Source organism: Cyclopterus lumpus, chromosome 11 (genome assembly GCF_009769545.1).
Source record: "Cyclopterus lumpus isolate fCycLum1 chromosome 11, fCycLum1.pri, whole genome shotgun sequence".
NCBI classification, from domain to species: domain Eukaryota; kingdom Metazoa; phylum Chordata; class Actinopteri; order Perciformes; family Cyclopteridae; genus Cyclopterus; species Cyclopterus lumpus.
This window is the reverse complement of record NC_046976.1, coordinates 16,493,376-16,633,907: the sequence shown is the minus strand read 5'-3', so window position 1 is coordinate 16,633,907 and position 140,532 is coordinate 16,493,376. Positions and strand designations below refer to the sequence as shown.

Below are 140,532 nucleotides of genomic sequence, written 5' to 3'. Positions count from 1 at the left end.
TGAGGCTTCGCCAGTTTCTCCAGAAAAAGAGTTGTCTCTGTAAATAGGTCAAAGGTATACTGGCTCCACGTAGGCCTTTGTTTACAAAACCAACACCAGGAGGTCAAATAGAAAAATAGAGTGAGTATCAAACCCCCGGACCATCACATGGGGAGTGTTTACACTCACTTGCAGAGCTTCTCTGATTGTAGCACTTTTGTAGCTTTTGTACTCATTAAAGCACTGACTGCGGTTACATATCAGATTGAACATTTAAATCAGTGTTTGATGATTTCTTTTTAGGTTAGATTAAGGTTGTTTGGTGCTTTCTGTCCCCCAGAGTCAACACTAAACATGGAGAAGCAGCTTTCAGTTTTTATGCACCATTTATCTGGAGCAGATTTCCCGGAAGAATGCAGGTCCTGCAACTCTCGCTTCTTTTTAAATCGAGGCAGAATTTATTAAATCAACATGTTCATTTATTGCACTGCACTGTACGTTTTATTCTTGATCAATTTGAGCTAAATGTTCTATTCTTTTCGCTCTTTAATGATTGTTTTTAATTGTATTTAACTGTCCTATTTATAAGTGTTTTATGTGTTTCAACACAGTTTCACACCAGTACATGTACTCACAACCAATAGATTGCATTTCGTGACCTGCCGTGATACTGGGCTGGTGTTCTTTTTGCACTTTGTCTCGATGCCTTAAATGTTTTATGTGAATGACATTTATGAATTACTTTGTGCTACATAAATAAACTTGCCCTGCCTCAGCCTGGTGTTTACAGCAAGCTGGAGCAGAGACGTGCACTCATAGGAGCAAATGGAAGAAAGCACTGTCAGCAACCTAAACCCGGTCCAGGGAAGTCTGAAAGGAACCGGTGAAGAGAAGTCCCCGAAGGTTACATTGATTCCCTTTTTTCCCTGTGAAAGGTTATTTTTGGGGAGTTTTTCCTGATTCAATGTGAGGTCCTGGGACAGGGATGTGTATGTGTACAGATTGTAAAGCCCTCTGAGGCAAATTTGTAATGTGTGATATTGGGCTATACAAAATAAACTGAATTGAATTGAATTGTTGAATGATTGGAAGTAGCTGGGGACCATATGACTGGGACAATATACATATGTATTTATGTAGAATATACATACATTAGTGTTTGGGTTCTAATCTTATGTATTGGTTCCAGTTATCCAGCACCTCAGCACACCTCCCAAAAAGCTACCATGGATGTGTGTGGGCAGCAGGTTTTATCTCTCTCTCTCTATTTGCAGCATCACCAGTTTCAATGAATGTCACCAAATAAAAAAGAGACAGAATGCAACAGACAACATTTCCCATCATAACAATAAAAAATGTTAACAAGCTATGCTGGTTTGGAAGCAATTGACATTATCTGGCTCCAACTGGCAGCTTTGTTAACTGTTACCAAAGGACAAATCATTGAAAACAAGGCTCAGTTAGAGAAGATTTTAGGAGTATCTGAGGTCTGTTGGATCGCTCGTGGATTCCAACACCAGACCCTGCTGGTAGCAACCAGAGCGCCAGCTTTCAGGAGAACCTCCACCACTTCAAAGCACAGTGCCTTCTCGGAAAGCCAACAAGCTTTAAAGGCTGAGGCCTGACTTGGTCTGATGACCGGCGAGTCCCACTGCTCTGCTTGTTTGCCTTCATAGGTTTAGTGTAATAGAGTTACGCAATGGACAACAGAAACAGCTTGATGCTTCCCAGTGAAGTGGGTCAGACTCACAAACACATGGACACGCACGTCGTTCTGAAAACACTGGAGAAGCGTGGCTGTTCCATTAAAATTCCACTAAACCCTTTTTTTCTTGGGAAACAGTTATGCATCGCAGATGTGGTGGACTCTGGGTCTCTCGAGGTCTCGGGAAGTCAACTCAGACACACACAAACACACACAGCACACACACACACACACACACACACACACACACACATCACCAATCTCGCCACCACCACGGGCTAAATTGTCTCCAGTTGTGAATACACTGTCCAGGATGCTGACACGGGACGCATAACAGGCTGGCCGGGTCCCAAACCCTGTGTGCTGTGACCGTTATTTTTAAAACTTCATATCTCCGGGTCACCGTGACCGTGTTGGTTGTGTGAGTGTGTGAGTGTGCGAGTGTGCTCACATTATGCTTTGTATGTGAATGATCTGTGTTCGTGGGTGCGTCTTTGTGGACAGAGTGTCCGTGGTCGGGGTTGTCTAAGAGCTGTTGTTGACAACCAGCATTGCTGGGTTTATTTTTATTGACACTCGCAATTCATGGTCCCCGGTAGGATGAATGTAGTAACATTGGCACCAACATGAGGTTGTCCCTTTTGGTTTTGAATGAAATGCCTCCACAACTACTGCAGCCCTCACAGAGCCACGGGTACGGCTGAAGACTCCAAGGTGTGTCGAGATGGAAAGCCGAGACAAGCTGGACCGCTATATTAGCGTGCCATAGCAAACTCAGCATTAACGTCAGTTCTTTCTGTTATTTCCCCCTCTTGTGTCTCTCCTTTTTTTCCACTAATTTACTCTAATTTACTTTTATTTTGTGTTGATTTCACGGACAAAAGACGCTGTGTTTCTAATAACTATGCAGAAATAGCCAATCTTCTCTCGCTGATGGTCTTGTGTTCTTATGTAGGTCATACAGAGGCATTGGTATTAAGTTGAGACTGTTTCATAACCAGGTAAAACATGTTCAACTCCTGCGGATGCCTCTTCACCTCCGTTTGCATGTATTTGTGTCTTTCCATTGACCTGACATGCAAGTTGCGTCGCATCTGCAAATTGCCTCATGTCTGAAACGCACCTTTGGACTTGTTAATGCATTCCTTATGTGTCATCGTAAAGGTAATTCATATGTATTTGATTATATTGTGGCCATATTTCTGCTTAACCTTCCACTACCACTGTGAGGGTTATCATGTAAGTCAAAGCATGTTCAAAATCTGTCCACATTTGATTCGTTCTATGTGCCAGTGACATTCACAGTTTCCTTTTCTAAGTTTATGTTGTCTCTGAAAAGATATATTTCCCCTAAATTATCCAACAACTATAAGATTATGATTTACAGTTCGGTGCTTTTCAAAACTAATATGGACTTAGGTTCAAAACTATGGTCACAGTGGTTGTAGTTAGATTTTAAAGCGTCATTAATCTATGGCTAATCATTAAATCTAAATTAGCAGCAACATCATTTGTTCTGTCTTTGGCCTTCACATGGGATTGGGATATAATTAAGCATCTACATTACAAACTTAAATCTTATTAAGAGCTTGGAAAAATGTGTTGGAATTCAGTGATAAGCCCTGAACCACACACACACACACACACACACACACACGCGCGTGCGCGCACACGCACACACACATGCAGACAAGTACATTTTAATTGCTTTATTGACAGTAAATCTACATTAAAATTTGCACACTGCGAATAAAAATCCTATATAAATATTTGTACTTCTTCTGGAAAGACTTAATTATGCTTTTAACCTCGACTATCTGACTCATGATGGACCTTATTTGAAGCATACACTCAGCGTGTGTGTGTGTGTGTGTGTGTGTGTGTGTGTGTGTGTGTGTGTGTGGCCCCAACGCTGGCCCTCCAAAGTCGCTTAGAGTGACCGAGGAGATCAAAGTCGGAGCTGTAGATTAATCCACATAACAGGAGCTTTTCCACTAATAACAGAACATTCTTTTCATTGTGGCCGCCTGGTACGTCAGAGCCACCGAGTCACACCAGTCACACCAGTACACACGGACCACGGTGGAGACTCTGTTAGACTTTACAGAGTGGCAATTAAGTGTTATATTAAACTCTAAAGGCGTGTGCAACCTGTGCCAAGTGTACTATGATTATGATGATGTTCTCAAAGATAGTCAAAGGGTTATCACCGAGCTCAATGCTGCGATCATAACAGATTTCATTCCCAGTCTAATGGTACATCTTTCTCTGCAAATAAAAGAGAATTATATTAAGATTCCCATTCAAATATTGAACCTCCTGAGGTTTGGACAAAAAATAAATGAAAACAGGCTAATTGGATGAAGCCGAGGAGCCACGCGGCAATCATCTGACCATGAATCAAGGAATCTCTGTCGTTCTGTTTGTCCTTTGCCCATTTCAAGAGCCATTCATCCTATCTACTTCACACTTGATGTGTGTGTGTTGCTCCGGACCAAAGGACAAACGTTCAATATCAATAACCTCTAAATAAACAAGCGATTGCGCTCTGTTCAGAAGCACTGGGGAAGGGGGGTGCTTCAGGGCCCTGCAGACTGAGTTGAACATTTTTACTTTCTGGATTCACTAAGTGACAAAGATGGTGGCTGGTGGTGGCAGAGGGTGCTCGATTTAACTGTTTTGCAAGTCACAAATAAGTCTCACGTCTTGGGTGTGACGTCCTGATTTAAGGTTCAAAACCAACAAGTCTCGAGTCCGAGTCCCACGTTTTGTATTTTCGACTCCTACACAAGTCAGCTAGTGCTTTTTAAATGAACTTCAAAACATTTAAACTTAAGTTGGTCACTTAAACATTGAAATATGTGTCACCTTTAAAGTTGAGAAACAGTGGCTTATCTACGCATCCAGCAGCTACGAAGCAACATTAGCATTCCCTTGAAATCACGTTTCTGGCCACACTCTCTACGATTAGCTCGGTTTTGCTTTTCCCAACAATGCCTGAGACAAACGTCTCGCTCTTCAGTTGCTAAATGCTCCACTGTATTCACCACTTACTTTGTCTGTCTGCGGTTAGGTGCTGAGCAGGTGTTGTACAGTGAAGTGTATAGAGCCTGTTTTGCTGGAAACAGCTGCCTGCTGGAGAATAGGTTGATAAAAAGCAGAATCTGCTGGTCGTAAAAAAAAAAAAAACATGAGCTTAAAGAGGCTAAAAAGCTCCCTCCAGCTGAGGGGAGTTGCAGCGATGGGCGATAACTTTCTGTGGGTTTATGACTACGAGCGACGTATGTTACGACAAAACATTAAAGAGGATATCGGCGCATGTGAAATCAGTCGAAGCCAAGCAGCGAGTCCGTCTTTGTTTGGTCCCCGTCCAAAGTAAACAGAATCGTTACTCGAGTCTGACTCAAGTCACATGACTTGAGAAGGTTTCAAGACGTCCTGTGGATGAGGCAAGCGGACCCCTTCCTTCTTCAACCCACATATTCCCAACCTGACATCTCCCTGCCGGAGAACATTCCTCCCGGGAAGCAGCTCTTCCCGATCAAACAGAGAAATCATTTGTAATGGTGTTGCACAGAGCGGGCCCTGTGTTTTGTCTCAGCGAGAAAGGCCTCGGCCTCGTTGCCAGGCAGATGTTTGGGTTGGAACGGCGTGCGGTGGAACGGCGCCCTTCCATCTGGCTCGGCGCTCGGTGGACTACAGGAATAGAGTATACTGAGAAAAGCGAGGAACACACCCCCCCTTTTCAGTAACGATATAGCACGGTCGAAGGAATGTTCTGCCTGCACCTGCAAGTCTTTTCTTTTAATGAGAGCGCCACCAGAGAGAAAAGAAAATAAAGACTCGCGAAATAATCATTTGAGGAATTTAATTTTTCCTCTGGCCGGGGATTTTTCATTATAAGTGTGAGGCCGGCATGGACAATCTTGTTTGAGTGAAATACAACAACAACAAACAGTCTGCGGGGATCGTAAACTATAAATACGTATTACTCCCTCATCTTGAGTTCACCTTCTTAGACGACGTACATCCATCTGGATCACAACCGATGATTGCAGTCGTATCGACGATGGATGAAAATCAACACTTTGCCAGAGTTTACATAAAACTCTGCTGAATCATTTAACGCTTTAAAATGCCTCTCCGGAAGCAACAAGAAAGAACTGCGCTCTTGTCAGCGCTTATCAACTCCGACTGTGGCTGGAAGCATGTCGTACCACTGGAAATGCTGCTGTGTCATTGCAGATTCCTGATATATATATATATATTAAGGTGCTGACTGTGAACAGATTTCCCCCTGTGCACCAGGCAGGCAGTTCCCTCCCACCCTCCCCTGTCTCCCTCTTTAAGTATCAGCTGTCTGCTGCCAAAAGACTGACTGGATATTAATAGCAACACTCCCAGAACCTAAACCACATTTGTTTAGGTCAAGGCCGAGCTCAACAATACAGAGAAACTCAAACGACTCTGGCAGCGCGCAGAAAAAAAGGGAACGAGAGATAAACTAAACAGTTATCCGATGTTCTAACTGCGTCTGATGGAAGAGTCGATTTGGAGAGGTTAATCATTTAAACTCGGTGGCGGTGAGTGCACTGCAGCCGACATGCGTCAGCCAGCAACTACCCAGAGTTCTCGCTGCTGAGCGCCGGCCAGGCGTCGCCTCGCAGCACCAAGATTAACTGTAAAACCAAGAAGGCAAAAGCCAGTTAATCCCCAACGACCACTTCAGATGAGACACTTGTACAACACAGTATAACCATTGTTAATACATGGAAAATCAATAGTTCATGCTAATAAATAATGTTTACTAAGGGGTTAGTAATGCTTTAATTCATGTTTTTTTGTTATGCCCAGGGGTATGAGGTCAAAATGTTTTACTAATAGATGGCTTCATGGATCTCCCTCAGTTGATTACTTAAAATAAGACAGTTGTTTTATACGTTTTTCCGAAACTTTAAGTTTAAAAATGCAAATGAGGCCATATGTTATCAAATATGTACTATTTTGCTATAATTTCATTGTTTGTTAACAGTAAAAATGGTGTTTGATTCACTCTACCTATTCACTCTTCATGCAGTGTGTGAGAAGACTGTGTTTATGAGTGAGTTTCAGAACTTTAAAACCAGTTAGTTGTTGGGGCAAAGCTCGCCAAGGGCATTTCTGTGTGAAATAGTGACATCTAGTGCACAGGCCTCAGCAGACATGAAACATGGACGTTTGTGCACGTCTTATTATTTCAGCTGCATTGATTTGCATGCAAGTTCATTCTCTAGAAAGCTGACATTTTGAAAAGCACAGGTGTGACTAATAACACTAATCCACTTTTAAATGTCCCACTGAGCCTCGAAAGTGAGCCACGCACAACACAAAGGTGTGAATGGATTTCACCAAATCATTAATGCTATTAATTGCTCTGGCACATTAAAGCGACAGAGGTTTATTTCCTCCCGGAGATCAATTAAGCGTTAAGTTTTATACAATATAAATCGTGTTTCTTCAGCCTTTTTTCGAGCAGCTTTGATATTTTAATATAACAATGTACCAAATGACAATGTGAAAACAATGTGACCGTGTTAAAGGGGTCACTCGTAGCAATGAACCTAAATATAAATGATCATTTACAGAGCTTCATAATGAGTTTCAGCTTTTTGTTCCGCTCTTGGTCTGCAACTTGACCGTGTTGGATAATTCTTGCCGTTCTCATGGCGCCTTTTCGGCTGCAGCACACAACTGTGATCAACAAAAAAGCTAAAAAAAACACTGTGCACTACCTGCTCAGCAATTAAGTTAGCGACAATAGCCGGTGAACCTCGTGGAACATTAAACAGCTAGAGAGTCATATATTTCCCTTCAGAGTTGATAAAAGAAATGATAATGTTGCTCCGTATATATTGCTCGATGTCTAAATTAGCAACTGTATGCTCTCTCAAGGTGTGCCACACTTTGCTTATGTTGAAAGTTTAAAGCTGCTAAATACAGGATTGGGAGAAGTTCTAATTGCCTCTCAAATGCGCTCAACATGGCGGCAGCGCTAACGGCGCTAACGGTGCAAACTTAGGCGAAAGTGCTGACAGAGCTAACAGTGTTTACCTGAGGGGCACCGCAGGAGGGGGTGCTACATTTCCACGACGACGGCATTATCAGCTGTAACCGCAGTATGAGAGCAGTGCAGAGCTGCCACCATCAGCTAACAAATATCTATCTGAGCAACTTCTTTCTCTGCTCAGATAGATATTGCTCCTCTATATGCGTACATAGACAATAGTTGTTTGCTGCTATATTAATGCTCTCAATATCGTATATATTGCTCCTTTAAATCTCCATTTCGATAAAGCCCGTCCACGCTCTTCGGGTATGTTCCCATCATAGATCTAATGCAATTAAAGAAAGATCTATACTGTGAGAATAAGGTGTAGACGTAGCCTACGGCAGTGTGGGTTACTTCAGGGCAGCACAAGAGGAGAGAGGAAACGTCTTATTGCCTCTCCTGTAAACGCATCAGCTGGCCTCAAACACCAGTGAAAAGTCATTATTCTGCTGTTCAGGCCCGAGCTGTCTTTTATTGGAGGTAAGGTCGTCGTAGCGAGCTCTGGCGGTGGTTTAATGAGTGGTCTGCTTCGGCCTGAGAATGCAGGGGGAAAAGGCCACGATATCCCTTTACGAAAAGGTCAAATTTAAAACTGTGAGTACAAGTGTGTCTGAACACACCACCCTCGAAATCATAGTCGCCCCCCCCCCCTCTTCCCCTCCATTTGACATGAGCTGTTGTGGGGCCAACTCTCCATAAACATCCCAGCGTGTGGATGGTTTTAAAAGGGAACAATAGAAATAAATTCCTTGCTGTACAATAAAATTTCTTTTGACAGCGCACATCTCTGTGCAGGGGAGAAGGAGCTGCACGATTTCCAAAAGTTTTTTTTTTTTTTACTGCCACAGTGAAATCGTGCGCTTTCGTGGCGCTGCATAGCTCTGAGCTCCGGGCAGTGCACACTGCCACTTACACACACATACGCATACAGCAAGCAAAGTGTGAGCCCCTAAATATAGCCATAGCACAGTGTTATTATCACAGCAGGGGCAGTGCACTGTTATCTCTCACCCTTCACTTCCATTGTTTTACTACTCCAGCAGATGACAGCTTCACAAGTGCTGGGGCCCACTTGCTCTGTATATGGCCTGTTATATAAGACCTGCAATGACGCCGGTTAGTTCACTGTATTTTTCCAGCAGCAACACTTTATAAATTATTTTACGTCAGGTTCTTACGGGGCAGAGAGGGATGTATCCTCCCACTTTGCGCTACAATCACACTCATGTCTCACATTGTTCTTTGTTCTTTGTGTGTGTTTTTAAATCAAGAACGGAGTTAGCCCTAAGGTGTGTGTGTGTGTGTGTGTGTGTGAGTGTGAGAATGGCATCCACGTGGTGGTACACAGCAAAATACATGAGTGCAGGAAAGCGAAAGACACTGTCGTCTTCATTAGAGACCATTAGAGACACACACACACGCGTGCACGCACGCATGCACGCACACATGCACACACGCACACACACGGAGCATTGTGTTACTTTCCTTTCTTTGTTACAAAGCAGCAACATGAAAAATGTCCATCAAGGGCCTTGCTGAGTCACCCATATCGACGTGGCCGTACTGATCGGCATGATGGGAAGTGGTTAGTCCGGAGGCAGCGGCCTCATCAAAGCCCCGTGCCTGGCCCCGGGACCGCCTGGCAGTCTGGATTAGTGGTCACAGACAGACGCAGCAAACGTGACACACAAACAAATAATAATTCACAAAAGCTTTTATTTAACACGCTGGATGTGTGTACTAATCACTGGCCTGTTTCAGCATGTCCCAACAACAAATAACACATAGTTGGCTTCTATTTTTGTCACACACACACACACACACACACATGCACACACACACACACACACACACGCACACACACTCAGGCAAAGCACAGTCCTCATGTTCTCCACAGGGTTTACACCCAAACAAACATGCTGTTTATTCGGTGGTCCGTCAGTACAGGAAGCGCTTAGCATTAAAGCTACAAAAGGTACTGTGCACACGTAGCGTGTTAGCTTAGCACGACTGGAAACGTCTGGAACATTTCCGACAGAGGCGGTAACAAACTCCGACAGGACCTTAATCCTGTCGTTACAACCGTCTATACTTGTAAAATATAAGTATAAAATTACTCTGTAGCTCGCAGGATGAGGGTGCACACACTTTCAAAGCACTTTGACCAAACACACCGATTCGAGGGATGACCTATATACGTATAATTTGTCAACACGACTGAAGGTTGCAGCTACAGAGTTTTAGGCGTTAGTTGAAAACATAAGGAGGCCGTTCACCTTCTACAGAAAAATTTACCAAAGTTTAATTCCGTGTATGTATGAGGACAAACTTTCTCATACAAACTGCAACAATGTGTGCAGAATCTTGAATCAAAGACCAATGGTAACGCAGCATGATATATATATATATATATGAATAAATATATATATAAATATATGAATAAATATATATATATGTATATATATTTAAATATATATTTATATGTATATTTATATATGTATTTATATATATATATATGTATATATATGTATTTATATATATTTATATATATATATATATATATATATATATATATATATATCATGCTGCGTTACCATTGGTCTAGAAACCTAACTTAACCCTGATTTATATATTTATTTATTTTTTAAATGGCCTCAATATAGTAAAATCATATTATCATTCGACAGCAAAAGTTGCTAATATAGCCGCAAATGAAGTTACCTTAGCTCTCTTTGTCATCTTTGTTAGCATGTGTATTGCTTCAAGTGAACCTTTCCATAGATCCATAGATCATGTGTGTGTGTGTGTGTGTTTGTGTGTTGTGATGGTGCATGTGTATAGTGAAAATGCATTCAGCTAGAGACCAACATTAGCATGTTAAAGTGTCAACCGCAGTAAATGATTGTACAAACCTAAGTAAAAAATAGTTAGAGAACGAGTGGGTATAGCTGCTGCACAGTTAATCATACTGCAAGTGCACTCGCAGATGACGGTGCGTGTTAATCATTGGAGCATCTGTTTCACTTACAAACGTGCTTTAATGCATTAAAGGGTGATTAAACAAAGCCTACATTAGATCAGAGATGATCTGTCAAACAAGCATGACTCAGATTTTCCAGACGTGCATCACCAAGTGGGCAGCTTCAATGAAAATATTACAGTCTAACTGCAACCATCTGTGTGTGCGTGTGTTTACGTGTGTGTGTGCACGCAAGTGTGATGCAGCATCCGTCTTCTGTGTGCACGCAGAGTGCTCTGGTGGTGAAGAGTGTCTGAGAGCGCTACCAAGGCATCCGCTCCCAGGCCAGGGCCTTACGCCCCTTTGCAAGGCATCAAGTTTCCCCTGTTCAAACAAAGATAAGAGCTGTGATTTACATATGAGCACTCGTCCCCGTGGGCCAGTGTTTTCCATCAGGTCAGACAGGATTTCCCCCACCGGGAGCAGTTGGGCTGCACAAATATAGAACTGGAAACAAACATGTTATGGGAGAGAGGGACACGGGAAAAGCCAGACACGGTGTTGTTATAAATGGCATAAATCAACACACAAGTATACAGACGGGCCTACGTGGTGATCAATTAGTTTCACGACATTGAAAAGAACAAGTGGCGGTGTGTTGACGTTGTTCCTGATTGAGTTTCCTCCTGGACCACAGTTAGTCAAAACACTCGGTATGAACCTGCAACGGCATTTTACTTTGTTTGCGTGTTTTTCGAGTAAATGATGATTGTGAATTATTTGCTCTTCCTGCTGAACTCAGATTCCTCTCTTTTCCTATGAAAGAAGGGAACTCATTCTGCAGACCACGTGCGTCCTGTCTTTGTTGGGAGGGGGGTTTCAGCCTCTGGGCCGCCAGAGGTGAAGGTGGGAGAAGAAGTGACCTCTGATGTGAAGCCTGGAGGATCACAACAGAACGGCCAGGACAGTGTCGTGATATCAGAGAGTGTGTGTGTGAAGTATCTGCTCAAAGTCTCTCGATTCAATGTGTCTAAGCGTTTCTATATCTACATTACATAGATAATGAAATGATGACTTTAAACGTAGAGCTTGTTTTTAACTGGAAATGGTTGTGCTGCCATCTAGTGGGAGATGTCTGCCACTGAGACAAACCAAGCAAAAGAATCATTGTACTGTGAAGAAGACGTGTTAACAGTTGGATATGATTATAGTGCATGAAAAGCTTTACGTTCTTTTATCTCTGGAGGTTTTTCTTTCATCACATGATGCTCATGAAGATACTTTGCTCTGCAGCTCACGCTGTACTTCCAACATATAGACATTCTTATAGCGGCAGCAGTATAAAAAAAGAGTTGTTTCAAACCTTGTGTTTACTCTGCTTTTAATAACTGTGTCAAATAAGCCGGATGAATAAACCCAATTCCTATACATCTTAAAAACAATAGAAACAATTGTAGTGGCCGTCTCAGAACGTGTCTGGTCCCACACTTACATAACAGGTGTATGCTTTAGATATATGTGTATGCTTATTTTTTAACTTGGCTATGTGCACTTTATCTGAATCATACTCACATCTTTCAAGGGGAAGCCCAGTGAGCTTTTGTTTGAATGCAAATATGTAAGGTGTGCCAGTAATAGAACAAGAGAGGGCACACATGCCAGATGCTCTTCACAGTGCCCTACACTCCAATAATACTCCAACTGAAACATCATAAGATTATGTATGTTTGTTTTAATATTTACAAATAGTGTTAATAGTGTCCCGGTTGAGTAAAATACATACTGATGCTTACACCTCCGCAGAACCCTCACAAGGTTTACCTTTATTGTGATGAGGATTGTTCAGACCTGAAGTTGCAGCGAAACACTCGATTCATTTTCAAGCAGAGGCCTGAGCCAGAGGCCGAGGGTTTAGGAGATACCCTGGTCCTTGATGGTGTCCTGAAGCGGGTCGTTAAGATGTTCTTCTTCTGGTGATTTTAATGATCCTCTAGACTCTAAACTAAGTTAGAGTCTATAGAGGGTATATTTATATATGCCATGTTGTTGTCAAAGAATCACTTCTTTAGATGAGGTCGCAGTCAATAAAACCAAAACAAATGAACAATCTTTGGGATTTTAATGCCATTGACAGGATCAATACATGAACTTTTATATCTTCTGCCTGCTTTGCATTCAGACAGTTGACAGCCATGAATGCATGCATGTCTTTATTTCTTATAAGCAGCCGGATAATTAACAATAAGCGTTGATAAAAACGATACAATGTAAAAACACTGTTTCCCTGTAGTACTGGTGTGTATATAAAAGATAAAATATTCCTCAACTTTTCAGCGCTCGGCAGCCAATCAAATGAAGCGAGGGGCGGGCTTTACTACTTTACTTTACTTCCTGTTTTTATGCTGGCAGATGTGGTTGGAACATAAATTGATATTATTGATAGTTAATTACGAGGAAGATTAAGAAGTGATCGATGTCTGCATTGACACATCCCCCAGCCCCCCCGATATTTACGTTTGATCGCCTGGTTGCGCGCGCACCCCCTCTCCACAGGCTGATCAGCTGTTGTCAGGGAGCGTTTTTGAAGCGTCTGTTCTGATCGGCCCCACGTGGGAATTTCAGTGCCTATATGATCACAAGGATATGATTGGCGTTTTACTGATAAAGAATCACATTAAAAATAATTGTTGTTCACGTCATAATAAAAGATCACAGGAGTTGTGGGCCTACTTCACTATTTAATAGGCTATTCAATCATGTCTCCTTTTAAGATCAGAGACATTGAGGGGTGTAGAAAGTATTGCTCCACGTAAATTCCCGATGATTAAGCCAGTTAGTGAGCTCTTTCTTCACATGCCTTTCAAGCAGAAGCATTACCCCATCCGAGTACATCCTAGATGCTGGTCGCGCTCTCACTTTGACGTCATCCACATATTTAAACAAGTTGCTCAAACTTTCAACTTCGGCACAATTGCCATATACCCACTCCTTCTTTTCACATGGTGTCAAACCAAACAAATTGCCACATGATCCACAAGGAGGCTTTTCTTCCTTCTTCCGGAGGTTAAACGCCTGGCACCTGACACGCTTTGGAAGTTGGATAGTTCCATCAAAGTCTTTCTTCTTTGAGGGAAAGTAGGTCATCACTGCACCGGCTACATACCTGTCCCAGGTGCCAATACAGGACGCAGCAATCATGATTTTCCTAGGAAGACGGCCAGGAGCGGACATGGAGACTCCATAGTACTTGACTGGACCATTAATATCGGTTCTGTGAGAGACACAGATGGTGGAGGAGACCAGATCCTCACTGAGGTCCAGCTCACTGATGAGCGCGCGCAGGCCATCTATGATTTCGAATTCGTTCTCTCGTCCAGTCAGGTGGATAACCTGCAAGCAATCACAAATGTTATCAATGCATGTATTTTACTAAGAGCCATGCTTAGTTTGTGAAATGCATGATGTGCAGTCATTGTAAACTGTAATATATTAACATGTCCAGGTGACGTAGAAATGATATGCAGCTTTACAAAGACGAATTGAATCATCTTTTGACAAACTATTATCCTACCATGTCTAGCACACATGAAAACGGACTCCGCATTGGTAGCTGAGAGGAACAGAGGTCAAAAGGCCGAGGGAAGAGGTCCTCCAATTCATTCAACATCTGGTCGTCATTCAGAATACTTTCTGGAGAAAATGGTGGATTGTGGATTTTTCCCAAAAAGAAGATGCTGTGAAGAATCTGTGGAGTCAAAACACATTCAAAGAGATATAATGTTCTATTTTGAGAGGCATTGGGTCCAGAAAGCCGTACATTTCATTCATCAGACATACCTCATCCACTAAAGCTGTGACATCACCTGGAGCTTGGCTCATCAGCTCCACCATTTTATTGATAAGCAAGAAGGCGTTCCTTCTGAAAGGGTATTTCTCTATCAGAAATTCTTCTCTGAAATAATAAATATAAAATGTTTTTAGAGGGTTTTAAAGCAGAATGCAATAATACGGTTGTACTTAAAAAACTAATAATTAAATAAATAAGTTGGCTACTCATCTGTTATTGATAAAGTACAACTACTACTAAACTACACATTACTCAATTAACAGATTTCTTGCTTTATGATTACTATTATATAAAACCAACTTATAAGCAAAGTAATCACTTTCAATTTGGTTAAAAACTTTTCCAACAATGCATTAACTGCCACCATTATTATCAAAAACTAATTTAATAGTTTTATAATCCCTTTTTTAACTGCAACTAACTGAATACTGTTTGGTAATGACTGTGACTGACCTGCGTCTTTGCTCTTCGTCAGCCTGAAATAACACACGACACAACAATGACTCACTTGAAGGGAAATTAGCGATGTGCCATGTGAAGCTTGTAATGTGAATTTTGATCTAGGTCAACTAATGCAGTGAAGTTTGTTAATGAGTGAAACTATTAAGGACTGTATTGTGAGACTTGTGGTTTATGCAGCAGCTGTCTAAATAACATGCAAGTCCATTTTATGAAAAAAGGACTTGTGCTTATGGGTCACACCTATTGGCGTGTGCGTGTGTGTGTGTGTGTGTGTGTGTGTGTGCTGACCACGCTGACTAAGCCCTCCTTGCAGGGTACATGTATCTATATGTCTTGTGATCACACCAATAAGTACTCCTTTGTTTGTACATGTCAAAGCAGAACATTCCACCCCTGTAAACTGTATTTATGACGCTGTGCTACATTCAATCTTCAGCGCTCACTTACAGAGCCTCTTCTTGCAAGAACAAACACAGATATTCGTCATTTTAGCTTAAAAAGACTTAACACCTGGTCAGGTAAAATGTTGCTGCCACAAGTTCTTTTGAGTAATCAATAATTCAGTCTAAAATCAACGTCCTCATATGTTGTGGTTTGTCAGAGTTCAATTAGAATAAGAAGAAGAATAAAAGGTTTTCTGCAGTTCAAGGGTTTACAAAAATACTTTTATTGGGCAAAGAAGACATAATTAAAGTGCTCATATAAGAAAAAACTGTATTATTGTCACAGAATTTGTGATAAGAAACAAATATTAGTCCTATATTCAACTATTGGAAATAAATGTTTGAAATGGTAATGCCATTATCACCTTAATTCACATTATTAACAAAATATACAATAGATCACGAAATGATCTGAGAAATAAAAAATAAAGGAATTAAGAGGTAGTCCTTCAATTGTTGTTCAACCTCTATATCAATAATTAAATGAAATCCAAAATAAATGTACACTTATTGATCCTCGTGCATTGGACCCATTCTTAATTATTAAGGAGCAGTGAAGCGCCCGGAGAGCAACTGGGGGTTCAGTGCCTTGCTCAAGGACACTTCAACATGCAACTATGGGGGAGAGCGGGGATCGAACCAGCTACCTTGTGGTTACGGGACGACCACTGAGTTACAGCCTCTCCATTTTATTTTATCTAATTTATTTTTTTTAGTCAAAAATATATATAATCAGAAAAATGATGACTACTTATAACAGCAGCAGTAGATACAGTCTACTAATAATGATAATAAAAGCATGAATGTAATGCCATTAGTAATAGATACATCATATTAAATCAGATACATGTGATCACCTTATCAATAAGTGACCAATCAATATTAAACACCAGCCAAAACAAAAATCGTCAGTGCGTTCCTTCCGAGTGGGCGGGACCTGAGAGAGGAGAGAAAAGAAACCAATTAAAAGACTCAATACCGAACAGTGTGAAACAGAAATGAACACAGTCACCAATGATGGAACAAGTGACCAGACATCCGGGCAGTGACGCGCTACAAAGGTCACCATCGAAAAGGGGCAAAGCCGGATGAAGGTCAAGGGGTTACAGACTCTGACTTGGAAGAGTTGATTTCATGGCCTGGCTATAAACTTAAGGTTTTTGACTTCAACAACTCCAGTGAGAGACACCTCAGGGTTACTTAATAGCAGATCATCATGAGCATGAAGGTTTTTTTTAAGCTTGATGTAGGATATCAACACATCCAGAGCAGAGAAAAGTATGAGCTTAATCTTTACCCTGCAGCAAAGACAAAAATACCAACCTGTGTTGCGTCTGATGGATCTGAGATTCTCCAAGAATCTGGACTTTTGTCCTATCACCAGTTTGTGATGCTTTTGGTTCAAATGTTGCCCCACGGGACCCTTCTTCACTGTATCCCAGTCCTTGTTGCTCTGCACACAAAAGACAACTCAAATTAGACATCGTCAGCACCTACAGGTGATCAATCACAAAGCCCTGCTTGTTCATAGCAAATTAACTGTAACTTCGTACCATTTTTTGGAAGGGCTTCCCTTTGTCATAGGACTCGGCTGCTGGATACTTTAGCCCCTTGTCACTCAGCTGATTTATGCTTGAAGCCACCAGGTGCAGCTCCTCTCCATCGTAGCCGTACACCATTGTGTCCTCGCAGGTCATCAGAACCAGCTGGTCACACGGACACGAAGTCCCCTTCACCACACCCAGAACCTGCATGTTGACTATTTCTGGAAGGTAGAATTTGTTCCACCCATCCACCACGTTGTCCTCGTCACTGTAAATGGTGTCATGAAGGTCTCCAATCGTCCACGTGGCACGAGCTGGATTCTTTAAGGCCATAGTTTTTTGTTTATATGTGGACACGAGCTTTGACATCGTTGTCAGGTGATCTAAACCTGCAACAACACGCAATTCTGATTAAATATAGAACATAAATAGCATAGCAAGCTTGTACAATGTGTGAGGCAAAGGTGTGTGTAGTCTACCTTCAAGTTCTTTGCTGTGCAGGAAATTAAGCATAGCTGCAGACCTGAAAGGCAGAAAGTGATCGCATTTTTAAAAAATAGAACTCAAATAAGAGCTTTGTCATTTATTCTTTTGGCAACTTTAGCGCTCCGGTCATGTTACTATTCACCCCTTAAAGTCCTCTGTCAGGGAAAAATGAAGGGAAAATGATTAGCATTATTTATTTATTTGAGGTAGTTAAAACAACAAAAAGAGTCAACAGACACCACAGTTCTAGAAATACAGGTCTCTACCAAACGGTACCAAAATACATACAAATACCAAAACAGTAGAATCAATCAAATACTATGCCAACTTATTGGACTAATAAACAGCATACATGTTAGATACACTGCACACTACCGATTACCAGTGATACATGTTGTTTTTCATTTAAACAAGGGAGCGCTGCAAAACACTGAAGAACATTGCATTCCAAACATGTCAGTCTCAACACACCTCATCCGAGTCCACAGTTGTTCAGAATGCACATCTGGTTGTGGCTCTGAGGGTCTTCGGGGGCAGCGTTTCTTCTGAGTTGCAGGAGAGCAGGACGATGGTCGGCCGACTTTGGGTGCTGCTCGTTAACTCTGAAACCGTGGGCAACCGTTTGTTCAATAACTCCAGAGACACCAACAACAATGGCGCACACGTCTTCTGTTCTTCTAGAACCAAACTTCTGAATATCTGAATAAATCTATGTACAGGTTATTTTCAGAAACAGTGACAAGGAAAATATTATGGCCTTCCATGTTCATGCCAAAAAAGTAGCAGGACACTGCAGGGAATCAAACCCCATCCCAGTAAACCAGGAGTACCATTACCAGTGCCTTTTGCTTTTTGAGGCTACATGGGAGGTAAAGCAAAACCTGCATTAGCAACAGCATATGAGTGGGAGCTTTCTCAATGGAGGGCATAAGTAATATATTTCCTTTAAAAGTTTGATGAATATTAGTGCAGTGTTTATTAAGTGCTATATACACGTCAATTTATTTTGACAGTACACGTTTTACTTTAATGCTGTTGTTAATGCAGGAAAACGAAACCCTAAATGTGTTTGTTATGTCTATTAGTTTTATTTTTACATTAAATAACATCTTAAAAATATGTACATAAAACATGCAAAAAATACATTAAACATTCTTAACATACATGAAGAAAAACACCACACCCACCTCCCAACTATCCCTTGATTTTGATTTCAACCACACTTGTCTAATCTTCGGACGTGCATCGTGCTCAGTTGTGGCGCTTACGCCTCGTTAATATGGTGATGTGAACCTCTGTTTCTGAATAAAGGTGAAACGCATAGAACCTACAACTGTTACACGTCTGAAGTTATTCTGCCAAGTCATCATCAGCTGTACTTTTAAAAAAACATACAATGGGGTCGGCGCCCCGGCCGACCCCATCTCCCCGTGTCCCGTCGGCGCCCCGGCCGACCCCAACTCCTCGTGTCCCGTCGGCGCCCCGGCCGACCCCAACTCCCCGTGTCCCGTCGGCCGAAATGGAACAAGTCTTTGAGATGAAGGTCAAAGAGAAGCTGCAGAAGCTCAGAGACTCTGAGGCTGAAGTAAATTAATCATTTTCTTTTTTTTCTATCCTTTTGAGTGTTTTTCCTTTTTTATTGATGCTTGGTTAACCTCTTGACCACGTGTCCGTGTCCCTGCAGCTCCAGAGGCGTCAGGAGCAAATGAAAAAGAACTTGGAGGCCCAGCACAGAGAGCTGGAGGACAGACGTCGCCAGCACGAGGAAGAGAAGGAACGCTGGGAGGCCCAGCAGAGGATTCTGGACCAGCAGAAACTAGACAACTCCAGGTAAACGCACCTTATTGATCACCGTGTGTGATCAATAAGGGTTGAAAAGGAGGGTCATCTTGGCTTCACAAGACTTTAGACGGGAGATGGCCCTGAAGTTTGAGTATGAACAAGGCTGAAGACTTTAAGAGAGAACCTTGCCTTGCCTTAATCATGTTGGGTTTTCCCCTGTGTGCAGGTCTCCCAAAAAAATGGAGGAGGATGATTGCATCATAACCACGTTTAAGCCTGCGATGGCATGTGCAGTGATGCTTCTGTTGTGTGTAAAAATATTGAATGTTATTTATGTCTATTTATTGGCAAAGACGCCTAATTTGACAAAAGTCTGTGACCAAATTTGTGGTCTTGGGACTGCATTATTTTTCCACTGTGGAATCTCGATGGTTCAGGTGAAAAAAAAATGATGTGAAAAGAGAAACAGTCCATAATCATGAAACATCTTAAATGAATGGCCCGGCTGATGCGCCCCACCCCCCCTCCTCTCTACCTCCTTTTGTTTCATGGATTGGAGTTCCATTCTATTCCATTGGGGTCGGCCGACGGGACACGAGGAGCTGGGGTCGGCCGGGGCACCGACGGGACACGGGGAGATGGGGTCGGCCGGGGCGCCGACGGGACACAGGAAGATGGGGTCGGACGTATTTTTTGCATGTTTTATGTACATATTTTTAAGATGTATATGTTATTTAATGTAAAAATAAAACTAATAGACATAACAAACACATTTAGGGTTTCGTTTTCCTGCATTATATTTCTTGGAGACGGATTTATTCAGAATTTTTTTAATCTGGATGCAATACGTATGTCTAAGAAGGACGATTACCTCTTATTACCTTCGCAAAATACTTTTGCGGAGGTTATGTTTTGATCGCTGTGTATTTATTTGTAAATATGTCTGTTATTCGCATAACTCAAAAAGTATTAAACCGAATCGCATGAAATTTGGTGGGATGATTGGCTGTTATCCGGGGACCATTTGATTAGATTTTGCGAGCGATCGGGTCAAAGGTCAAGGTCATGAAAAGGTCAAAATTGTATTTTTATCATAACGCGGTAAATTTTTATCCAATTGGCATGCAACTAATGCCAAAATGTTCAGAATTCAATGCCCGATCTTGTGATATACGACATGATACAATGACGTCATAACCCTTCTTAGCGGTTGAGGGTCGAAGGTCAGGGGGGGTCACAACCTTGCAAAATGCATAAATCAAGGCCATAATTCTTTTGTGATGTTTACCACAATATCTGGTATCAAGTTACATCAATTTACTGTTCCCCACACTCTCATGCCAAGTACCAAAAAGTGGCTGCGGCGAAGGTATACGCTCTACCGAGTGCCCGTTCTAGTTCAGTTTATTATATAGCCCAATATCACGAATTACAAATTTGCCTCAGAGGGCTTTACAATCTGTACACATACACATCCCTGACCTTTGACCTCACATCGGATCAGGAAAAACTCCCCAAAAATAACCTTTCACAGGGAAAAAAGGGAAGAAACCTTCAGGATAGCAACAGAGGAGGATCCCTCTCCCCGGATGGACAGATTCAATAGATGTCATGTGACCAGATGAACAGCGTGAAAAGAGAAACAGTCCAAAATCATGAAACATCTTGAATGAATTTCTTTTGTAGCATGTTTGTCTAAACCAGGGGTGGGCAAACCTTTTGGATCAGGGGCCACAATGAGGGTCCATTGGACCTGGCGGGGTCTGCTGCTTGGTGAGCCGGCCTCCCGCGTTGGCCCTGCTGATGCGCCCCCCCTTCCCCCCTCCTCTCCACCTCCTTCTGTTTCATGGACGTGAGTTCCATTCATACATTCAATTCAATTCAGTTTATGTTGTATAGCCCAATATAACAAATTACAAATTTGCCTCAGAGGGCTTTACAATCTGTACACATACACATCCCTGACCTTTGACCTCACATCGGATCAGAAAAACTCCCCAAAAATAACCTTTCACAGGGAAAAAAGGGAAGAAACCTTCAGGAGAGCAACAGAGGAGGATCCCTCTCCCCGGATGGACAGATGCAATAGATGTCATGTGTACAGAATGAACAGCGTGAAAAGAGAAACAGTCCAAAATCATGAAACATCTTAAATTAATTTCTTTTGTAGCATGTTTTTTTTGGACCTGGCGGTGTCTGCTGCTTGGTGAGCCGGCCTCCCGCGTTGGCCCTGCTGATGCGCCCCCGCCTCCCCCCCCCCCCCCCCCCCCCTCCTCTCCACCTCCTTTTGTTTCATGGATTTGAGTTCCATTCATACATTCAATTCAATTCAGTTTATTTTGTATAGCCCAATATACCAAATAAACGCATTACATGAATATGACAATTTATGAATGGAACTCCAATCCATGAAACAGAAGGAGGTGGAGAGGAGGGTTGGGCGGGGCGCATCACCCGGGCCAACGCGGGAGGCCGGTTCACCAGGCATCAGACACCGCCAGGTCCAATGGACCCTCATTGTGGCCCCTGAGCCAAAAGGTTTGCCCACCCCTGGTTTAGACAAACATGCTACAAAAGAAATTCATTTAAGATGTTTCATGATTATGGACTGTTTCTCTTTTCACATCACTTTATTTTCTTTTTTTTTCACCTGAACCATCGAGATTCCACAGTGGAAAAATAATGCAGTCCCAAGACCACAAATTTGGTCACAGACCTGTGGAGTTCCTCCACCTTGACACATGTAGAGACACATGATACATGTATATGTTCACATTGTCACAGCGCCACCTACTGTCTAAACTAGACTTCCTTAAATTCAATTCAGTTTATTTTATATAGCCCAATACAACACATTTCAAATTTGTCTCAGAGGGCTTTACAATCTGTACACATACACATCCCTGACCTTTGACCTCACATCGGATCAGGAAAAACTCCCCAAAAATAACCTTTCACAGGGAAAAAAGGGAAGAAACCTTCAGGAGAGCAACAGAGGAGGATCCCTTTCCCCTGATGGACAGATGCAATAGATGTCATGTGTACAGAATGAACAGCGTGAAAAGAGAAACAGTCCAAAATCATGAAACATCTTAATCTTCCTCTTGTGTTAGGGTCGGCACCGACCCGTTTTAGGTTTTAAATGCATAAAAGAACCACATAAATTGGTTTATTTGCATCAAGGCTTTATGACTTTGTCAGGAACCTCTATTTCAACAAAATAAAACAAAAACATTTTGTTTCACTAAATTATAAAATGCTCTGGTTGAAATTATGACCTTTGTGTTGTTAGGGTCGGTTTTCGACCCGGTTATAAAAATAAGATTATAAAGCAATAATTAGAGCCAAAACTGAAATCATAAGTGCACTGTCAGCCAACACAGTGACAGCCAGCTCCTCTCCCAATCATGTGAGCTTTAGGGGATTCTCATTTTGCATTGTTATCCAGAAAGTCTCTGGGACGCATCAACAGGCAGAAATATTTTCCGGGCAACAATGTCACTTCAGACCTTTCAGATGATATCAAGAGTCCTCAGATTTGACAACAGAGACACCAGAGCAAGATCCGACAAGCTTGCCCCCATCAGGGATGTCTGGGACAGATGGGTGCAGCTCCTTCCACTGATGTTCAATCCAGGGCCAGAGGTGACAGTGGATGAACGTCTTGTCCCTTTCCGAGGAAAATGCCCCTTCCGGCAATACATACCCAGTAAACCAGGGAAGTACGGCATAAAAATCTGGGCAGCCTGTGATGCAAAAACCAGCTACGCCTGGAATCTACAGATTTACACAGGCAAAGCTGCGAGTGGCATCCCTGAGAAAAACCAAGGAAAACGTGTGGTTCTCGATATGACTACTGGACTGCAGGGTCACAATATCACTTGTGACAATTTCTTTACCAGCTATGACCTTGGACAAGAACTTCTCAGGAGGAAACTTACCATGGTGGGCACAGTGAAGAAAAATAAACCTGAGCTGCCTGTTGAAATCTTGCAGGTGAAGGACAGGGCTCCACTTTCTGCAAAGTTTGCTTTTACAGACATCACCACTGTTGTCTCATATTGTCCAAAAAAACCCGGAATGTGATACTTATGTCTACTCTTCACAAAGATGCAGCTGTGTCATCAAGAAGTGACAAAAAGCCCACAATCATCCTCGACTATAACAAAAACAAAGGAGTGGACACCCTGGACAAGCTGACTGCCACCTACACTTGCCAGCGAATGACCAGGAGATGGCCAATGGTTGTGTTTTACAACATCCTCGATGTGTCTGCATGTAATGCATTTGTGTTGTGGACCCACATCCACCAAGGGTGGAACTCAACCAAAAATAGCAAGCGGAGAATGTTTCTTGAGGAGCTTGGAAATTCCCTTGTCAATCCACACATTGAGCGAAGGGAACGGGTGCCCCGAGGCCCAGATGCTGCAGCCTTGGTCAGACAGCTGCAGAGCTCACCTAGCACTCCGTCCACACCATCAGCAACACAAAGAGCATCCTCCTCAGCCAGCCCTCCCTCAACACCAACCAGAACAGCCACAGCCACAACCCCACTCAGGCCACCTGATTCTAAGAGAAAGAGGTGCCAGGTCTGCCCAAGCAGTAAGGACAGAAAGACAAACGTATTGTGCTTCAACTGCAGGAAATATCTCTGCAAAGAACACACTAAAAGTGTCACTTTTTGCCACACATGCATCTAAACACACACACATACACATCCAAGTTCTTTGGAACTAATAATTGATTTATATTGGTTTGATTTGCTTGATTGGTTGTTGTTTGTTTGACCTTGCAAATCTATATTTTGTGTTATGACTTGTTCTGCTCTTTATTTTGTGTTTGTATTAAAGTTCTATTGCTGAAAAAAATACTTTTTAGCCTTTTTCTTGAAGTAAATATATATGGGTCGAAATTGACCCTAACACCATAGATGTTACCATAAGGACCCACGGTGACACAGGTGTCACGCATCCTTTAAATGTTCTGGAAAGTTCCTTATACAGCTTTATCCTTGATTTGAACTCATTAAGTCCCTAAGTGACACATACGGAACATCTTTGTGGGTCATGTGACAAGGTCATGTGATTTTGAGTTCCCACAAAAACATTTCCAAGATGGCAGCCCCAGGTTGTGACACATCTGACAGAAGAAGCTAATGTAAAAAAAAATTGTTTTCATTGCTAAAGGTAAGATTCACCCAATTTCAGAATTCTAATGCTTACATAACATGTCCTTTATTATATTGAACCTTTTGTGAACACATTTCTTGAACAAACTGGTATAAAACAAATCAGATAAATATCGTTGTGACACATACGTCACATCGGGAATTTAACCTAAAAAAAAATAAAAAAACCTGATGTGACATATATGTCACAATAAGAAAAATAATTATGATCTGCTCAGTAAATTTAGCTGATTCAATGATATTTAGCTAATATATTTTATATTGTTCAATTGAATATAATTGAACATCATGTATTAATTAAATGATTAATACAATGTATGAGGAATCTATTTTTACCTATCAGTAAATAAAATAAAGAGTCATATTTCAATGCCATTTTTTTTGGAGAATGATGAGTCAAGTGAGTCTGCTGATTCAGACTGTTGTGAACCAAGTGATTTAGAAGAAGTACCTCGACCAAAGGTGAACCCTAGGCAGCAAAATACAACTGCTCGAGGAAAAAAACTGTTTTCTTGGAGAAATACACCTTTTGAAGCCCCTGAGTGCACATTCAAAGGACAGAGTGTCACACCTCCAGACAATCTTCACACTCCCCTGGAGTATTTCAGGAAGTTTGTAACGGAAGAAATTATTGAGTTACTGAAGGAGCAAACTAATTTGTACAGTGTACAACAATCTGCATGTCACAGGAATGTTAACACCACTGTTAAAGAGCTGGAAATATTGATCGGCATCTACCTGCGCATGGGTCTTTGCCAACTGCCGGGAAATCATGCTTACTGGGAAAATGACACAGGGTGTGCCATGGTGGCTGACAACATGTCACGCAACCGTTTTCAGACCCTGCTGGCATCTCTACACTTCACTGATAACACCGATTTGTCAAACAGGCACGAAGAGGATAAGTGCTGGAAGATCCGTCCATGGCTTGATATGTTTCGCAAACAATGCCTTGAGATCACCCCAGAAGAGCACAACTCTATTGATGAGCAAATGGTGTCTTTCAGAGGAAGACACAGCCCAATAAGGCAGTATGTCAAGAGCAAGCCCCATCCTTGGGGATTGAAAATTTGGGCCCGTTGCACTTCCTCTGGAATCCTCTGTGATTTTGAGGTCTATGAAGGTGGCACTGGGAAAAAAACCTCACTTGGCATGGGAGGTGACGTTATATGATTCTCTTGAGGTTCATTTTACCATTTTTTAAATTGAAATCGAGGGGTATACTGACAAAGAAAAGGCCCAGAGGCCCACACCAAAAATATTAAAACCAATATTTTCATGGATAAGGAAGCCTAACAAGGTAACCAAGAGATGAGAAACAAATTGTATGATAGATAATTGTTTTTAGTGTATTTTACAGCTGATTTAAGACACGGGTCAAAACCGAACCGTTAACATAAGAGATGGTAACAGAAAGCTAACACAGGAGGAAGGTTAAATGAATTTCTTTTGTAGCATGTTTTTTTTGGACCTGGCGGTGTCTGCTGCTTGGTGAGCCGGCCTCCCGCGTTGGCCCTGCTGATGCGCCCCCCCCCCCCTCTGTTTCATTGATTTGAGTTCCATTCATACATTCAATTCAATTCAGTTTATTTTGTATAGCCCAATATAGCAAATAAACGCATTACATGAATATGACAATGTATGAATGGAACTCCAATCCATGAAACAGAAGGAGGTAGAGAGGAGGGGGGGCGGGGCGCATCAGCCGGGCCATTAATTTAAGATGTTTCATGATTTTGGACTGTTTCTCTTTTCACATCATTTTTTTTTCACCTGAACCATCGAGATTCCACAGTGGAAAAATAATGCAGTCCCAAGACCACAGATTTGATTGATACAAAGTCAGTGTGGTCATATCTATATTAATAGAACAGTAACTTATCTCATTGTACAATAAAACACATGCTGACTTGCAGTTTTAATATGATCATTAAAAAAATAATAGCCTGATTTAGAGGGTCTCTGCTCACAGGAATCAGAGGAAGTCGTGTGTGTACAGATTGTGAAGCCCTCTGAGGCAAATTGTGATTTTGGGCCAATACGAAATAAATTAAATTGAATTAAATTGTGCATTTGTTGTAATCAACGGTTGTTTGATTGGTTTCTCACCTGCCAGTATTTTTGGAAAAAGCCTGCCCTTTTAAAACCAGTTTTCCAATGCCTAATTTAGCTGTATTCTGCTGTGGCATGCAGGTTTCCATGTCCGCCAGGAGGGGGCACTATATGACTATAGACATTTGGTAACTTGTTCTTATTTACAGCAGAAACAGACACTTAACCGCAACTGTATATGCACTTGGATCTGGCATAACCTGAGCCCTTGATGGTAATATAAGTCTAATAATGAAATTGAGAAAGACATTGTCCAAAAGTTCCTAAATAAAATAATGTAGACTATGTTGTGTGACCAGAACAAAATACACTGCTTTGATTGGCTCTTGGTTACAGGACCACCCACTTTTCCCTCCTCTACTTTCTCAATGACCAGCTGGTTTGGTCTGTTATTACTGCACATACATTATTGTAAACACAAACAAAAAATTACAGCAGACGACAGTAAACCACAATCAGATTTATTCATATGCTATCACACGTTCAACAGTTATGTTTTGTAGGCTGAGGACATGTGGACAAAAATGGCGGCAGTTCAAGCACACACACGTTTGAATATTGTGAATTTCTGCATAGCCAACTCGCTAAATATTGCTATGTAGCAATAAGTAATTATTTCGACACAGTTCAAAGCTTCACTAAACGCTTCCCGAACAACATTAGTACATTATTAGCATCAGTGGATGTTGAATTGCTTGATAGAAGCTAGCTAGTTTTGTTAGCGCTCAGCTTGAGTTACATGGAAACCAAAAAAGAAGTCAGTAGCTACTTGGCAAACACTAAATACTTTATCTTGCTGCTGCTCGGGCCAGACGCCCTTCGACTACGATACTCCCTGTACAGACTTGGTCAAGACTTTATCATCTGTTTATAAGAACAAACCGTCAACCGTCTCCGAATTTACTTTTCTCTCCTGATTGAGTGTACAGCTGTTTGGCAAATCATTATTTTTGCATCAGAAGGAGGCGGGATGTCTGTGAATTTGACTGGATAGAAATGAAAAAAAAACGTATGTATATGTTTTGTGAACCTTCAGATTGTTGTGGACCCCTGGATCAGACCATATAAGTGGCATTTCACTTTTGTTTCTGCCTGTTAAGTCAATGAAAATAAAGTTTGGCAATCAACGCTATATTATAATCGGCGGCTGCGTGCATATTAGGCTGTATTTTTAAAAGATAACATTGAAGATAACATGTATATATTGCTCCTCGTACAGTGTGCAAAGGTCAACGCTCTCCCGATAAGCTTCTTCCCATCCATCTGGAAACTCTCAGTCATTTGACAAGAGAGTTTTACACAGTGGCAAAAAAAAACATTATTTCTGCCGCTCAGTCCCCAAGAGATGTTTGTGAAACTCAGTGTTTACATCTTGGTCAGTAGTACGCATTATTATCTCACAAAGACATACATTATAATGGTACCATTATCTGTAGTTAGTACATTCACGTAACACCTACTTTCAGTTTTCCCTCAAAGGACACAATCAAGATTTACATTAATACAGTGATTGCTGACATCCAAATATACGCAATACAAAACCGTCTACACATGAATAGTCATGTCTAAAATAAGACGTTTCTATTTTTAAGACTTTATAATAAATTAGATCTCTCATAAAAAAAATATCCAGCTTTATTAAAAAACAGTCTAAAGTCTGTGAATCAATATATCTAAAAGTACTATGACAGTACTGACAGTTTCAATCTGCCAATGAAAGCATCTCATCAAAGATTTCTAACCTGCACGTATGAACCCTTTACAGAACCAACTTTCGGCTATATGTTACATAAATGTGGAAACAATTGTCTCCTAAGGCACAACTGTGATGACAGGCCCCCTATAGAGTAAGAATGATACTAGTGTATGAAGTTCAATTGTGAAGTTCACTTATTTTTTTAATTCCTTTCAGTTCCTTCCTTAATTATGAAAAACAAATTTAAGTCCAATAGTTTGGAGAGAAATGTGCCAACAGCATGAATAACAAAACAGTTATTCAATGTCAGTGACTATTAAAATATATATTTCCACATTTCTGATGGTATTACACATATAATTCCAGTATTGTAGGATAAAATAAAAAATTGAAAACCTAAAAAAACGGATAATTGAACGGATCCGAATTGCATGTCACCCGTGGTCATATAGATGACCACATACTGGCATGTAATATGTAAGATGTAATAACACTTTTTGAGAAAAAGCACCACCCTTTGCTGATCCATGACACTGTGATTGATTCCACAAATTCTAAAACAAATTGGTACCAAAATACAAACTCCTACCATCGTGTATCCCCTCATGTAAATCAAGCCAGCAGCATAAACAGTACAATTAGCTCATTTCATATGAAAGCAGTTAGTCTGGAACGAAAGGCACATTAATGCTTTTGCAAATAGCTCCAACACAACATCTAATATTCTACTTGGACTTGGCGTCGACGTCGAGCACCCGCTTGGCTTTCCTCAGCATGACGGCGTCGATCAGCACGCACACGACCAAAGTAGCCGCGTACAGACCCACGAACACGGCGGCCTCGCCGCTCCCGTGCAGACGCGAGTACAGCTCCCTGCGGCCCACGTAGTCGAGGTGGGACGCGTGGATCTGGCACAGTGTGCAGCAAGACAGAAACACGTGGAACATCTGGTGGCTCTGTCCCACGAAATTGCACCGTCCGGGGAAGCAGCGCTCCAGCAGGGGGAAGGTGAAGAAGAAGGAGCAGCTGAGGAAGAAGCCGACCTGGAAAAAGTGGTAGACGATGGCCGGGTCGTCGCCGCCGCCTGACGACCAGGACACGAGTCTTTTCACCACGGGACTGCTGTCCCACGTGTAGGCGATCACCGAGGGCACCACCTGGCACACCTTACGCACCCACGTCGGGAGGCTGTGGTTGCAGTACTTACCGTAGCAGCAGCCCAGGCACGACAGGCAGCTGAGGACGGCGGCGGCGGGCATGAAGATCCCATGCACGTGTCTGTGCAGGCTCTCGTCCACAGCGTAGTAAAAGTGAACGATGGCGCTGCCGTACTGGTACTGCGCGACCCCGACGTAGTCCAGGAAGAAGAAGAAGTAGTGCCACAGCTCAGACTTGCCGCCCAGCAGGTGAGCCACCGCGCTGAACGCCGAGTAGGTCAAGGAGGACAGGAGGAGGATCAACAGGGGCCACGAATGAGGATCACCGGCAAAGTCCACAGTCTCGCCGAGTTGCCGGAATTTGACCAGGAGAATTAAAAACGCCAACAGGTGAGTCCAGACGTTGATGGTCTCATTGTGGCGCTGGAATAAAGACAGGAAGTAGTAGCGCCACTTTTGGTTGAGCGGTCGGTAGCCGGTGGAGACGTAGCGCTCCCTGAAGTAGTAAGGGACCTCGTTGTCTCTCACGGTGCCGGGCATGGAAGGCGCGGCCTCGGTCAGCATTCGGGGGACCCCCCGGATCTGCTGCAGGCTGATGAACACTCGCCCGATGCTCTCCATCACAATGGTCGCCATGACGATAAAGTGGCACACTGGGTCTCTGCAGAGGTTAGAAGGGGTTGACATCCATAAAAATGACCTTTTGCTGTTGTTGTAAAGATATAAATATCAAAACACACACTTTAGCATGGATCACCGGTAATCAGATGCGCCTCCTCCCCTGCATGGATAGCTCAAGTTTGCCATTTTAGGCTCACACTATGTTTTCACGCAGTGATGATCAGAAATGGGTAATTTGAGTACTAATACTTTGTCAATGTTTAACCCTGTTGTCAGAATTAAGTCTCAGAGTATCGCCATTGGTGATGAGCGGCTTCATTGAGCAACATTTTGAGTGTATTAAAAAAATCTGTCCGGGTAAACTCACGAGCTCCATCGCTTTGGACACTCTCTCTCTCTCTTTATTGACATCCAATTATTCATATTTATTGATGCCCGAGTGAGTTCAGAGCTGAGAATTCCTACAGAAATAGCGATGAACATCCTGGTGGCTGATATTATGTAATGATCTGCACTCACAAACTGTGTTGATGAAATAAAAGCTGTTTTTGTCTATAGCTGACATAAAGTTTTGCAGGACCAGTAGGCTGGGGGCTATGGGCTAAACTGGTATGACCGGTGAAACAGGAGTGAGGGAAACTTCGACACCCACACGTCCCATCCTTATTAACATGCCGCAGTGTGTCGATTGTCCCCCCGTCAAAAAAAAAAGGGGGGGGGGGGGGGGGGGGGGGGGGGGGGTTCTTCATCCGGGTTCCCTGAACCGAGTCGTGTCTAATGAACCGTGAGTCGTGTGAAAGCTACTGTAAAAAGCTCCAGGACTGAACCCGAGGCGGTCCACGCAAAGTTCTGCCCCCGCCCCGAAACACAGAGGGTAACTTATTAAATCTAGAGCGCATCACTTGAACAGGTGACCTAATGTATGGACCGTTTACCCACCTTGTAATGATTCCTTGTTTCCTTCAGTGGCCCCGCGGTGGAAATGACCTCTTCCTCCTCCTCCTCCTCCTCCTCCTCCGCCCGGTCGAGACAAATATTCAACAGACTTGTTCTGAAAGTGAGAAAGTTGCATCAAGCTGACGGCCTTCAAACGCAGCCGGAAGTCGACCGATTTGGCCATAAAAAATTAAATAGAAACGGGATTATGTGGCGAGTGTGATAACAATACAGACGTGCTAAAGCTCTGGGTTGATCTGCAATGAAACAATGAGATCAGATCACATTGTTATGTCGGACGTATGAAAAGAAAATGTCTAATTAAAAATGGAAACGAGGCTATAGTGTAAAACACGTGTTAATTATGAGTCATAACAATATGCTGGTGTAGTGTATAGTTTTTAGTGTGCTAGTAAGAGCAGTTTTAGATGAACAAAACAATAAGGTGGATACATACGTGAGATTGATGAAATATACTAAATTATTTTTTTTAAGTTTGGAGAATAGAAATATAATAAAAATCATAACAAATCTAAATCAAAGTGTTTCTGAGTGTGTGTATAAATTATCCAAAAAATGTAGTCTGTATATCAAATCTGTAATCTAGGTTATTGCTCAGATCTGAAATGCATTGTTTATCTTGGTGTCAATGATGATGATACTCCACTGTAGTGGAGATTGCTTCGTCATTACATGGCACAAGGTGTTTTATTTTGAAAACGGATACCGGAAACCCCGACGTGCTTGCACCTTGCCAGTCACCGGGTGAATCATGAGGAAGAAGGTGCTTTCAAAAGAAAAATAAAAAAATAAAAAAAGACTACAAAGACGACGGAATACCAGAAAGAAGCCCCTCCGACATAAAGGTGTAGCCCTGTCCAACGTGTCGAGCTGTCAGAGAACCGACATGTTCAAGCTCGAGCAGCAAAGGAAGTGGTGTGTTTATGAGCAAATAGTTATTATCTATATTTGAGAGGACATTACACACACACAAAAACGTCCATCGGTCTCAGGAGCAATCCACCACTCACTCAATCGCTCGGTGGATGCAAAGTAAAAGAAGAGGCCTTCAATGGCATTTAAATCAGAACATGTCTAACAGAGAGAGAGAGAGAGAGAGAGAGAGAGAGAGACTGACTGTGGGTGTGAACTCCTGGAACATTCCTTGTCAATGAATCTGCTCAGCAGTTCACACAGACCTGATATAACAGTATTGATACTGTGTGTCACACAGGTACTCGGCAGCTGACCACACCGACTGTGATTCAAACTACTCCAGTAGTTTAAAAAAACATTTAAAATACTTACCAATTATATGGCGGTAATAATAATAATTCTCACTTTAAAACCCTGTTTGCATATTTTTTTAATATAAAGGTAAAAAAGGATAGAAGAACAAACTCAACACAAGTAAATGTGTTCTTTAATAGACACAAGTAAAGTCCAAGGATACATGTTGACCGAAAATGATTCATTTTAGTATTAAAATAGCAGTTTTGGAAAAATATGCTCTTGTGTCAGTCCTGTAAATAGTCTGTAAAAGTCTACAGCAGACTCGAAACAGCTAACATACCGAAATAGTTTGGCACATTGGCTCAGTTTCACTTGTTGAGCATGAACGCATGTAACAGTACAGGTTGAGACATTTACCGTGTCTGCGATTGCTTCATTTTAAATTGATTTATAGTACTTTAGAGGCCTCTTGGATACACAGTGTTTCCACTGACTATGTGTCGGAGTCCATCAACCTGCTCCCTGTGTAGATGAAGATAATAAAGACACAGCATTCCTTAGTTTTAGGTGATTATAAAACTCAATGCATTGCATGAAAACATACTTATTAATATGTATCTATGTATGTATATGTAGGCCCGATATTCCATTTCTGCTAAGAGAGCCCCTACACACTGTACCTTTAAGAGAAACAGAATGTGGTCAATTGTTTGCATATTTGAGAGGGTGTGTATACTTAAGGATGACACAAGAGGAGGGGGAAGCTCCCCAGATGTGAAAGATCTTCTCCCTCTGACGGACTGATTTCACTGAGATGCAGACTGAGAACTGGAGATGAAACCTTTCTAGAAAGTGTTTTCCATACTCAACAGTTCTCTCCTGTGCTGCAGGTAATTAGTTCACAGTGTACCAGACACCATTCACTGTGATTCGCTGTCAAGGACTTCGGATGGTCAAGGTTTCATCTGAGAGACTTTACGGGATTAAATTGATTTACCGATCACACGTATTTACCATACGTGAAAAACTGGCCTCATTGAAGTGTGCGAAGGGTTCATGGCAGCAGCAGCATAATATTAAATGATAACCCCATCACTGACATGTACAACATATCCACCACTCTGCACTCGTCTGGAAAATAACAACATCAGACTGTTGTTGGTATCGGGCTCAGCCTCCCCCCCCCCCCCCCCCCCCCCCCCCCCCCCCCAGGGCTGTGTGCTAAGCCCCCTCCAACATTTACAAACAACAATGATTCATATCGAGAGGAAATCAACAACCTTGCAGAGCGGCTCTCTGAGAGCAAACTTACTGCTCAACGTCTGTAAAATCGAGGAGCTGATTGTTGATTTTTTAGAAAGAAATGAGGAGAAAACGCAAAACCCCATGTTTACATCGATGGAGCTGAGGGGGAGCCAGTTAGCAGCTTTAAGTGGGTACCAGCATCACAAACCACCTGCCATGGTCCTCACACATCTCCATCCTTCAAAGTGGCTTGGGAGACGTGCAGTGCAAAGGGCCGGAGGGCTCTACAACGGGGGATTAAAAACCACCCAAAACATAATCTAAAGATCTAAAGCGATATTAAAAGACAACACCCAGCCAGACACAACCTGTTCACCTTGCTGCCCTCTGGAAAGAGATACACAAGTAGCTGCCCAACCACCAGACAACAAAACAGCTTCCTTCCTCTGGCTGTGAGACTCCTTAACTCATCCTACGCCCTCCATTATATAATATAGTTGTCTTTGTTTTCTTTCCTATATGTAGCAAATTGGGACTACAATCTAAATGTAAGTTGTACAATGACAAATAAAAACCTTTGTAACCTTAAATAAGTGAGTCGTTTGCACACAAATTAAACATTTGCATTATCTGCTGAGCTGACGGGGTTTCACTCCGTCGCTCCATTTCTTGGGCCCTTTATCGCTCTTACACGTATTTACACACTTCCTCCTGCTTACCACACCCACTTCCTCAATAATTTCATTTCCTGTCTCATGCCAATGTCATTTTTGATTATTGCCCTAATATTCTCCATCGGTTTTCTACCATCTTGCATTTGCTGTTGATTATATTTTCACAATTGTTTTAGGTCAACATATGTAACATTATATTCAACATTTTTCTTTATCCCTGCATCTTGAGTTGTACTTCTTGGGGCATGGTGTGTGTGTGTGTGTGTGTGTGTGTGTGTGTGTGTGTGTGTGTGTGTGTGTGTGTGTGTGTGTGTGTGTGGTTGATTAGTTTATTGAAATCAGTAATTTCACAAAAGGAAATACATGCATTATAAACTATTACCAAGTTGACAAAACATAAACACTTCTTCAGGGGGTCTTAAAAACCCCACTTGTGTGTGTTGAAAGTTGTTTTGGGTCATTTGATTAAATCAAAAATTATTAGGCAATTTGCAATGAACTAAAATACAATATCTGCTGAGTCATTATGAACCAATCTTGCGGCTCTTTCTTGTAGAAGAATAGATTTCCTGTGTTGAATTGTATAGTTTTCACGCCTGTGTTATTTTAGTTAGTATTCACATTAATATAAAGCATAAACCAATCAGACTTTTTCAGTCCAGATACCGATAGAGACCGTGGCTTTGTGTATCAGCTGATAGCACCGATCTGATATCAGTGTTTATTTAATACGCTGTGTGACTCACTGGGTAAAGACACTGGGAGCAATGTGTCATGTGAAAGGTGAGCCCAGGGCCCGACACAGCTTGCTTTCTTAACTTTGTGAAACAAAGTGTAACAAATAAAAACGGAAACATAAATATATTGAATTGTTTTTATTAATAAAATAATAATAATTGTACACAAGCACATTTATTTCTACAATCAACACTTGAAATGATGAAGGCACTTGCATATGACAAGGTATAGTACAACATATAAAGCATACTTTGGTGCCTCTTCACTTAACATGTCATTAAACATGTTTTTTTCTTCTTTTTTTCTAAAAAGTGCAGAAAAAATCATCGGGCATAAAATTCAAGTGAAAAGCTTTTTAATGCGGCCACAAATTAGTCAAAAACTTCAACAGGAATTACAACTCCAGTATCTATAAACATATAGAATTGAATAGATCGGCCCCATTGTCACCGATACCCAATACAACTATTTAAACCAGTATTGGAGCTATATTCGATATTGGTTATCGGTGAATAATACAAGATGGGATCATCTTTATTGATCCTACTCAGTGTCTCTGCAATTACTTACAGTCACACCGCCTGGCACAACTCTCTCGCCTCTGTAATCCAGCCTTGTGTCTGTGCATCAGACCAGTTCAGGTGTTTTGTTTTCACTTCTCCAAAGATGACTTGTTCAACCTGTTCTCCAGTGAGGCGTCAATACAACGACTCAGCATATCTCCCCGTACACCATGTGCAGTGGCTCTGCATTGTCTCCACAGAGAGGCAGTGTTCCCCTTTGTAACCACGTTGTTCGAAACAGAAAACGCCAACAAAAAGTGAGCTATTTATATTATATGTATTTCATTGTTTTATTCGTGATAAGTAGTATTGTTTTACTGATCATTTTAGATGTTTGCTTTATTTCATTTTTTACTTTTTCTTTTGCTATTTATGATTTGTTTAGTTTATTTATGGTCTTATTTAGTGTGTTTTGTTTGTAGTTTGGACAACGCTATGGGCACCTGTGGTTATGTACGTATTTCCCAGTGTGCACCTGGGTGTCTGTTCATGTTATTACCAGAAAAAAAGAGAGGTGGCGATAAATTCTTTGTTCTTGTGTTTGCATGCTTGATTCTGGAGAAATAAATCATAAAAAACATTGACACTTTGCATGGTCAATGGACTATTTGCCTTTCGTGTACCACATACCCATGTGATACTTTAATGTGGGTTGAATGTTTATGACCATATACTTTGTGGATACTCTGAAAAAAAAAAAAACTGTTGAGAAAAACATTTACAGTGATGCTGTTTTTTGTTATCTCAAACATCTTGCAAATCAGCTTTTAGAAAGCATTAAAGTACACCAAAGCTGAGACACAGGCTGCACCAGACCAAACATGTGATGTAGGCCCCCACTGCACCCACAAGGCACCCCTGTCATTGTGGATGTGCCCGCCTTCATTATATTTCCCTCAGAACCCCCGAAGCCACCCACAGTTTCTGTTCTGTAATGATTGTATCTCACTGGTATGCATAAATGAGTTATTTGATTGAACAGTTATTGCTAAGTGTAATAAAAGGTAAACAAGCGAGTTGTCTGTCTTCACACATTTCAGTGTTCCCGGGGCCTTATGGGTCCTCTTAAGGTCTACAGGGCTACAGGAGAGCTTCCCCGTGTCCAGCTGGGAATCTAGTCTTGCGCAACATAAACTAGGTTATGACTGCCCTCCTGTCCTCGGAGATGCAGCATTTGAACAATAGTTTACTGTAGAACTCAAAGATCAATATCATAATTTCAACAAATTACATTGAATCAATGGATTGATTCCCTATGTGCGAGTTGTATTTGTGCGTGCGTGCTTTTCAGTTACACAACCTTTCAGGAGGTTTCACGAGCCTTTAATGAAAAGCACTTCACCTCTAGGGAGCTTTTATAAGTGACAAGACGAAAAGTGCTGTGTAGCTTTAAAATTACTGCTTGGAGAGGTGTTTTTTCCCTGTCTTTAATCGGGGCCTTTTCTCCTGCAAAAATCACAAATTATCTTCTTTTTTTTTTTACTCGTTTACACGACCTTTTCTCATAACTTCTCATTCTCAAATCTGTTTTTAAAAGTGTAGAATTAGACACTCATTTTATTTATATATTTTTCAGGGAGCTGAATTGGAAACTATAGCGAAGACTAGACACTTTACTTTTCAAACCTTTGACTGAAAAGGATAGCGTGTCGCCGACTTTCGGTCCCTAAAGCAGCACATCTTCCGGCCTAATTGGGTTGGATGGCTCAGCCAGATATTGAGTTGGCATTTCGCCGAAGAATTCCCTCCGCTCCCCGATGATGAACCCAGTGTGCCTTCGTTTATCAACGTCTGCCTGCTTTGCTGAGTAGTTTGTTTTTGCCCTTTGTACAATATATCAACTGTCACTTCTAATGGGACCCAGTATGGAGTACACAGGGAACCGGCAGATCCCCTGGGTTCGTCTTTGTTTCCCATTTCCACCATTGCCGTAGATAACTCCTTCGATAGCTGCAGCCTCCCACCTCCTCCGTACTGGAGAGCTCGCTTTGTGCTGCTGTGAAATCAAATAGAAGCGTTTTGCAATAAACCAGACAGAAGTCCCATTAAAGTGCTTGTGGTGGGATTGAATTTGGATGATAACAATAGACCTGTGCAATACAGTCTGAACCCAAAACTGGGACTTATTGTTGACAAAGTATTTGGTTCAGTGTTCCCCAAAGTTGCTTAATGGACATACAGTATCGTATACAATAAAACCATATCAATACATTCAAATATGCCCAAACAATAAACAATTTCTGTCTCAAGATGGTGCGAAATGGTTGCATGTAGTTATTCGTGGTTAAAGTATTTACATGTATCTCTGTTTAAATGCAGTGGGGATTGTTTTAATTAAGATTGTTATATTTAGCTCAGCTGGTATGTTAGATGCTATTTTAGAATTATAATGCCGATCATATTATCATTCTCTAATGTGAAGCATAGTGTGTATTAGGGTTAAGCTACCTGTCAAGCAATGGAACCCTATCATGTAACCTGTTTAGTGAGATTTAAAGTAAGAGTTTAGAAAATAGTAAGATTACGCTAGTAAAGAGTTCACTACTGGTATTTTAAAATTGTTCCCTATGCTGGTGGTTTTCAATCATTTTGGCTCATATCTGTGAGGGTTCGGTTGTGCTGGACCCAAGCGCAGACACCGGGAGGCAAGGTTGGGTGAAGGTAAATAGTTTATTGTAGAGAACCGGGAGAGCGTAGATGGGGTGGTGAGGTGGCGGCTGAGCGGAAGTGCAGGTACGGGATTCCTGGGCACAGGGAACAGGGGTTAGCAGGAAATCACAAGTAACAAGCAAAGTACGTCTCTTAGTGAAGCCGAGAGTCGAGGTACCACTGTAAATGGTGCAATAATCTGGCAACTGGAGAGAGGGAAGCCAGGGTGTTTTAACAGGGAGGACTTGATGATGTCATTGGAGACAGGTGCCGGAGATGACGTGCAGGTGTGGAGATGATTGCCAAGCCGTGACAATATCGCCTTCATATTAACCAATATATATTTACCACATCCTTAGTGTGGACAAAATTAGTTGTGGTCACTGAGCAGTTCAGTCGAACTCATTATAACAGACAGAAGATGCAACAACAACAAAAAGTATGAGAACATAAACATACTTTTGTGTAATAGATTAGTTATATTTCTTAAATCCTCTCGTTACCCCTCAGATTAATATTGCCAACCCTTGTTTGACCTCTGTTCTGGGTGTTGACCCTTGACACAAAGTCAGCAAGGTTATTTAGCAAGGGTTGCAACCAATGCTATTTTAATTGCTGATTAATATGCAGAGTTGGGTTTTTTTTTGGGGGGGGGGGGGCGATTGGTCAAAGGGTCTACATATAGTCAAATTGTGGAGATAAATGTCGATGGCAACCCTTGTTGATTGTCTTGTTTGTTCCTATCAACAGTAAGATGTATGTGTTTTTGACTGGAACAATCTTAGATCATAGAACAGCCATCACTTTAAACATATTAATGTGTTTTTAATTCCATAGCCTATTATCCAATTAAATCACTTATTTACTTTCAAAGGTAGTTAAAATGGGTGTGGATGTAACTGCTTGAAATGTAAGATAAGTATTTCCTCCAAGGGCTGTGTGTTAAACAACACAACTGTTGTTCAATACTGTCACTGATCTATTCCTCTTGATTCTGCATAGATCCCGGAAGTTGCTCCTGCTGCCAAAGCAGACTACACTTCCGATCGATGCAAACAGGAACAAGAGAAACAGCTCTCGACTATACCTTTCAAAGTAAAATAACACTGACTTAAATATATTGTATTGTTAATCATATAACACCCCGATCTCCATTTGTATACTATATATTACGTGTATACTATTATAATATACCGACTATTTAATTTATGTATTTATGATGGTGCATATTGCTCTACATAGTACAATTTAGTTTTTATTTTGAAGCTTTAAAAAAAACCCGGCATTTCCGGTGTTGTTTCCGGGTACTCGGGCGACTTAACCCAGCGGTAAACGGGACAGATTAAGTGCATTTTTTCCGCAGCTGGTGATGGCGGATGTTGTTGAAAAAGACACCATGAAGAACTACCACATCGCGTCTGAGAGGATCAACCCAGAGATCGGTCGCTTTCCGTACTGTGTTGTGTGGACGCCGATCCCGATACTCTCGTGAGTTATCTTCTTCTTCTTCTTCTTCTGAATAAAACCTCGTGAGAGGAAGTGTCAACGTCAGCGAGCTAGCAGACGAATAATAACACCGTCCTGTTCCTGTACGAGTCACGAATATATAAGTTATATGCAGAATGTGTAAGCGTTAGAAGTATAATTAAACAGGTGTGTTGAGGATACATTAAAAAAAAAGCCAATTATTACCATGTAAGTTGTCAAACAAACGACACAAAACGCTTCTTAAAATATGAAGACTTGAACCTGAAGGCGTCACAAGTTCCATTTATGTTTTAGTAAAGCCCAAAATACAGTTGATCAGTGACACATTTTAGTCTAGTTTTTAAACTGTTTATAACTTTAGATTTTTAGTGATTTTTTTTTTTTTTTTACTAGAACAATTGTGGGAATCGGTGTTTTTTTTTAAGTTGATGGTCGTGGAGGCAGAGCTTGTTTTATCACACCAATATCTGTTATGTATTGTCTTCCATTGACAAAGTGCTGACAAAGTATGTATGAGGGTCCAAAACAAGAATAGCTGGGGAAGATAAGTGGGCATGAAACTGGAAGATTGTTGACTTTCTCTTTTCCCCAGCTGTTATGTTACATGTAATGTGTAGTACTCTGACTGCAATACGCTTAATGAGAGATGTACATGCATCTCACACTGGCCTTGCCTGTCCTGTCGGGGTCCTGGACAACAACAAAAAAAAGAGGTCTACTGCACCACTTTTTATGTTGTAAAATGAACTTTGCATGTTGTTTTGTTCAGATGGCTGGTTCCATTCATTGGCCACATTGGAATCTGCACTTCCACTGGTGTCATCCGGGACTTTGCTGGACCGTACTTTGTCTCTGTGAGTAATCGTCAAAAGACATTTATCAAACCACTCCTGCTAAATAATCCACTTTTTTTTTTGCTCTCCATCTGTACTTTCAGTACTTAAAAACAACAGGTTTCATTTAGTTTTTCTGTCTCTTGCAACAACGTGACTTGCATTTCATAAGTAATGGACAGACACTATACAACATGTGTTTGAGCTAAAACATTTTTCAAATGGCTGATTTTTTTAGGTTTACATGTTTACTGCCAAATAATGAACACAGGCTTCAACATAAACATGGTTGTCTTGCTGTGTTTGCATTGTACTACGAAAATACAATTAAAGAGACATTGACAAAGGATCACTTAATCTATTTTTGAAAGAATCAAACTGATTACAATTTTTTTTTTTTTTTGCAGGAAGGAAACATGGCATTTGGAAAACCAACAAAGTGAGTAAATGAAAGTATTTGGGTGTTTGTGATCTTTTAGTGAACATATCGCTCCGGAGGGAAAAGTCAGAACCGAACCGGTTTCCTGACATCCGTCCTCCGCACCACTATTCGTTTCTCTCTTTGACTTTAGGTACTGGATTCTTGACGTGAGCAAAGTCTACGCTAGTGGTTCCAATGCCTGGGACACGGCGGTGCACGACGCTTCAGAGGAGTACAAGAACAGGATGGTAAGAAAGGGCACTCGTGGACATGCCCTTTTTAATATTTACTGTATGAAAGGGGAAACCTCCAGGAATGATTCCTACTCTTGTTTTCTCCAAAGCACCATCTCTGCTGTGACAACTGTCACTCGCATGTCGCCATGGCTCTGAATCTGATGCGATATGAAAACAGCACCTCGTGGAACATGGTCAACCTCTGCCTCCTCGCTCTGATCCACGGAAAGCACATCAGGTAAGACGGGGGTAACGTGTCCCGTCTTTTGGAAATGGTGTACAAAGCTTTGTTTATAGTCGCCTCCGCAGATGTTTATGCTCAATGCTTTGTTGGTTACATTATTCTCTCTAATACGCCAGAGCGCTGACAAACAAAATTAACTGTGACGAACAAGAAGAGAAACAAAATGTAACCGGCAAAAAAGCCATAAATCCAATTTCCACAGCGCCGAGAAGGAATTGTAATTACATTACATGTCATTTAATTAACTGTAAACTCGTATCTCATATTCATGGACTACTTTATCACCCCAATACAAGCCGTGTAAATAAACAAGTCAAGCATTACATCGATAATAAAGAAACAAAAGTTGAATAACCTCCTAAATAAATTTGATTTAGCTGCAAAATATTTACTCAATTGTTCTCCCACTGTCTTCACTAACTGTGTATACATGAAATTAATGAGAATACCCACTTAATTTTACTGTGTATTTGACTACGTTCTTACATGCAGCATGTGAGATGTTATACTACTGGTTTCCAGTAAGACATTAACCAGTTGGCTAAACATCTTTTGTCAGTTTGATCTAGTTGCAACACAATGTGGCTCCTGCAGAGATTATCTGCTGTGGTTCCGGTGGCGTTGACAAGTAGATTAATAAGACTTTAATTTAAGGCTTTTCTCCTGGCTCGACGACCCACTTGCCCGTTTGCATTCTTTTGCTTTTCTCATATTTTATTTTGATTTGAGGCGATAAGATAAGACTTGCAATAACACTTTTGTGTCAGCCGACATCATTTGCAGATTAGCATTTTACTGCCCGTTGCCTGACTTTTTAATATCCTAAACAATGTTCATGTATTGGAAGTTGACATTTCTTATTTTTTATTTTTTTTTGGCTCACGTTTGTTTTCCAGACCATCCGCTGACTCGGGCGGATGAAGATAAATCCTGCAACGATTTGTATGACTTTGTTGTTTGGCCAAATGAGTTTGGCAGTTTGCCTCTTCTGTCCAAAAATATCAGCATTTTATCTGCCTTAAAGGCTCAAAACCCTATCATCTAAAGCTGCTCTCTTCAAAGCCACCATAAGAAGTAGGGCTGAAGCTTGTGAAAGAGGTTTCCCTTACGATGATCCCAGGAGCTCAGCCGTGATTTTACTGGTATGCCTTGAACCAGTTGTGTCTCAGGAAGAGCGAGAGAGAGCGAGAGAGAGCGAGAGAGAGCGAGAGAGAGCGAGAGAGAGCGAGAGAGCAAGCTTTGAATACTAGCGTTAGAGGGATGGACTACACATCCCAGTGGGTGTTGGTAGGAAGTAAATATAGATTCACTTGAGTATCCCAATATGTTCTATTGATACGGCATATATTCTCAAATACTAGCAATTTTGTATTTAGTATGTGTGTATATATACACACACACACACACAAAGTAGTATGCATGTCTGTCCTAACCTAAATAATACTGTGATAAATGTGATCAATCCAACTGTTGATCAACTTTTTGTTTTACTTAAATTGTGTTCTGTTAATTTGACTATGAATGTTATCACACAACAATTAGATTGTGTTCTTCTCCTCCCCTTCATGTGTCTCTCTCTCCTCCTCCTCCGCTCTGTGGGTGCTCTCTGCCTCATCCAGCTGTGCAGGCTTTCTGAAGACCTGGCTGCCTTTCCTGATGCTGGTGGGCATCATCCTCACAGCGACCCTGGCCATCAACCTGCGGTGACCTGGGAGGCGGGGCCGAGGACGAGGCGGGGCCCCTGCAGGTCGGATGCGGGGTTGACCTTTTGGACAACAACGCACGGTGTCGAGCGAAAGTGATCGAGGAGATAAAAGACTTCTTGCTTCCCGGGAGAAGCTCGTTGAACAAGAACGTCCGGCGCGTGGTCGGTTTGTGGGAAGCAGGCGGCCGGTTTCTGGAGTCACTCCTGAACACGCCCACAACTACCTGAACACACTTAATGGATTATGATTATCGGAAGCCTAACCGCAGGTTTAAGCCATTGCCGCCTGCAAAGTGTGGACTCTGTGCGGCTGCATTGATTGTTGAGTAGAGGAACATGCGTAACTGGCGTCTCAGAGGGAACACATTCATGCCTTGCTTTCAGATATTTGACGATTTTTACTTTTACTCCCAGGATGCTGTTTTTATACTGGGGAGCACAGACATGTTAAATTGATTTTTAGATGTCTTTCTATTGCATTTCATGCTTGATCTAACGTAGCTCTTCAGTACCGCAACCTAAAGCTAGACATGCTAGAGCTGTTTGTATTTTTGTGCATTTTCTTAATCTTTTTAAGGGAGATACGTTGCACATGCATCACCTCATGGTACTACTTTTTAATAAGTTTACAGAAAATGTTTTCATACCTTTTTTTTCCCTTCTTTTTTTAAATGACAGATCATCCGTGCACTGATTTGTAGCAACCGAGTGAAACCAACAGAATAGCTCAGCGTTTGGTTTTCTGTACTTGTGCCAAATGTAGGAGGAAGAGAGACTTAACTGCCCTCGAATATCAACGTTTTCTTTCAGCTCATTGACGGTTGTTGTCAAGAGTTATGAAACCTGAATTTTGTCTTTTGCTCAACCTGACTGAGTTGTTTTGTTTTTCATCACACATTTGGACTTAAATGGGGTCAGTGCCTAAACGTAACCTCTCACAGATCCTTTTTTTTTTTTTTTCAGATGTCATATTTTCATTTTTTGACATGCCTTGAAAACCACTTTTAATTCCAATTTTAGATGGTCGGCATTCGTTGCCATGGCTGTCGTGAGTAGATTCAAATCCCCTCCCATACAGAGCCCTCTTCTTTGTCCGCGGTGCCGCCAGAAGCAGCAGGTAGCCAGGAGCCTCAGGTTTTTCACACTCGCCCCCCCCCCCAGCGCCTGATTGTTTTCCACCTCTGCAGATCAGAGTCGAAGGTCATCGTGCAAATGTCAGCGCTCTTTCATAAAGCTTTTATACATGCAAACAAAGCAGATGTCTTTTTAAAGTGTGCGCTTATAGGTTTGAACTCCTGTTTTTATTTTCTGCTTCACGGTTTTGACTTTGGGGCCGACGCAGTGGCCTCTTTCTAGACTTCGCTCTCCTCTTCGTGGCTTCTGTTGGAAGCAGGCGTGCTCTGGCGTCTCGTGTGCATCTCACCCGTGTTGCCTGTAAATATTTGATTGCGCATTATTATCCTGTCGTACACCAGGTGCTCTTCAAATACTTTTCAAATTACAGATTTATCCTTTGAATAATTGATTGGTGTAATGTTTCGTTCTCTTTACTCCTGCATATCATCTCTTCTGTGTGCGTGTGTGTGTTAGTCGGTCATGCACACTGCGATCGGAGAGAGCATGTGACTGCATGCCAGCGTGTGTGTGTGTGTGTGTGTGTGTGTGTGTGTGTGTGTGTGTGTGTGGCACATGCATGCAAGAAATGATGCGAGAGTGGTTCATGTCTGACGCACACTGTGGCTTCTTAATTAATAATCAGCTGCTCTTCATCGCAGCCAACTGCCTGGTGATTGATTTCTATCTTTATTACTCAATGTCGTTCTTAATTTTTTGTATGATTGCTGGCACACCGTGGCGAGAATAAATAATACAAATGGTTGTGAAATTGGACTGCGTTCTGTGCTCCGAGTGATGTTATACTAAAAGTAGAATGTGTTTATAAAAATAAATAATAACTTACAGAGCAACCTGTACAAAACCCTTTGGGTTGTGAAATGGGGAACAAACTGTATCTTTGAACGTTTTAATTTGTTTTTTCTTAAGTGACACTGCTCATTCATTATATTTTTAGCTAAAGGTAATAAATGAATGAATGGCCCTTTTGAGATCAGCACATCAAACTCATGCTTCGGACATATACATATATCATATATATATTTTTGCAGGAGAAATATAAACTAAACAGTATCCCTTTATTGGCGTGCATGTGCAAGAATGCAACATTCAGTTGAGATCATTTGAATGGTTTTGGATGTTTCCTGCTGCGGTGCCTCGTTGTATCCAGGAGCAGGTCCAGGAATGTGGAGACCTGTGGTCCCAGTGATTCAGTCCGCTGACAAAAGACAGTTGTGATGCTATTAGTGCCACTATCCATATATATTTCTACCAGTCTGCAAGTTCAAAACACTCCTTTTTTGTTTCTGTAATCCACAAAGTACATTTTTATGCTGCAGATCATATCCTGCAAGTGTCTGTGTGTGAACTCTGAATGCGTTTGTCACTTACAGCTGTAATACAAATAAAGATGTCTATTATTGTAGAAATGTGTGGCCCTTTTTTTTTTTTTTTTTTTTTACTTGAGTTTCCTTTTAATGAATTATGACAATCGTGTTTCATGAAGGCCGTCAGCAGGCGGGATAATGTGAGGATGTCAAAGCTCTCTCCTCCTTTTCCCGAAGTGTCTACAGATACACTCCGAAGTGATTTGTGTAATAATCATGATGAGCTGTCAGAATAAACATTAAGGAAGGGAAGCCGTCCCAGCTTTGATACTCTCCCATCAAGTGGCGAGAAGTCCCACTCTGCGGCTATTATCCTGCAGAGAATCACACTATTCAAGAATAGGGAGATCAAAGGCTTCAGTCTGGCCCCCCCAGGTTTACCATATACCACCTGGGAGGTGGGGGTCACCAGGGACATCCAATCCACCAACTATAGTGCAGCCAATGCAATTATCATAAAAGCCTCCTTTTATGAAACAAGTAATAACACAAGACAATTACTTGCTATTCCACAGAAAGAAAGCATTTAGAAGCATTTTATGTCACATTTATGTTAATAAACCCAGAATGCTTGCAATAGTTTGGTGTTTTTGTCCTGCTTAACAATGATAATATATTTTTTAATCCCAAGATTTCCATATAAAAAGCTCATGTGTAAAAGACACTGCAATGTTGACCCAGCGCCACGTGATCATTTTTTTTTTTGGCGTGCGTACTTGTTGAGCACCACTTTCTCTCTCTCTGTCTCTCTCTCTCTCTGTCTCTGTCTCTGTCTCTGTCTCTCTCTCTCTCTGTCTCTCTCTCTCTCTCTGTCTCTGTCTCTCTCTCTGTCTCTGTCTCTGTCTCTGTCTCTCTCTCTCTCTCTGTCTCTCTGTCTCTCTCTCTCTCTCTCTCTCTCTCTCTCTCTCTCTCTCTCTCTCTCTCTCTCTCTCTGTCTCTGTCTCTGTCTCTGTCTCTCTCTCTCTCTCTCTCTCTCTCTCTCGTGTTCCGGGCCCACTCGAGGCGCAGAGGAAGATCTCGTGGATCCGGGTCGGGGGAGCAGGCAGGAGAGAAGCCCCTCCCCGCATATCATCGCACACCGGGCGATGTGTCCTTTTAACTTCTTTGTTGGAGAAGAAGCGACGCCCCGCTTCGCCACACAGCAAAGGATCAAACAAGCCCCCTCTGATCAGCGCGACCCCCGGTTTTGTTCTCATGGAAATCCGAGCCTGCCTCCCGGACACACTTTCTGCAGAGATGCAAAGTTGAAGCGCATTCCCAGCCGGGGCAACGGCTGATACCGATGTCTTGGAGGAGCTGATCGTTCTCTTCGTGCGTTTCTCCTTTCCTTTCCTCTCCTTCCCTTTCCTTTCCTTTCCTTTCCTTCCTTGCTCGGCGCACTCGGACCCGCACACGTTTCACCTCCCAACATGCTGGATTTGGCGCAGCGACTTGTTTTCTGCGCGCTGCTCGCCTCCGTTTACGCGTCGTGCCCTCCGCGCTGCGAGTGCTCCGAGGCGGCTCACACCGTGAAGTGCGTCTCCAGAGACCTGCGGAGCATCCCGAGCGGGATCCCCGGATACACCCGGAACCTGTTCATCACCGGGAATCAAATCGGTCGAATCGGCCCGGAGTCGTTTAGAGGGCTGGACAATGTGACCAACCTCTCTCTGAGCAATAACAGGTAGGAACAGCGGGCAATCCAAAACAAATGTTTCCTCTAAGCTAGAACAGTTTGCCTTAATAGCAACAACAAAAAAAATACTGTTTCAGTCGTCAGTTGATCCTCATTGTTGATCCTCATCAAATACTGCAGCTTAGCAGATTTCATCATTTTGGAATCACTTGAAACAGACTTTCAAAGTGTATTGATTTAAAATATAGCTTTGATCTCAGATTTAATTAGTCCTGTTTTTTATGTCTGGAAATATCCCCCCACACACTTTCTTGCTCTTCTATGTGATGTGAAAGTGTGAATTGATTGTCTCGTGGATCTCCTCAAATCCAGGATTTCCGAGGTGGAGTCGCACTCCTTTTCTGGCCTGCGCAGCCTTCGCTCCCTGGATCTGAGCAACAACCAGCTGGCGGTCATTCACCCCGAGGCCTTCACCATGCAGAACCAGTCTCTGCGGGAGCTGAACCTGAGCCGAGCCCTCTACAACCACTCGTCGGTGATGGACCTGGCCACGTCCCTCCGCTGGAGCTCCCTGGGCACCCTGAAGCGACTGGACCTTTCTCACAACGGCCTCATCTATTTACCCTCGCGGATCTTCTCCCACCTGAGCAGCCTGCAGCGGCTCCAGCTCTCCAACAACTCCCTAGTGGCCGTCCACAACTCCACCTTCTCGGGTTTGGAGCGTCTGGAGGAGCTCGACCTGACCCTCAACGCCTTCAAGACGGTGCCCGAGGAGGGTCTGCGAGAGCTGGACTCCCTGCCCAGAGCTGATCTCCTGCTGGGGGAAAACCCCTTCACGTGTTCGTGTGGAATCGAACCTTTTGCTCTGTGGCTCAACAGGTCACAGGGACGCATTAGTGACGCCGAGGGCCTCGTGTGCGCTTTCCCAGCCGGCATGAGGAACACATCCATGCTGGCTGTGGGCTCGTTGACGCTGGGATGCGACCAGTGGGGTGCGGGGGCCGACCTCGCTCTGCACACCTCTTACGTCTTCCTGGGTGTCGTCCTGGGCTTCATCGGCCTCGTCTTCCTCTTTGTGCTTTATCTCAACCGCAAGGGCATCAAGAAGCGCATCTACGACCTGCGGGACGCCTGCAGGGAGTTGTGCGAGAGCTACCACTACCGCTTCGAGACGGACTCCGACCCCAGGTTATCGCAGGTCTCCTCGAGCGCTGACGTGTGAGGGGACGTTCGCCTCTCCTGACTCTTTTCTATTGCATTCCATCAGTAGCAGAAATGTAAAAAGTGTACAGATTTGTCTGTAAATATATACATACAATTGTGTTAATTATCAGTCGGCCTCGTTGTTTAAAGCATGCACTCATTACACAACTAACGCGCTCTTTTAATAGAGAATATCTAAATGCGAATCAAATGGACATGAATGTTGCACAGGGAGTTCTTTGATCGACAGTTCTTTATTTTCATGCATGCGGCCCCTCATGTTCACACAAAAAGCGATAGCAAGTGCCTGAAATCATCTAGGTATTGTTTTCTAATCAGAGATCTGACTCCGTGTCAGCTTGTAAAAAAAAAAAAAAAAAAAAAAATGAAAGCTACAAAATGCTGCAATAAAACCCTGACCATAACAAACTTCTGGGAATTTGAAGCACAATCACTCATTCATCTTTGAACTATTTCAAAGCCTTTGGTCCCTGCGTCCTTCAGCCCCAGGGTGCCACAGAGGAATTAAGCCTCCAAAGCTTTCCTAAAATCACCCCTCTGCTCCTCTTTGGCTGTTGGATTTGAAGGGGTGGGGGGGGGGAAGACAGACAATTCAGTGCAGACCAGCGGAAATCTCATAGCCCCCTCATTTTTTTCCCTCTTTCTTTTTCTTCTTCTTTTTTCGTGAAACCGTCGCTTTGTTTCAACTGCTTGAGTTTTATTGTCAAAATGATGAGAACCAGTCCTGGGCCGAGGCTGCTGAAAGCAACCTCCCCTCCCTCCTCAAAGACAACAGCCGCTCTTGGAGGCTCTTTGAAAAGAAAAGTCTGGCTCTCCACGTTTTTCTGTTTAGGGGATTTTTTTTTTCTTCTTTTTTTTTTCCCTCCCACCAATGATAAGATACAGATGATTCTGAAACACCAGCGACATTGTTTCATTCAGCAGTTTCTCTAACTGGTTAAGGCGTGAGCCTCGTGAAAAGAAAGACGATGTTCTGAACCTTTTGGTTTTTGTTCAACCTGCTATGCTTTCTGGGGGGTTATGCCAAGATAAATATCTGTTTTATAAGTTGTTTTCTCAGAGCAAGAGTAACACTGAAATCCAGAAGTGTATGTCAATACATGTATTTCTTGGTCAAATACATTTTACATGCATGTTTAAAGTCAATCAAATTATAACCTGCATGAATCCCGAACCAAACTGGATGGTCCTCTTTTTTTGTTTGTTGTGCAAATGTCACATGTGTTGTCCTTGTTTTCTCTAAATGGCTACGTGACAAAAGCAATTCTCTGTGGCCTTATGATGCTCCGAAGTGCGACAGAGGGGGGTGGCAAGCTGCCACTCCTCAAAGTGTTCATTGCCCAAATTGCAAGCTACCTAGGTATTTGGAAGGGGGAGGTTGGCCTAAAGTTAGCATCTTCATCCCATCAAGATATTCTCCAAACTCCTCTGATATAGATCCATAAATGTGTATACGCATGGAGACATTTAACTGCTTGTGTGACGACAAAAATAAAGCTGTACAAATTCACGACGTCTGTATACTCATTTGGCCTAAATGTAAATCGCAGAAATGAATATAATCCTAATATTCGGACTTAACCCCCTGGGTGTCATTTCTCTGCGTGGCCGAACCACATTAATAAGCCGGGCATTTACTCGCAGAGGAGAAAACGAATTGAGGCTCGTGAGCTGACGCAAAAGGGGGTGGCGAGACGCCTCAAACGAGCTTTGTTTTCCAGCGCTACAAGATGCCCGTCCTCTCTCTCTCTCTTGTTTTCACAAGCGGGCATTATGCCCGCCGTATAATAGGATTCACTCATGATGACAGAGTTGAGCTCTCTGATCCAGCTATTGTTAAAGAGTCATCATTCTTAATAATTGCCTGTGGGAAGAAAAAAAACAACCCCCGGAGAGATTTTTTTCTTTTCTTCCTACAGCACGACGTGTCACAACCGGGGCATTAGGCCGGCCACGGGTTATTGGTGTCAATTGGCGAGGCGAAAGATTATTCCCTGGATATCATTACTTCCATTTCTGCTCATTAAAGTGTGGATTAGGACCAGTGCCTTTCCTGTCTTTTTACGAGTCTGGCTGTTTGAAAGATATATGGTCTGTTTGCTATATAGAGATTGTCTCAGCAGGAAAGCGATGAAAACAGAGGAAGCCTACAAATGCATCCAGACGTTCTCCATTACTCCCAGTGCAAAAAAAAGAGGAGAGGCTTGTTAAAAAACGGAAAAAAAGTTGCTCCAATTACCGTGTTCTTTTCAAGACTGTATGCTGCGCATTTCAGATTAAAAGATCACAACTTTATTTGACCTTTCTTTGCTCTGTCTTGTTTTTCCCCACTCGCCATTTGTTTCCATGCAACAACAGCTACACGTTGTTGCATGTGTTTGTTTTTGCAAAATGCATATTTGAAGTATTTCAGTGTTGAGAATGTCCCACTGGAACACAGCAAGCTTTTTAAAATTGTATTTCCTATATGCCTCCCGTCTCCGGGAACATCTTGGCGCCATTACACAGGTTTAATGGCCATGATAGGGAATATGCCTTAAAAGTGAACAACCACATCTGTGAGGAATTGAACATGTTAAAAAGAGACCACAACAGTCGGCAGCACGGTGTGACAAAGGCAGCTGTGTCTCTCTCTCTCAACTTAGGACACATGTCATCATTTACATTCGTCATCAGTGGACGGTCATCGGATACATGCTGCTTTATACGTTTGTGTTCCCACTTTTAAAACCAAGCCACGCATGCACAGCAAAATCTAGTCTAACATATCTTTCTTCTCCTTCTTTTAACAATGCACTTATTTTGGGGATCAATGAATTCATTCGGCCAGCTTCCTACACGTTGCCCATCTATCATGTCTGCACCACCCGTGTGGTCCGTGGAAGTGGTTCCAGTGGGCTATTGCCCATTGTTCTGCTGCTCTTTTGATCAATGTGACCAATCGGGTTTCCCAGAGGAAGGAATTGGTACAGCTGGCCCAACTATCTATTAAAGCCAACTGACCCCCCCCCCCCCCCCCCCCCCCCCCCCCCCCCCCCCCCATTTATCTCTTTCATAAAGGCACACACACATACCTGGATCATGGTATTCGTTAAAATTGTATCGTTAAGACAGTCTCTCTCGTCTTTCTGACATCACTATCTATCTAAAACTGAATTACCTTTTTCTTCTGAGAAATCAGCTCTTTGGTGTACTTTGTCAAAATTGCAATATAATAAAGATATTAAGTAATTGAAGAATTTCCCCAAAAAAGTGTACATTATTATTATTATTATTATTATTATTATTATTATTATAAGCCCCGCGAATCACCGCGTAGCATCGGCCAGATCTGACAAGGGTCCGACAACTACACGGCTCTGCTCCATAGGCCCTCATGCAATTCTCTCATATTTTACACATTTTTAGGCTGGTTTAGACCTGAAGACAGTCAGAATCAGAGGCAAACATCATTAAGGACAGTGAAGCTTTCACTTATTCCTGCACATACCGACGTGCATTTGAATCGTTGCCTGGCGTAGACAAAAGGCATACGAACAACATCGGTAACTGGATCTTTGAACTGTCGACATAAGTCGACAGCACTAAGGCGGGCGATGACACAAGTCCCAAAACAGTTTCATCCGTTTTTTGAAAAAGGAGAAAATCTGCACGACCGCAATCATAGTTTCCTTTAAAACGTTGTCTTTAGTATAACTCGTAATGCAAAGGGCTCTGATTTGCCTTTAATCGTATAATCTATCAGTCCCACTTGGGGTATGTTCACCGCAGAGTTTGAACAACTTGTATGTGTTCACATGTCAGAATGGGATTCTTTACGCTCTTGTAATTTAAACAAAATCCTCTCGGTGCTTAACCACAATGGATCCCCAGACCGCGGAAAATGAGAAACAAATGCTCTCAACAAAGTCCCGTCACGTATGAATGAAAGGCTCAAGTAAAACTCTCCGCCGCAACAATGCAGCTTCTCTCTGAAGTCTCCGGGCCGGTTTCTCCATTGATCTCATGTGTCGACTACAACTGTAAACGCAGCAACGGCGCTGCCAGGCCGCGACTTCCCCCCTCCTCTGGGCCTCGGAGCAGAGAGGGTCCTGAAGCCTTGTTGTGGTTCTCCGCTGTCCAAGAATCAGTCTCTCGGTCCATGTGGCTTGTCAGAAGTTTTGTTTTGTGGTTGTTTAGAGGAGAAGGAGGCTCGGGAGTTTTCAATTAGTGAGACATTTCTTCCCTGTGTGACCCATCCTGCCTCGAAGCCGAGGTTTTACTCAACGTGCTGATGTTGAAAGAAAAGGTGAGAATGTTCTGTTTCACGTTCTCGTAAAAAAAAAATAGATCCTCAAGGGAAAAGCAGCAAAGTATGAAGATGAATTGTTCCCGGTGCGACGTAATCAAGCCCTTCCATTGATTTGTCACGCCAGAGGAATAAGCCCCTCTATGATTCATTAAAGAGTCCCTCTTCCTGTCCTCTCGGAGAAAAGGAATACAGCCAATGTCGCTGGTTGATTACAAATGGCCTTGACCTGTTTTAAAGAAGGACAATATATTCACCACTCCTGCACTGCCTCGCCATCTTTTCCGTGCATCAATGAGTTGGATTGGCTTTTAGCAGCGAGCCGAGCAGACACGTTGTGTGTGTGTGTGTGTGTGCGTATTTCTGGCCTCATATGTGTGTGTAGTGAATAACAACAACAGAGTGTAAACATGGAATTTCCCCAAATGAGGGATTAATAAAGTTCTTCTAAATATAGAAGTCATTTGAAGACATTTGGGAGTCCCCCTTCAATAGTTCATATACAATGACTTAACTTATTGCTGAATAATTGTTTTGTTCCACTTTTTAGTCTAGTTACAGTAGCAGACACTTAATGAGATTTTTTATAGCTGCTGTGTGTGTATATATATATATATCGAAGGTATTGAATGTGAAAAATGTGATGAACAATATCAAGCAACTCTGCAGTTCTCCTCAGTCATACGGAGCATTTGAACACATTTGGGCTTATTGGTTTGGTTTTCTAAGTATGCAAATTTAGTTTTGGTTCATCTGTTTCAAATCGCAGCGAACAAGTTTCTAATGAACTCGCTGTAAACTGCCCAGCAACAAACGGCCGGCGGTCAGCTACAGACTTTAATTGAAACCAATGTGGGAGTGCCTTAGACTTGCATTCTTTCTAATGGCCAGCAGGAGGGGTTAGCAAGAGTTTGCAACTCAGATTGTATATTCTATGATAAAATGACAATACTTCTCTCTTAATTTATTACCTCATTAAACATTGTAAACATACATTTATGTTCTCAATTGCTATTTTCAATTCTTCAAAACCGCATTATGTTCAATTATGGTCCCATTTAGAGTAAAATATACAATAAAGCAAGGTATACTTTAGGGCGTGGCTACCTTGATTGACAGGTCGCGAACACGGTGTGGGAGTTGTTTTCGTCTTACAACAATAACACTTTTACGGTGTGTTTTCAGTTCACGAAGGTCAATTAAATGCCTTAAAATGCCTTATTCACTGTTTGGTTGTAATTAGCTCCACCTTCTCTTTACTCTTTTGGTTGTAAAAAACCTAGATGACCAAGATACAAGATTGCAATGGCCAAATTGTCCAACTTAAGGCTTGTCCACTGGTTAACAGGCAATAGTTATAAGCTATAAAGTGCTTTAATTATCGGCTTATTATGCTTTCAAGTGGGACAAAAAGAACATATTACTACTAATAATAATGTAGCTTTAAAAATAGCAGACTTAAAGGACATTTCTGGTTGTATGACAACTTATTTTACTATTATTGGCCATCATTCTTATCAACAATTACAACATTGTACTCAACAAATGTATTGTCGAGAGTTGGGAGCAGCAACGTCAATTAAAAAGAAGTCAAAACTGTTATGAGCAGCCTGAAGATCAGATTTTTAAGCAAGCTACTAGCCTTGCAAAATGCAATTGTTAGAGCTGTGCATTGAGACATTATCACTTATATATGGTGGAGTCACTTTCAGTTTCACCTCCAGACAAAGTGGTTTAGAATCATCTGGCTTCACAGTTGGCTTTTGCTTTAAATGATAACCAAAACTACATCAAAAGACTTGATAATGTCCTTCAACTTTAGCTTCAGAGCAATGTTAGTTATAAACTGGTGCAAAGAGAACAGCCTCCCTGAAGATGGATCCTCGAGCTGCTCGTGGAATGTGTTGGGTGTGAACTCTCCATAGGTAGTTTGACCTCTCGCCTCCCTGGGGGGGGCGGAGACTTAAGCTCATTATTATTACCTTCATTATTTCAAATGCTGGACCAGATGCCGGAGCGGGAGGAGGCCCAGCACACCCAACAGGGATCTGAAGCACCGGATTGGTCAGAAGGAGGAGAACGGTTCAGGGGCCAAAGGGTAGATTGGAGACACCATCTGCTGACAGTCTTTTTCTAATTTCTCAGCATTTTGCTATATTAAGGACTTTGAAGTGATGACGCCGGTCCCTTTGGAAAAGGACACCCCCTTATAGGGTTATAAAATTCCATGTATTTTGCGATAAAAATAAATATAAATGTCTCACTGTCGATTAAATGTGGGCCCTTGACGACAAAAAGATGACATGCCAGCCTGGGAAACCAGTATTTAAATGTGTGCTATGTTAAATAAATAGTTTTCATTCAAAGTATTTATGAAACCCATATAGCCTCCTAATAATGAGGGAACTGTTTTTTTTACGACCTGCAGCTTTACTGCCCCCCCCCGCGTCAAGCCTGTGACCCGTTTAGCTGGCTGGCTAACTAGCAAGTTGGTAAATGAGTGAAATTGTACTATTTATGTTGCAATTTGGGAGTTATTTGGGTCTATGGCATCCTAGCTTAGAATTCCTCACTTGGGAAATAGGTTATGACGGTTCTGTAAAGAGGCCCAGGTCATCTGAAACACGAGTACACATTTATTCTGTCGCTCTGCTGGATGTGTCAATGGGCAACTCACTGTGAACAAGTTTGCCATATCAATTAATTGAAAAGGTGAGAATATGTCAATGTTCTTTTCACACTTTCTTTTCACTGCCACTAACTAGGGGGGATGGACACATCTGTGAATGCAGCTTTGTGGAGCTCCAGGTATGTGAGATTTCTTACTGTCAACAACTCCCCCCCCCAAAAAAACCAACTAAAATAATTACACTGGCAAGACATCTTCTTCCTCTGTGCCAACGAGCTTCATTGTTGTCCAAAAACTAATCGATGAACAATTCTGTTGCACTGGGTGACATGTTCCTTCATCACTATGAACACGCACACACACACACACACACACACACACACACACACACACATATATTCTGACTCAATACAACATACAGCCTACTGTCCCAAATACTAACTAGAGAACCAAATGTGTATTAACCTGCATGGGAAAAATACTATAGTATATTGAATAATTTCAATGTTTTAGGAAATTACTCTATATAGTTGTGACCAGTTTTCAAAATTGTACATCCAGTAGAAATGAATGGGCCCCACTGAGGGAATCAGAATCAGAAATACTTTATTGATCCCTGTGAAGAAATGTGGTTATGTTACTGTTGTTTCATTTTAGATTGACAATATATATAAAGATAGAGAAAATAAAAATAACATTATTTATGTAAAAATAAGTGCAATGTAGTACAATATATAACAACAATAAATATAGAAAAATGGAAATAAGAAATATGTCAACATGCAGTATGTATACTACAATAGAAAATGTATAAATAACAGTATACATTATATTAATTCTAAAAAAAAGGATCTATGAATTAAAATGTACAGAATAAATAATACTAATTGTGCTAAATAATATAGAAGAACATGAACGAGACCAAAAGTGTAGCTGCATACACCAGTGCAAGTTCCATTTTGCTCCCAAAGATCCAGGAGGTAAACATTGAGTTTGAACATTCTTATCACAGATATATTGCTGCTTTTTAAATGACACCACAGGAAAGGAATGATAGGCTTTGTGTGGGCGGAGAGCCAAAATAAAGAGAAAAACATGTGTTTCCGGATTCAAGGGGCTTAGTGTAGACGCGGTCTCCAGCTGTGCTACTGGCCCTATATCATGAATGTCCCCGCGTCCTGCACAGCTCTGCACATGCATTAGATGGCGATGCTGTGTTTGCCCTCTCCTCCATCACACCCCCTTTTGTGGCTAAAAATACATCTTACCGTGCGGGAAGCTCATAAGTTGAGTGAAACCTTCACCGGAGAGAGGCTCCTCTATATGAGCGTGTCTTCTACTTGTCGACGGGGCAGGGGTCAGGGGTCAGGGGTCAATGCAGATCCAATGTCCTTTATCAGAGAAACAATCTGTTACGTGGAGAACAACATTGTGGCAGAAATGTGCACTTGTGAGACATGAAGCCGGCAGATTTTGAATTAAAATAAGAGACATCATACGCAAAGAGAAAAGAGTTGCCTCCTTTGATGAATAGATCTCATTTGTCTTCTGATTTATGTTTAGTGTACGTTTTTCTTTATTTTTATGCCCGTGTTGTCAGGAATGTTTTTGCTGATTCCAATGGAGGACTTTCACTTGCTTTCACGTCTCGCTCATATGAATGTTGATAAGCATAATGGAAAAAAAATTCAGAAGGGAGGGAGGAAACTGTCCCTGAAAAACAATCCTCTGCGCTATTTCCCCTGACAGGAAATTGTGTCTTTGATCTAAGCCACCGCGCTCATCTGGTCATCGCATGCGAGGTGTCACTCCTTCCTACGGAGGAGAGAGGAGGAAATTTGCTTTGGCTGCATGGGGTTCGCACGCCGGTATGAATGTTGAACACTCAAGTGCCTGAAAGATGAAACACAAGGTTGTACATTTTTAATATTGCTGGGTTCAAGAAGGGTACCTGATGAAGGCCCATACAGTTCTTGGGAAAGGAGGACAGAGTGACTGATTCTTTTATCGTGCACTTGCATCATTCTTCTTCTGGCAGCGGGGCAGTGTCACTAATGAACATTATTGACCGAGCACAGTGTCGGAAGAACAGTCACACCTGCCAGGCGACCAGGCAGTGTGTCTCATTGTGTGCGCGTGTGCGCACGTGTGTCACCGACACTGACGGTGTAAGGGGTCATTTTCATGTGGAGCATCCCACACGGTCCCAGATCAGTCAAATGAACGCAGGAAGCTGATGATATCACACCCGCATGCGACATTGTGCATTTTGCGTATCATTCCTCACGGTTGTTTCAACGTCATTCAAATGAAATGAGAATGTATGACGTGGAGCTTGTGGTGTTGGTTTTACAGTATTTGATTTATATTCTGCAAACAGAAGGTGGAAGCACGCTGATCTTGATGTGTTGTTTGTCACAGTTAGGGTCGACTGCATCATTACTGCAGTGGGCCGCCTGGGTCTATTCGGCGTCAGAGGGTACAGGAGTGATCATTAATAATGTTAACAAGGCCGTCAAGCCTAATATGATCTTTCTCAAGGTCAGGCGTGAAGCAGACAGGAGAAATCTCAGCGTACCCAAGTGGGCAAGAATGTGTGAAAAAGATCTTTCTAGCAAACTAAAGCTTTTACCCTAAAGTTCTTTCTATTTGAACACATGATTTAAAAGCACAGAGGTGGAAAGCAATATGATAATAAACAGCACTCTTTTCTGAAAGTCACCCCAAGATCATAACAGCAGGCACCTGTTAATTAGGGAGCAATTGAATGCAGGTTGCAATAAATGCTATCTGCTTTACACACAGAGCAAGCAGCTTCTGGGCAGTTGGGTTGCTGTTGCTTTGAACATAGAGATGTCTTGTGGAGTTCATTTTGGGTAAGTCTTTGCAGTTACTCTCAGTGTTTGTTAAGTTGGCGTACCATTTCTGACTGAATGTCTTGTTTTCTGTTCAGGATCTTGCTGATTTGCTTAGTTCAAGCAGAGCATGTGCGTTGTCTGTGGGCGACTCAAGGTGAGCAACACACACATGTTGCTGTAATTTATTGGTGTGATTCACTAGCTGTAGATTTATACTCGTTTCTCTTGCAGCTCAGAGACCAAACAGCAACACATATGTTGGCTTCACGCAGCAGGGCAGCGGATTTGGTGGAAGCTATCCCCAGAATAAACTCAGACATGCCTCTGGTTCTCTTGGTTCAGCCCAGAGCAGTAGCCTCAACACAGACACTGTTGGCAGTGGTTCTAGCCAGAGATTTCCCAATAGTGGCTACACACAAACTCTTTCCCAGCCAGCTAAAAGTGGCTATGATTCAGTAAAGTTGGTGCAAAGCAGCGCGCAGTCAAAACCTAACTGGCGAACAACTAAGTTGAATCAGGAACATTTACAAAAGATGCCAAAAAAGCGCATATTTGGCCTTTCTGCTTCTATTGCTGGTGGCAGTTCACTGAGTAAGTACGATCAATCTCCGATTAGCAAGAAGAGAACTTGGCCGGTCCAGCAGGGTACCCCAAGTAAGAGCAACCATCGGTTCAGCAGTTCTGAATCTTTTCAGGGTCCAAGAGAAAGTTACTCCTTCAAACCCTACTCTCATCAGACAGCAGCACAGAAGGCTTTAGTTAACACTGGGCTAATGGGTTCTACTATGAAGTATTCACGCCCCTCTAGCGGAGGTGCTGCTGAACCACGAAGAATCCCTGTTCGGACAAAAACCTCAGCTAGTGCCCCTGCTAGAAGAGTGTCTTCACTTCGTGGCTCTGCAGCATCTAAACCTTCCCGTTTCTCCTCTCTCCAAAATGAGAGAACTAGAAATAACCCCAGCCAGACTGAGGCTTGGGAACGGTACTCAAGCAAGGTGGTTCCTGTGAATGCTCGTAACCTTCCTGCCTCCAGGACCAGCAGTGTGGGGACCTCTGGTCAGGGCTTTGCCTCAAGCACAATCTACCAAATCCCTCAGCGCTTTGGGGGCTACGCTATCAGACGGCTGAAAGAACCTGCTGACCAGAAGGAAGTGAGTGTCGGCAAGACGCCGCAGCAGGCCTACGTGGCCACCCAGCGCCTGTCTTTGCAGCAACAGGCCTTCACGGCCCCCCAGCTCTCCTCAGCATCTTCCAAGCCAAAGGTCCAGCGTGTTCATCCAGAGGCCAAATGGATGATGGTCAGGCTGGGTTAAAAACATGTAGTTACTAAAGTATCAATGGGCTGCCTGCAGCAGTTGTCCTGGGATGAATGTTTTTAATAAAAATGGTTTATTTACATCTTGTGTCATAACTTACTACTTGGTTGTGGGGCACTGGTAAAAGATCAGCATGTGTGCATATTGCTTTAGGCTGGGTGCCATCTAGCATATAAAAGATGTGTTTCAAAATGGCTTCTCTAAACAGTCTTGACATGCAATCTGTACATGTTAGGTCTCAATGTTCAGCTAGATTCTGAAGACTCTGGCTGGTGTCAAAGCCCAAAAATGACCACACCTTTTTCTTGACATCATTGGACAATATCATGGTCAAGGATCGATGTGATGGGAACTTCATTAGGAAAAGACAATGGTTTTTAGAGACTAATTACACTTTCAATGAGCTATGTATTTATGATGCGGATGACATGACAAGGCCATGGACCAACTATAACAATTACATGCAAAACACAACCATAAATATATTGTGCTTGTAGTATAGGATGTAACAAAATGTTTGTGCCGGACTGCTTCACGTGTGAGTGAGAAACTGTCGGTCTGTCCTTCCTTGCCGCTGCACACTTGCCAAACAATATTGTAAGAAGGGGCAGGGTTATTGGAGGGAACATTACAGCCAGAAGGCTCCACCCACTCCACTGAGATGTGTGGGAAGAGACACACCTGGAGATCTCATCAGTGAAGTGAACTGACCTGCAGGAAGATGATCTTGGAGAACATGCTAAGATAATTTGAGTGTCTTGTCCCCAAGATCTCCAGGGTAGGATATAGATGAAACTTGTTAGTCGGCCAGCTGAGTTGTAATGGGACTCTTGATTGAGCGAGTTTTTCTAATTTGCCTGTTACTTGGAACACGTTTAAAGTCCCTGGTGAACTGCAGAACTGACTCTCCCACCACTATTTTCTGTCCTGTACACTCCTGATACAATGGAGGAGGACGCTAATGGCGGCGTGACAGCTACAGAGTTTAAGCCTGGCATCACAATCACGTTTACCTGAAATTAATCTGTGAAACCGTTCTATTTGTTGTTGTCCTTGCTTGTAAAATAAATGTTGGTCCAAAGCACCGCCTTCTTTAGACTTACGTTTGGGCATTTTTTTACTAAACTCAATATTTCTTTTCAGTTTTTGTCTGCAAATAAATGGCCCTGCAGTCTCATTCCGTGTTTTTAGGATTGTCAGGATTTACTTTTGCTAATTTTTTACTTGGACATTGGGATTCCTCTTTCTTAGAAAAGGGTTACGAACAATTCTGCATTTTAAGAACACGTCACAAATCTCAATTACTCTTCTTAGGACCTTTCTCAACAAGATATTTAAGAACAAGCTTCGGAAGATATTGGTGAATGTTGATGAAAGACTTAATGAAAATGCAACCATGGGTGTAATATCGGAGAACAAAATCCAGAACCTCATGTAAGATATGAGCGAGCAAAGTTGTCAACGGCCGTTGCCGATCACAGTTTGAATCATAAAGTATGGTACACTGTATTTTTAAATGGTATTGTATCTGAATTACTGTGCGGAGGGTTGGAGCAACACCTTTGAAAGCACCCTACAATCATTATAAGAAAGAGCAATGAGCAATTTTGGGAATGTGGAACACACAAACAAACTGTTTCCAAAAAAATTCTATTTTTACTTCATAACCTTGATTAGGTTGCCTTGTTGAGTCCTGAAAGGTGTTCAGTGTGGACTGCTGTGGCGCTGCAGCTTCCTGGTATGATTGGTTTGTTGACTCTCAGGTGCACTAGGTGACACATTAAGCAGTGATTGGATGCAGGTTGCAATAAATTCTACCTCTGCTTCACACTCATGCAGAGAAGGTTCAGAGCAGTTGGATTGCAGTTACCAGGTTGCTTGCATTGGAATACAGAAATGGCTTGTGGAGTTCATTTGGGGTAAGTTCTTTTTTTTTGTTGCACCTCTGTTCAGTGTTTGTTGAGTTGGCGTACCATTTCTGACTGGATGTCTTGTTTTCTATGCAGGATCTTGCTGATTTGCTTAGTTCAAGCAGAGCATGTGCGTTGTCTGTGGGCGACTCAAGGTGAGCAACACACACATGTTGCTGTAATTTATTGGTGTCAGTCACTAGCTGTAGATTTATACTCTTGTTTCTCTTGCAGCTCAGAGACCAAACAGCAACACGTATGTTGGCTTCACAGAGCAGGGCAGTGGATTTGATGAAAGCGATCCCCAGGATCAATTCAGACAGGCCTCTGGTTCTCCTGGCTCAGCCCAGAGCAGTAGCCTCAACACAGACCCTATTGGCAGTGATTCTAGCCAGAGATTTCCCAATAGTGGCTACACACAAACTCTTTTCCAGCCAGCTAACAGTGGCTATGATTCAGTAAAGTTGGTGCAAAGCAGCGCGCAGTCAAAACCTAACTGGCGAACAACTAAGTTGAATTGGGAACATTTACAAAAGATGCCAAAAAAGCGCATATTTGGCCTTTCTGCTTCTATTGCTGGTGGCAGGTCACTGAGTAAGTACGATCAAACTCCGATTAGCAAGAAGAGAACTTGGCCAGTCCAGCAGGGTACCCCAAGTAAGAGCAACCATCGGTCCAGCAGTTCTGAATCTTTTCAGGGTCCAAGAGAAAGTTACTCCTTCAAACCCTACTCTCATCAGACAGCAGCACAGAAGGCTTTAGTTAATTCTGAAACACCAGCCTACACTGGGCTAATGGGTTCTACTATGAAGTCTTCACGCCCCTCTAGCGGAGGTGCTGCTGAGCCACGAAGAATCCCTGTTCGGACAAAAACCTCAGCTAGTGCCCCTGCTAGAAGAGTGTCTTCACTTCGTGGCTCTGCAGTATCTAAACCTTCCCGTTTCTCTTCTCTCCATAATGAGAGAACTAGAAATAACCCCAGCCAGACAGAGGCTTGGGAACCGTACTCAAGCAAGGTGGTTCCTGTGAATGCTCGTAACCTTCCTGCCTCTGGGACCAGCAGTGTGGGGACCTCTGGTCAGGGCTTTGCCTCAAGCACAATCCACCAAATCCCTCAGAGTTTTGGTGGCTTTGCTATCAGACGGCTGAAAATACCTGTCGACCAAAAGGAAGTGAGTGTCGTCAAACTGCAGCAGCAGGCCTACGTGGCCCCCCGGCACCCGTTTTTGCTGCAGGCCTACGTTGCCCCCCGGCGCCCCTCTTTGCTGCAGCAGGCCTACGTTGCCCCCCGGCGCCCCTCTTTGCTGCAGCAGGCCTACGTTGCCCCCCGGCGCCCCTCTTTGCAACAGCAGGCCAATGTGGGCCCCCAGCGTCCGTCCTTGCAGCATGCCTACGCGGCACCCCGGCACCCGTCCTTGCAGCAGCAGGCCAATGTGGCCCCCCGGCACCACTCTTTGCAGCACGCCTACGCGGCACCCCGGCACCCGTCCTTGCAGCTGCAGCAGGCCTACATTGCCCCACAACGTCCGTCTTTGCAGCAGCAGGCCTACGTGACCTCCAAGCTCCCTCTGCAGCTTAAAAGCCAAAGGTCCAGATTGTTCATTCAGAAGCCAAATGGAAGATGGTCAGGCTACACCTCGGACAATAAAATCTAGTTTCTAAAGGTATCGATGGGGTGCAGCAGTGGTCCTGGGATGAATGTTTTCAATAAAAGTTGTTAAGTTACATCACGTGTTGTGTCTTGACTTGGTTGTGGGGCACTGGTAAAAGCCCAGCATGTGTCTAATTGCTCTAGGTTTGGTGCCCTTTGGAGTGTAAAAGATCAGTTTCAAAAGTTCCTCTAAACATGCCATGTGTTAGCAATCTGTAAATGCTAGATCCTGAAAACTCTGGTCAAAGCCCAAAAATAACCACCTTTTTTTTGACATCACTGGATAATGTCAGTCAAGGATCGATGTGATGGGAAGTTCATTAGGATCTGGGAAAAGACAACCACGGTGTTTAGAGAATGCAATTACACTTTCAATGAGCTATGTATTTATGATGTGGATGTCACTGATATGAATCTGCCATGGACAAACAATGATGGATTCCACAACTATAACACCCAGAAATCTCTTGCACGCTGTAACAAAAAGCTTCTTTAGGAATGTAAGTGTCTTCTCCCCAAGAGCTCCAGGGTGGGATATAGTTGAAACTGGTTAGTCGGCCAGCTGGGAGTTTTGTGATGCGGCTCTTGACTGAGCGTGGTTTTGCTTGTTACGTGGAATTTGTCCCCGGTAAACTGCTGTACTGACTCTGCCTCTTATTGCTGTGCTTCCACTATTTCCTGTTAAATGCTATTTGATGTCCTTGCTTGTGAAATAAACTTTGGTCAGTGCACCACCTTCTTTAAACTTGCGTTTTTGACGTAACTCAACATTTATTTTTAATTTCTGTCCTGATTTTTAGAAAAGGAAATATGAGTAAATCTGCAAATGTATAATTTCCTCATTCCTCGTCAGCCTGTCCAAATACATTGCGCAAATGGAGCTTTAAACGCATTAAACTTGGCTTTATTAAATGTCAGGTCTGTCAGGAAAAACATTTTGAATCAATGATTTCATTGTTTTTAACAAACTTGGTTAGAATTCTTATTGAATCAACACCTCCAAACTTCAGTTTCACGAGTGAAACAAGAGCGCATAAGAGAGGTGGAGTTGCTATTTTATTTAATGATTCTCTTCAATGCAAGAGGCAGATGTCTTTTGCTCATTTTACTTCCTTTGAGTATGTGGCTCTGAATTCCACAGTTTTATTCCTCAACATTTACAGACCAACTCCATACTGTGCAACCTTCTTTGATGAGTTTACTGAACTGCTGTTTATAATCTGTATTGGTTTTGATTGTGTTGTCATTGTTGGCCATATTAATATCCATGTTGATCATGCCCAGGACAGAGGGTCTGTAGAACTAAGTGATGTCCTTGATAACTATGATCTGACTCAGCATGTAACAGGTCCCACCCACAACAAGGGTCACACTCTAGACCTAATCATCACCAAAGGTCTGAACATATTCAACGTTGCTGTGACTGATGTTGCACTGTCAGATCATTTCTGTGTTTTCTTTGAGAGTGCAATCTCCCTGCACACAAATGTCCAAACCGAGGTTGTGACAAAGCGTTACATCACTGAAAACACCAGTGAACTATTTATTCAGAAGTTCTCCTCCACACCAGCCTTCTCTTGCATCTCTGTGAATGAGCTTGTGGATGGCTTCAATTCTAAAGTAAAATATGTTATTGATGCCATTGCACCCACTAAAGTGAAGGTTGTCTCGGGTAAGAAAAGATCCCCTTGGAGAAACGTCACGCTGGTCAGAATAGAGAAAAGAGGGTGTCGGAAAGCTAATCTCCTGGTTCACTGTGGTATCTATAAAGAGAGACTTTTCCATTAGAATTTTTAACTTAGAAATGCGAGGCAGTCCTTCTTCTCTGACATCATAACCATAAACAATAACAATACAGGCATCTTATTTGCTACCGTTGACAGGCTAACAAACCCTCCGGTGTCAGTAACTGCTACGCTCCCATCCACCTGGGTATGCAATCAATTTGCCTCCTTTTTTGCTCACAAAATTAAAGAAATTAGACAAGCAGTCGGTGCCTCCACACCAACTACAGGGTATGTGTTGTCCCCATCTTTAAATAACATCCATTCAAATATCATTACACAATTTCATTCAATCAACCAAAGAAGCCTAGAAGACATTATACAACATCTGAAAACATCCTCCTGCTGCTTGAATATTCTACCAACACACTTCTTCAAAAATATTTCACACTGCATGACCACTGATCTTTTACAAATTGTAAAACAAAGGCTAGTTTAGACCCCGAAATAATGAAAAATTATAGGCCAATATCAAACCTCCAAATGTTAAGAAAAATAATGGAAAAAGTTGTTTACCAACAGCTGAACAACTTCTCGGTCGAAAATAACTCTTTTAATGTCTTCCAGTCCGGATTTCGTCAGCACCACAGTACTGAAACTGCTCTTGTTAAGGTTTTCAACGAAATCCACTTAACACAGACAGTGGAAGAACTTCAGTCTTAGTATTACTAGATCTCAGTGCTGCATTCGACACGGTCGACCATGACATACTACTAGACAGACTAAAAGTCTGGGTAGGACTCTCTGGCGCAGCACTTGTTTGAATCCTACTTGAAGGACAGACAATACTTTGTGTCTGTAGCTAATTACACATCACAGCTGACTAGGATGATGTGGTGTTCCCCAAGATTCAATACTGGGGCCTCTTCTGTTCAACATCTACATGTTACACTGACTGAGATTATGAAAAACAACGTGCGTTATCATAATTATGCAGACGACACATAAATCTACATAACTATATCACCAGGGGACTATAATCCCATACAGAGGGTGGCTAAATGCATTGAAGAAATCAACAACTGGATGTGCCAGAATTTTCTTCAATTAAATAAAGATAAAACAGAAGTAATTGTTTTTGGTCCCAAGAACAAACGGTCGAAAGTCAGCACTCAGCTTCAATCACTGATGTTAAAAACCACAAACCAGGCAGAAATATAGGTGTAGTTATGGATTCAGACCTTAACCTGATCCGCCATATCAAGACAATTACAAAATCAGCCTACTATCACCTGAAAAATATATCAAGGATTAGAGGACTTATGTCTCAACAGGATTTGGAGAAACTTCTCCATGCATTTATCTTTAGTAGACTTGACGACTGTAGCGGTGCGTTCACAGGTCTTTGTAAAAAGTCAATCAGAAAGCTGCAGCTGATTCAGAACACTGCAGCTCACTAAGACCAGGAAGGTGGATCACATCACTCCAGCTCTGAGGTCTTTGCACTGGCTTCCTGTCCATCAAAGAATTGACTTTAAAATCCTGCTGCTAGTTTATAAAGTACTGAATGGTTTAGGGCCTAAATACATTTGTGATCGGCTACTACCTTATGAACCATGCCGACCCCTCAGGTCGTCTGGGACTGGTCTACTTTCTGTTCCAAGAGTCAGAACTAAACATGGAGAAGCAGCGCTCAGTTCTTCTGCTCCACAAGGTCCCTGAAAGCTGCAGGTCTGCTGAGACCCTCAGAGACCCTCAGCACCTTTAAATCCAGATTGAAGACTTTTCTTTTTGCTGTTGCATTTACTGCATTTTATTTCTTTAACTGCATTGCAACTTTATTATATTTCTTGCTTTTTGACAGTTTTAAATGTTTTAATGAATGTTCTTAATTGTTTTGTTATCTTGTTTTTTGTTTTGCATTATGTTTTTATGCTTTTAATGGTTTTATGTGAAGCACTTTGAATTGCCTTGTTGTTGAAATGTGCTATGCAAATAAACTTGCCTTGCCTTGCCTTTCTGTCTGCAAATGGCCCTGCAGTCTCATCCTGCTTTTAGGACCTTTCTCAAGCACATCATTAAAAACAAGCTTAGGAAGATATTGGTGAATGAGGCCCAATGTTGATGAAAAATCAGCGTTGATGGGTGTGATATCAGAGCATGAAAGCACCCTACAATCATAAGAAGGAGCCACAAGGATAATATTGCACAAACACACACCCAAACCTTTTTTTTTTTTTACGAAAGTCTCTTTTTACTTCACAACCTTGATTGGGTTGCCTTGTTGAGTCCTGAAAGGTGTTCAGTGTGGACTGCTGTGGCGCTGCAGCTTCCTGGTATGATTGGTTTGTTGACTCTCAGGTGCACCAGGTGACACATTAAGCAGTGATTGGATGCAGGTTGCAATAAATTCTACCTCTCTGCTTCACACTCATACAGAGAAGGTTCAGGGCAGTTGGATTGCAGTTACCAGGTTGCTTGCATTGGAATACAGAAATGGCTTGTGGAGTTCATTTGGGGTAAGTTCTTTTTTTTTGTTGCACCTCTTTTCAGTGTTTGTTGAGTTGGCGTACCATTTCTGACTGGATGTCTTGTTTTCTATGCAGGATCTTGCTGATTTGCTTAGTTCAAGCAGAGCATGTGCGTTGTCTGTGGGCGACTCAAGGTGAGCAACACACATGTTGCTGTAATTTATTGGTCTAATTCACTATCTGTAGATTTATACTCGTTTCTCTTGCAGCTCAGAGACCAAACGGCAACACATATGTTGGCTTCACGCCGCAGGGCAGTGGATTTGGTGGAAGCTATCCCCAGAATCAACTCAGACATGCCTCTGGTTCTCTTGGCTCAGCCCAAAACAGTAGCCTCAACACAGACCCTATTGGCAGTGGTTCTAGCCAGAGATTTCCCAATAGTGGCTACACACAAACTCTTTCCCAGCCAGCTAAAAGTGGCTATGATTCAGTAAAGTTGGTGCAAAGCAGCGCGCAGTCAAAACCTAACTGGCGAACAACTAAGTTGAATTGGGAACATTTACAAAGCATGCCAAAAAAGCGCATATTTGGCCTTTCTGCTTCTATTGCTGGTGGCAGTTCACTGAGTAAGTACGATCAAACTCCGATTAGCAAGAAGAGAACTTTGCCGGTCCAGCAGGGTACCCCAAGTAAGAGCAACCATCGGTCCAGCAGTTCTGAATCTTTTCAGGGTCCAAGAGAAAGTTACTCCTTCAAACCCTACTCTCATCAGACAGCAGCACAGAAGGCTTTAGTTAACACTGGGCTAATGGGTTCTACTATGAAGTATTCACGCCCCTCTAGCGGAGGTGCTGCTGAACCACGAAGAATCCCTGTTCGGACAAAAACCTCAGCTAGTTCCCCTGCTAGAAGAGTGTCTTCACTTCGTGGCTCTGCAGCATCTAAACCTTCCCGTTTCTCCTCTCTCCAAAATGAGAGAACTAGAAATAACCCCAGCCAGACTGAGGCTTGGGAACGGTACTCAAGCAAGGTGGTTCCTGTGAATGCTCGTAACCTTCCTGCCTCCAGGACCAGCAGTGTGGGGACCTCTGGTCAGGGCTTTGCCTCAAGCACAATCTACCAAATCCCTCAGCGCTTTGGGGGCTACGCTATCAGACGGCTGAAAGAACCTGCTCAACAGAAGGAAGTGAGTGTCGGCAAGACGCCGCAGCAGGCCTACGTGGCCACCCAGCGCCTGTCTTTGCAGCAACAGGCCTTCACGGCCCCCCAGCTCTCCTCAGCATCTTCCAAGCCAAAGGTCCAGCGTGTTCATCCAGAGGCCAAATGGATGATGGTCAGGCTGGGTTAAAAACATGTAGTTACTAAAGAATCAATGGGCTGCCTGCAGCAGTTGTCCTGGGATGAATGTTTTTAATAAAAATGGTTTATTTACATCTTGTGTCATAACTTACTACTTGGTTGTGGGGCACTGGTAAAAGATCAGCATGTGTGCATATTGCTTTAGGCTGGGTGCCATCTAGCATATAAAAGATGTGTTTCAAAATGGCTCCTCTAAACAGTCTTGACATGCAATCTGTACATGTTAGGTCTCAATGTTCAGCTAGATTCTGAAGACTCTGGCTGGTGTCAAAGCCCAAAAATGACTACACCTTTTTCTTGACATCATTGGACAATATCATGGTCAAGGATCGATGTGATGGGAACTTCATTAGGAAAAGACGACAATGATTTTTAGAGACTGTAATTACACTTTCAATGAGCTATGTATTTATGATGCGGATGACATGACAAGGCCATGGACCAACTATAACAATTACATGCAAAACACAACCATAAATATATTGTGCTTGTAGTATAGGATGTAACAAAATGTTTGTGCCGGACTGCTTCACGTGTGAGTGAGAAACTGTCGGTCTGTCCTTCCTTGCCGCTGCACACTTGCCAAACAATATTGTAAGAAGGGGCAGGGTAATTGGAGGGAACATTACAGCCAGAAGGCTCCACCCACTCCACTGAGATGTGTGGGAAGAGACACACCTGGAGATCTCATCAGTGAAGTGAACTGACCTGCAGGAAGATGATCTTGGAGAACATGCTAAGATAATTTGAGTGTCTTGTCCCCAAGATCTCCAGGGTAGGATATAGATGAAACTTGTTAGTCGGCCAGCTGAGTTGTAATGGGACTCTTGATTGAGCGAGTTTTTCTAATTTGCCTGTTACTTGGAACACGTTTAAAGTCCCTGGTGAACTGCAGAACTGACTCTCCCACCACTATTTTCTGTCCTGTACACTCCTGATACAATGGAGGAGGACGCTAATGGCGGCGTGACAGCTACAGAGTTTAAGCCTGGCATCACAATCACGTTTACCTGAAATTAATCTGTGAAACCGTTCTATTTGTTGTTGTCCTTGCTTGTAAAATAAATGTTGGTCCAAAGCACCGCCTTCTTTAGACTTACGTTTGGGCATTTTTTTACTAAACTCAATATTTCTTTTCAGTTTTTGTCTGCAAATAAATGGCCCTGCAGTCTCATTCCGTGTTTTTAGGATTGTCAGGATTTACTTTTGCTAATTTTTTACTTGGACATTGGGATTCCTCTTTCTTAGAAAAGGGTTACGAACAATTCTGCATTTTAAGAACACGTCACAAATCTCAATTACTCTTCTTAGGACCTTTCTCAACAAGATATTTAAGAACAAGCTTCGGAAGATATTGGTGAATGTTGATGAAAGACTTAATGAAAATGCAACCATGGGTGTAATATCGGAGAACAAAATCCAGAACCTCATGTAAGATATGAGCGAGCAAAGTTGTCAACGGCCGTTGCCGATCACAGTTTGAATCATAAAGTATGGTACACTGTATTTTTAAATGGTATTGTATCTGAATTACTGTGCGGAGGGTTGGAGCAACACCTTTGAAAGCACCCTACAATCATTATAAGAAAGAGCAATGAGCAATTTTGGGAATGTGGAACACACAAACAAACTGTTTCCAAAAAAATTCTATTTTTACTTCATAACCTTGATTAGGTTGCCTTGTTGAGTCCTGAAAGGTGTTCAGTGTGGACTGCTGTGGCGCTGCAGCTTCCTGGTATGATTGGTTTGTTGACTCTCAGGTGCACCAGGTGACACATTAAGCAGTGATTGGATGCAGGTTGCAATAAATTCTACCTCTGCTTCACACTCATGCAGAGAAGGTTCAGAGCAGTTGGATTGCAGTTACCAGGTTGCTTGCATTGGAATACAGAAATGGCTTGTGGAGTTCATTTGGGGTAAGTTCTTTTTTTTTGTTGCACCTCTGTTCAGTGTTTGTTGAGTTGGCGTACCATTTCTGACTGGATGTCTTGTTTTCTATGCAGGATCTTGCTGATTTGCTTAGTTCAAGCAGAGCATGTGCGTTGTCTGTGGGCGACTCAAGGTGAGCAACACACACATGTTGCTGTAATTTATTGGTGTCAGTCACTAGCTGTAGATTTATACTCTTGTTTCTCTTGCAGCTCAGAGACCAAACAGCAACACGTATGTTGGCTTCACAGAGCAGGGCAGTGGATTTGATGAAAGCGATCCCCAGGATCAATTCAGACAGGCCTCTGGTTCTCCTGGCTCAGCCCAGAGCAGTAGCCTCAACACAGACCCTATTGGCAGTGATTCTAGCCAGAGATTTCCCAATAGTGGCTACACACAAACTCTTTTCCAGCCAGCTAACAGTGGCTATGATTCAGTAAAGTTGGTGCAAAGCAGCGCGCAGTCAAAACCTAACTGGCGAACAACTAAGTTGAATTGGGAACATTTACAAAAGATGCCAAAAAAGCGCATATTTGGCCTTTCTGCTTCTATTGCTGGTGGCAGGTCACTGAGTAAGTACGATCAAACTCCGATTAGCAAGAAGAGAACTTGGCCAGTCCAGCAGGGTAAGTAAGAGCAACCATCGGTCCAGCAGTTCTGAATCTTTTCAGGGTCCAAGAGAAAGTTACTCCTTCAAACCCTACTCTCATCAGACAGCAGCACAGAAGGCTTTAGTTAATTCTGAAACACCAGCCTACACTGGGCTAATGGGTTCTACTATGAAGTCTTCACGCCCCTCTAGCGGAGGTGCTGCTGAGCCACGAAGAATCCCTGTTCGGACAAAAACCTCAGCTAGTGCCCCTGCTAGAAGAGTGTCTTCACTTCGTGGCTCTGCAGTATCTAAACCTTCCCGTTTCTCTTCTCTCCATAATGAGAGAACTAGAAATAACCCCAGCCAGACAGAGGCTTGGGAACCGTACTCAAGCAAGGTGGTTCCTGTGAATGCTCGTAACCTTCCTGCCTCTGGGACCAGCAGTGTGGGGACCTCTGGTCAGGGCTTTGCCTCAAGCACAATCCACCAAATCCCTCAGAGTTTTGGTGGCTTTGCTATCAGACGGCTGAAAATACCTGTCGACCAAAAGGAAGTGAGTGTCGTCAAACTGCAGCAGCAGGCCTACGTGGCCCCCCGGCACCCGTTTTTGCTGCAGGCCTACGTTGCCCCCCGGCGCCCCTCTTTGCTGCAGCAGGCCTACGTTGCCCCCCGGCGCCCCTCTTTGCTGCAGCAGGCCTACGTTGCCCCCCGGCGCCCCTCTTTGCAACAGCAGGCCAATGTGGGCCCCCAGCGTCCGTCCTTGCAGCATGCCTACGCGGCACCCCGGCACCCGTCCTTGCAGCAGCAGGCCAATGTGGCCCCCCGGCACCACTCTTTGCAGCACGCCTACGCGGCACCCCGGCACCCGTCCTTGCAGCTGCAGCAGGCCTACATTGCCCCACAACGTCCGTCTTTGCAGCAGCAGGCCTACGTGACCTCCAAGCTCCCTCTGCAGCTTAAAAGCCAAAGGTCCAGATTGTTCATTCAGAAGCCAAATGGAAGATGGTCAGGCTACACCTCGGACAATAAAATCTAGTTTCTAAAGGTATCGATGGGGTGCAGCAGTGGTCCTGGGATGAATGTTTTCAATAAAAGTTGTTAAGTTACATCACGTGTTGTGTCTTGACTTGGTTGTGGGGCACTGGTAAAAGCCCAGCATGTGTCTAATTGCTCTAGGTTTGGTGCCCTTTGGAGTGTAAAAGATCAGTTTCAAAAGTTCCTCTAAACATGCCATGTGTTAGCAATCTGTAAATGCTAGATCCTGAAAACTCTGGTCAAAGCCCAAAAATAACCACCTTTTTTTTTTTGACATCACTGGATAATGTCAGTCAAGGATCGATGTGATGGGAAGTTCATTAGGATCTGGGAAAAGACAACCACGGTGTTTAGAGAATGCAATTACACTTTCAATGAGCTATGTATTTATGATGTGGATGTCACTGATATGAATCTGCCATGGACAAACAATGATGGATTCCACAACTATAACACCCAGAAATCTCTTGCACGCTGTAACAAAAAGCTTCTTTAGGAATGTAAGTGTCTTCTCCCCAAGAGCTCCAGGGTGGGATATAGTTGAAACTGGTTAGTCGGCCAGCTGGGAGTTTTGTGATGCGGCTCTTGACTGAGCGTGGTTTTGCTTGTTACGTGGAATTTGTCCCCGGTAAACTGCTGTACTGACTCTGCCTCTTATTGCTGTGCTTCCACTATTTCCTGTTAAATGCTATTTGATGTCCTTGCTTGTGAAATAAACTTTGGTCAGTGCACCACCTTCTTTAAACTTGCGTTTTTGACGTAACTCAACATTTATTTTTAATTTCTGTCCTGATTTTTAGAAAAGGAAATATGAGTAAATCTGCAAATGTATAATTTCCTCATTCCTCGTCAGCCTGTCCAAATACATTGCGCAAATGGAGCTTTAAACGCATTAAACTTGGCTTTATTAAATGTCAGGTCTGTCAGGAAAAACATTTTGAATCAATGATTTCATTGTTTTTAACAAACTTGGTTAGAATTCTTATTGAATCAACACCTCCAAACTTCAGTTTCACGAGTGAAACAAGAGCGCATAAGAGAGGTGGAGTTGCTATTTTATTTAATGATTCTCTTCAATGCAAGAGGCAGATGTCTTTTGCTCATTTTACTTCCTTTGAGTATGTGGCTCTGAATTCCACAGTTTTATTCCTCAACATTTACAGACCAACTCCATACTGTGCAACCTTCTTTGATGAGTTTACTGAACTGCTGTTTATAATCTGTATTGGTTTTGATTGTGTTGTCATTGTTGGCCATATTAATATCCATGTTGATCATGCCCAGGACAGAGGGTCTGTAGAACTAAGTGATGTCCTTGATAACTATGATCTGACTCAGCATGTAACAGGTCCCACCCACAACAAGGGTCACACTCTAGACCTAATCATCACCAAAGGTCTGAACATATTCAACGTTGCTGTGACTGATGTTGCACTGTCAGATCATTTCTGTGTTTTCTTTGAGAGTGCAATCTCCCTGCACACAAATGTCCAAACCGAGGTTGTGACAAAGCGTTACATCACTGAAAACACCAGTGAACTATTTATTCAGAAGTTCTCCTCCACACCAGCCTTCTCTTGCATCTCTGTGAATGAGCTTGTGGATGGCTTCAATTCTAAAGTAAAATATGTTATTGATGCCATTGCACCCACTAAAGTGAAGGTTGTCTCGGGTAAGAAAAGATCCCCTTGGAGAAACGTCACGCTGGTCAGAATAGAGAAAAGAGGGTGTCGGAAAGCTAATCTCCTGGTTCACTGTGGTATCTATAAAGAGAGACTTTTCCATTAGAATTTTTAACTTAGAAATGCGAGGCAGTCCTTCTTCTCTGACATCATAACCATAAACAATAACAATACAGGCATCTTATTTGCTACCGTTGACAGGCTAACAAACCCTCCGGTGTCAGTAACTGCTACGCTCCCATCCACCTGGGTATGCAATCAATTTGCCTCCTTTTTTGCTCACAAAATTAAAGAAATTAGACAAGCAGTCGGTGCCTCCACACCAACTACAGGGTATGTGTTGTCCCCATCTTTAAATAACATCCATTCAAATATCATTACACAATTTCATTCAATCAACCAAAGAAGCCTAGAAGACATTATACAACATCTGAAAACATCCTCCTGCTGCTTGAATATTCTACCAACACACTTCTTCAAAAATATTTCACACTGCATGACCACTGATCTTTTACAAATTGTAAATCAAAGGCTAGTTTAGACCCCGAAATAATGAAAAATTATAGGCCAATATCAAACCTCCAAATGTTAAGAAAAATAATGGAAAAAGTTGTTTACCAACAGCTGAACAACTTCTCGGTCGAAAATAACTCTTTTAATGTCTTCCAGTCCGGATTTCGTCAGCACCACAGTACTGAAACTGCTCTTGTTAAGGTTTTCAACGAAATCCACTTAACACAGACAGTGGAAGAACTTCAGTCTTAGTATTACTAGATCTCAGTGCTGCATTCGACACGGTCGACCATGACATACTACTAGACAGACTAAAAGTCTGGGTAGGACTCTCTGGCGCAGCACTTGTTTGAATCCTACTTGAAGGACAGACAATACTTTGTGTCTGTAGCTAATTACACATCACAGCTGACTAGGATGATGTGGTGTTCCCCAAGATTCAATACTGGGGCCTCTTCTGTTCAACATCTACATGTTACACTGACTGAGATTATGAAAAACAACGTGCGTTATCATAATTATGCAGACGACACATAAATCTACATAACTATATCACCAGGGGACTATAATCCCATACAGAGGGTGGCTAAATGCATTGAAGAAATCAACAACTGGATGTGCCAGAATTTTCTTCAATTAAATAAAGATAAAACAGAAGTAATTGTTTTTGGTCCCAAGAACAAACGGTCGAAAGTCAGCACTCAGCTTCAATCACTGATGTTAAAAACCACAAACCAGGCAGAAATATAGGTGTAGTTATGGATTCAGACCTTAACCTGATCCGCCATATCAAGACAATTACAAAATCAGCCTACTATCACCTGAAAAATATATCAAGGATTAGAGGACTTATGTCTCAACAGGATTTGGAGAAACTTCTCCATGCATTTATCTTTAGTAGACTTGACGACTGTAGCGGTGCGTTCACAGGTCTTTGTAAAAAGTCAATCAGAAAGCTGCAGCTGATTCAGAACACTGCAGCTCACTAAGACCAGGAAGGTGGATCACATCACTCCAGCTCTGAGGTCTTTGCACTGGCTTCCTGTCCATCAAAGAATTGACTTTAAAATCCTGCTGCTAGTTTATAAAGTACTGAATGGTTTAGGGCCTAAATACATTTGTGATCGGCTACTACCTTATGAACCATGCCGACCCCTCAGGTCGTCTGGGACTGGTCTACTTTCTGTTCCAAGAGTCAGAACTAAACATGGAGAAGCAGCGCTCAGTTCTTCTGCTCCACAAGGTCCCTGAAAGCTGCAGGTCTGCTGAGACCCTCAGAGACCCTCAGCACCTTTAAATCCAGATTGAAGACTTTTCTTTTTGCTGTTGCATTTACTGCATTTTATTTCTTTAACTGCATTGCAACTTTATTATATTTCTTGCTTTTTGACAGTTTTAAATGTTTTAATGAATGTTCTTAATTGTTTTGTTATCTTGTTTTTTGTTTTGCATTATGTTTTTATGCTTTTAATGGTTTTATGTGAAGCACTTTGAATTGCCTTGTTGTTGAAATGTGCTATGCAAATAAACTTGCCTTGCCTTGCCTTTCTGTCTGCAAATGGCCCTGCAGTCTCATCCTGCTTTTAGGACCTTTCTCAAGCACATCATTAAAAACAAGCTTAGGAAGATATTGGTGAATGAGGCCCAATGTTGATGAAAAATCAGCGTTGATGGGTGTGATATCAGAGCATGAAAGCACCCTACAATCATAAGAAGGAACCACAAGGATAATATTGCACAAACACACACCCAAACCTTTTTTTTTTTTTACGAAAGTCTCTTTTTACTTCACAACCTTGATTGGGTTGCCTTGTTGAGTCCTGAAAGGTGTTCAGTGTGGACTGCTGTGGCGCTGCAGCTTCCTGGTATGATTGGTTTGTTGACTCTCAGGTGCACCAGGTGACACATTAAGCAGTGATTGGATGCAGGTTGCAATAAATTCTACCTCTCTGCTTCACACTCATACAGAGAAGGTTCAGGGCAGTTGGATTGCAGTTACCAGGTTGCTTGCATTGGAATACAGAAATGGCTTGTGGAGTTCATTTGGGGTAAGTTCTTTTTTTTGTTGCACCTCTGTTCAGTGTTTGTTGAGTTGGCGTACCATTTCTGACTGGATGTCTTGTTTTCTGTTCAGGATCTTGCTGATTTGCTTAGTTCAAGCAGAGCATGTGCGTTGTCTGTGGGCGACTCAAGGTGAGCAACACACATGTTGCTGTAATTTATTGGTCTAATTCACTATCTGTAGATTTATACTCGTTTCTCTTGCAGCTCAGAGACCAAACGGCAACACATATGTTGGCTTCACGCCGCAGGGCAGTGGATTTGGTGGAAGCTATCCCCAGAATCAACTCAGACATGCCTCTGGTTCTCTTGGCTCAGCCCAAAACAGTAGCCTCAACACAGACCCTATTGGCAGTGGTTCTAGCCAGAGATTTCCCAATAGTGGCTACACACAAACTCTTTCCCAGCCAGCTAAAAGTGGCTATGATTCAGTAAAGTTGGTGCAAAGCAGCGCGCAGTCAAAACCTAACTGGCGAACAACTAAGTTGAATTGGGAACATTTACAAAGCATGCCAAAAAAGCGCATATTTGGCCTTTCTGCTTCTATTGCTGGTGGCAGTTCACTGAGTAAGTACGATCAAACTCCGATTAGCAAGAAGAGAACTTTGCCGGTCCAGCAGGGTACCCCAAGTAAGAGCAACCATCGGTCCAGCAGTTCTGAATCTTTTCAGGGTCCAAGAGAAAGTTACTCCTTCAAACCCTACTCTCATCAGACAGCAGCACAGAAGGCTTTAGTTAACACTGGGCTAATGGGTTCTACTATGAAGTATTCACGCCCCTCTAGCGGAGGTGCTGCTGAACCACGAAGAATCCCTGTTCGGACAAAAACCTCAGCTAGTTCCCCTGCTAGAAGAGTGTCTTCACTTCGTGGCTCTGCAGCATCTAAACCTTCCCGTTTCTCCTCTCTCCAAAATGAGAGAACTAGAAATAACCCCAGCCAGACTGAGGCTTGGGAACGGTACTCAAGCAAGGTGGTTCCTGTGAATGCTCGTAACCTTCCTGCCTCCAGGACCAGCAGTGTGGGGACCTCTGGTCAGGGCTTTGCCTCAAGCACAATCTACCAAATCCCTCAGCGCTTTGGGGGCTACGCTATCAGACGGCTGAAAGAACCTGCTCAACAGAAGGAAGTGAGTGTCGGCAAGACGCCGCAGCAGGCCTACGTGGCCACCCAGCGCCTGTCTTTGCAGCAACAGGCCTTCACGGCCCCCCAGCTCTCCTCAGCATCTTCCAAGCCAAAGGTACAGCGTGTTCATCCAGAGGCCAAATGGATGATGGTCAGGCTGGGTTAAAAACATGTAGTTACTAAAGAATCAATGGGCTGCCTGCAGCAGTTGTCCTGGGATGAATGTTTTTAATAAAAATGGTTTATTTACATCTTGTGTCATAACTTACTACTTGGTTGTGGGGCACTGGTAAAAGATCAGCATGTGTGCATATTGCTTTAGGCTGGGTGCCATCTAGCATATAAAAGATGTGTTTCAAAATGGCTCCTCTAAACAGTCTTGACATGCAATCTGTACATGTTAGGTCTCAATGTTCAGCTAGATTCTGAAGACTCTGGCTGGTGTCAAAGCCCAAAAATGACTACACCTTTTTCTTGACATCATTGGGTAATATCATGGTCAAGGATCGATGTGATGGGAACTTCATTAGGAAAAGACGACAATGATTTTTAGAGACTGTAATTACACTTTCAATGAGCTATGTATTTATGATGCGGATGACAAGGCCATGGACCAACTATAACAATTACATGCAAAACACAACCATAAATATATTGTGCTTGTAGTATAGGATGTAACAAAATGTTTGTGCCGGACTGCTTCACGTGTGAGTGAGAAACTGTCGGTCTGTCCTTCCTTGCCGCTGCACACTTGCCAAACAATATTGTAAGAAGGGGCAGGGTTATTGGAGGGAACATTACAGCCAGAAGGCTCCACCCACTCCACTGAGATGTGTGGGAAGAGACACACCTGGAGATCTCATCAGTGAAGTGAACTGACCTGCAGGAAGATGATCTTGGAGAACATGCTAAGATAATTTGAGTGTCTTGTCCCCAAGATCTCCAGGGTAGGATATAGATGAAACTTGTTAGTCGGCCAGCTGAGTTGTAATGGGACTCTTGATTGAGCGAGTTTTTCTAATTTGCCTGTTACTTGGAACACGTTTAAAGTCCCTGGTGAACTGCAGAACTGACTCTCCCACCACTATTTTCTGTCCTGTACACTCCTGATACAATGGAGGAGGACGCTAATGGCGGCGTGACAGCTACAGAGTTTAAGCCTTGCATCACAATCACGTTTACCTGAAATTAATCTGTGAAACCGTTCTATTTGTTGTTGTCCTTGCTTGTAAAATAAATGTTGGTCCAAAGCACCGCCTTCTTTAGACTTACGTTTGGGCATTTTTTTACTAAACTCAATATTTCTTTTCAGTTTTTGTCTGCAAATAAATGGCCCTGCAGTCTCATTCCGTGTTTTTAGGATTGTCAGGATTTACTTTTGCTAATTTTTTACTTGGACATTGGGATTCCTCTTTCTTAGAAAAGGGTTACGAACAATTCTGCATTTTAAGAACACGTCACAAATCTCAATTACTCTTCTTAGGACCTTTCTCAACAAGATATTTAAGATCAAGCTTCGGAAGATATTGGTGAATGTTGATGAAAGACTTAATGAAAATGCAACCATGGGTGTAATATCGGAGAACAAAATCCAGAACCTCATGTAAGATATGAGCGAGCAAAGTTGTCAACGGCCGTTGCCGATCACAGTTTGAATCATAAAGTATGGTACACTGTATTTTTAAATGGTATTGTATCTGAATTACTGTGCGGAGGGTTCGAGCAACACCTTTGAAAGCACCCTACAATCATTATAAGAAAGAGCAAAGAGCAATATTGGGAATGTGGAACACACAAACAAACTGTCTCAAAAAATTTCTATTTTTACTTCATAACCTTGATTAGGTTGCCTTGTTGAGTCCTGAAAGGTGTTCAGTGTGGACTGCTGTGGCGCTGCAGCTTCCTGGTATGATTGGTTTGTTGACTCTCAGGTGCACCAGGTGACACATTAAGCAGTGATTGGATGCAGGTTGCAATAAATTCTACCTCTCTGCTTCACACTCATACAGAGAAGGTTCAGAGCAGTTGGATTGCAGTTACCAGGTTGCGTGTGTTTGAATACAGAAATGGCTTGTGGAGTTCATTTGGGGTAAGTTCTTTTTTTTGTTTCACCTCTGTTCAGTGTTTGTTGAGTTGGCGTACCATTTCTCACTGAATGTCTTGTTTTCTGTTCAGGATCTTGCTGATTTGCTTAGTTCAAGCAGAGCATGTGCGTTGTCTGTGGGCGACTCAAGGTGAGCAACACACACATGTTGCTGTAATTTATTGGTGTGATTCACTAGCTGTAGATTTATACTCTTGTTTCTCTTGCAGCTCAGAGACCAAACAGCAACACATATGTTGGCTTTACAGAGCAGGGCAGTGGATTTGATGAAAGCGATCCCCAGGATCAATTCAGACAGGCCTCTGGTTCTCCTGGCTCAGCCCAGAGCAGTAGCCTCAACACAGACCCTATTGGCAGTGGTTCTAGCCAGAGATTTCCCAATAGTGGCTACACACAAACTCTTTCCCAGCCAGCTAACAGTGGCTATGATTCAGTAAAGTTGGTGCAAAGCAGCGCGCAGTCAAAACCTAACTGGCGAACAACTAAGTTGAATCAGGAACATTTACAAAAGATGCCAAAAATGCGCATATTTGGCCTTTCTGCTTCTATTGCTGGTGGCAGGTCACTGAGTAAGTACGATCAAACTCCGATTAGCAAGAAGAGAACTTATCCAGTCCAGCAGGGTACCCCAAGTAAGAGCAACCATCGGTCCAGCAGTTCTGAATCTTTTCAGGGTCCAAGAGAAAGTTACTCCTACAAACCCTACTCTCATCAGACAGCAGCACAGAAGGCTTTAGTTAATTCTGGGGCCTACGCGCCCCCCTGGCGCCCGTCTTTGCAGCAGGCCTACGTGGCCCCTCGGCGCCCCTCTTTGCTGCAGCAGGTCAACGTGGCACCCCGGCACCCCTCTTTGCAGCAGGCCTACGCGGCACCCCGGCACCCCTCTTTGCAGCAGGCCTACGCGGCACCCCGGCATCAGTCTTTACAGCTGCAGCAGGCCTACATTGCCCCACAACGTCCGTCTTTGCAGCAGCAGGCCTATGTGACCTCCAAGCTCCCTCTGCAGCTTAAAAGCCAAAGGTCCAGATTGTTCATTCAGAAGCCAAATGGAAGATGGTCAGGCCACACCTCGGACAATAAAATCTAGTTTCTAAAGGTATCGATGGGGTGCAGCAGTGGTCCTGGGATGAATGTTTTCAATAAAAGTTGTTAAGTTACATCACGTGTTGTGTCTTGACTTGGTTGTGGGGCACTGGTAAAAGCCCAGCATGTGTCTAATTGCTCTAGGTTTGGTGCCCTTTGGAGTGTAAAAGATCAGTTTCAAAAGTTCCTCTAAACATGCCATGTGTTAGCAATCTGTAAATGCTAGATCCTGAAAACTCTGGTCAAAGCCCAAAAATAACCACCTTTTTTTTTAACATCACTGGATAATGTCAGTCAAGGATCGATGTGATGGGAAGTTCATTAGGATCTGGGAAAAGACAACCACGGTGTTTAGAGAATGCAATTACACTTTCAATGAGCTAAGTATTTATGATGTGGATGTCACTGATATGAATCTGCCATGGACAAACAATGATGGATTCCACAACTATAACACCCAGAAATCTCTTGCACGTGTAGTATAGGCTGTAACAAAAAGCTTCTTTAGGAATGTAAGTGTCTTCTCCCCAAGATCTCCAGGGTGGGATATAGTTGAAACTGGTTAGTCGGCCAGCTGGGAGTTTTGTGATGCGGCTCTTGACTGAGCGTGGTTTTGCTTGTTACGTGGAATTTGTCCCCGGTAAACTGCTGTACTGACTCTGCCTCTTATTGCTGTGCTGCCACTATTTCCTGTCCTGTGTACACTCCTGTTAGACTGGTGGTGTGGCAGCTACAGAGTTCAAGCCTTGCATCTCAATCACGTTTATCTGTTAAATGCTATTTGATGTCCTTGCTTGTGAAATAAACTTTGGTCCAGTGCACCACCTTCTTTAGACTTACGTTTGGGCATCTTTGACTTAATTTATTATTTCTTTTCAGTTTTTGTCTGCAAATAAATGGCCCTGCAGTCTCATTCCGTGTTTTTAGGATTGTCAGGATTTACTTTTGCTAATCAGGATCAACTGACACATGCCTTGAATTTACTTGGACATTGGGATTCCTCTTTCTTAGAAAAGGGTTACGAACAATTCTGCATTTTAAGAACACGTCACAAATCTCAATTACTCTTATGACCTTTCTCAATATGATATTTAATAACAATCTTAGGAAGATATTGGTGAATGAGGCCCAATGTTGATGAAAGACTTAATGAAAGTGCACCCATGGGTGTGATATCGAAAAACAAAATCCAGAACCTCATGTAAGATATGAGCGAGCAAAGTTGTCAACGGCCGTTGTCGATCACAGTTTGAATCATAAAGTATGGTACACTGTATTTTTAAATGGTATTGTATCTGAATTACTGTGCGGAGGGTTGGAGCAACACCTTTGAAAGCACCCTACAATCATTATAAGAAAGAGCAATGAGCAATTTTGGGAATGTGGAACAAACAAACAAACTGTTTCCAAAAAATGTCTATTTTTACTTCATAACCTTGATTAGGTTGCCTTGTTGAGTCCTGAAAGGTGTTCAGTGTGGACTGCTGTGGCGCTGCAGCTTCCTGGTATGATTGGTTTGTTGACTCTCAGGTGCACCAGGTGACACATTAAGCAGTGATTGGATGCAGGTTGCAATAAATTCTACCTCTCTGCTTCACACTCATGCAGAGAAGGTTCAGAGCAGTTGGATTGCAGTTACCAGGTTGCTTGTGTTTGAATACAGAAATGGCTTGTGGAGTTCATTTGGGGTAAGTTCTTTTTTTTGTTGCACCTCTTTTCAGTGTTTGTTGAGTTGGTGTACCATTTCTCACTGAATGTCTTGTTTTCTGTTCAGGATCTTGCTGATTTGCTTAGTTCAAGCAGAGCATGTGCGTTGTCTGTGGGCGACTCAAGGTGAGCAACACACACATGTTGCTGTAATTTATTGGTGTGATTCACTAGCTGTAGATTTATACTCGTTTCTCTTGCAGCTCAGAGACCAAACAGCAACACATATGTTGGCTTCACGCAGCAGGGCAGCGGATTTGGTGGAAGCTATCCCCAGAATCAACTCAGACAGGCCTCTGGTTCAGCCCAGAGCAGTAGCCTCAACACAGACCCTATTGGCAGTGATTCTAGCCAGAGATTTCCCAATAGTGGCTACACACAAACTCTTTTCCAGCCAGCTAACAGTGGCTATGATTCAGTAAAGTTGGTGCAAAGCAGCGCGCAGTCAAAACCTAACTGGCGAACAACTAAGTTGAATTGGGAACATTTACAAAAGATGCCAAAAAAGCGCATATTTGGCCTTTCTGCTTCTATTGCTGGTGGCAGGTCACTGAGTAAGTACGATCAAACTCCGATTAGCAAGAAGAGAACTTTGCCGGTCCAGCAGGGTACCCCAAGTAAGAGCAACCATCGGTCCAGCAGTTCTGAATCTTTTCAGGGTCCAAGAGAAAGTTACTCCTTCAAACCCTACTCTCATCAGACAGCAGCACAGAAGGCTTTAGTTAATTCTGAAACAGCAGCCTACACTGGGCTAATGGGTTCTACTATGAAGTCTTCACGCCCCTCTAGCGGAGGTGCTGCTGAGCCACGAAGAATCCCTGTTCGGACAAAAACCTCAGCTAGTGCCCCTGCTAGAAGAGTGTCTTCACTTCGTGGCTCTGCAGTATCTAAACCTTCCCGTTTCTCCTCTCTCCAAAATGAGAGAACTAGAAATAACCCCAGCCAGACAGAGGCTTGGGAACCGTACTCAAGCAAGGTGGTTCCTGTGAATGCTCGTAACCTTCCTGCCTCTGGGACCAGCAGTGTGGGGACCTCTGGTCAGGGCTTTGCCTCAAGCACAATCCACCAAATCCCTCAGAGTTTTGGTGGCTTTGCTATCAGACGGCTGAAAATACCTGTCGACCAAAAGGAAGTGAGTGTCGTCAAACTGCAGCAGCAGGCCTACGTGGCCCCCCGGCGCCCGTTTTTGCTGCAGGCCTACGTTGCCCCCCGGCGCCCCTCTTTGCTGCAGCAGGCCTACGTTGCCCCCCGGCGCCCCTCTTTGCTGCAGCAGGCCTACGTTGCCCCCCGGCGCCCCTCTTTGCAACAGCAGGCCAATGTGGGCCCCCAGCGTCCGTCCTTGCAGCATGCCTACGCGGCACCCCGGCACCCGTCCTTGCAGCAGCAGGTCAACGTGGCACCCCGGCACCCCTCTTTGCAGCAGGCCTACGCGGCACCCCGGCATCAGTCTTTACAGCTGCAGCAGGCCTACATTGCCCCACAACGTCCGTCTTTGCAGCAGCAGGCCTACGTGACCTCCAAGCTCCCTCTGCAGCTTAAAAGCCAAAGGTCCAGATTGTTCATTCAGAAGCCAAATGGAAGATGGTCAGGCCACACCTCGGACAATAAAATCTAGTTTCTAAAGGTATCGATGGGGTGCAGCAGTGGTCCTGGGATGAATGTTTTCAATAAAAGTTGTTAAGTTACATCACGTGTTGTGTCTTGACTTGGTTGTGGGGCACTGGTAAAAGCCCAGCATGTGTCTAATTGCTCTAGGTTTGGTGCCCTTTGGAGTGTAAAAGATCAGTTTCAAAAGTTCCTCTAAACATGCCATGTGTTAGCAATCTGTAAATGCTAGATCCTGAAAACTCTGGTCAAAGCCCAAAAATAACCACCTTTTTTTTAACATCACTGGATGTCAGTCAAGGATCGATGTGATGGGAAGTTCATTAGGATCTGGGAAAAGACAACCACGGTGTTTAGAGAATGCAATTACACTTTCAATGAGCTAAGTATTTATGATGTGGATGTCACTGATATGAATCTGCCATGGACAAACAATGATGGATTCCACAACTATAACACCCAGAAATCTCTTGCACGTGTAGTATAGGCTGTAACAAAAAGCTTCTTTAGGAATGTAAGTGTCTTCTCCCCAAGAGCTCCAGGGTGGGATATAGTTGAAACTGGTTAGTCGGCCAGCTGGGAGTTTTGTGATGCGGCTCTTGACTGAGCGTGGTTTTGCTTGTTACGTGGAATTTGTCCCCGGTAAACTGCTGTACTGACTCTGCCTCTTATTGCTGTGCTGCCACTATTTCCTGTCCTGTGTACACTCCTGTTAGACTGGTGGTGTGGCAGCTACAGAGTTCAAGCCTTGCATCTCAATCACGTTTATCTGTTAAATGCTATTTGATGTCCTTGCTTGTGAAATAAACTTTAGTCCAGTGCACCACCTTCTTTAGACTTACGTTTGGGCATCTTTGACTTAATTTATTTCTTTTCAGTTTTTGTCTGCAAATAAATGGCCCTGCAGTCTCATTCCGTGTTTTTAGGATTGTCAGGATTTACTTTTGCTAATCAGGATCAACTGACACATGCCTTGAATTTACTTGGACATTGGGATTCCTCTTTCTTAGAAAAGGGTTACGAACAATTCTGCATTTTAAGAACACGTCACAAATCTCAATTACTCTTATGACCTTTCTCAATATGATATTTAATAACAATCTTAGGAAGATATTGGTGAATGAGGCCCAATGTTGATGAAAGACTTAATGAAAGTGCACCCATGGGTGTGATATCGAAAAACAAAATCCAGAACCTCATGTAAGATATGAGCGAGCAAAGTTGTCAACGGCCGTTGCCGATCACAGTTTGAATCATAAAGTATGGTACACTGTATTTTTAAATGGTATTGTATCTGAATTACTGTGCGGAGGGTTGGAGCAACACCTTTGAAAGCACCCTACAATCATTATAAGAAAGAGCAATGAGCAATTTTGGGAATGTGGAACAAACAAACAAACTGTTTCCAAAAAATGTCTATTTTTACTTCATAACCTTGATTAGGTTGCCTTGTTGAGTCCTGAAAGGTGTTCAGTGTGGACTGCTGTGGCGCTGCAGCTTCCTGGTATGATTGGTTTGTTGACTCTCAGGTGCACCAGGTGACACATTAAGCAGTGATTGGATGCAGGTTGCAATAAATTCTACCTCTCTGCTTCACACTCATGCAGAGAAGGTTCAGGGCAGTTGGATTGCAGTTACCAGGTTGCGTGTGTTTGAATACAGAAATGGCTTGTGGAGTTCATTTGGGGTAAGTTCTTTTTTTTGTTGCACCTCTTTTCAGTGTTTGTTGAGTTGGCGTACCATTTCTGACTGAATGTCTTGTTTTCTGTTCAGGATCTTGCTGATTTGCTTAGTTCAAGCAGAGCATGTGCGTTGTCTGTGGGCGACTCAAGGTGAGCAACACACACATGTTGCTGTAATTTATTGGTGTGATTCACTAGCTGTAGATTTATACTCGTTTCTCTTGCAGCTCAGAGACCAAACAGCAACACATATGTTGGCTTCACGCAGCAGGGCAGCGGATTTGGTGGAAGCTATCCCCACAATCAACTCAGACAGGCCTCTGGTTCTCCTGGCTCAGCCCAGAGCAGTAGCCTCAACACAGACCCTATTGGCAGTGATTCTAGCCAGAGATTTCCCAATAGTGGCTACACACAAACTCTTTCCCAGCCAGCTAAAAGTGGCTATGATTCAGTAAAATTGGTGCAAAGCAGCGCGCAGTCAAAACCTAACTGGCGAACAACTAAGTTGAATCAGGAACATTTACAAAAGATGCAAAAAAAGCGCATATTTGGCCTTTCTGCTTCTATTGCTGGTGGCAGTTCACTGAGTAAGTACGATCAAACTCCGATTAGCAAGAAGAGAACTTGGCCGGTCCAGCAGGGTACCCCAAGTAAGAGCAACCATCGGTCCAGCAGTTCTGAATCTTTTCAGGGTCCAAGAGAAAGTTACTCCTTCAAACCCTACTCTCATCAGACAGCAGCACAGAAGGCTTTAGTTAATTCTGAAACACCAGCCTACACTGGGCTAATGGGTTCTACTATGAAGTATTCACGCCCCTCTAGCGGAGGTGCTGGTGAGCCACGAAGAATCCCTGTTCGGACAAAAACCTCAGCTAGTGCCCCTGCTAGAAGAGTGTCTTCACGTCGTGGCTCTGCAGCATCTAAACCTTCCCGTTTCTCCTCTCTCCAAAATGAGAGAACTAGAAATAACCCCAGCCAGACTGAGGCTTGGGAACGATACTCAAGCAAGGTGGTTCCTGTGAATGCTCGTAACCTTCCTGCCTCTGGGACCAGCAGTGTGGGGACCTCTGGTCAGGGCTTTGCCTCAAGCACAATCCACCAAATCCCTCAGCGCTTTGGTGGCTATGCTATTAGACGGCTGAAAGAACCTGCTGACCAGAAGGAAGTGAGTGTCGGCAAGACGCCGCAGCAGCAGCAGGCCTACACGGCCCCCCAGCGCCCGTCTTTGCAGCAGCAGGCCTACACGGCCCCCCAGCTCTCCTCAGCGTCTTACAAGCCAAAAGTCCAGAGTGTTCATCCAGAGGCCAAATGGATGATGGTCAGGCTGGGTCGGAGACAATAAAATGTATGTTCTAATGTATCAAATGCAACAGTGGTCCTGGGCTAATTCTATTTAATTAAAAGTTTTTAAATTACATCTTGTGTTGTGTCTTGACTCACTTCTTGGTTGTGGGGCACTGGTAAAAGCCCGGCATGTGTGCATATTGCTTTAGGCTGGGTGCCATCTAGCGTGTAAAAGATGTGTTGCAAAACGGTTCCTCTAAACTTAAGTCTCTGTTTTCTGCACATCTATTTTTGGCCGGCTTTGGAGAGGGATCCCTGTGAAGCTGCACTCCCAAAGGGTTCTACCTCCTGACCGCACAGGATTGCATGCATCATTTGACAGGTTGTTTTCTTTAGATGGAGAAATCTGGATCAAGGCAACAGCAGTAAAATATCCAATCACTGCACGCTAAGCTATGATTTTTTTTTATCTAACATTAATTTTAAGCCTTGCACACTGAATATTCAAAAGCAAGCCAACTGTTTGACCATAAGTTACAATAATTAACAATTTGTAAACCAGCTGTATTGGATTCCAGAGTGAAACAATTTGACTACGGTTACAGATTTCTCTCGTCGTACATATGATATACAAATAAACGCAATCTAGAAAAGACGGAACACATAAACTAAGAATTAACATTTAACTAGTATGTACAATATACATATACACTGAATAATAAGAACAATGAATTTGAGATATTAGTGCAGAAAGATAATGGTGCAAGTAGTGCAGAACCCTCCCCCGCCCCGAGATAAACACACACATGTTGCATGTAGTGAGCAATAATAGTAACACAAGTATCAGTTAATAGAAAAATAACCTACAGCAAGAATGCTATATGTATGATAAAAGCAGTAATATAAATGACTGATAATCGTGTGGCTGTCGGGCAGTAAGCATGAAAACCTGCAAGGCGAGGAAGCACAAAGACTCCCAGTTGGTATTTATTAATGTGACATGAATATGTACGGATGGAGAGGAGCTCAGGGTATCCTCACAACTTTTAATTACTTTTTCATGTCCTATATAATACCTTTAACTGTTTTATGACACGATATTCTATGCATTTTGTATGACTTTTTATTGATATCCTCTCCATCACATGTTGGAAAATGTAATATTTGTCTTATATTAGATTAATACAACGATAAATTATTCTTAGATCTAAAATGCATTCATTTATTTATACTTTCTGTTAGTATAGTGTTACAGTAGATCTTCTGACTCTGTTTACGTCTTTAAACTTTAGTAACCAGATTTGGGCCAAAGTCATATGATCATTTATGAACACACTTATTATTGATCGGTGCATGAAGTATAACTTATCATGACTAAATGTAATAATAACTGGTGGTAAATGTACACTAGTGAACGAACAGTTTCATACTTGTGGGGCATCTCTCCAGCGAAACGGCTCCATCTGAAAGGACTGAACTTTTGTTCCGATTGAAATCACAGACCTCAAAGTGCTCAACAATAACTTAAACAATGGAATCAAAAATCACTTGGTACTGTGGACTGTTTCCCAGAAATACTTTGGTTTGTTTATGCCAAACTACTCAAATGAACACCACTTCTGTGATGTTTGTAAAAAAATTAATTAAAAAAAGATGGGAACTTTGTATTTCTATTGGTTTGCATGTATTCTGCACACGCATCAAGTATTGTGCGTCCAGTGTGTGCAACAAAGGACCAAACAGAGTGTTATTTGTTCAGCGCCAGCCATTCATGCCTAAAGGGAAACTGGAGAAATGTAGCCACTGTATAACCAGTTGTGTTTTTAAAATACACTTCAAAAGGGCATTTGAGAAGCTAGACCTTTGTAAACAGTAAACCAAACGAAGGTTCCTCCAAGCTCATCAATATAGGAACTGGTAAGAATGGTGATATAAACTGGTAACTCGTGAGAATCTGAAGGAATAGATGATATATGAGTTTGAAGCTGGTGTGACCAGCCGTCACCTTTATAGAAATACTTTTTTTTAATTTAAAGCAGACAATCGAATTTTAACCGACCGGTCAGCTGTGTCGAGGTCTGTATGGTTATATGGTGTTTTCAGGTCATTTAATGATGGTAAACACACAACGACTCTATGTTCTGACGCAGCGTCAGTCCTCCATAAAGTTGATCTAATAATGGACCGTGTGGTCAGATTTAGTTGACTAATGTATGGAACCTTGCCGCCGGTGAAGGACAGGGGTTACATAACCTATCTAGACCAGATAATCAGTGCTCGTTAGCTTTTTTAGTTTTGTTCCCGTTATAAATAGTGAAAACAAAAATCACGTTTTCATTTTCTAGTACACAAGACACAATGGCATTAAAATATCTTTAAAAAAAACAAACACATTTTAGACTCAATTTAATGTTACATTGCAATAAAATGACAAAAGGAACTTAAGCATTAGTAACCTGGTCCATTTTGGTCAAAGCAGGCATTTATTGAAGTCTCGTAGAACCACAAAGTAACCCGACAAAGTGAAGAACTGAAGTGAACCCGGCTGAAAGCACTTATTTCCTCACATTCTCCAAGATGAAAAGGTACGTAGAGCAGATGCAGAAACAATGCATTTAGTGTACGTTGTATTCATAAGCAACATGATGAAAAAGCAGTTTTTCTTTTTTTAATGAACTTCTCCATGAAAAGACATTTGCCAACACCTGCAGGGTCACAGTAAAGTCTGTTACATACTCTCCATTAGAACAACCATCAAGAAACAAACCTGTCTGCTTTTTTAAATAAATATATCCGCATTTACTTAAATACAGGGTACATGAGCCGGCCAGTGTGTTCAAAGCACTGTTTGCAGCCATTACAATAAAAATGCCAATCTGATGCTAGAACTAAGAGCCTTTATTTAAAAACACCAGTGGTAGTGTACAAGGCTCATAAATAAGCATGCCAATACCGTAAAACAAATAGAGAGGTTTCAGCATATATGCCAAGAAGTATTTAGTCATAAGATGTGTTTATGGTGATTTACAGCCGTGTCCCTGTTACAGTTCTGAACTTCACGTTTACACTGTAAAAGGTTTCGATTTATTCACTAAAATATGGGGTTCATCCACAACTGGACCCATATTAAAAATGCTCGTTAAGCATCCATAGAATCAATGTTGGTCAGGTTCTAGCGTGGACTATGTGACAGACCTTTCCCTTGGTTTTCCAAAACGCTAATTTCGACACTGAAACAAAGACAAACATTTAAACAATTTCAACTGGATTGAAAGCTGGGGTGTAACTCCATGACAATGAAGAAGAAAACATGTGTAAATCCTGCCACAAGTTGTGAAAGCTAATTTATTTTTATATATATATATATATATATATATATATATATATATATATATATATATATATATATATATATATATATATATATATATATATATATATATAAAAACTTACCAACGGTATCAGTATTGTTCTGTGCTTTCATGCAGGATAAAATATGATAAAACTGTGGCGCTCAGTATGTATCTGTGATTTCAACAGAATTTATATACATTGATTCCAGCCTTGAAACCAAATAATTTAAAGCCATGCATTGTGTCAAGGACACTAAATATTGGCATTAACATAAAAAAATACCCCAACACATTAGAATATGAAACCAGTCTGGAAATGTATATAAACAAAGATGGTGCCAAAACCCCGACTCCTGCACACAATACTGTCCTGAAATATCTCGATGGCTTTATTTACTCACTCTTCTGATCTTTAACGTACGCGTCTGATTGTTTATAATATTGACCAATTCATAAACTGTATTGCACTTTATAATTGCATGCGTCACTGATATTGTCCAGAAGGTAGAGGAGCTGTCTGTGACACAGTGCAGTGATCACAGAGGGCCGCAACAGGAGTCCGGTTGCCACATACGCAGATCCACCACGATCTGGTTCAGTTTGCTCATCCACAGATTCCTCTCGTCCTTCGAGTCGGCACTCAGCCAGTTTCTGCACGGGAAAAACAATCAAGTGTTCAGCAGGGTCGCCGTTAATTATGGACTAAACAATGTGTTAAAATATTTGCTTGCGTGCGTGTATATATATATATATATGTCAGCACTGCATATATTTGTTTTACATTCAAATTAAATTTAAAAAAAATCCTTTGTAAGAGGGTCTTTGATTAATTTGATAGGCGTGATTCAATAGTTTCACATAAGTTTGACCCAACACAACTTCATGGCTGGGAAATTAAATCTGGAATAGTTCTGTGAGGAGAATAAATAAGATTGTTGTATCGGATGTGATACACTTTGTTTATCTTTAGCTGCTTAACTTTGCGCCACATTGATGCATTCATCTTTAAATTAAACCTGCAACATTGTTGGTGAATATTCCTGAATGTTTTTCACATTGCAGCATTTCCCAGAAGAAAATAAATAAATAAATTAAAAAAAGCATTGCAACGTCAGTTTGTTTCCCCAATATTGTGCCGCCCTGATGGAGAAGGTAACAACTTACTTGGTGACACACATGGTATTCTGGCACTGGCTCACGAGTGTTTCTTTGTCGTCCTCTCTTTGGGGTCTGACTGTGATGAGCTCAAACGTGTTGGGTCTGGCACAGAACTCCCTGTTGACCGGTTCCACCTTCTTACTGGTGCAGTTGGACAGGTTGAGGCGCCCAATGGGATTCTGACCGAAGATAGAAAGAAAGAAAAAGACAAGACGGAAATATAAAGAGGTCAAACCTGGTCAGGCGTCAGCACAGAAGAGATGTTGGTGTGTCATTTAAAAGTGTCACCAATACAAAGTGTGTCCACCAGGGAGCAGGTATGTGGTTCTCATCAGAAACGTTTATAATCACATGATATTAGGAAAGGCGACCCACAGCCTCATAAATCAAACCAGTGTGCAGGTTGCAGATAGCCACAATGGCTTTTAATAAATCAACAAAACGTGTTTATTTGTAAAGCTAACGCATATTACCTTGCGCCTCTCGTCGTCTGGGTAGGTCCAGTAGGAGATGCAGTACCCCGACAGGACACACCACCTCCTGTGCCAGGCTCCAAACCCACTAACATCTTCAAACATCGTCTAGGGGGGGAATTAATATCAGTAAATCAGTAAATCAATACCGGCCTCAACATTAGTTAACCTGTGATGATTTGATCGGCCTGCGCTCACCAGGAAGCCCTTCTCCTCCACTTTGGAGCCAACTTCGCACTGCATCTTGAGGTAGACGTGGCCCTCCAGAGGGCACAAGAATGGCACCTTGAGGCAAAAGCACAGACACTTTAATAAAAGCTCAGATATCATGTTCACCATTCATGCTATTAACACCACAAGACGGGGTTAAAAAAAAAAGAAAGAATAATGGTTGGAATGTGTCAAAGATGGTTAAAAATCACAGATAGCAATAAGACATTTATGTTCAGACTGAGCTAATAATGTTAGTGCAACAATGAAGTGAAACATATTCCTTGTTATAGTGTGTTCACCAATTTCCCCCCCCCAAAAAAATCCATGAGGACATGTAGTAACCTTGGTATGAAACATGTCACTGAGTAGTTCCCTTTCACTTCCTTCATATTTGATCTAAAAGAAAGATATTAGGGGGTTTGAATGAGTCTCCGTGAGGCCGGACACAAATATGTGACTACGATCCAAGTGAGCCACGTGTCGGCATCACACACACACACACACACACACACACACACACACACACAGAGTACAGAAGAAAACTAAAGCGCTCTAAAAATGAGAAGGGATATGATATTTTTAAAAAAATGAATGGTTTCTATACCTTCTCCAAAGGAAACTTGTTAATTCCAATAGAGGACAGGGTGAGCTTGTGTGATCCAACCAGGACGAAGTGACTGGTGCGAACAGCATTGGGGCCTCCTGGACTGGCCACAACTTCACACAGAAAGTATGACATCATTAAAAAAAAAGAAGAGGGACAGCTCACACCAAAAACACATACACATATTTTCCTCTTCCCTGTTTTGCTGCTTATCAATCTAGATAAGATAAGAGATATCGGCTGAAGAGCGGTACGACTTCTCTTGAATATAATGAGACTATTTAAAACAGCAATGTCTCTTTCCAGAAATCATGAGCCTGTTATTCAAGATAATGCACAGACGTTGCTGTGAGCAGTTTCATGCAGGGAACCATTTCCGTTCAACCAAACTACACCCGTTAACCGCATCAGCAAAAGGAAGCGTGCGTCTACTGGTGGAAGACAGGCTCATGTTTACGCTTCACCGACACAGTTCATGTTTAAATGCCACGCGGTCTCCGTTCACCACGTCCACGGAGCTTTCGTGAGATGCAAAAGGCTTCGAAAACATACGACTCAATAGAACAAATTACTTTAGTTGTTTTGTGTGACATACCTGGTGTTTGGGCACTTTTCTGGAAGACAAGGAGGTGAAAACAGCAAATTAAAAGCCAGGCAAATGAGAAGTAGTTACATTCTGATATATAGCTATAAAAAAAGAAAAAAAAAGAAAAAGGAAAGAAAGTTTGCTGTGCAGCAAAAAAACAAAAACACATTTGAAATACTTACAGTGATGGCGAGGAATCTCTTTGGAGTGATCGCCTGGAAAAACAGAAGTAACGCAAAGAATTAATTAGTACTTTTGCTTCAAAGGGATAATAATTAGATAAGTCTACTGTCAGTAAATTAACATTCGTCTCCGCTGAATGAAAAGACCTCCAGAAAGCTGTGTGGAGAAACAGTGACTTTCTTCAGACTCCGGCCCACACAGTGCACACCCACCGACATGTGAGGGATTTGAAACTGTTCATACCGACATACACATATATTGGGCGTCATGAACCTGTCGCCATATTATCTGGACACACAACACACAACCACACTTTAAGTATTAAATAAAGCTCCATGATTGACGGGCAAAAAAAAAGAAGAAGCAAATTGGGGCTTTACCTTGGACTTGTTGGGTTTCTTCTTCTTGTCGCTGCAGACGTCACGCTTCTGCACCTGGGGACGTCATTAGTTAATGATTATGTAATGATTAGTTAATGCACAAGATGATAATGAAGCAGCAGCTCAATTATAATTAAAAAAAACACGTTGATGCGGAGGGGGAAATAAAATAATAGCAACCAAGTCCTCGGCAACACAACAAAATACATTTTATGGAATTGTGTGTGCTCAAACTCTTTTAGTTAGTTAGTTCTCACAGTGTGTTTGCTAGTTTTAGATTAGCTTCAGTTGTTATATCATTTGTTTTAGTTTTTTTATTTAAATACCATTTCATTACAAAGGAAATAAATGCCTTAGAAAACACCATAGCTGCAGAATGTGATTGCGTTACGGTTTCCAAAAAAGTAAGACTACAAACAAAACCAGTAAATATAGTGGACATACGGTCACAGTATCATTATTCTGGTATCTGTAAACCCTGATGCAAGACACTCACCAAGGAATACACCTCAATATCAATGTCAAAGTCACTGGAGACATCAGATCTGAAAGTGAGGAAGAAAGTGGACAATCATGAGCAACATAATCATATATTATACACCAGTATGGAAGGTTTTTTTATTAGAATCCATAATCAACAAACACCAAACTAAACACCATATAAAATGATGGAATCTAGGGCTTTACTGAATGTCATGTTATTCATGGTTTAGTTTTAATTCATCCACAGATACGAGCCGGAGTGCAGCACTCACATGGTGAACTTGGTAGGGAACGCCAGGGTGTCCCCACTGAGGCCGTGGTGTGTGCTGGCTAAAGGCGTGGCCACCGTGTTCTCCGCTCCAGCACGAATCATTATGAAGAACGAGTGTTTGGTGGACTCTGAAATAATCAAGACAGAATAATATTAACGACCATCAGTACAACAAATAGATAGTGACTAAATCCAGATATAAAAGCTTCAGTGGAATTATTTGATTATGAACACTAATGGCGTTACCATCCATTTAAAGCCTGCAGTTGAGACACGGCAAGATGATGAGAGACGGTGATCTACAATGTTGAGCATTAGTGACATATAAACGTTTCAGAAAGCAGGATTAGTGACAAGTCTGAATTTAATTTGTCAACCGTGAGATGAGAGAAACTCTGGGTTTTCAGTTACAACTCCAGAAACATGGGAGATTAAACTCGGAGTCACTAATTTGCTTGCCGGCAGTTTTTCTTGAACAAACTCTGTTTCTCTCAGTCTGCTCACACTTACAGAGCCAGACGTACGTCCTCAATCATTCCGTATCAAAGCGCATTACTTAGCGGAGAATCTAAATCCTGGGTGGACATTTGTTTGGTACTCAGTGCTATCTTAAGTTTTTGTTTGCATGTGCAGTCAGTTATTTGTTCGAGCGGGCTTCTTTTACCTTCCCATTTAAATATTACACAGCATGAGGTCAGCTCGACTCAGAATAAAACCTCTGCATGCCACCAGGTGCTCAAAGAACAGCAGTCAAACTTGGACAAATAGGATAAATTAATAATTGTATCAATCATGACGTAACCCCCTGTAGGATGTAGTTTATTATTTAAATAGGCTTCATATAGATTGTTGTGAGAGCGTAAGAGCGTTTCAGTGACAATGTTTACTGAAATAAAGCCACTGGATGCTGTCGAGCAAAGATCCAAATAGATGTCTAAAATGTTTTACTCTAAGACTAAAGTGAAATACTGTTAAATGTCACCACTTAATCATCCATTAAGGAAATGTAAATCTAGAAAAGAAATTAGTGGACAACATTAAATAAAAGTTTATTGTTATTCCCCTTGCTTTTGACTCGGGCTCGGGATAAAATACATGAATTAATATCTCTACATTCACTGGATTAAAGCGCAGAGTCGGCCATTTATTTACCTTTTGCCAACGTGAATTGTGGTATCTGAGCTCCATAGATGATATAATTTGATTGAACTGAATCTGATCAACAGTTCTGGAACCTCAGGATTAGTCATCTCAGAGTTTAGGCTTAGGCTCAGTTTGTTAATCCGGTTTACTGAAATCGGGCCCTGATATCTGGAGATAACGTGGAACAACAGTGGAGTGTGGCTTTACATTACTGAACTGTGGTTCTAAGCATTTTGAGCCTACCTGGCTTGTTGGCAACGGAGCAGACAAAGTCTGCCTTGAGAGGCAGGCGCAGCTCCTGCAGGGTGATGGAGCCCTTTGAGGGAGACATGCTAGAAGGTTCTGGGGCTGCAGAGGCCTTTTTCTGGCCCTTTGGGTCCCCTTTCAGAAGGTCCAGCTCTGCCTTCAAAGCTTCCCTCTTTTCCGCTAAGAAAGTCAAAAGGACAGAAAGTCAAGCTTTAATACTACTAAATCCTAAAGATAGTGGATCTTGAATATATACATACAGGGTATAGTCGGATTATGGCTTTATCATTTATACAAAGCAGATGTCTAAAAGCCTGGTTACTCACACTTAAAACAGCCAACATGATTAACAAAATAAAAAGCCAAAAATGTCCTTAGTGAGGCACAAGGGTTACCCAAAGGGTTAATCTTTTAACCATTATTATTTGAATAGAGAAAGAATAGCTGCAGGTTTCCTAAATAAAAGGCTAAAACCACGTGCAGGTGCGTCTACTAGTCGACTGCTTGTCGTCTGGATCAACTCACTTGCTATCAGCAGCAGCCTCTCGGCTTCAGCCTCCACCTGAGATCCTCTGCCGTGCTCTTCATCTGTGCAGCAGTTCAGCGCCTGGCTGGCCTGATGAATGACTGTCTGTTGCAGGTTCATGTCATTTGTCAGAATCTAAAGAAACAATAGAAACATTTACACCACGTGTGATGAACTATAACGTGTACTTCAATATCAGGTCCGAAGTGCATAACAGAGTTCACATGAAAAACACTCATACTGTAAGAGAGCTGCAGGGAGTTCAACATCTTTGTTTTTAGAAGCGCACATGCTGTGTAATTTCAAAGTTTTAGGACTTTTTCCTGCAACACTCTGTCACATGAATTAACATTAAGTTAATTAAGGTATTTATTCGAAACCTTCATCCTCTGTTTGATGCTGGAGAGACCGGATCCTCTTGGTTCCTCTGCTCTGTGAGAAACGTCCTCTTTTCTCACAATCACCTGTTTCACGGCGGGCCTCTCGGTCTCTTTCACCCTGGTGGACCTGTATGCATCAATGCTAGCACACACAGAACCAAGCGGATGAGACACACACGTCCTGCAACAACGACAGCCAACTTTAATCCCTCCAAGTGACACCTACCTATACGGCAGTTTGTGGTCCTCGTCCAAGGCCTCGGAGGAGGCGGTCCGCGTCATGTTGGTTCTCTGGAACTTGCTGGGTTTGGAAACGTTGCCTGAAGGGTTGCTCTTTACATTGAATGAGCTGGCTGGAGTTGACGTCTGCGGACACACAAAGACGTGTTGGTAACTAACGGAAAGACGATGCAACTGGTAGAGAGCGACATCGTGTCGGTGCCTACCATCATTCGTCTCTCTGGACTCTTCACCACAGCAGCCACAGTCTCTGCTAGTGGAGTGAGGAGAGACATGGAGGAGATATTCAAAGCATCTTCCTCCTCCTCGTCATCATCATCACTCTGGTCCAGGGCTCTATCAAACAGGTCGTTGATAACAGCAGAGTTGATGGACTGGTCCACATTCATCTCTATCTCCTTGACCTCCTCCTCTTCTTCTTCTGAAGTTTTATCAGTTGTTTTCTCTACAGCAGGACCGACCACCCTCAGAGGACTGGATGTTGAGGTGGGAGGCGAGAGCATCAACACAGGATCTGCCAGTCACATAATCTTTAGTTAGAAAACATTATATTTGTTTCAGCACTTAAGAGGAACATCTATCTATTACAATGGATACCAACATAGGCACAGGTTGACTGAACACCTCTACCTGTATTAATTTTACTGTGACATTCAAAGCCCTCTTTAAAAAATGAAATTAAGAATAAGACTCAAAAGAGGTTTGCCTTAAAACTTCAGGAAATAATACAGTTCTGACAACTCATGACATGTTATGCTGCTATGTCATAAAGTATTCCAAATCTTGCAATACCTACACTTCACTTCCAAATAGTTTTCTGATGGTAATTCCTAACTTTTTACTTGAGGAAGAGCTTTCAGCTTTAATGAGCCAACATTTTTCTCAGAATCAAGAGAGCCTAATGAGTGAAACTGCCAATGCTAGTAACTGATCACTCAAACATCTGGACACAAACAAATAGAAATGGCCAAACACAAATATGAAATGTTGTTGAATACCTAGAGGAGTGCACTTTGTGGGTGTAGCCATACTCTCAGCAGAAGGGGCTGTGGGTTCATCCTGTGGCGCACGTCGGGGACCTTCAGCCTCCACAGGCTTGGCAACCTGTTCCTAAAACGCATATTGTTTTTTTAAAATTAAATATAATCTTGCATTTGCTACGAAAGCACGACTATATTGAGATTTTTTTTTTGCCAGATGCTTATTGGCCAACCTTGATGTCTGTATATTTATTGGTTTCTGCTGCTTCATCTTTGTTTTCCCACATATTGTTGTTCTTCTGAAACCGGCTACGAATCTGAGCCAGCTCAGACTCTCGCTCCTGAAATTAGTTTTTTTTTTTTCATTAAAAAAATTAAATGTTAGTATTGTGATAGCAAACCAACTGATTGCAACACTAAGAGTATACAGTATCTCTAACATTAATTTACCATCTTCTGTCTTTGGGTGAGATCAGCAGTGGTTGTGTTTGCAGCCCGGGCAGCTTTGAGTCTCTCCTGTACCAGTCTGGTGTTTGGTGTGACTGATGTTACAGTGGGAGTCTTGGGCTGGGCAGCACCCCCAGCTGGGGAGCACTGGTTGGTGCGCTCCTGGCACCTCTCACCAAAACGCTCCAGAAAAGATTTTACACCTGTTGGTAATGAAGGGAGAACAAAATCTATACACCATATATTCTTTTTTTATAATACATGTGGAGGAAAGAAGCAACTACTAAACTAATCTAGCTATTAATATTGTCTGCTTGTGAATATACGAAAATACGAGGTTGGGTGTAAATATAAAACTTGGCCAAAATACTTCCATACTTGAATTTGTGCGCGGGATTTCTCCCTTTGTTGACACGCAATAGCAAAGACTAAACTGTCGTCATGACATTTTTTATATATATATATATATATATATATATATATATATATATATATATATATTTTTTTTTTTTAAAAAGGGGAAACATTTTTGTGAAACATCTAATGATACTTATTATATAATGCAACCTAAATAGTTTTTAATTTGATGAAATAAGTCCAAACATTTTTTACATGACTCACCAGGTGTTGCAGCAGTGGCCATTTCCTGAGGGACAGAGGATCCAGTAGTTGTGGGCTTGGCACGGAGTTCTGGCTTCTGGGGGCTGGAGGTGAGACCCCTAGAGAGGGCCTGATTCCTCACGGGACTTTGAGGCACTGATGTTGAAGAGGAGGGACCAGCCTTCTGGGGACTAGATGGGAAGGCTTTTCCCTGGAGGGCACTCTTCTGGGGACTAGATGGGAAGGCTTTTCCCTGGAGGGCACTCTTCTGGGGACTAGATGGGAAGGCCTTTACCTGGGGGGCACTCTTTTGGGGACTAGAGGGGAAGGTCACCCCTTGATGGGCACTCTTCTGAGGACTGATTCCTGACTTGAGTGCTGGCCTGGCTGCAGGAATGTCAGCCTCCTGAGGGCTTGGGAGAACCACTCGGCTTGGCTTTGCTGGTAAATTCAGAATCTGCTAAGAAGACATAAAATAGATATATTTAATAATAAATATTTTTTTAAACGACACAAGTTAGGTGCCTCCTGGTGGTCTAAGGGTCTAAGTAGGCATTTAGAACAAAACAAACATGAAAGCTGCTGCATTGACAGGGGCATGTTGCTTCAAACCAATGCAATGTGTTGCTGGATGACGTTGCATTGCATTGCAGCAAAAGGCCCTGATCAGTTTAACTTATTTTCAGGGTTAATGAAAAAAGCAGCCAAATTTACTGGAACAGACACCTTGTATTATATGAATCATACATAACTGCTTATGCTCAGACCATTTCAGGTAAACCTACCTGAGAGCTGGGTGTAGACTTGCTGCTTGCCGTTGAACTGGCCACCACGTGGCCTGCAGCACCTGGTTTAGTGCTGGAAGGCAGCGCAGCGCCTCTGACTGCTAACTTATGAACAGGCTTCTCTTTTGCAGTCTCTTTGGGAATGGTAGCATGGCTCAGGTCGTCTTCCCAGGTTCCGATGGTGGCAGCGAGGTTGGCGAGTCTGCCTCTCCTCCCAACCGGAGTGTCCGAGGACACGGTGGGGACGGCAGCTGCTGCGACCTCAGCTTGTTTCTTCAACGGGGACAGGGGAGTGCAGTCTGGAACCGCATCAGAGGAGTCTGAAATAGGTGGCAGGGACAAACGTTATGACTGGAATACATATGAAAGAATGAACACACACCCTTTACGACTAAAATTGCCAAATTTCTTGAAATACCAAGTGAGCAACTCGACAATAAATCTCACATACAGTGACAATTTTTTTGTGTGAAGCTGCTTTTTTGTTTCCACCTTGATTATAGATTGCGTCTTTAAACATTTTTAAATGCGTTTGATGAAAACCAAAATGAATTATTATTCTAAACAAAATATCCGTACCGTCACCATCCCAGTACTTTCTCTGCTGTGCGAGCCTCTGCAGACGAGACTTCATGCCAGCAGCAGGTGGAGCTGTGACTTCCACCAGGTCCTTCTTGTTGCTTTGCAAGGCTGAACTGGCAGGCACCATCTCTACTTCTCTGCTGCTTGGAGGGTGAGGAGCTGGGGTGACAGTCATTTTCTCTGGCTCTGGGGTTTTCAGCTGCCCTGGCTGAGGCTGGACAGCAGGCCGGGTAGCAGTCTTGTCCAGGGAGGAGGCAGGACGAATGCTGGCAGGCCCCACCGGGGGTTTCTTGTCTGTGGGAGGATCCGAGAGCATCGGAGTCACGGCCCGTGTCGTCATGGGCTTCTGGTTTTCCTCACCGGCTGCAGGCGAGAGATTTTCCTCTGAGCACCTGCGCTTGGAGGGAGAAGGGTTGGACGACACCTGTGGAACTGGGAGGAAGGAACAGGGAAATAAATATAAGCAAAGATTGGAGCTGCAGTTCAGTGGTCAAACTGACAGGACAAGTCTCAGGGGAGAGCAATCCAACAAATGCGTTCATACCTTTATCAATGACCGGCTCAATGATCACACTATTGGTGTCAGCCAGCGGCTCTCTGGGCCGTTTGACCATCTGTCTGTTTGCTGCATTTGGTCTCTCTGCCATTTTCTTCTGCAGATTTTCTCTGCGAGCCCGAGTCCGCTCCAACAGTTTCTGGTTTGACAAAACAAAAAAACATTGTTACAATGGCTGCTTTATACTTTCTTAGGATGGACAGAACATCACAATCTGTACAATATTTTTATTACAAAAGTAAGACAGGTACAAAACAGTAACTAAATAATAAACAAAAAAGACATTACGTGTTACATTATAAGTTCCACAAAAGGTATCATTTATAGAGAGGCAATTGTATTGGATTGCATTAAACTCGCAGAAAGAAAAATGAATAAGCGCATAACCCAAATTGTGAACCTATTTCTTGACATGGATAACAAAAAAAGTCATGGAAACTGATTTTTAACTATGTTGTGCTATATAATCTGAGACTGTTTTTAAAACAAGAATAAGACTTGCAATTAGGCCAAAATATGCTTCTCTCCCACATATCTGCTTGATCTGTGAATACAAAAAGGTGTGGAAATGGACATAGCACATTGTCTGTCTATATGGGCTGCTAACAGGCAACACAGTCTATAAATCAGTCTTTTTCCACCCAGAGTTTTTTTTAAAAAAGGCTTCTGTTTGCTTGGCCTCTTGTCCTCTTTTTCTTCTCGTTTTAACGTGACATTCCCTTTTCTTGGCCTCACAACCTGATTTACTGTGCTGGACGTTAACTGTGCAAGCCCAAACACATTCCTGCAGCTGCACTGCGCCGCCTTCAAAGTGTGGAAAACCTGAAGTCACATTTAACAGCATTCCTCAGGAATGAGACACTCCTGCTCGTGGTTCCTGGATTTGAAATTTCAAACCCTGCTGGCTCAGATACCGGAGGAACAAGAGCAATACATCACGTCTAGTGTAAGCTTGCAACAGCATGAGTGCATCAAGGCAAAGAAAGAAAGTGTTGGACAATTTCCATTGCCGACACATACCATTGCCATAAATGGAGGTAAAGCTGTTTAAATTTGAATAACGTCACGTCATATGGGTTTTTGGTGTGACTTTGCTGGAGTGGAGTGATGAAGTTCAAAAGTGAACTGGTCAGTCAGAAAAACTATTAAGAAATGCTCAACATGTAACCTTAACGTTACATAATAACCGTTCTAGGTAGTTCTAGCTAACCTGCTAGAAGATTCTTATAAGTTACAAGCGAAATGCTAGTTGTTATTTTAGATTTGTGGTGGCAGACAAGTGACAATACAAAGAAACAACACGTGATTTCTTTTCTTTTTTTTACCATTGTAAACACATCACATTATCATACACTTATGTACAGTGACATCAGCATACTCCACAGTATTATGGATGTAAACAAGTTAGTCTCCTGCCATAATTAGGATAAAAAGAGGAAATGTTACGTTAGCATTAACGTTAGCAAGTAACGTCAAACCATAGCTACACATAGCTAACGCTACACGATATCTGCCGTTAGTTAGCTGACGTCATTTACGTTAGTTCGCCGACTTACCTCAGTAAATGGATCCATTTCGGACAGTTTATCCCTATCGAATATTTCAACAACACTGTTAAAACGCTGTGCGCACTCCGTGTACACAAACAGGACGTGGGTCTGAACGGCTTCTCTTCCCTTCCCCTTCTTACTCCCTGCACAAAAACAACCGTTCAAATTTTGAATTTCAGCGCTGGAGCTACTGCGCATGCTCCTACTGCGGAAGCCCCTGAGAACCAATCAGAATCAACCGAGTGTTGAAGTGCGCCACACTCGGGCAGCCTATCGCAGCCTCGGTGCAAGTCACGTTACAAGAGGGCGTCAATCCATCGTGCGTTTGACATGTTTTATGAATCCGTCCTCTGTGTATTCAAATGTTAAACGGTTAAAACGTACGCTGAGTTTACAGTTTCACGGATTCTTATTGTAGTCTCTAATGTGATCTGCAACATGCACACTTTAACATTAACACTTAGAGACGCGTTTGGTTGCGGTTTCCACCGTTTAACTGTTTAATTTAATCCGTTATTTTTCCATTTCCCATTGTTTTATGTTATCCCCCCCCCCACACACACACACACACATTTGAATTATAAGTAGTGCATGTGCCTTCAAACTAAATAAATTAGCTATGAAGTAATTTTACAAATCCCAGTAGGACAAAACTATTGGCTAGATGTTTTTTGTCAATGTTAATAAAAACGTGGCTTCTCTCAGGTGCAACCAGTCCAAAGAAAACTACAACTACCACTAGGCGTCTACTCACAACACGTGTCTGCGTTTCGAGTGCTAAACTGACTTAATTGAATCTAGTTCTCAAATGTGTCTCCACCTTTCCTCAAAGGGACTTCATTACCCATGAGCACCCACGTGTATCACGCAGTAAGGTAGTCGTCAACGAAACCATGGAAACGGTTCAGTAGCTGCAGGGACGGTAGCACGCAGACGAACTCTCCTCCTGTCATTGTGTCGGTGGCTCGGTGTCGACGGTAATATTTACTTTATGTTAGACATTTAGATGCTTTTGATACATAATTCCACGCGGTGTGACACGTTGTTATTACAGGTAATCTGCTTAAATCGTTGCAGGTTTAATTGAGCAACATTAGCGGGCTAATTTAGCTAGGTTAGGTTAACGTATTCTTCGAGCAGCATCGGTGTCTTTAGGTTTCCAGAAGCCGGAACTGAGGATGCTGGAGTCAATTAAAGTAACAGGTACGTTAATGCTGCATTCATCTTTTGTTTCTCTTATTATGCTGTGACTGAAGCTAGGAGCTTAATTACTTAGAGGAATTAGGGACATTAATACTTAAATATGATACTTTAATAATGATGGTAACTTAAAACTAACGTTACTCATTAGCTCGTGGCAAGTGGGTTGAAATATGATCTACAGAAAGCTATTGTGGACATAATACACGTATTGTAACTGAGAAAACATTTTAAGAAAGCATGAATGTATTGATTATTATATATTATATTGTATCTTATATTATTATTTTGTATAATATTTAACCTATTTTGTATTTACACAAGACTTGTGGCAGCTTCCTGGTGAGCTTACTCAACACTGACTGCTGATTAGAAAGAAAGATAGAAATGTACACTTTTATTTATCCCCGTGGGGAAATTCTTCTCTGCATTGGACCCATCCTTCGTTTTTAAGGAGCAGTGGGCTGCAGTGAAACTGGGGGTTCAGTGTCTTGCTCAAAGACACTTCAACATGCAAACTATGGGGGAGAGCAGGGATGGAACCGGGTACCTTGTGGTTACCGCTAATTATGTGCTTTTAAATTGACAATAGTTCTTTCATATTTCTATCTTCAGCATTGATTCATTTTGTTGTGCAGTTCAACCAAGTTCACGTTCACGACTGTGTTTGCTGTCATACATTTGATTTCATAAATGGTAACTGGTGAAAATGTACAATCACACACGCATCATCCACTAGATAGGAATTCTGGGCTGGTTACTTCTCTGAAATACAGTATTATATGATAGTAGCCTATCGCATGAGGGGGAAACTGGATGATGAGTTAGGTAATAGCATTTGATTTGGTGGCTGAGCAACGAAGCTCCAATTTGTCCTTGTCGCTCTTCCAATCATGACTGTGCTGTTGAGGTCATTAGTTTGTGCTGGCTGTGGTTGCATGGATTCCGCCCCAGTGCTCCTGTCCGAACAGAGTACCGGCTCTGACTGTGATGATGTTCCAGGTCACCTTATTGGAAATGGCAAAGACCCGCACTCTGTCTCTGGACACAAGATGAGAATAATGTCCTCTGTGATAGCAGAGCAGGAGGAAACCGAATGGTTATTTGAGTCAGATCACATCAAGAAAAAGCTATAAAAAAAATAAATAATTATGTATGAACTTGTTTTTTTTTAGCTTGGCATTGGAATAGATCTAATTTTATCCCTCCTTGATAAGAGGATTATTCTATCAAGCTATTTATAAACAGTCTGCACTTGAAGGTGATCCAAAAGTAAGCAGCAAACTGATTCACTGTCTTCCCTTACTGGTCTGTCATCTTACTTCTTTCAGAAAGACTCCACTGGCCAGAAGTAGAAATGTCCAAAAAGTACATCTTAAATTCTGCTGACAAGCCACTGAGTCCAAGCCAGGTGTACATGGAGAAGATTTCCTCCAGTGTCCTCAAAGACCTCTTCAGCACTGGCACCAGCAGCTTCAACGTCCTGCTGCAAGCTGAGGAGAAGAAGAATCCGAAGCAGTCCCCGTACAAGAGGCCAAAAACCTCAGTGAAATGTGGCACCACATCTAGTAGAAGGAACCGTCCGGTCATGGCTCCTAAAAAGCTGCGTGCCCCCGAAAGTGTCTGTAAACCTGCACAGACAAATCGTGTTCTCTCAGGCAACTCCAATCACTCTAAACCAGCGAGGAACATCGCAGTCGTGGGCAGCACCATGGGCCTCACCCCTCGTGCGGTTCCACAGCTGAGAAAAACGTGCACCCCCAATTCCCCCCGCACGAAGCTTCCCTTGTTGCACAAAGCAGCAATCACGCGGGTAGTGGAAAACGCCAAGAAGCTCTGCATCCTTACAGCCATTAAGCCGTCCAATGTTCAGAAAGAGAAGGCCGCGTTTTTCAAGTCTGACTTCAACTATAATCCACAGTTCGAGTACGGCAACCCGGTCGCCCCAGTTGTTCTGGCACGGCATAACAATGCCTCAGACCGCTTCCTGACACAGGTGAGGGCGTGTTTGTGTTAGGAGCAATTGAATGATGGGGTTTGTTTGGCTGGGTGAGAGCAATAACTCTCTGAAACTCTCTCTTTTGAAATGTTTAATAATGTGTTTCAATGGGACTGCATCTTTCTGTCTGTATGATGACACTGACAACATGTCCTCTGTGTATACACTAAGGATCAAATGAAAGAGGTGTCTCTTATTGATGAACCCAAAGGGAACCGTTCCTCTCAGCTCTTTGGAACATTTCAGAGTTTTTCAGTTCATTGTTTTGTTGATTTTTATTTTGTTTTTTTAGCAAATTTACTGTTTTGATTCTATCTCACAGCTCCTAGTTTCCAGCAGCTGATTGTGCACTACGAACCTAAACAGCAGACTGGTGCAGCATTTAGCATAGTGCAGTGAACATAGAATTTCGTCAGTTTTGAATCAAGACAAAACAACAATATTGTTTTTTTCCATCAGGTTGCATCAGGTTGCCATATTAACTTTGGATCTATTGCAACCGATCTCAATCGCAGGTTTATCACAAGTCTCTTGTGTTAAAATAAAAATTGTAATAGAGAAACTCCAAAAACCTACAGTCAGTAAGTGCAGAAGTCCACCAAATTTGGCCCAGAGGCGGTGACATGTCATTCATCACATCTGCCACAAAGTCCTTCGGTGCATGAGGTTTCAGCAGAGCTGGCTGGTTTGAGATCAGCAACCTCCACATGCAGTCAAGCTGGACACTGAGACCGCAGAGACTTGCTGCCAATGCTGTTTAGCGATCAGAGCAATGTGAGTCTGTTGAGGAAAGTGGCTGAGATTCATAAAACAAGTGCCACACTGGGCGTCTTAAATCAACATTAACAGTATTAGTGCATGTCAATACAATACAAGAAATTGCAAGACAAATGAGTTGTGAGGTCATTTAGAAAGAGTATCTCCATTTCAAAAGCTTCACTACCTGAAAACACTGAAAAAAAACCGAATCTTTGGGATCCATATCAAGATTGTTTGTTTCTGTAAAAAAGCATTACCCTCGGCTGATATGTCAGTGTCTAGGTTTGAGGCTCGAGGAGAGGGGACAGTTAGGTGTTATCTGCGTAGCAGTGAAATTATATATTGTGTTGCAGCATATAAATACAGAAATAGATTTGGACCAAGCATAGAACCATGGGGAACCCCATTGGATGAAGAGAATTTGCCAATAAATTGCAACTTATCTACTCCCCATAATTGGTCTGTAAAATTAATTTGACTGTTTCCATTAGTTTTCTTCTTCTAAATAAGTTTTTTGACTAACTGGCGGTTGGTTGAAACTGTCTTGATCAGCAGTTATTGCCAAGTTGCCAAGTACTGCATGTCCAAAGAATCAACAACAGAAGGTGTCAGAACATTCGTCATTCGTCGCACGCAGCTTTTCCCCTTGGTGACTTTCTCCCCTCTCGTAGGCCGTGCGCATCATGGAGCTGGCCCTGCAGCGATATGGCAGCTATGAGAAGTTTGAGCAGGCCACCGGCGGCCACCTCCTCACCAAGAGTCGCGTCTGGCACAACATCAAGAAATACATGGAGAAGGAAGGCTGCCTGGGGGAGGTAGGAGGACGGGCGACTCCGGCTTGTTTGATGAGCGTTGCTTTTTTTGTGCACACCCCTCGTTGCATCTTTTTTTTCTTTCACAGTTTGATTCAAACACAACAACAAAACAAACACACACAGTTCTGATAGTTCCCACTGTAGAGTATATTACATACAGTGAAAACTGTCATTAAGAGGCGGTCATTTGGAGCCCGGTATCTTTCTGTGGCTGCACTGCAGTGTGTGTGTGTCACGCCAGATTTGTGCACCGTCATTGCAGCGCATCAAAGGGAAAAGAGCTCCAGACTTGAAGTCATCCTGAAGTTTGCTTGTGTGGGGCTGTGTTTATGTAACCGTCAACACATACATGTTACATCATCAAGTTATTATTAATGTTCCACGGAACACATTACACCACCTGCGTATGCGTGGTGAAGTCTTAATGGGGTTAGACGTACTAGCCAGTGGAAATAAAAAATACAAGGGAGGGAATGGCACTAAAAGAGAAACCCAGCTACACATGACAGAAGAAGATAATCCAGGAATGTTAAGGATCAGAGATTTTGATCTGAATGCAGCACAAAATACGGGAACACACATGGCGAATATGTCCACCTATGCAGACTCTTAATGCAGTGTGAACACAACACGTGCAAGACACAGACACGTAAACTATACAAACTTTACGCTTTATTGTCATTCCTCTCTGTTACTGCCCTTGGATTCACTGCCAGCCATGCTTGTATGAATGCAGTTACATAAAGAAGAATGAAAACGATCAGTGCTTCCTGAGCAAGTCAGTATTAATCCCTCACTGTGTGAATCAGATTAAGTAGGTGAAGTAGATGCAAGTAGGATCATGTCGCCACAAGAAGTTAATATATCGTGTCCCCTTTCTTCATTGAAATGAATGGGAAGTGACTCGCTTTAGGTGCAATCACACAGAAGTACGAGACGTCCTTCAGCTCCAACAACTCGCAGAACGCGGCGAACACGACATCTAATCTTGTTTTTCTTTGTCACTGTGTCACTAATGCGACACTATATCGCCAATGTTGGTGAGCGGTTGAATGAAAATACAGCAAAAAAGAAGAAAAAATGTCATGTTTTAATTCCATCTGTTGAAAGATCGTAGCCCAGGTGACGGACGACCTCCTGTCCCGAGCCTCCATGACGGTGGTGAACAGCAGACCCACACTGACCATCAACATCTCCACCGCCCGAGAGCACTGGCTCGAAGGCATGCTGCGGCATGAGATCGGTGGGTACGGCAGCTCCCGCACAGGGCTCATGTTGTCGAATCTTAAGTTAGGTACCACCGTGTTAATAGACCCTTGTGACTGTCCGCCAGGCACACATTATTTCCGTGGCATCAACAACTGCCACCAGCCGTGGAGCAGCGGCGTGGGCAGGAAGAAGCACAACCTGAAGCCTCTGAACCCCACGGAGGAGGGCCTGGCCAGCATCCACAGTGTCCTGTTCAGGAAGGACCCCACGCTGTGGCGCGCCGCCCTGCTCTACTACACCGTCTACCAGGCCGGCCACATGTCCTTCTCTCAGCTCTTCCACGATCTGGGGCGCTTCGTCCAGGACCCCAACACCCGCTGGGACTACTGCGTCCGAGCCAAGAGGGGCCAGACCGACACAGCACAGCCAGGTCACAATTGATTCACGTGTGATATGTTGAAAGTGTTTAACATATTGATATTAGCCTTTTTTAAAAGCTTGTCAAACTTGTGTTGGACTTATTTTCCCACCTCTCACACGACAGGGTGCTTCAGTAAAGACCAGGTCTACCTGGATGGTATCCTGCAGATCCTGAGATACAGAGACAAGATCAACTTCCCACTGCTGATGGCTCTCGGAAAGGTGAGGTAGCTCACCGATCTCCATCTAATTGTATTCGACCGTTTACTGATTCCCGAAGCAGCAGCGATATGGGATGAATGCTCCCTGGATTATTCACAGGTGCGAGTCTCTTTATTAGATGTTTCAGTGCCGTCGTTCACAACTTGAATTCAGCCCGAGGCTGCTCCTCCCTGCCGCTGAATCCAAATGTCCACCCTCTGACATCAAAGAGAGCAAAACAAAACGCTGAATTAATATGGCACTCAACTTGCATCTATTTTCCATTTTTTCAAAGGGAGCTGTCCAACAGGCATCATAATCGAATGCAGTTCCATATCCACATGTAACTCCTTTCAATGAGATTGCAGCATCCGTTTTCCGCAACTTCATTCTCTCGGTCTATACCCAAACGCAATTTGCCCCTACAGTACACAACAGCCTGCAAAGTGGTAACATCGAGGAGTGAACTCCTCCTCTTGATACCCTCCACCGCCACACACTTCTCCTTCCTGATATTCGCACAGCTTCCTCCTGAAGTTCCCTCCGCTCCAGCATCCTGTGATGATGATTGTTTAGTATCAGACGAGGCCTCATTGTTGTGCTGAGGAAGGTGCACGACTTCTTTATCTCACACGCACAGTTTTGTTGCCATTTTAAAACAAATGCCTACCCTTCCTGAATTGTCCTGTAGGTGACATCATGTTTCTAATAGTGTCGCCTCTCTACCGATGCTTCTACGACACCTCTATAGCAGAACAATATCATTTCTGACATTCAGTTGCTTGAAATAAAACGACACAGAAGATGGTTTCAGTTCAGACACACAGTGGAAATGACTGCCGAGGCTGAATGAGGCTCATGTAATAACATTTGCTTTCAAAGCAGCTGAAGGCACTGATGATTACACAAGGTGCTCATTCCAGCTGTAGACGTGGAACCTGATGTAAGAAGTGATGTGTCTTTAACAAGCCCGTCTCACATAAATACGTGAAATGAAGAGTCTGTCTCCTCCTCTCTCTCTCTCTCTCTCTCTCTCTCTCTCTCTCTCTCCTGCGGGTTTAGGTGTCGTTTGAAGACGTGGACCGTCTGAAAGCACTGGCTCAGATGGACAACGTCCGCATCCCGCACTTCATGCAGGACCAGGCAAGGTACGCCGAGCAGCTGGAGAAAATCATGTCGGTCAACCAGCTGACCGACGAGGAGCTCAAGGCCATCGTCTGAGCCAGCTGTAGAGTTAGATGGACACGTTAGTGGAATAATCGATTTATAGAGAATCGTTTCGGTGTGTTGTGATTAGGGATGGAAGTAGTTTATTGTTTATACCAGTGCCAATACAATGCCTGAATTGATGATCAATACATTCATTCATTCATTAATTACAAGCACTTGATGCCAACCTTTTTTATTTTTTTTTATTTTACTTGTTAGCATCTGATACCCATTCTTTGGTTTGGGAGGTTTTCATAAATATCTCGCCCAGAGCTTGTTTTAATATTATGACCGAATTTAGAGCCTGACTTAAAGAAGACTTAAAAATCCTTTTTTTCTTTTACACAAACGCATCACATGAACAAACACATTTTGATAAGGATCCCCTTAAATGTCTGATAGTTTCATATATTTTACAGCTGAATAATACGCCCGTCAGTGCTTTTTGATGGACAAACTATGTAACGGTGATTTCCAATTGATTTCAAACGCATCTGAGGGAGTCTTGTCCTACTTTGTGAAATGCACTTTGACCCCATTGCGTAACCTGTTGCCCATGAGTGAACCAAATGGGGATCCTATCGTATAAGTATAATCATCAAAATCATCTGAGATAGATGTGTGCAAACATGTTGGTATTACCACAGGATGGAACATCTGGGTGAAGGTAAAGCTCACTGCTGCTGCCTTTCACCAACGTTAGCTTGTTACTCAGCGAGGTCACGGGGTCACGGGGTCACGGGGTGTGCATGAGCACATGAACAGTGACGGCTGTGACCCGACCGTCAGACTCTTATCAAGATGCTGCCCGGCGATTACGAACCAGACAATTACGACTTTCTGTGACACTTCTTGAACGCTTATTTTCTTGTGGACTTGTGCATGAATATGTTTAGCTTGAAGCATCAAACACGCATTGATCTCGTTCTAATTTAAAGTATGTGTCGTTCTCTCATGCACCTGTGATCTAAGTGTACTTACCTTGTGTTTTATATCTGTCTCTTTTCTTGCACTTTTTTTTAATCCTCTTGCTACCACTTAGGGTTCACTATTTTTGTAGTTCTGAAGTTGGGCATTAAAAGAAGAGAGTTGTGGCTCGACAGAAAGGTGGTGAAAGCAGGATGGTTCACAGCAGCTCTGTCTTTCTAGAGAGAAATGGACCGATAACGTGATGAAGTGCTTCATCGGCGTTGTCACACAACAGGCCTGCTAATTACAGCGGAGCATTGTCGGCATTGTTCTACATTTTTGCTGAAAAGAAAATGTCCCTGAAATGTGAAAGTCACGTGTACAGCTGCGTATGTCGAAGGTGAGGGGGTCCCAGTGCACTGACCCTGAAGCCCTGTTTGACTATTTGCACTTTGTTACCTTCGATCTACCTTTTCACCTGCACTGATATGGGCAGTTACTGTGTCGGTGTCATAGACGGCACAGAAGAAGTGGGCGTCGTCACCGTGATGTCACTCATTGGCTTGTGGACTGTTTGTCATTTTGGCCGTCGCCATCTTTGTGTTTTGGGGCCAGTAGCGACCTGTCAATCACAAAGTAGCCCCGCCCTAAAGTATAACCTGCTTTATCGCCTGTTAAATGGTATGAAACCATGCTGTATTGAAAAAGCAATTGAGACCATAAACTCATGTTTACAATGTTTACTGAGGCAATAAATCAAGTGAGAAGTAAAATAATGTTCTCATACTAACAAACTTAATTTTACATCACATTTGAAAGAATACAAGTTTGAGACTCGGAGGCTACGCCCACTTCTTTTATGCGGTCTCATTGGTGTCATTTATGATATATTTATGTTTTACAAAACTAAACTAAAGCCTCGTAGTTCGACTGTGATGAGTCTTTGTGTCGTTGTCAGGAATGACCTAATATCGAGAGCATGTGTGCTCCTCTTCCCCTTAAACAGTACAGTTTAATTACACGGCTTTCCTCTGTAATGTTTTCTATTTGAGTGACTTGTTTGTGATATTCATAGATAACATCTTAAAATAAAGTGGACTACCTGAAAATGAGCTTTGTGTCTCCCAAAGTATTTGTTGTTTTTATTTATTTGTCATTGTTCGTGCGTCCTTTACATTTGTAACATCTCTATTCATAGCAGCTGGATGTGAGGTTGAATGACTCACTGGTTGCTTATGAAAAGCCATTTTGCCATGTGTCCAACTTTCACTTTATTTGAAAAAACATCTCTTTCGCTGCTAAATGCCACTTTGACACTGAAAACTGCTTCCTGCTACTGAAACACGGTGGTTTTAAACTAAAAGATGCTGAAAAAGCGCCCCTAGATTTGAAGGGGAACTGAAGTGTCGGGTGGTAATTCTTTGTTGGTTGATCCCTTTTCACCTTTCACATTTACATATAGAAAAATGCATCCATTGTTAAATGTAAGAACATGTATTAAAGCATCTTTATCATCATTACGTGTGTAAGACTAAAACTACCAGTCAGGCTGTGTGAGTCCATTGTACTTGGTATCCATCCAATGTTGATTTCTGAAGGACAGCATGAACAGTGTGATACCAAATGGATACAAAAAAAACAATGGGTTTGCGTCATGCTAGCCGATGACTACGGTGGTCCTGAAATGCAAAACATAAAAATCATTTGTCTTATATTTTTGTCACAGACTGACAGACGTCGTCCAATCAGCGACGAGGAATCGTCGACCAATACAGTACCTATCCTTTCAGGTTTGGGGTCTCGCCAATGCTGTTGCGCTTTCTGTTTTTCACTTCAGGGCCACCGTAGTTATCACTAATCACAAACGCCGCGTTCCAAATCGTATACTTTTTTATTTTTTAGCTGCCTTAAAGTAGACATACTTCTTCCTCATAACATTGCACCTTGACCTTTGACCCTCTTGCTTAAATGCCTACATATGCAGAGAGAGAGAGAGAGAGGACTGTGGGTCAGAATAGGCAGTATGCTGGCTTGTATACTGCAAAATACGTTGAAATGCAGTATTATGCATCCTGGTATATTTAGGAATAATGCATTTGACACACTATTTATTGGGACAGACTTCTCCTGCATCCTTAAGTGGAACGTGACTGACGGCTACAAGCAGTGACACGCTGCACCAAAAGGTATCCGTCTAAAGAACACCGCAATCAGACGGAGGCTTGCCCCGCCCACCTCCTGACACGTGATCCAAAACGCAATATACGCACTTGCCCTCCGCATTTTTCTTTTATGGTTGTTAATATATTCATGTTTGTGACCCGAAGTGGTTGATTGAGATGGGATGACTACATTTGTTCAGGATTTTTTGGGGGGTTATTGTGAAATAGAGCAACATCTCCACTAGAGGGCAGCAGCTCATCATAAAACTATTTCGAGAAGTGAACTACAACAGAAGAAATCCCACGAGTCATAAAATCCATGACATATGACATCTCACTGTCGGCTGAAAGCAAGTCACATAAGGCGTATATTAAATAATGGACTATATATAAAAACAAATACTGTGAAATTCATGAATTTCCAATAGACCTTGTTTGAATATACTGATAAACTGTTCAGAATAAACACATATACTCAACATAAGAAAATATGTATATATTTTACACATTGAAATAGGTGAACACCTTTTAAGTGTGAGGATATGGCTACACAGGACTTGATATAAGTATGCACAATATGAATTATAACTACGGTAAACCAAGTGTCATAACCTGCAATTTGTCAGCAGAATATTATGAAAGTGTTATCGAAAAAAACTTAAACAGAAAAGTTGTCAAAAATCTTTCCCTTGGTTTTGTTACATTAAATGCTGGATATACTGTAGTTCACCAAATTCATTTAATTTACTTGCATCTATTTATAATCAGCTAATAAAAGAATATTGAATGAATTTAATAATGAAGAAAAGAGGAGGAAGCTCTCTTTGCTAGAGTAATCCTGATTTTATACAAACTTAAATTATTTAAAAAAAAAACTATTATAAGGACAGATGACCCAAGTGTCCAAATATAATGTATGTACAAATTTATTTTTAAAGTCAGAGAGAGCCTGTGGAGGAACTCGAGGCGTTCATGGCCAATCTGTCCATCCGAGGACCAACTCGCCCTCCAAAAGCTCCCGGCCCGTTGGTGTCCGTTGAGTCCACCGGAGGCCCAGAGAAAGCCTCCGAACAAAAGGAAGGAAGTTGTTTACTGCTGCTGCCTGACTTACTACATACTTCCTGCAGCAGCTGAGGAAGTTCAACCTGCCACATTTAATGACGGTGCACCACCAGATTCGATCTGCTGTCCCTCCAGGATCTTTAAGGATAGTGGCCAACAAATGGACAATGGTTGCCATATTCCTCCCAGGCGACCAAAAAAAGGCAGCAATGCTCGAAAGGCAGCAATGTTTTTATAGTGCGAGCTGCCAAATGCATTGATTAGCTGTCTTTAATCTGCACTCAGAGCTTTTTTTTGTTTACCCAGTATGGAGATCTGTATTCTCTACGGATTAAAAATGACCAACGAATTTGTTCTGTTCTCCGACAGGTGCTCATAGAATAAGATGTGTAAAATCGTGGATGTATCCGTATCTAAAGCGATCACCGTGGAGCATGTGGTGGAAGATTTCTATGTTTGATCAGGTGGAGAGTTGTGGTTCAAATATTCAATTGCAACAAACAGAGTCTCCGAAGGAATCAAAGTTGTCTTTCCGTTTATTCAAGCTTGCAAGCTGGGAAAAGGGTTCAACAGCCACGTATCTCAGTGAGCTGCCGAAATCTCTTCATTCATACATTGTATTACATCGTGATTTATACAAGCACATGCACCCCCCTCCAGGGCCCACTAATGACGACAAACGAAGAAACAGTGTGAATGTCTTGGATAAGAATTCAGAAGAACAAAGAACAGAGTGTATTGGTTTTCGATAAGGCATATGGCCATCTGTCCTCCTCCCCATCCTCCCTATTGCTCTGCCCTTGAACCAGTTCACAAAACAACACATATTTTTACCGTCACAAGCAGCATGTCCTCCGAAGGCCCTCTGCTCATCTCCATCACAGAGGAGCTGGCTTACATAATTTAGTAGCGCTCAGCCTTTCGTGAGCTCCATCCGGGACGTTATCACCCTTCTCGACTGACAGAGGAGATGAGCGTCACAGCTGGAGAGCCCGGTTATTCACAGGATCCCGATAAGACTAATGAGAGGTCGGACACAGCTGGAACATCTATCGAGTTCTCTTTATTTTTATATACATATAGAAAATGTTTGGCACATTCCTTTTTAAAGTACATTATATATATATATATATATTGTCGGAACATGTTATGGCTCTATGACCAGTGACTATCGTACATTGATACATTTAATCCAAAAAGGCAACCTTGGCACTTCTTCACATTCATCAGGAAGCTCAGTCACACTACTCAGTCTTTTTTTTTTCTTTCTGTGTGGGCAGAAATTTCTATTGTTGGTCACCGCTCGTGTTTAGGTACAATGTCGCCTCTGTCCACCACGGACATGCCGGGCCTGCTCAACTCCTTCGGGGGCACGTCTGCGTAGAACTCGGCCACCACGGGGCAGTGATCCGACGCCACGCCGCCCCACGACCAGTTGTCCGGGATCCAGGGGTTGGTCAAGCCCTCCCGCACCACCATGCAGTGGCCTGTTGGAGGAAGAGGCACGAGGAGACGGGGAAGTCAGACGCCATGTGGGACCGCGTGCAAACTTCTCACAAAAGCACCGTGTTGCAGTTTACATCCGACAGCGTTTAAAGACACGTCAAAGTCATTGGACATTTTAAAACTCTATGCAGATCAAATGTATTATTATTTAGTGTGAAATTCTCATAATTAGCGCATGAAATCTTGTGTTTTGTGACATTGTATCGCGTTCACTGGGATGGATCGTACCTACATATATGGACGGACGAACAATCCAAATTACTTTCATGGAAATATTTTCATGGAAATAAAAGCATAAAAAAAAGTAAACAAGGTGTCCTGTCCTACATGTAAATACCAGAACAATTGGGTTGAGTCAGCCTTCAGTCATACAATGAAGCAACTAGCAGGCCTTTTATGGATATTTAATTATCAGGCCCATCATTGAGGTTTGGGTCATGTAAACATTCTTACAGACCTGACTTTGAGTTAAACGACTCGAGACATAACTTGGACTTGTCTTGAAACATGACTTTTGAGTTATGTTGAATGACTCGAGACGTTACCAAAACGTGTATTATTGACTTTGACTGAGAGTTGACTTGTCTCAAATGACTTGACTTTGACTCCAGACCTTAATCTGACCTTTTTCAAATGACTCAAGACTTGTTTTGGACTTGTTTATATGTGTATATATATATATATATATATATATATATATAAATAATTAAACAATATATATACTGTGTATATATATATATATATTTTTTATATATATATATATATATATATATATATATATATATATATATATATGTTTATTTTTTATATACATCTCACTGTCCCAAAGCGCCCGTTCACTGCACCTACCAGAATAGATCTTCTTGAGGGAGCGGCTCAGCCAGATGTTGTCCAGACAGCGGGTGCCCTGCGGCGAGCGGGTGCTGATGTTGGTGAACTGGGAGGATGGCAACAGGGCACAGAGCTTCTCCTTTCTCAGGACGTCCAGCTCTGAGCTCTGAGCGGGCGAGCCAAAATCTCCCAGCACCAACAACTCCTTCTCAGCTGGAAGAGAAAGAAACGTAGGAAAGGATTTGAGCACAGGATGACATCATCATAACGCACCTTCATGTAGAGATGGAGGACACAATGTTTCAGAGGCTTCGTTTCATTCACTCTGGTGAGAATTAAGATCATAAAATAATAAGCACCCCACAACTTCATTTTTTTAATACTTTTAATTCTCATAAGATCTAGAATAAAGTGGGACTCTCTGGTTTAAACTTATATTAATCAGTTTTCATTCATATAGTTTTTTTTGCCCCCTTCTTCACAAAGTATCTGCAGGCCACTGCCCAGATTTTATAAACATAATGCAGCTTTCCCATAAAACCTTTCTTAAGAAATATGAATTCTTTGTCTGAAATGTCTTCCTTTCTCTTAATTCAATTCAATTCAGTTTATTTTATATAGTTTGCCTCAGAGGGTTTTACAATCTGTACACATACGACATCCCTGACCTTTGACCTCACATCAAATCAGGAAAAACTCCCCAAAAATAACCTTTCACAGGGAAAAAAGGGAAGAAACCTTCAGGAGAGCAACAGAGGAGGATCCCTCTCTCCAGACGCTCTCCATTTCTCTCTCCGCCTCTCACTCACTAAAGACGAGGCTCGAGCTCTCCTCTGGAAACATTGCGTGTAGCTGTATTGCTGTAAGTAGACTTTTAGAGTCTTTGGGTTTATACTCGCCGTCTAGTGCCAGAAAAAAGGTTGCGACAATAAAAAGAAAAAGTGTGGAAAAATTGAGAATTGAGAGTGCAGTAAAATATATTTTTTTTAAATACCGGGAAAATTGGGACAAATTTGGTCTGATCCCTTATAATTGAGCCGCGTGTTGTGTAGGAGAGGCGACCTTTACTGGCCCAACCGGACAGACTGACCTTTGAGTGTTTCCTGGATGCTGGGGGGGAGGTGCGGACACTTGGCTTCGTCCGTGTTGTGGTTCTTGCCGTTGGACTCTCCTGGTGCGGCTCTGGCCTGCATGTGGACGTTCACCACCGTCAGCTCGTATGAACCCACCTGATGGGGACAAGTTAGTCATTTGAATCCAGTTGGCTATAAAAACAAAAGAAAAACTAAATTGCAGGGACATGCGTTGGTACCACTGGACATCCTTACTAATAGAAGTGATGAACTGGAATTATTCTTTAATAATAAAATTCCTGTCCATGTATAAATTATGTCTATCTTACAACTTTTATGTTTTCACAACAACAAAGTATGGCATCCTGTTGCCAAACTGTTGACGTTAATTACGAACATTAATACCACTTTAAAGTGGAAACCTCAAAGACTTAATAAATAAATGTCCGTTTAGTCACTATAACTAACACAATGCTGTTTGAGTCCGTGGCGCACTGATGAAAAGCATTGCAATTATTAAATATTTGCAGTATAATGAAATTTGCGTGTGTTGCAACATTCCCTGAAACACAACACACATGCACTAACATGCACATCCGTGCACTAACATGCACATCCGTGCACTAACATGCACATCCGTGCACTAACATTACAACACACAGAGCGTCTTCATTCTCCGATCAGTGAGACCGAACTCCTCTTCACACTCACAGAGAAGTGAGCCAGGTAGAGTCGAGGGGAGGCAGGATTTCCGTTGCCGTTGACGATTGGAGACTCCAGGACTACAGCATCCTTCAGGTCAACACCGGACGAAGTGTCCCACAGAAAGCCAGAGTAGCTCACTCCCTGGAACAAGAGGATCATGGGAAATGGAGTCAGATGTATGCATCTAAAATAAGATACCCAAACTGAATCAGGAATAGCTCCCCAGGGTTATATGCATATTTCTGGTCGCCTTAGAAAAGTATGAAGTATTAATTGTAAGTAAACCGATTTTTATTACCACTCCAGAGTAAATGGAAACGCAATAAAGGAAAGAATAAGACTTTTTTTTATCATCGCCTGGTATATAATCTAAATGTCAAAGGCAATAACACGATCCTAACCAGGATCTATAGATAATGATGCAACTGAATGTCTTCTCCTACTCTTCTACAATTGGGCCTATACATTTGATCATGAATACACATAAATGCAGTATTTATGCACTATTGTTTTGGCAATTTTTACTGTTTAAAAGTTGACCATTTACTGGGAGATTTAATTTAAAAAATGTCCATTTCCATATAGCCATGTTATGAATAGCATAAATCTTCCCAAAGACTTTAGAATAATGATAAACACAATTCATTTTTACCAAAATGATGTACATATATATGTATGTCACTGGCTGTAAAAGGTGAAGTTTGAATGCTTTGTTTCCCCGTTGTGTGTTTTGAGTCGAGGTGCATTTAAGTGCATTAGAAAGCTCAGGATTTTCTAGATTCCAAAGATACCAACGTGTGATTGTAGAGGAAATTATGATGGATCTTTTGAACACAAGCTGCTTGTACATTTACATGATATTTATACAACTCTATTGTTTAAATACTTTGTAATAAGACATATAGTTTGAATAGCATACAGGCGATTTATAGATTCTGAAACACTGAAGACTCAATGTTTTCAAAAAACAGTAAATGCAAATTTCTTCATAATCATTGTGAGATTTTTATAACTACACAAAAAGGGGGCGGACCCGGTACTCTCCGTCCAGCTTCAGGAGTTCATACTGGCGTCCTTTAACAGCGCCGACTCCGTAACTAACGAAGAGCTTATGACCACTCATTCATACGCTGCATCATGAAGTGTCACAAGCTAAGCTGTAATCTTCTCCTTCAGAGTGCATCATGACTATTCGTCAGTCCGCTACAGGGACGGGAAAGAAAGCACATTTATTAAAATGAAAATCTTATGAGCCTCGAGGTCTTGCGTTGGTAACTGAAATAAACTGTGTGAAAAGGCCTCAGTTCAAACAGAGAGACGTGTCAGCCAACCTAGTTACCAACTTAGTCACAGCTCAGTGATCTCTGTATGAAAACTGCTTTTTGTTTTACAGCAGTGAAAACTCAAAATGCTAAAAAATGTAAACAGGATAAGGAATGAAAACAATTTTGCAAGAAAACTGTGCAGAAACGTTTTAATGAAAAAATCAGGACACGTAGAAAAACAAAAAGTAAAGACGTTCATGCAACTTGTACAGCATGACATGATTAAAAAAAAAAAAAACTTTAAATATCAAACTGTGAGTTGTTTCTCTCAATTCAGCTGCTTCAAATGTCTGCTGTAAATCTGCTCTTGAAACAAAGAGAAGTATCAGAGGTGATGTACCTTGCTGGAGTGTCCAGTGGGTTTCTCAGACACAACACTTTTCCAGAGGCCTCGTGGCCATTTCCACTTGCGTATGCTGGCCAGCGTTCCCATGTTCAACTCCACACAGAACTGCAACAGAAAACAGAGAGAAGACATGTTGTCAGCACGATGCGCACACACCAGATTGGTTGTTGGTTGCACTTCATGATTTGTAAATGATGTGAATGTAGTTTAGGTCCTGCTGACTTAGACGTAGAAACACGGTAAATAAATCACTTGTAATACATGGTTAACTTTCTATTAGAAACAATGTACTGTACATTATAAGACACTAGTGCCAACTAAGGACACTGAGTTGATAATAATGAGAATCTAAGCATGGCATAGTAAACATGATAAGCCCACGGGGGCTTGAATACATAAAGGGAACAGTGGTTAACTTGGAAAATATCTCCTGATGTTTATCTGATAATTAAATGCCAACACGACTTCATCTCCGCTTCTGATCAGTTTCCAATCAGAAGTGCAGGTCACTCGCAGTGTTTGTTCTATATTTTAACACCCGAGGGCAGATTAACTGGTGGCGGAAGTTCTGCTTAACAGTGGAGGAACGATATGGAGTTCAGTGAACTCAAGTAGCCTCATCTCGTAGAGGAAACACAGAGGGAAAGAGGAAGCCTCTCGTCGACGTCACCGTCGGCTAAAAAGCAGAAGTTGGGTTAGCTGGAAATGAAATAAGTAGGAGAAAGGAAAGGAATCGAGGGAGCTGCTCACATGCTCACGAGGGCTCAGGTTGCTGCGCTGGCTGACTTGCCACTGGCTCTAAATTTAACCCGAGAGCTTCCCTTTAGGAACCCCACGTGGGGCACGCACGCACATACACGACCTGAAATGACATCCGTTAAGATTTACGGTGACTCTCCGCAAAACATCGTCGGGATAAAATGTCGAGTCGGCGACGAGCAGAAGTCTCACGGAAAAATGTACGTTTGCTAAAGCGTGTTTTTAAAAAAACATTTTTTAATGGCAGCGTTTGTTTAAACCGATGTCAAAGTCGTTTCACGTTCAGGATAAAGGTCAGTCGGGAGAACGCCGGTGCTTCTCCAGACTAAATGAAAGCAGAACTACATTAAATCCAAGCAGCTCGTCTACATTACATTGTGCTCGCCCCGGCAACTTGAAATGTTTATATTAAACTGCATTAACGTTAAAAGTCAAGTAACGGAAGGCGCTGCGGTTGGGTTGTTGAGGCTAGTTAGCGAGGAGCTAACCCCAGTGTTAGCGGGAGGCTAGCAGCAGGATTTTAGTACTAAGGTGCCTTCAAATGAGAGCTCGCTCGGTTTTAGAGATTTAAAGCGGTGCTTCTGTGTGTCTCTTTCTGGAGAAACAACTAATCCAATAGTCGACAAAATCATATAAAGTCAAACAAAGATTTTTTTGAGTCGAGGCCCGGTTTTAAATATTGTTCAACGTAAATTTCTGCTACTGTGATTCGTGCACTTTTAGTATGAGAGCACAAGTTGTGCTCTTGAATGCATTTAAAGTCTCCTGGTTTGGGATTCAGCTGCGTGTAACATACTGTACACATAAACAGTTTGACAGATATCTGGAAGTGTTACATAAAACTCGAAACCCATAACAGGTTCACAAGAGCGGTGCAACGCTAGATAACACCCATGAACGCCGTTCTGTGTCAAAGTCTATCGGGTCAGCTCGGTGGCTGCAGCGAGATACACAATCGCATAGAAGTGCATTCTTTTATCGTCGCAGAATGATAAAAAATGAATACGCAATTTTTTTTCGTCGGGAGGTCAGAAACTCCCAACGGGATTTTTACTTTCAGCCGTAGTCCCCCAGAGGCCTTTGAGCCTGTAAAAGGCAACAAAGATTAATTGCTCACACGTATTAACTTCGCCAAAACACCCTCATAATTCATCTTGTGGGGCACAGCATGCAGTCAGGGCCCTGGCGAGGAGCCCAGTGGGCTGGGAGGAATCACCTGGCAGAGCTGCCTGGGTCCTGTGATACCTGGACCCGCCATGCAGGTACACAGCTAAAGAAAAAAACAAACAGAAAACTGGCTTGTGTCTCACTGCCAAGGATTTAATGATCCGATTACTAGAATGATTGTTTTCCAATAGAACAGACAGAGGATGTAAAACCCTCCTCATCATAACTCAGAAGGCCTGAGAAAAATCATCAGGATTATGTTCTGCTTTTGGCTCAAAGCCTGCGTTACGAAATAGGTGAAAGATGTGAGATCTAACCAAACAGGACAAGGCACGCTTTTTTTTATTTTTATCACGAGTAATCATTCAAGCCCTTGGTTTTATTTTAAAATAATAATAACTGCAGCTTCCTCTTATCTTTTTAATTATTACAAAAAAATCCTCACCCCTGAGCACATGTTCAACCTCACTACAGGAAGGAGCTCTAAGAATAGCGATTTAATTCAATTTAGATTACTTCGGCGCGTGACTGTCATGAACACTGCAGCCTCTTGGAGTGCAGTTGGTCTCCGTTCTGCCTGCTTTGCATGTCTGTGTTTCGGCCTTCAGATCTCAGCTGATTTAATAAAGGCTGAGTAAATATCCTGATTGGAGCGTCTTTCATTTCTTCTTTTAAAGAACCACTCGTGATCATCACAACAACAACAACAACAACAAGGGCCTAATTAAAGCAGGGTGGACAAATGAAGACATTCAGGAGCAAACAGGAGAACTCACTGAACCCCCGAGACGGCTGCCAGATAACCGTGTCTGGGTTTGCCAAAATCCACACAACACAAAGACAACAAGGACAGAGAGAGAGAGAGAGAGAGAGAGAGAGAGAGAGAGAGAGAGAGAGAGAGGGAGGGTTGAAGTTTTTATAAGGTGGGAAGCGAGGCTATTTGTCCAGTTATGCGTAATCATTATTGTGTTTTGCGCAAAAGCTTTTTCATAGTAACCAGGAAGGCATTTTACAGTATGAGTAATCGTGAGTTTGAGAACCAAAACCGCAGACAGAGAGGGTTCCTTAGCGACCACACAGACCGGAGGACGACGGTCTGAGGCCGGCACACGCCGTCTGTGTGACTAACACCAACACATGTCCAGCAAAGTGACACCAAATGGACATTTAAAACACGAATGCAGTAGAGTGTAAACCCACCAAGTTAGATATGCCACACTGTATTGATGATATAAATCCTCACGATGTACATTTCAACAGATTGGGCAAAGGAATGTAAATGATGTTTTAGTCTTTTGAGAGTCTGTTTTGCCCCGGTGGTCTCCTACAGGGCTTAAAACAGTCCTCTGGTTACAAAAAACTGTTTGATTGTAAAGGAGACGAATACCATAACATTGTGAACATGAGTTTATGGTCTCAATCGCTAGTTTCACGTCTTCTTCAATACAGCACGATGTTCATTTAGTAAATTATGGTCCCACTTAAGAGTGACATTGCCAAGATTACATCTGTTCCCATTTCTTTCCCCTGGCTCCCTGTACATGCTAGATTTCAAGATACTACCGTAAAACTTTAAAAGTAAAATATAGAATATTGCTCGGACTTGCACTTTTGTGTGTTTTGCTCATTGCTGTTCGTATTATATGTACGGCCCTTTGAGGAAAGCGTTGTGATATAATTATAGAGTCTGACATCAAGTCAGAGTTATTTAGCTGTGTAGAGAATTCATCACATGCTTTCTCTCGTCTACATGTGAAGGGGGAACCCAAACACACCACAAGCAAAACACCACAGCAATCAGATCATAGGTAAGTTATGACATTCATAGAGTTCCAACTGTCATTCAAAGTAACGAGAGGCTGTTTACAGACATGTATTCATTTATTTCAGGCCCTAAAAATGGAGTTTTAAACAAGAAACTGAGCGAGAGCGGACAACGTCCCTCAATCACTCGGCAGGAAGAGATGAAAAGAGAGGGCGATGATGAATAAGACGAGACGGAATAGATTAGAAAACAGGCAGAACACCCGTGTGGGAGGCTGGCAGGAGTGAAAACGCTGCGATGTGCCACAGCTTGTCCAGAGGTAACTCATCCCGCCCACCACCTCCCTCTCGCTGTCCAAAATACACTGTTGCTGACCTACTTCCCTTTTTTCACGGCGCTCTGATTTCTCTGCCAAGGATCCATCTGGTAGCCAATACAGAAAGTGACACGGCACACGTGCGATCGAGTATTTTAGGCCCGGACAGGGACGCAATCGCGCCGCTCGGAGACGTCTGTCGAACGTTTGATGGAAACGCTGACATGTGCGCCCAGGAGGAGAGCGGGCGATCTGACTGTGCAGCACACGTCCAAAAGGATAAGAGAGTAGAACGAGAAGCGCTGAGAAGGAGAGTGGAACGAACACTGGACTGTTTGCCCCGGTCGTTTGACTAGTTCGAAAGAAGATGGTGCTCGGCACAGTTGATTTTGAATGCGAACGTCTATTTCTATGATTTCAGCTGTGCTACGTGGTCCATACAATCTGGATTTGCAGTTCCTACCATGTAAGCCTCCGCCAACCATTCATGTCGCATCTTACATACAGTATATGTCCGAAATGTCATCACTTCATCATTTGATCCTATTGGACGTTTGTGTAAAATTAGTGTAATTCATTCTTAATTATAAATACTTGGCCCAAGAAAATGTTTTTTTTAGGTGACCATTCACCACCAAATTCTAATCAGTGGGTGTTTAATCTAAATTCAAAGAAATTCCCTGCAGCCGTTTCTGAGATATCACGTTCACGAGAATGGACGGACGGACAACCTGGAAACTTAATGTCGACGGAGAAGGCTGAGAATCTGGAGGTCTGAGTCCTGTTTTTTCCCCTCACATAAATAATCTTTATCCAATGTATCCCGATTACTGCTGAAGCAGACACCCCCGCCAACCCATAGCAACCAGTGTCACATATATATATATATATATATATATATATATATATATATATATATATATATATATATATATAGTGTGAGATCCCAGTGGAGTGCTCACACAGTCCCAACCCAAATGTGAGCCTAGAAATAGAAGAGAGAGAGAAAGAGAACAAGAGAGGTGGGGTGGGCGGCAGCATTTGCATAACAGCGACATATTAAATAAAATGGGGAAACTGAGCGAGAGTTTCTGGTGAGACATCTCTTTACAACCCATCAGCTCTGCTTTACCTTCTCCAGAGCCTCCCGCTCCAGCAGGTCCTGCACTGCCAGTAACTTGATGCTGAAAAAACAGAAAAGAGAGGACGGGGTTTAACTTTTACGTCACAGGATAAAAAAATAAAAAAAAACAACAACAAAAAACACACAGACATCCACGCCGAGCAAACTGAGATCCACGAACCACGTGACAGATACCCTACAGCATGCGCAAGGCTAAATCACATCGATATTCATGAGTGATTTCTCATTTAAATGCAGATTTAATTCCTGGGAACTAATTTTCTGCATGGAACTTTTAAGGTCGGAGCTTGAAAAAAAACAATTTGCTCGTAATGAGTTTTAAAACGTAACATTTGTGTCTATAAGCGTGAGAAATGTTTAATGTTTAATGCCTAAACCTGGCCATGTATTCTATGATCGTGCACACAGTGAACGTGTGATTGTGTTGACACAACAGATACAAGTGGCACTGGCCAAACTGGATCCTCAACGCGATCAAAAATGTGCTCGGGGCACATTCAATGTTTTTATAAGCTGTCAGGCAGCTGAATAACTCTATAACTCTTATTGAGGGAGTTTGGATTGGTGTAGTAAACACATTATTGCGCTGTGAAAGAGGGGGGCCTTTAGAGCCCAATAAACATTTATCCGTATACTTTTTTTTTTTTTTTTTTTTTTTTAAATGACTTTCCAGACCAAGCACAATAAAAAATATACAAATGTCTTCTTTGTCCCTGAAAGTGGAATAAGTTTCCCCCCAAAAAAACTCTTCCAGAGCTCAATCTGAGCCGTTTATTACATTCGAGCCAGGAGATAAAAAGCGCTGCTGCAGTTACACGAGGCATTATTCTAATGCGCACGCACACACACACACACACACAAACACACACACACACACACACACACACACACACACACACAGCTCAGCCTGCAGGCGCCATATGTTATAAAGTGATTCACAACACAATAAAAACGAAGTTGGTGGCAACGCGTTGCCCCTCGTTCACCTCTAACCTCCTAATCCGTACAGAAAAATCACATTGCGTAACATTTTCTATTAGTGAAGGCCTGCTGCTGCTGCATTACAGGAGCTCTGCTACCTCTCCAGACTGACTCACATTCACTTCCCTGAGTCACCGGGCAGCAGCAGCAGCAGCATCACACGTAACGTAATCACTCGGCAATTGTGATGGAGGACAGAGAGGAGTTAGGGCACAAATCCTCTGCAAAGGTTGCCCTACAAAAAAAAAAAAGTCTGTGAAGGACAACATCGGCCAAGAGGAGAGCGAGCACTCCGCCTGTCAGGCTGCATCCCGCTCCGACAGGAAAGACGGCAGAGGAGACCTCCCCACCAAAGGGATATCATTCACCTTGTGTTGCAGGTTTTACAGAAAGCGGAAACAATTTCTTAAGTGCAACATCCTGTTATTCACTTAAAAAGCGCATCAGTTGAGGACCGTGGCCGTAGAAATAAAGAGTGGGACGGACGTTCGGATACAACGGGGTACAGGCAGAGGACGCTTCAGCAAACGATGCACGCAACCTCTGGAAACAACAAACGCCCTCCTGGTTACGACGGAACTGGAGGGGCGGTTTCGTTAGTCGAGGAACGGGGCGTTATCGAGCACCGCGTGGTGGCAATTAGCCAACCAGTGGGAGGCACGCACGGTTTCCATTCACATGATGAGTATCGAGTAAAGCACTCTATTGATATCCGTGTCACTTCAAGGGTACCGGTGTTTACACAACGACCCACTGGCGTGCGTCGTCAGCACAACAACGAACAATCTCCATTTTCTTTTGACCCGAGTCAAACAGAATATCCTCAAGAGGCCTTTTAAACACTTCAGTTGACCTCACGTACACAAACAACTGGTGTGTGTTCTTCATTAAGAGGGAATATTAAGTACTATTGATGTATTCAGACAAAAAAAAAATCATTGCGTTGTACCAGGACTTTTACAGTTTACAGCCACAATCAGAACTAGTTGAAGGTATGTACATCTTAAACCTCAACACATCCACTGTGACTGGAATTAGAACCAATTGAAGCAGCTGCTGATGCATATTCAGCAGCCCGTCCAGTAGGTGAAGGATAAAGAGGCACGGCGGTGAAAAATAGCTCTCGACGGGTGGAAAACTCAGGGCCTATTACTATTATACGAAAGCTGAACAGGCTGAGTCAGAAATATCCTGCCCGCGGTTATTCTGATATGTTGGTGCACCGCTTAGTGGATTTACTGCCGTTGTCGTGTGAAAAAGGGAACAACGTTTGTTTTAAATGCGTTATAGATGCTGGCTCTTCTTACGCAACAGCCTGCAGGTCTCGAGGCGGCCAATGTTCCACACGGCACAAGGGTAATAACTTACTGATGAGTTTTGCAGGGTTCACAGCCTAAGCCGGGCTTTCAGGGTTCATTCTTTGGGAAGCTCAGTACATTTAAAGTCCGGTGTGATCGGCCCACCATGGAGATCGGCCCACCATGGGAGCAAAACAGGGTCGTGGTGCATTTTTTCTTGCATCTTTTTGCTCGTCGGTATCGTTGCATTTCGGTTGCGGTTTAAAACATTTTCTGCGAAACAGCAAAGTAGCATGAAGCCAATGTTGCAGCCGAAACAGCGTGGACACAAAAAAATGTTTTTATTTCATGTCGCTCAGACAGGACGACATTATGTTAAACAAAACCAGAATGGATGGGCTAAATATAACTGGATACAATTGGGATGTGGGGGTTGTCGAACATCGGTCTCGTGGTTGAAAGTCCTGTGTCTGTTGGACTTATCCACCGTCCTACCTTCCGATATTTAACACCACCTCACTCTCTCTGAACATCGCGTTGTCGCATGGAGGCATTTAATTTGTGGGTGCACCACGAAAAAAAAAAAAACTTGTGTCCATGCACACAAAACCTATACATTGTTTTTCACTACTATTTCATTGTGTATTGTTTAAGTTTGTAAAGCTGAAATACATCCAGATCAGATTATCTCCAGTATCCAGAAACTGTGGTGAAAAAGCCATGAAATGAGAGCTACTCTCTCTTTACATAACAATGCCATTGAACTCCTCTTTGCAAATGGACGAGCAGTATCAATATTCCTTATTTCACTTTTCCACTGCCTGCCCCGCCCAACTGAACAACCTCCCGTTACGCAACACACAGTCGGAGCAGAAACTGCTTCGTAATCAGCAGAGTCCACAAATGCTGTATTCAGAACAAACAGGCCTGCAGTCACAGACACAATACCTGGAGGTGTGATCGCAGCGCACTATGAAAACGGGAAGATCCCGATTCCTCCGGCCAGGATTCAGTCCCAGCGCGCCCCGAGTTGACCTGCGCTGTCGTGAGGAGATGAAGGAAAACGCTGAGTGTGCGCGATGCAGCGAGTGCTTCGATTGTGCTTCCAGGCTTTTAGAGGCCAATAAAATGTGCTGTGTCTATAGGAGATAGCCCTGATGCAAACAACACTTTGAGAAAGTGGCGGTGCAAAAACACACACAGAGCTCGCAGAAACACTCCCGTGACATCGAGCCTAATCCATCAGTGTCACCGTGACAACAGAGGTGGATCTCTGGGCCCCATATCTGGTGCCGCTGTGCAGACACAAACACAACGTGCCGGGGCAAAACAGAGCGTCTGCTTCGGTATTTGTCAGATTAAAAAAAAGGCAAATCTGAGGACAGACCCAAGGTTGCATAAGAAGTGACGGGCGTCAGCGGCGGAGACGACCTCGCTCGTAAGTAATGCCTCTCGCCCTGAATGAGGAGAGGGCTGCAGTTCACCACACATTTAACTCTTAACAGTAATATTAAAAGCATAACTATGAGCTAAGAGACTCGGAAGTAATAAATCAATAACAACCGTTTGGATCGGTCGCAAATGACAAACAATTCCAGCCGCCTGTGCTGGCGAGCAATGTGAGGAGGATTATTCTGCTGTAGTGATGTAAAAAGTTTCTTTACTTTCTTTTCACCCTAAAATCATACACACGGTTCCTTTAAGGTGCACTATTCCGACCACTATTTCTAGAAATCCCTAGCGCCTATATAAGGCAATGCCTCCTTTGTTTCAATCCCCCCCCCCCCCTGATTAAAGTGAGCGGTGTTTATCTAACTGGTGACGATAGCAAGTCTGTTTGATTTGCTGCTGCAGGACACAAACGAGCCCTAATCAGCTGTTTTTTTTAAAGCAAAAAATAAATTGGGTTGGGAGCACTGTGTTGGGCAATGCCCCTAACTCACTGTCCAATGGCAATAAAAATGCTGCGCCAATGGAAATTTCCACATGAGCACCCAGCACCCAGCACCCTGCGTCAGCTCAGCAGAGCACTCCCTTTGCAGCACCCCATCCTCATGACCTCAGTACCCACGCTGGCCTCAATCGCACTGGATTCCTTTAGTGAATAAGGTCGTCTCCGTGAAATCAAAGAGCTATTCACTAATGTCCCTGAGATGTGAACACCCAGCGTGTTTACTGATAGCTCCGTCAGTAAAGGGATTAAAAGAGTGTGTGACGCTGCTGCCAAAACTCCGTGCCCGCCTATCTCATAATCCGGGCCTAATATACCGAGCACAGATGTTGGGTACATCATCTCGACAGCTGCTGGGCTTGCGTACGTTTCAGTCAACAGATTTGTGGGCATGTGTACAGTCCATTGCTAAGCCTGGGAGTGGCCCTGCTGCGGGTGCAAATGCATGTTACGGTATCAAAGAATGAGAATGCACTTTGTGGAGAATAATGTGCTCCATACTAGTTTCAAAAGATTTGCTTCCTTGGTGTAATCACGCTAAACTAGTCACATAATAATAATAATAATAATAATAAGTCTTAATTTATATCACATATGTTGTACTTAAATAATAAAATAAAAACACAGAGCATGCTTTTTACACTAACGTTTTAAGAGCTATTAAAAACTTTCAACAGATGAATAAAAACTGGAGAAAAAAAAAATGTATTTGATCATTTATTTGAAATGACAAAAATAAATACAAATGTGTGGATAAAAGTGTTCTTGTAAATACATCAATAGTACTTTGTGGGCCGCACATAAAACACACTTTGTTTCCTTTAACCCCGGCTCGGTCTCGGTCTCGGTCTCCTTCACGTGAACGGAGGAAGGAAAACCATTAAGACTATAATAAATAAGGGCTATTCAAGTATCCATGCTGGGAAGTTGACTTATCGGGAACACACAAAAAAAAACACCTGCTGATTTAAAAAGACACCTCTTTCCCCATCATGTGACAGACCAAGAGAATGAAATGCTGTGTGTGAATGCAGCCGTTCACAGATTCTCAGCTGGTAGTTCTCAGTAGAGAATTGATAAGCTACACAAGGAGCAGAAGCATGTCCGATTAGAGTAATGCGATTAACAAAAAAAGAGCGAACGACAGCAGCGGCCATCTATAGGCCTGTCACTCAAAAGACCGACCGCTCATTATCACGTAATTGCCTTCAGTGGCTCCAGTGTAAACATGTGGCCGTCGACATGAAGGAAGGGGGCGTCGATACCGAATGTGAAAGGCAGGACGGTGAGATTATCAACGCCTCGTTGAACCAGGATTTCAGTCAATGTCATCGATTGTGTTCGATGCTAATGTTTCGTCAAATTCATAAACGATCTGTCGGATGCACATCTGAGTTATTATTAAAAAATGAAACCGAGCACAAACCTGAAGAAAGCGCCGCTATGGCTGACACAACGAGGATGCAGGTCTCTTGGTCTGGTGTCTCTTCCCTCTGACCTGCAGTGCACTACAACTAGCTTTTAGCAGCTCTCCACTTCACGTGTGATGTCAGCCATCCATCCCATATCACCATTAGCTCTGTCGGCAAGGTCAGGGGTCGCCGACAGACACAGCACCACTGAAAACAAAACCTGGTGTCTTGACATTGTGGTGAAGAAGAAGAAGAAAAAACAACAACCTTGAGTAATATTGTGGCTTTGAAAGTTCGGCGTGTTGAAGTCACGGAAAGCGATGTTGACCGAAGCAGAGTCATAAAGCCCCGGGATGAATGGGAATGGTTCCTTTCACCTTTTGTCTTTGGGTTTTGTCGTACGCAGCAATTAAAATAACTCTTTACAACGCCGTGGTGGAAGTATTTATTGACGAGGAAATAATGTACCCGACAGTCCAGTGCCTCCGAGCTGAGATGCTTTAGCCAGTTGTAGATAACGGTCAGCGGGCTGTCGTCCCACTGGTACCTGGCAACCTCCCTTTGGGATGTTGTGCACCGTCACTGCAGCGGCTGCAGAGACGAGTTCCAGCACATAAACCCACAAATCTGTTCCTTTTTTTTACATTTCTGTTCCCGTACAGATACGACGACAAAAAGATGCGAGCTAGATACGATAAGAGATTTTGGGGATAGGTGTCTTTTTTTAAAAAACTTTTAGACTGAGGAATGCTAGCTTGCTCCTAGCCTTTATGCTAAGCTAAGCTAACCATACCGTGTACTGACTCGGTACTTAACGCTCAAATAGATTTTCTCATCTAACTCTTGAAAAGAGTAAACACATTTTCCCATAAATGTGGAACTATTGCTTTTACATTGCCTTCACAGAAGTCACGCTCACATCTACCGGCTCGTCCACAATAACTCACACCAAAAACATAATAAAAGAGATGACAAAAGATCTAATATCAAAGAGCACACCGTTCTTTGGACAAACCCTTTTCTCACTGCCGACCTTGTAACTCAATTGCATGTGTTTTAGTACTTCCTGTGTGCCATCAGGTAGGTGGGACGCTGCACTGGATGAATAGAAGCTGTCACACCGTACGGTCGTTCTCTCTCCTGCAGCCCTGCTCTACAATTTGAGAGAAGGATGGATAAAATTGTTCGTTGCATAAAATGCTTGCTTCGTGCAGCTCGGAAGACGCGACGACGTGAATGTTTCAAAACTGAGGCGGACATATATTTTTTTTCCCCCTCTGTGACGCAAGAGAAGAACCACAAATTAATAAAGCATTAAAAAAACAAAAATTTAAACCCCCCAGAAATGGCCTCCGACATGCTGCCAGGCAGAAAAAGACGATCCCTTGGAGCAGACTTGACAGCAACAAAAGCTTTTCACCACCGCGGCCACGTCGGCTCTGAATCCAGTGAGTCCCTGTCGGCTCACGTCTACACCTTGATGCACGTCAGCCCTGCTGTTAAGAGCTTGTGGCGGCTCTTTCACTTGGCTTCAGCTGTGTGTGTGTGCGCTCGTGTGTGTGTGTGAGGCTGACTGAAGGCTGGCTGATTACTCACTTCAGCAGGCTGTGGTGCGGCTGAGCGCAGTTTGCTGCGTAACCTTTGGAAAGCAGGAGTTCGTTGAACTCTAGTAGCTCTCCGCTTGTGCCTGGAGGAAAGCCAGGAAGTGTGTAAACCCAGGCTGGACCTTGTGACTGCTCACACTGCGCAAACACACTTACTCTCCAGTATGGCCTCCTCCTCCTTAACAATGATCCAGACAATATCACCGTTTAGGGTTACAACCCATGGCTCGGGAACACAGGAAGTAGGAGGCATGAGCGAGGGGGGAAGTGGTGGAGATTTACAAAAGGATGGGTGGGTGTGTGTGGAGGAAGATCTATAAAAAAAAGGTGCCAAAGGTAACCGGACAATTCTTATTAAAAAACAAATACCACGACACGCGCTCCTTTGTCAAACAGATTAGTCATGTGAGGCTCCAAGGCTTCACCCAATATGTACTGGGCGTGGATAAACATGGATGATCGCAATCATCTGAAATGAAGGAACTCATTCCACACATTCTTTGCAGTACATTTAACATTTAATCATTTTACGTTCTTCAGTCAACAGCTGGCCAGAGGGGAGCAGCCTCCGTCTAGGACACTTAGTTTTTCACAAAGCCTCTCCAGTGTAAATTATTGTTTATTACTCATTATTTCACCATTTTAACTTACATGGCATAAATAATGTAACTGTGCTGAAAGAGTGTTTACCCACCGTACGTGTTATCAGCCGATCAAATAATAACGTGTTATTTCTATTCGGTTTTATAGTTTCTCTCTCTCATTTTCCGTCTCTTTCGCTTTCATTCAGGAGCTGTTTGCAAAGGTTACGTTACGTAAGAAACGTAACGTGACTTATTCTGACCCAGACCGTGATCTTTTTCTAACCCTAATATCGTAGCTTTGTTGCCTAAACCTAAATTGTGTTCACGCTGGTAGCTCGTAATTTAACACATTGGGCGTGGCGATGAGAGGTCCTGGTCACTCTACGTAGGCCATCACTCTGAGATCGCCTCCAGCAGACAGAAAGTAGTATTTGGCTGAAATGAAACTAAAATCCTAGACCATCAGCCCTGAAACATAATTTTTGCCAAAGGCATAAAGTGCTTGTTTTTGCAACTCTCAACAAAACCAATGTGGAAGCAGGCAGAGTTTGAACTACTGTCAAGCTCTCTTTTGGTGCCATCACTTGTACCACCACCAAGTGCAACGCTGTGAATGCGTTTGAGAGGAGACTCATTTGTAATGCATTTTCATTTCAACATTCATTACTTTTGCTACATTCAGGCCGAGTGTCGACACTACTTCTGCTTTTCACAATCCCTAAAAAGAAGTTAAAAAAAATAATAAAACGCTGCTGAAGCCGTTTTCCGTTCGAAACAACTCCGGGGTTGCATTTTAGTGTGGACGGATAGAAACGGAGACCTTTGAAAACGATTGCGCACGCTCACTTTTTGATTGAGTCTCATAAGTCTTACTTTTCGCTGTTTACAAATGCTTAAATGTTTAAAAAAAAAGAAGAAAAGGAGAACTGTACCAAATCAGTAATTCACAAGTCGAACAGACACCCGGACCTCTTTCTCTCATCGTTTTCAGCCGCCAGCCTTTCATGCAATATCTCCAAAGAATGCCGATTAAAAACAGGCCGAAGAGCGTTGAGATAAACCCATCACCCTGTTTAAGAGCTCCGGGGCCCTTCAAATGTCTGGTCACGCCGCCCCTCAAGACATGGCGTGCATTTACCAACAAAAGAGCGAGGGTCATGTGCGCAGAGCAAAACGTACATCACGTGTGTCGTATCAAGCCGAGCAATCTCAGCCCCAAGCTAATAGAGCGTTGGGACAAGGTGAATTAATCTCGCTATTTATTGATTGCGGGAACCCGACACTGAACCACTGCTCTCTGGGTTTATCGGGGCAGATTAACCCGGATTCACAGGAGGCCGATGTTCCTGCTATTTGGATGAATGCTGCAGTTTGGGCAAAAGGAACACGGTCACCCGAAGTGGTCCTTCACAGATTGCGGTGCTCTCTGGAGGCGTTTCGCCACTCGTTTTCTTTACAGGGGAGTTTTTGTCAAACAACAGTGCTGTGAATCACAGAATAAGAGTTGCATCAGCGGCAAAGTGTGTCCCTGTTTTAATGCTTTGTTGCCTTGTAATATAAATGCAAATAGAAAGTAGTTCTCTAACATCCATGTGCCACGTTTTCTTTCTTTGTGTGTATTCGTTTAGGTTATACTGCGTTTATTATACACTGCTGCAGACTTTATTCTTGTTGCACAGATGGTTTTATGACCATTAATATGTATTTATACAAATATTTGCAATTTTTCCAAAAAATAGTTTACCGTTTAAATCTTTTTTTTTTTTTTCTTTAACTTACATTTGTTGAATTTCCAAGTTCTTTTTATAAAAAAAAAATATATATATATATATTTTATATTTTAAATATATAGTGTGAGGTTCATTTTTGGTCAAATAAGCCTTTTAGTTAAATCACTGGGTAAAGATATATTTTTTAACCCTTATTGAACCTGCTCTCACCCTGTGTGAGGGAGGGAGGGAGGGAGGGAGTCTTAAAACTAGACACAGGGACACAAGATGAACTAATAATCCACAACCTTTGGGTTTTGTTGTACTTTAGAACATTTTACTAAATAATAAACTTAACAAAACGAACTGAACCTTTTATAAATCTGTGGTTGCTCTTAACGTGTAGGAACAGCATCATGACAGAAACCCACCAAGAACGGCCCCGATACCCCCATATTAAAAAAGAGGAGGGAAACATGTTTTGGAAGACTTTAAGGACATAAAATGATGAAGCTTTGCCTCACTTTTATTTATTGATTGATTGCTGATCAAATGTCGTGGCTGCAGGTGCACTGCACGTTTTACTCACTCATTCTCCAGCAGGGTCATGCACACCACCTCCTTGACCCCCGGGTTGTTGGCCTTGTCGCAGGAGCAGCCCTGCAGGCTCCAGGTGGCCAGACGCACCACGGGCTTCCCGTCCCGCAGGCCGGATGGCGGCTCCACGTTGGGCCGCACGGAGATGATCTGGGTCGGTCCTCCGGGCGGGAGGTCCAGGTCGTCGCTCCTGAGACTGAATGAAGTCGGGCTCGGGTGGGACTTAATTGTGCAGGTGAGCCCTCCATTGGTGTTGGTGGACGGCGCCCTGGAGCGCTCCACGAACACCTGGAAGCGGATTTTGTCCAGCAGGGAGCTGTTGATGTGGTTGACCCTCACCAGGTCCTCGATGCTTTTGAAGGCGCCGTGTTGCGCCCGGTAGGACACGATGTTCTTGGCGATCTTCTCCGTGATGCCTCGGATGCTCATGAGCTGCGCCGGGGTGGCGGTGTTAATGTTCATCCCGGTGCACGACTGGTGATCCAGATCTTTGCGCAGCGACGACGGGGAATGCTGGGACGAACTGGTCCTGCTGGAGACGCATATTTCCAGTTTGATCACCTCCAGCTTGGTGGCCCCGATCCCGCTCACCAGAGCCAGGTCCTCCACCTTCTTGAACCCGCCGATACAGTCCCGGTACTCCACAATGTTCCGCGCGACGATGCGGTTGACTCCCGGCAGAGTCATGAGTTCCTCCTCCGTGGCCGTGTTGATGTTCAGCCGCTCCTGGTTCACCAGGATGTGGCCGAAGTTACACGCGGCGCTGAATTTGCGCTTGCCGCAGCTGAAGTCTGTGGGGTCCCTGGGGATGGAGCGGTGGCAGCCCAGACTCCCACCCATGGCTCCGGCAGGTCACCGGGGCTCGGATCGGTGCAGCGGACGGGGGGAGCACGCAGAGGGCCGGGGCAGAGAGAGAACCGGCTGAAACAACAACAACAACATTGTTCACGGAGGTGACGGTCACATCCGCACAGACAAGACCTTCTTCCTCCCGTCGCAAACCACTTCATTAAACATTATATTAATAATACGCACCATAAAGCAGCTGTCATCAGTCCTGGCTACATGCTGCACGAAACCCACACACACGCGCCGGTTCAGCACACCCCCCTCCCCGTGCGGCTGGAGCCTGTCCGCGTGAGGGAGATAGAAGAGTTGGATATTTAGGTTGCTCTGTAAACTTTGCCCTCCAACAGTCCGCTGGGTGATTGGCCGCAGGTCGGCCTCCACACACGCTCTTCTGACAGGGAGACGCCAGCGCGCACATCGATACAAACCATTGCGCCCGACGTGCGTCAAGTTACCCAACCTCAGGCAGGCCAGGAAGTCTTGGTGTTAGTCTTCAAAGTAAAAGTGATTTTTATTTATTTATATATATATATATATATATATATATATATATATATATATATATATATATATATATATATATATATATATATATATATATATATCCATAAATTATGGGAGCCAAAGAAGGATACAGGACATAAATAAATAGGAACTTATCAAAATAAATGTATATAATTCAAAACTAATTCATTACTTTAAAAAAAATCATATAAAGAACAAATATATTGGGGATAATAAAGAACATTATATATTTTTGTAATTTTATATTTAGGCCTGTTGACCGTTTATTATTTATTCCATTCCACATTTACTCATTTCTACAAATTCATTTATACACTGACATGTACTTTTTTTCTTCTCCACACGATGTGTTGTTCTTATTCTTGGATGAATACAATCAATCAAATATCTTAATTTATATATGTATTATTACTATATTTCTAATTAAAATGTGCACATTTTAAAATATGTATATTTGGTTCTTTACCATGTCCCACCTGGGACCCCCAAATAATATTTCATATACATATCATCTTTTTCTCCCAATAAAATTTATTTTTGTATAATTGTGTTATTATATTGCCTGGAGCTCGTTAGTGCGCACAGCTAAAAAGAAGTTATACAAAGCTTTTATTTTGAAATCAAACACTCTTCGCTACTGTCATATACTGTATGCTTCCTGCAGGAGGCGTGGCTCCAGGCATGACAACCAAATATTTTCTGTCACTGGGGAAGAGGAGTTTATTACACATGCATGTACATTTTAATAATGGACCTTTGGTTAATAATTGATCATTCAATATTGATTCATGGTCTTCTGACGTAGCAACATCAGTTTACTCTTCAGTAAACTAGGATAACAAGATTTAAAAAATATTCCTCAAATGCATTTCAAAAAGAAAAAAAAAAAAGTATTAAATTAAATTAAATCTGTTTGCTTGCCAGTATTTTAAAAAGCCTTTCACACTAAATCCTAAATGTCCTGAAGTGCATTATAATCTACAGGAAGCTCTCCGTTCAAAAAGGAGGAAGGAGTGACAGATGAGATGTAACATGCAGTTTATTGATCTGCTATACAATGTGATTTTGGTGGAGGTGAGACAGAAGGGAATGCCCGATAATATGTGGCGTGCGTTAGCTATATCTAAGATTGTATTGGAATTCAGACATAGGAGGAGGGACTATTGCAGCTAGTGGTCAAAGCCTTCAGTGGCCTCCATCAATGGAAGGATGGAATGATCGCTCTGCTCCGATCCTGATTGAATTAGCATTATACTTTCTAATAGGACACGTGCTTTTGTTCCATTCTTTATAAACGGATCACGGGATTATCCATTGATCTTGTACTCGTCTCCCTTATGTAAAAGGGGGTTTGAAAAACTCGTCATTCATAGACAGAATGATTATTTCTTTTCTGGTCACAAATCCAATTGCTTTAAATGTATTATCTCCAAATGGAAATCAGAAACATGGTCACAATGGGACAGTTATATGCCCGAATTCTGAGATTAATGAATATGTGGATGCACTTTTGTTGACGTCAGTGACAAGAGCATTTAATGTTAATGTTTGGTAAACAAGCAATCTCCAAAGAGTGATTTAGAGACTGTAGGGATTCCTAGAAGGATGCTTGAGGCTCCTCCCGGGGTTCGAAGTGCTATGGTTCTGGGGTTGTAAACATTAGTTCAGAGTCCTAAAGGGTTCCCAAGAAGTCCAAACCAAAATGAGAACTACCGCTAGTTTAATTTGATGACTATAGCTTTTCCACCAGGAAAGGATCATTATTTTGATCATGGTTACTTAAACAATGACATCAAACAAATGTAAATTGTGGCGTTTACTTTGTCATACGGGCGTAATGAGCATTTAGTAACCAGCGACACGGATCTCTGGCCCCCGTCAGAGAGCGCGGGGCCATTTTGATCCTCTGGTCGTGAAAGGATAAGCCGCTGTTCACATCACAACTATAATTTCAGCCCCATTGCATAAATACTAGACAATGCCACCTCTGCTTGACCCCAGCTTTTATGCAACATGGATAAAAGTAGAAGAATTCAAAAGCACAACAACAATAAAACTAAATGAGAGAGAGAGAGAGAAACAGGAAACTGAATGCTAAATTGACTGCATTATAATAGCACTGTTCTACCTAATGATGTCATATCCATGCATGCAGCAGGACAAATATATGTAGAAGATATTGGAGTGGATTAAACAACAAAAAAACCATATTCAGACAGAGAGTTGTCGGCCTCAGTGGCACAGTTCCTTATCATTCTGCCCAGAGCTGCAGCTAACCCAGAAACACTGCAGAAAACCAGGGAACCAGGTCAAAGTCAGAACAGCAATTAACCAAACATGACCCAACTTTTATCCACCTGACGAAAGGGAGAACATGTCTCCATGGTGGAGGTAAGTCACGATAAAGGAACAGTGAGGAACGGCGTGCTCTCTCTCCCCGGAACACAGAGATCACTGTAATGCAATCAGAGCTGCTCCCCGTCTGTGTCGGGGGCCCCTTCGGGCAGAATTAGATAACTGACCAGTTCTCCGGTCTTGTTGTGTGGGCGGACGCATGAGGTTTTAGTGTGCACCTCTGTAATTGGCCGAGAGTGCTTTCACCTGGTGACCCGAGAGGACAAGCGGGCCAATCAGAGAGAAGAGGGGCTGAAGTGGACGTGAAAAGGCTGTGGCGTGATGCTGCAGTACAGCACCCTGTGTGTGTGTGTGTGTGTGTGTTTTACTCCAAATAACAGCTGGGAGTCCAAAGGGTCCAGCTTTTGTTTGAGTAAGCCCGGAGGCAAAGACAATTTAAGGTGACGTCAATAAATGAAGCTAACGCTGGTTTTGATCTTTTATTCGCATTTAATGCGGATGTGATGCAGATTGATTGGTGACTGTGTTGTTGAACTGATTCCCATATTGGCTTTCTGTGGGGGCCCACACTGATCTTCTGGTTGCTAAGTCAACTGTGGACAGGAAGTAAACCTGGACGTATGCAGTTTCCTAGCAATACAGTTCCTGGGAAATAGGTTTCAGCAGGGAGGGGGGGAGGGGGGGGGGGGGCACTAATAAACGCTGCAGCTCCGCAAGACCAACAGAGGTTTTTTCCCACCTTGGACAAAAGCGTGAGTGCAATGCATCCTGGTACATGTAGGCACTGCCTGCGAACAACTCAGCTTTCTGGGTCAACACTGCTCAAGTGGACAACATTTACAATCAACACTGACTGGGCATTCGCGTAAAAAGTGCAACGTTTCCCCTTTAAAATGCACCTCGAATGCTCCAAAGAATCCCAGGAACATCTCGAGGAGACCCCTCAAAGCACTTAGAACCCCTTCAAACACCACCGTTGACCAATTAAGGACCTCAGGAACAACTCAAGGAGCCCCTCACAAGGTCCAGCTCAAAATATCTTGAAGCCTCCAGTGCAAGAACC

At 42.7% G+C, this 140,532-nt stretch overlaps 13 protein-coding genes and 2 long non-coding RNA genes across 19 annotated transcripts; 11 read left to right on the top strand and 4 right to left on the bottom strand.

Annotated features, from left to right (window-relative positions):
* Window positions 1-13,273: 13,273 nt before the first annotated feature.
* Window positions 13,274-15,101, bottom strand: LOC117739279. Its single transcript, XM_034545591.1, has 4 exons — window positions 15,032-15,101; window positions 14,569-14,683; window positions 14,303-14,476; window positions 13,274-14,121 (listed from the first exon to the last, which is right to left on the bottom strand). Exons 2-4 carry the CDS (start codon window positions 14,620-14,622, stop codon window positions 13,504-13,506), a joined length of 846 nt encoding a protein of 281 aa, XP_034401482.1. The 5' UTR covers window positions 14,623-14,683; window positions 15,032-15,101; the 3' UTR covers window positions 13,274-13,503.
* Window positions 15,102-27,039: 11,938 nt separating this feature from the next.
* paqr7a (progestin and adipoQ receptor family member VII, a) lies at window positions 27,040-31,221 on the bottom strand. Its single transcript, XM_034545589.1, has 2 exons — window positions 31,009-31,221; window positions 27,040-30,109 (listed from the first exon to the last, which is right to left on the bottom strand). Exon 2 carries the CDS (start codon window positions 30,082-30,084, stop codon window positions 29,017-29,019), a length of 1,068 nt encoding a protein of 355 aa, XP_034401480.1. The 5' UTR covers window positions 30,085-30,109; window positions 31,009-31,221; the 3' UTR covers window positions 27,040-29,016.
* A 3,220-nt stretch (window positions 31,222-34,441) lies between these two features.
* Window positions 34,442-44,919, top strand: LOC117739287. Its single transcript, XR_004610155.1, has 2 exons — window positions 34,442-34,476; window positions 44,672-44,919. It is a non-coding gene; the product is annotated as an uncharacterized LOC117739287 (long non-coding RNA).
* On the top strand, window positions 39,392-44,919 carry tmem222b (transmembrane protein 222b). The gene is made up of 6 exons (XM_034545603.1): window positions 39,392-39,595; window positions 40,365-40,449; window positions 40,836-40,867; window positions 41,001-41,097; window positions 41,193-41,323; window positions 42,949-44,919. Exons 1-6 carry the CDS (start codon window positions 39,477-39,479, stop codon window positions 43,034-43,036), a joined length of 552 nt encoding a protein of 183 aa, XP_034401494.1. The 5' UTR covers window positions 39,392-39,476; the 3' UTR covers window positions 43,037-44,919.
* Window positions 44,920-46,658: 1,739 nt separating this feature from the next.
* Window positions 46,659-48,372, top strand: tpbga (trophoblast glycoprotein a). The gene is made up of 2 exons (XM_034545588.1): window positions 46,659-47,198; window positions 47,523-48,372. The coding sequence occupies exons 1-2, from the start codon at window positions 46,945-46,947 to the stop codon at window positions 48,370-48,372; spliced, it is 1,104 nt and encodes a 367-aa protein (XP_034401479.1). The 5' UTR covers window positions 46,659-46,944.
* A 9,734-nt stretch (window positions 48,373-58,106) lies between these two features.
* Window positions 58,107-59,462, top strand: LOC117739192. Its single transcript, XM_034545489.1, has 3 exons — window positions 58,107-58,167; window positions 58,245-58,303; window positions 58,381-59,462. The coding sequence occupies exons 1-3, from the start codon at window positions 58,145-58,147 to the stop codon at window positions 59,460-59,462; spliced, it is 1,164 nt and encodes a 387-aa protein (XP_034401380.1). The 5' UTR covers window positions 58,107-58,144.
* Window positions 59,463-61,295: 1,833 nt separating this feature from the next.
* LOC117739191 lies at window positions 61,296-63,030 on the top strand. The gene is made up of 3 exons (XM_034545488.1): window positions 61,296-61,384; window positions 61,472-61,530; window positions 61,610-63,030. Exons 1-3 carry the CDS (start codon window positions 61,299-61,301, stop codon window positions 63,028-63,030), a joined length of 1,566 nt encoding a protein of 521 aa, XP_034401379.1. The 5' UTR covers window positions 61,296-61,298.
* Window positions 63,031-67,200: 4,170 nt separating this feature from the next.
* On the top strand, window positions 67,201-68,655 carry LOC117739274. Its single transcript, XM_034545585.1, has 3 exons — window positions 67,201-67,269; window positions 67,357-67,415; window positions 67,491-68,655. Exons 1-3 carry the CDS (start codon window positions 67,247-67,249, stop codon window positions 68,570-68,572), a joined length of 1,164 nt encoding a protein of 387 aa, XP_034401476.1. The 5' UTR covers window positions 67,201-67,246; the 3' UTR covers window positions 68,573-68,655.
* Window positions 68,656-70,404: 1,749 nt separating this feature from the next.
* On the top strand, window positions 70,405-71,120 carry LOC117739286. Its single transcript, XR_004610154.1, has 3 exons — window positions 70,405-70,499; window positions 70,587-70,645; window positions 70,725-71,120. It is a non-coding gene; the product is annotated as an uncharacterized LOC117739286 (long non-coding RNA).
* Window positions 71,121-76,313: 5,193 nt separating this feature from the next.
* On the top strand, window positions 76,314-80,709 carry LOC117739190. Its single transcript, XM_034545487.1, has 6 exons — window positions 76,314-76,382; window positions 76,469-76,527; window positions 76,603-77,633; window positions 79,528-79,607; window positions 79,694-79,752; window positions 79,832-80,709. The coding sequence occupies exons 1-6, from the start codon at window positions 76,360-76,362 to the stop codon at window positions 80,707-80,709; spliced, it is 2,130 nt and encodes a 709-aa protein (XP_034401378.1). The 5' UTR covers window positions 76,314-76,359.
* Window positions 80,710-82,317: 1,608 nt separating this feature from the next.
* LOC117739189 lies at window positions 82,318-84,027 on the top strand. The gene is made up of 3 exons (XM_034545485.1): window positions 82,318-82,393; window positions 82,480-82,538; window positions 82,616-84,027. The coding sequence occupies exons 1-3, from the start codon at window positions 82,371-82,373 to the stop codon at window positions 84,025-84,027; spliced, it is 1,494 nt and encodes a 497-aa protein (XP_034401376.1). The 5' UTR covers window positions 82,318-82,370.
* Window positions 84,028-85,638: 1,611 nt separating this feature from the next.
* LOC117739273 lies at window positions 85,639-87,050 on the top strand. Its single transcript, XM_034545584.1, has 3 exons — window positions 85,639-85,704; window positions 85,791-85,849; window positions 85,927-87,050. Exons 1-3 carry the CDS (start codon window positions 85,682-85,684, stop codon window positions 87,039-87,041), a joined length of 1,197 nt encoding a protein of 398 aa, XP_034401475.1. The 5' UTR covers window positions 85,639-85,681; the 3' UTR covers window positions 87,042-87,050.
* Window positions 87,051-90,496: 3,446 nt separating this feature from the next.
* anln (anillin, actin binding protein) lies at window positions 90,497-102,910 on the bottom strand. Of its 2 annotated transcripts, none has more exons than XM_034545571.1 (23): window positions 102,729-102,910; window positions 101,161-101,311; window positions 100,614-101,048; window positions 100,035-100,354; window positions 99,271-99,709; window positions 98,653-98,852; window positions 98,436-98,543; window positions 98,221-98,332; window positions 97,429-97,736; window positions 97,209-97,348; window positions 96,983-97,124; window positions 96,602-96,737; window positions 96,074-96,256; window positions 94,689-94,815; window positions 94,430-94,478; window positions 93,934-93,987; window positions 93,553-93,585; window positions 93,380-93,398; window positions 92,785-92,897; window positions 92,166-92,252; window positions 91,968-92,075; window positions 91,501-91,673; window positions 90,497-90,987 (listed from the first exon to the last, which is right to left on the bottom strand). In XM_034545571.1, the coding sequence occupies exons 1-23, from the start codon at window positions 102,744-102,746 to the stop codon at window positions 90,873-90,875; spliced, it is 3,570 nt and encodes a 1,189-aa protein (XP_034401462.1). In that variant the 5' UTR covers window positions 102,747-102,910; the 3' UTR covers window positions 90,497-90,872. The 2 variants fall into 2 exon arrangements, with proteins under 2 accessions (XP_034401462.1, XP_034401463.1); XM_034545572.1 differs by having other exon boundaries at window positions 99,271-99,706.
* Window positions 102,911-103,367: 457 nt separating this feature from the next.
* LOC117739271 (uncharacterized protein KIAA0895-like) lies at window positions 103,368-112,569 on the top strand. 4 transcript variants are annotated; one of them, XM_034545576.1, is made up of 8 exons: window positions 103,368-103,699; window positions 103,800-103,925; window positions 105,254-105,918; window positions 107,352-107,495; window positions 108,606-108,738; window positions 108,829-109,134; window positions 109,249-109,346; window positions 110,388-112,548. In XM_034545576.1, exons 2-8 carry the CDS (start codon window positions 103,901-103,903, stop codon window positions 110,544-110,546), a joined length of 1,530 nt encoding a protein of 509 aa, XP_034401467.1. In that variant the 5' UTR covers window positions 103,368-103,699; window positions 103,800-103,900; the 3' UTR covers window positions 110,547-112,548. The 4 variants fall into 4 exon arrangements, with proteins under 4 accessions (XP_034401467.1, XP_034401471.1, XP_034401469.1 ...); XM_034545580.1 differs by lacking the exon at window positions 103,800-103,925 and having other exon boundaries at window positions 105,844-105,918; window positions 110,388-112,569; XM_034545578.1 differs by lacking the exon at window positions 103,800-103,925.
* A 3,352-nt stretch (window positions 112,570-115,921) lies between these two features.
* Window positions 115,922-137,024, bottom strand: eepd1 (endonuclease/exonuclease/phosphatase family domain containing 1). Its single transcript, XM_034545575.1, has 8 exons — window positions 136,776-137,024; window positions 135,733-136,661; window positions 125,593-125,644; window positions 120,448-120,558; window positions 118,789-118,923; window positions 118,095-118,233; window positions 117,023-117,217; window positions 115,922-116,154 (listed from the first exon to the last, which is right to left on the bottom strand). The coding sequence occupies exons 2-8, from the start codon at window positions 136,578-136,580 to the stop codon at window positions 115,964-115,966; spliced, it is 1,671 nt and encodes a 556-aa protein (XP_034401466.1). The 5' UTR covers window positions 136,581-136,661; window positions 136,776-137,024; the 3' UTR covers window positions 115,922-115,963.
* Between the last annotated feature and the right edge of the window lie 3,508 nt (window positions 137,025-140,532).

Coding starts and splice junctions, on each gene's coding strand:
- LOC117739190 (XM_034545487.1), top strand. CDS start 76,360: ATGGCTTGTGGAGTTCATTTGGG. Junction 76,528..76,602: donor TTGTCTGTGGGCGACTCAAG/GTGAGCAACACA, acceptor TTTCTCTTGCAG/CTCAGAGACCAAACGGCAAC. Junction 79,608..79,693: donor GCTTGTGGAGTTCATTTGGG/GTAAGTTCTTTT, acceptor TTTTCTGTTCAG/GATCTTGCTGATTTGCTTAG.
- LOC117739191 (XM_034545488.1), top strand. CDS start 61,299: ATGCAGAGAAGGTTCAGAGCAGTTGGATTGCAGTTACCAGGTTGCTTG. Junction 61,385..61,471: donor GCTTGTGGAGTTCATTTGGG/GTAAGTTCTTTT, acceptor TTTTCTATGCAG/GATCTTGCTGATTTGCTTAG. Junction 61,531..61,609: donor TTGTCTGTGGGCGACTCAAG/GTGAGCAACACA, acceptor TTTCTCTTGCAG/CTCAGAGACCAAACAGCAAC.
- tmem222b (XM_034545603.1), top strand. CDS start 39,477: ATGGCGGATGTTGTTGAAAAAGACACCATGAAGAACTACCACATCGCG. Junction 40,450..40,835: donor CTGGACCGTACTTTGTCTCT/GTGAGTAATCGT, acceptor TTTTTTTTGCAG/GAAGGAAACATGGCATTTGG. Junction 40,868..41,000: donor GCATTTGGAAAACCAACAAA/GTGAGTAAATGA, acceptor CTTTGACTTTAG/GTACTGGATTCTTGACGTGA.
- LOC117739271 (XM_034545576.1), top strand. CDS start 103,901: ATGCTGGAGTCAATTAAAGTAACAG. Junction 109,135..109,248: donor GACCGACACAGCACAGCCAG/GTCACAATTGAT, acceptor CTCACACGACAG/GGTGCTTCAGTAAAGACCAG. Junction 109,347..110,387: donor TGCTGATGGCTCTCGGAAAG/GTGAGGTAGCTC, acceptor CTGCGGGTTTAG/GTGTCGTTTGAAGACGTGGA.
- LOC117739274 (XM_034545585.1), top strand. CDS start 67,247: ATGGCTTGTGGAGTTCATTTGGG. Junction 67,270..67,356: donor GCTTGTGGAGTTCATTTGGG/GTAAGTTCTTTT, acceptor TTTTCTATGCAG/GATCTTGCTGATTTGCTTAG. Junction 67,416..67,490: donor TTGTCTGTGGGCGACTCAAG/GTGAGCAACACA, acceptor TTTCTCTTGCAG/CTCAGAGACCAAACGGCAAC.
- LOC117739279 (XM_034545591.1), bottom strand. CDS start 14,622: ATGGTGGAGCTGATGAGCCAAGCTCCAGGTGATGTCACAGCTTTAGTG. Junction 14,477..14,568: donor TCACAGCTTTAGTGGATGAG/GTATGTCTGATG, acceptor TTGACTCCACAG/ATTCTTCACAGCATCTTCTT. Junction 14,122..14,302: donor TTTCATGTGTGCTAGACATG/GTAGGATAATAG, acceptor GATTGCTTGCAG/GTTATCCACCTGACTGGACG.
- paqr7a (XM_034545589.1), bottom strand. CDS start 30,084: ATGGCGACCATTGTGATGGAGAGCATCGGGCGAGTGTTCATCAGCCTG.
- anln (XM_034545571.1), bottom strand. Junction 93,586..93,933: donor AGAAACCCAACAAGTCCAAG/GTAAAGCCCCAA, acceptor CTGTTTTTCCAG/GCGATCACTCCAAAGAGATT. Junction 92,253..92,784: donor ACAAGTTTCCTTTGGAGAAG/GTATAGAAACCA, acceptor TTTTGCCTCAAG/GTGCCATTCTTGTGCCCTCT.
- tpbga (XM_034545588.1), top strand. CDS start 46,945: ATGCTGGATTTGGCGCAGCGACTTGTTTTCTGCGCGCTGCTCGCCTCC. Junction 47,199..47,522: donor CTCTCTCTGAGCAATAACAG/GTAGGAACAGCG, acceptor CCTCAAATCCAG/GATTTCCGAGGTGGAGTCGC.
- LOC117739192 (XM_034545489.1), top strand. CDS start 58,145: ATGTCTTGTGGAGTTCATTTTGG. Junction 58,168..58,244: donor TCTTGTGGAGTTCATTTTGG/GTAAGTCTTTGC, acceptor TTTTCTGTTCAG/GATCTTGCTGATTTGCTTAG. Junction 58,304..58,380: donor TTGTCTGTGGGCGACTCAAG/GTGAGCAACACA, acceptor TTTCTCTTGCAG/CTCAGAGACCAAACAGCAAC.
- LOC117739273 (XM_034545584.1), top strand. CDS start 85,682: ATGGCTTGTGGAGTTCATTTGGG. Junction 85,705..85,790: donor GCTTGTGGAGTTCATTTGGG/GTAAGTTCTTTT, acceptor TTTTCTGTTCAG/GATCTTGCTGATTTGCTTAG. Junction 85,850..85,926: donor TTGTCTGTGGGCGACTCAAG/GTGAGCAACACA, acceptor TTTCTCTTGCAG/CTCAGAGACCAAACAGCAAC.
- LOC117739189 (XM_034545485.1), top strand. CDS start 82,371: ATGGCTTGTGGAGTTCATTTGGG. Junction 82,394..82,479: donor GCTTGTGGAGTTCATTTGGG/GTAAGTTCTTTT, acceptor TTTTCTGTTCAG/GATCTTGCTGATTTGCTTAG. Junction 82,539..82,615: donor TTGTCTGTGGGCGACTCAAG/GTGAGCAACACA, acceptor TTTCTCTTGCAG/CTCAGAGACCAAACAGCAAC.
- eepd1 (XM_034545575.1), bottom strand. CDS start 136,580: ATGGGTGGGAGTCTGGGCTGCCACCGCTCCATCCCCAGGGACCCCACA. Junction 125,645..135,732: donor ATGACCCTGCTGGAGAATGA/GTGAGTAAAACG, acceptor CTGTTTTTTCAG/CATCAAGTTACTGGCAGTGC. Junction 118,234..118,788: donor TCTACCTGGCTCACTTCTCT/GTGAGTGTGAAG, acceptor TGTCCCCATCAG/GTGGGTTCATACGAGCTGAC.